A 129669-nucleotide genomic window follows, 5' to 3' on the forward strand; every position below is an offset into this window, starting at 1 on the left:
ATGAGGTTCCAATGAAGGTGGCATAGCTGTGACACTGAGACAAATGAGCAATGGTATCACAGAGAGACAACGCAATAAGAAACATTGTTTGGGCCAAGGTTTGCACTAAGTGTTTTCCTTATATCAGACTTTCAAAGTTTACCTACAGATGGACTGGTTGAGACAGAGAGGTTAAGCAGCTCTGCCTAAGACCACACAGGGGAAGAGGACAAATCCATCTGAAGCCAAGAGTATGGGATCTAGAAAAGGGCAAAGAAAGAGCCATTCTTGTGTGTCCAGCCCAGTATAAGAATAAGTGTTGCTCAGCCTGACACACAAGTCTTCTGTAGAGAGATAAGAACAAGCTGTCTGGTACAGCAGTTAAGAGTAGAGACTTAGAACACTTGGCCTCTAATCCCTGTTTACCTGTTAATAATCACATGGCCTAGTCATGACTTGACCTCCTTGCTTAACCCTCTGTCTTCAATCTATTATCTGTAAATTGGAGATAATGAGACGAGAAATTACTAGACATAATCTTAGGAATTATGAGACATACCTGGCATACAGTTAACAGGTAAGAACAAGCATTAGGGAAAATATCTTAGGCAAGACACTTCTCTGTAGCTTAGCCTCTTCAACTAGAAAATGAGAATATTAACATGTAATCCTGTGCTTAATCTTCCCTCACTCACCCAGGGCCCCTACTCTCCCTTACCTGGTTTTATTTTACTCCATAGCATGTATCACCTTACATTTTATACATTTATATATTGCTTTTAGCCTAATAGTATGTAAGCTGCAGAGACCTTTGTCTGTTTTATCCACATTTAAATCCTCAATCTTTAGAATAAGGTCTGGCATATACTAGGCACTTAGTATATTTTTCCTAAGTAAATAAATGTGTAAATATTAAATAATGCAATTTGTACAATTACAGATCAAACCTCCCGGCTTGTAGTAATTATTATGATACTGTTTCACTACATTTCTGCTTGCTTCCATGTTTATCAGGCCATCTTGAGTTCACTAGTTAAGATCCCTATGTATTTTGATCTTTGGAATGGGGTGCCTTGGGTTGAAGACATGCATGGTCTGTGATTGCAAAGGAGTATCTCCCTTTGTAAATGAATGACTGAGCCTTCTGGTTCATGCACCACCTTCTCGTGAGTTTGCTTAATGTGAGTCAGTGCCCCTCGGCCAGATCACATCCATGTGTACAGACCAAAGTGCCTATAAAAATTCAGGCAACATCAGGGGTGTGGATGACTGGCAAACGTTTGTCCAAGTGTCCTCCAGTCTCACTATGGACTGAGTTATCATTGATCCCAGGGAGTTGAACATGATAAACGAGAACAGAGACTGAAGAACACAGACAGACTTCTCAACCAGTGCCTGTTTCCTGCAGCCTTGCCCAACAGTGTTATCAAATTTTGCATACTATCCAATGTTATCTCTTACTGTGAGTGAGGTTGTACAATTTTTCATTTGCTTGAGATTCATTATTATTTTCTGTGAATTGTGTTCATATCCTTTGCTCACTATCCTTTGAATTGTTGATATTTTTGCATTTCCATCTCTAACTTACTTCATATGTGTCCTAGTACTTGAATTCAGATATAGATCTGTATTTATTTTTTCTGGATGGCTACCCAGTTGTCCCAACATCATATATAAAATAGTCCATCTCCTCATCAGTTTCAGATGCCGTCTTTTTTTTTTTTTTTTTCTCCTCTTTTGGCCATGCCAAAAGAGAAATGAGGGAATCTTAGTTCCCTGATCAGGGATTGAATCCATGCCCCCTGAATTGGAAGCTCAGAATCTTAACCAGTGGACTGCCACAGAAATCCCTCAGATGCCACCTTTATCATATTAAAAAGTCTATGTGTGATACTTCCCTGGCAGTCCAGTGGTTTAGAATCTCCCTTCCAATGCAGGGGACAGGGGTTCAGTTCCTGGTCAGAGAACTAAGAGCCCATATGCTGCTGCTAAGTCGCTTCAGTCGTGTCCGACTCTGTGCGACCCCATAGATGGCAGCCCACCAGGCTCCCCCATCCCTGGGATTCTCCAGGCAAGAACACTGGAGTGGGTTGTCATTTCCTTCTCCAATGCATGAAAGTGAAAAGTGAAAGTGAAGTCACTCAGTCATGTTATGGGGCAATTAAGCCTCTGCACCACAACGAAGAATTAGAGCAGGAAAAAAAAAAAAAAAACCAGCCTGTATGTGTCTATTTCTGGACTTCTCTTTAAAAAAGAAAAAAAAAACTTTGTGATATCCTGTTTTTAAGATTCTTGATTGAACTGATTCTTCGGTATCTCACCTACTCTGTGCGTGCCACTGTGTGGGTCCTGGGATCACACAGGTGAACATGACCCTTCCCCTGTGGTCAGCAAGGGGCACCTGCCCGTGTTCTGCCATTCCTCCTCTGGCTGCCACTCCACCACGTCCAATGCTCTTTGCTGCCCAGGAAGCCGTTGACAATCAGATAAGGTCTGCCCACGCCAAGGCTGCCAACTCTGAGTGCTTCTGAGTGTTCCATTCTTGGGCATCAGAGGTCTGCCTGACCCCTGCCAGCTGGGGAGGACACCTCTTCAAGTCCAGGCTCACTGTGTCTGTTTTTCCTGGCCCTGCAGCAGCCCTGCCTTCATCTCAATTTCGACCCGGTCCTTTTGGATGGCTCCATCAGGTTCTTTTCATCACTTGTCAGCTTCCACAACTAGTTGAAGAGACCTGGAGGGAAATACCATCTTGTTTTCTCCTAATCTTCTCTCCCTTCTGTCTGGCCCCATCCTCTTGCTCTTAGTTCTCTCCCCCTCCTTCTCCTTTTTCCCAGTCACAGAACAAAAAGCTTTCACTTTTATGACTCGCAACAGAACTGGATCCGTGTCTGTCTTTGCAGTGGGAAAAGGAGATTGCTTTTCCCAGCAACAAGATCAGGGTGTGCATGGGCCAGCAGAAAGTCTGCTCCTCACCCCCCTGAATGTGCTGGAGCTCCTGGCACACAGTAAGTGTTTGTGTACTAGAGATCCAGTTTCCTATGCAACTAGACTGTATCCATAAAACTTGGGCTCAACCAAGAGCTGGGCTTTTCAAAACTTGTCTGGCATTATTGAGCCTCAGTGAGTATCTCCAAATGCCCACATTTTCTTTGTGGTCTTTCAGCAGCCCCAAACAGAAGGTGTCACACTCAATAATGATGCCTAATTTCCTCCATTCCAAGATGCACATCCACCTTTTTTTTTTTTTTAAGAATAGTTTCATTTATTATTTTTGGCTGTGCTGGATCTTGATTGATGCTCGAGCTTTCTCTAGTTGCAGAGAACTGGGCTACTCTCTAGCTGTGGTGTGTGAGCTTCTCATTGCGGTGATTTTCATTGTTGCAGAGCACAGGCTCTAGACGCGAGGAAGTCAATAGTCACGGCTCCTGGGCTCCAGAGCACAAGCTTAGTAGTTGTGGCACACGGGCTGAGTTGCTCCACAGCATGTGGGATCTATTCGAATCAGGGATTGAACCCGTGTCTCCTGCATTGGCACGTGGATTCTTTACCACAGAGCCACCAGAGAAGCCCTATTTTTCACATATTTATATCTCAGAAACCAGGATGCACCTTACATTTGATGCCAGGAGAAAGCACTGCCAGTGTTTACATTGCAGCATGTCTAGAGAAAACAAGGGCACCTCTCACGAATGATGACATCTTAAATTCGTGAAATACTGTAATTAAAAAAGCCTCTGTTTATTGTGTCACATGGATTATTTCCTTTAGTCATCACAACCCCTCTAGGGTAGAAATATTATTACCCCTATCCTGCAGGAGAGGAAACTGATCAGAGCCATAAAAGCGAAAGTCACTCTGTTGTGTCCAACTCTTTGTGACCCCCATGGACTACACAGTCCATGGAATTCTCCAGGCCAGAAGACTGAAGTGGGTAGCCTTTCCCCATGGGTAGCCATTCACTTCTCCAGGGGATCTTCCCAATCCAAGAATTGAACGGGGGTCTCCTGCATTGCAGGCAGATTCTTTACCAACTGAGCTATCAAGGAAACCCTGATCCCGGGAAGCCTTGATCAGAGCAGTAGAGCAGCTAGATCATGTTCCCACACCTAATAAGCAATGCAGCTGCTATTTCTCGAGATTTACCTGGTCCACACATCTAACTATACTTTGTTCCTTCCACAACAAAAGATTATGGGTCTCGCATACTAACAAGCCTTATTGAAAGATGAAAATATCCAAGTGACTACAATTAGGTAGCAGCACGAGAAAGTTCCCCGAGGGCCGATATGAGTTAAAATCCAGTTTGGAAGGGGTGAAGGGGGACGTGGAGTGGAATCTAGAGCTGGAAGGAGCTCTGAGGTCAGAGATGGGGTTGGGAGAGGCAGGGTGTACAGAAGCAGGAGAGAGGCTCCGAAAGAGAGACGAGGAGGGAAGGGGCACAGTCTTGGCAGATTTACCCTGAAAATCCTTCCTCTGGCAGGAGGACAGGCTCAGAGGGTTGAAAGCAGTTCCCCTAACTCAGCCTGACCCACCTCCCACACCCTTAGCATCTTTGCATTTGAACCCTATTCTTTCTAGGGTCTGTCCAACCGTTTGCAGCCCCATGGACTATAGCCCACCAGGCTCCTCTGTCCATGGAATTTCCCAGGCAAGAGTAGGGTTGCCATACCCTCCTCCAAGGGATCTTCCTGACCAAGGGATCGAGCCTGCATCTCCTGCATCGTCAGGTAGATTCTTTACCACTGAGCCACCTCGGAAGCCCTCTTTCTAGGGTAGGAAGAGAGGAAGAGGGAGAAACAAAGGGATACAAACAGAAACCCACAACCTCTTTTGCCCATTTAATTACTGAGACAGTCAAGTGCCTTTCTCTTCCTCTTATAATAGTTATTTTCCACCTAAATGTCTGTAGAATTAGTTTATAGAAAGATATACGTGTTGTGAAAATAAATGTCCAGTGACAAGCCTCAGCTTCACATTTTGTGCCTGGAAAACTTTGTGTATCTATTGTTGCATATAACACCCCTGGGTGCTAGGAGGAGAAGGGAGTAGCACCTCTTTTAAAAAGGAAGAAAAAGGGACTTTCCTGGTGGTCCAGTGGTTAAGAATCCACCTTCCAATATAGGGGACGTGGGTGGGTTCAAACCCTAATTGGGGAACTAAGATCCCACAGGACTTCCCAAGCAGTGCGAGTGGTAAAGAACCCACTTGGCAATGCAAGAGACATAAGAGACTTGGGTTTGATCCCTGGGTTGGGAAGATCCCATGGAGGAGGAAATGGCAACCCTCTCCAGTATTCAGGCTTCCCTGGTGGCTCAGACTGTAAAGAATCCACCTGAAATGGGGGAGACCTGGGTTCAGTTCTTGGGTTGGGAAGATCCCCTGAAGCAGGGCAAGGCAACCCCACTCCAGTATTCTTGCCTGGAGGATCCCCATGGACAGAGCAGCCTGGGGAAACTACATGCTACGACTACTGAGCCCTCCATGCTCTGGAGCCCTTGTGCCCCAACAAAGATCCTGTGTACTGCAACTAAAACCCAATGTAGGGCTTCTTTCGTGACTCAGAGGTAAAGAATCCGCCCGCAAATGCAGGAGACATGGGTTGGATTTCTGATCCAGGAAGATCCCACATGCCTTGGAGCAACTAAGCTCGTGGGCCACAACCACTGAGCCTGTGCTCTAGAGCCCAGGAGCTGCAACTACTGAGCCCACTCACAGCAACTACTGAAGCCCAAGTACCCTGGAGTCCTTGCTTAGCAACAAGAGAAGCCACTGCAGTGAGAAGCTAGAGCAGCAACGAAGACCCGACACAGCCAAAATTTAAAAAATAAAATAAAGATCCAACATGGCCAAATAAATAAATATTACAAAAAATTTAAATAGGAAAAGAGGGATGTAGCAAGGTTCACAGACCCACTGGCTCCAGTGATTTGAGCTCAAGGCAGTGCAGGATCCAAAGACCCAGGAAGAGCTTTTTATCTCTCACTCAATTGCCTAAAAGAATTTAGACAGGGGGCTTATCTCAGAGAGAACTTTTATCTGAGATTCATCTGCACAGCAGGGCAAACATCTCATTACCAAACACATGATCTCTTTTTGTCCTGTGATTTACCCTCCTCTGTTTTTTTTTTTTTTTAATTTGGCTGTGCCAGGTCTTAGCTGTGGCACATGGGCATGTGAACTCAAGTTATGGCATTTGAATGCCTAAGTTGCAGCATACGGGATCTAGTTCCCTGACCAGGGATTGAACCTGGCCCCCTGCATTGGGAACATGGTGTCTTAGCCACTGGACCACCAGAGAAGTACCCCTTCCTCAGTTTTGAAGCCCTAAACTCTTATCCCATTCCTTAGCTCAGAATGGCATATTAGCCTCAACTGTCCTTGGGTCTCATATTCTTTTTAAGAAATTTTATTTTATTTTTGGCTGAATCAGGTCTTACCTGCAAAGCTTGGGCTTCTCTCTAGTTGAGGTACCTGGGCTTAGTTGCCCTGGGGCATGTGGGATCTTAGTTCCCCTACCAGGGATGCCTGCATTGGAAGGTAGATTCTTCACCACTAGACCACAAGGGGAAGTCCCAGGCCCTTATATTCTTATGGGATCCCTGAATATATGTAATTACACTTGTTTTGCTCCTGTTCATCTGTCTTAGGGATTTCCCAGGGGGCTTAGTGGTAAAGAATCTGCCTGCCCATGGAGGAGACACAGGAGACATGGGTTCAATCCCTGGATTGGGAGGATCACCTGGAGAAGGAAATCACAACCCACTCCAGTATTCTTGCCTTGGAAATTCCATGGACAAAGGACTCTGGGCAGGCTGCAGTCCATGGAGCTGCAAAGAGTTGGACACAACTGAGTGCCTGAGCATGCATGCATGCAATCTGTCTTGTGTCCATTTGATGATTAGACCAGCCAAAGAAGCTAGAAACCCAGAGAATGAATTTTTCCTCCTCAACAGGATGCAAATTAGGTAGAATAATAAAGAATCCTAATCTGTAGCTCAGCAGTTTTATACTTCATTTCATATATTTCTCATCTATTAATCCATTTGGTCCTGTGTGAACCCTGTGACATCACCAGGTCAACACCAAAATCAGATTGATTACATTCTTTGCAGCCAAAGATGGAGAAGCTCTATACAATCAGCAAAAACAAGACCAGGAGCTGACTATGGCCAAGATCGTGAACTCCTTATTGCCAAATTCAGCCTTATATTGAAGAAAGCAGGGAAAACCACTAGACCATTCAGGTATGACCTACATCAAATCCTTTATGACTATACAGTGGAAGTGAGAAATAGATTTAAGGGACTAGATCCGATAGACAGAGTGCCTGATGAACTATGGACGGAGGTTCGTGACATTGTACAGAATACAGGAATCAAGACTATATCCAAGAAAAAGAAATGCAAAAAAGCAAAATGGCTGTCTGAGGAGGCCTTACAAATAGCTGTGAAAAGAAGAGAAGCAAAAAGCAAGGAGAAAAGGAAAGATATACCCATTTGAATGCAGAGTTTAGCAAGGAGAGATAAGAAAGCCTTCCTCACCAATCAATGCAAAAAATTGAGGAAAACAATAGAATGGAAAAGACTAGAGATCTCTTCAAGAAAATTAGAGATACCAAGATGGGCTCAATAAAGGACAGAAATGGTATGGACCCAACAGAAGCAGAAGGTATTAAGAAGAGCTGGCAAGAATACATAGAACTGTACAAAAAAGATCTTCACGACCCAGATAATCATGATGGTGTGATCACTCAGACTCACCTAGAGCCAGACATCCTGGAATGTGAAGTCAAGTGGGCCTTAGAAAGCATCACTACGAACAAAGCTAGTGGAGGTGATGGAATTCCAGTTGAGCTATTTCAAATCCTGAAAGATGATGCTGTGAAACTGCTGCACTCAATATGCCAGCAAATTTGGAAAACTCAGCAGTGGCCACAGGACTGGAAAAGGTCAGTTTTCATTCCAATCCTATAGAAAGGCAATGCCAAAGAATGCTCAAACTACCACACAATTGCACTCATCTCACACGCCAGTAAAGTAATGCTCAAAATTCTCCAAGCCAGGCTTTAGCAATATGTGAACCGTGAACTTCCAGGTGTTCAAGCTGGTTCTAGGAAAGGCAGAGGAACCAGAGATCAAATGGCCAACATCCGTTGTATCATCAAAAAAGCAAGACAGTTCCAGAAAAATATCTATTTCTGCTTTATTGACTATGCCAAAGCCTTTGACTGTGTAGATCACAATAAACTGTGGAAAATTCTGAAAGAGATGGGAATACCAGACCACCTGATCTGCCTCTTGAGAAACCTGTATGCAGGTCAGGAAGCAACAGTTAAAACTGGACATAAAATAGACTGGTTCCAAACAGGAAAAGGAGTACATCAAGGCTGTATATTGTCACCCTGCTTATTTAACTTATATGCAGAGTACATCATGAGAAATGCTGGGCTGGAGGAAGCACAGGCTAGAATCAAGATTGCTGGGAGAAATATCAATAACCTCAGATATGCAGATGACACCACTCTTATGGCAGAAAGTGAAGAGGAACTCAAAAGCCTCTTGATGAAAGTGAAAGAGGAGAGTGAAAAAGTTGGCTTAAGGCTCAACATTCAGAAAACAAAGATCACTGCATCTGGTCCCATCACTTCATGGCAAATAGATGGGGAAACGGTGGGAACAGTGGCTGACTTTATTTTGGGGGGCTCCAAAATCAGTGCAGATGGTGATTGCAGCCATGAACTTAAAAGATGCTTACTCCTTGGAAGGAAGTTATGACCAACCTAGATAGCATATTAAAAAGCAGAGACATTACTTTGTCAACAAAGGTCTGTCTAGTCAAGGCTATGGTTTTTCCTGTGGTCATGTATGGATGTGAGAGTTGGACTGTGAAGAAAGCTGAGCACCAAAGAATTGATGCTTTTGAACTGTGGTGTTGGAGAAGACTCTTGAGAGTCCCTTGGACTGCAAGGAGATCCAACCAGTCCATCCTAAGGGAGATCAGTCCTGTGTGTTCATTGGAAGGATTGATGTTGAAGCTGAAACTCCAGTACTTTGGCCACCTGATGCAAAGAACTGACTCACTGGAAAAGACCCTGATGCTAGGAAAGATTGAGGGCAGGAGGAGAAGGGGACGACAGCGGATGAGATGGTTGGATGGCATCACCGACTTGATGGACATGGGTTTGGGTGGACTCTGGGAGTTACTGATGGACAGGGAGGCCTGGCATGCTGTGGTTCATGGGGTTGCAAAGAGTCGGACATGACTGAGCGACTGAACTGAACCGAACTGAACCCTGTGACTACTAAGTCGCTTCAGTCGTGTCCGACTCTGTGCAGCCCCATAGACTGCAGCCCACCAGGCTCCCCCGTCCCTGGGATTCTCCAGGCAAGAACACTGGAGTGGGTTGCCATTTCCTTCTCCAATGCATGAAAGTGAAAAGTGAAAGTGAAGTCGCTCAGTTGTGCCCGACTCTTAGCGACCTCATGGATAGCAGCCTACCAGGCTCCTCCATCCATGGGATTTTCCAGGCAAGAGTACTGGAGTGGGGTGCCACTGCCTTCTCCGGAACCCTGTGGAGGACAGTAACAAATATTACCTTTCTGGTTTTCCAGGTGAGGAAATGAGTCTCAGAGAGGTAAGACTGGACCCAAGTTCAGAAGAAGAGATAGAGGTTTGACTTGAGCCCAGCATATTAAATCCCCAGGACTAGGGTAATTTCTAATAAGCCACCTTGTATTCACAGAGCTCAGACCCCAGTGACAGTTAGTTGGATTTTTTTTTTAATTAAAAATATTTTTTTTGTGGCTGTGCTGGGTCCTTGTTGCTGCACTTGGGCTTTCTCTGGTTGCTGAGAGCTGAGGCTACTCTTTAGCTGTGGTGCGCGGGCTTCTTATTGCAGTGGCTTCTCTTGTTACGGAGCACAGGCTCTAGGCTCATGGGTTTCAGTAGTTGTGGCACACAGGATTAGTTGCCCCATGGCATGTGGAGTCTTTCTGGACAAGGGATAGAACCCATGTCCTCTGCATTGACAGGTGGATTCTTAATCATTGGACCACCAGGGAAGTCCTTGCATTTTCTTGACTCAGAACCGGGGGAGGAGATGGAGAACTAAGGGAGGAGGAGAGGGAGAGGTCAGCAGAGGGCCAGATGAAGATGCTGAAATCCTGGGGTGGGTAGGAGAAAGAAACCAGAGAGAAAAGTCAGACTGCTTGGGAATTGTCCCTGGGGTCCACTGAAACTCAAAGCTAAGGTGGAAAGGTGTCTTCTACCTGCTCAGGGCTCCAGAAAGGTGCTTTAAAGATGTTCTCTGGGAGGCTTCGGAGGAAGACCTCCCTCCTTCCCATGGCAGGGGAGGGGGGCCGGCCCAGTTGCCCTGGTAGTGGTCACATTGTGAGGTGGTTCTGGTTACAGGCCACAGGGTTGAGGTGAGAGGAGACAGAAGTGGTGGGGGCAGTGGCAGCCTCCTGGGCTCTGCCTGCCCCCACCCTCTGCCTTCTGTCACCCTCACTGTCATGGGCAGTGCTTACCACTGGGAGGCCCGTCGGCGGCAGATGGCTTTGGATCGGAAGAGGTGGCTGATGGCCCAGCAGCAGCAAGAGCAGGTGCATGAGAGGGGCTGGGTTCACTGGGGTCCTTCCAGGGATAGGGAGGAGATGGGGAGGGAAGACAAATCCCACGAAGCTATTATCTGGTGAATGTTGTTTTGCTGGGAGCTGGAGGAAACCTTTGATGTCATGGATGTGTGTGTGTGCATTGGGGTGACTCAGCTTTGCAATTATACTAGGCTGAGGCCTCATGTGGGACTGAGGGGTCAGGCATAGGAGGTTTTAAAGCTGCACTGTCTGATAGGGTGGCTACCAGCCTGTGTGCTATAGCCCTTGGGATGTGGCTAGGAGACTAACGGACTGAATTTTAAATTTTACATACATTTATTTAAATATAAATTTGAAAACAAATATCCACTTTACATACTGGCAAAATTTTAAGTGTTTGGAACAACTTGGGTATGTAAATCTACTTTTTTGATTGTAAATTATATGAACTCGAAATATCAAGTTAATTTTGTAAAACTTGCCTTTCTAAAGAGAATTTGTTTTCCTTTACTTTTGGCTGTGGTGGGTCTTCATTGCTGCATGCAGTCTTTTTCTAGTGCGAGGGCTTCCCGTGGCGGTGACTTCTCTTGTGTGGAACACAGGCTCTAGGTGCATGGGCTTCAGTGTGGGTGGTGGGCTCTAGCGCAGGTTCAGAAATTGTGCATGGGCCTAGTTGCCCCATGGCATGTGGACTCTTTCTGGACCAGGGATCAAACCCATGCCCCCACAGTGGCAGGTGGATTCTTAACCACTGGACTACTAGAGAAATCCCTTGATCAAACACTTCTGTTATTATTAATGTATTTATTTACGGTTGTGCTGGGTCTTCCTTGCTGCTCCAGCTTTTCTCTAGTTTCAGAGAGCAGGGACTACTCTCCAGTTTCAGTGCACAGGCTTCCCCTTGCAGCAGCTTCTCTTGTTGCAGAGTGCAGGCTTCAGTAGCTGTGGCACATGGATTCTAGAGCACAGGCTCAAATAGCTGTGCTATATGGGCTGAAGTGCTCCTTGGCATGTGGAATCTTCCGGGGTCAGGGATCGAACTGGTGTCACCTGAATTGGCAGGCAGATTCTTTACCACTGAGCCACCAGGGAAGCCCTGCAACCAAACATTTTTTTTGAAAACTGTAATGTCTAAATTCAGATGTGCTGTTGAGTATAAAATGCCCTCTGTGTTTTGAAGACTTAGTACAAAAACAAACACTATAAACTATCAATATTATCACACTGAGTTTATGTTTTGGATGTACTGGGTTGAATGAACTACATTGTTATACTTAGTGTCACCTATTTCTTCTTCCTTTGTTATGTGGCTAATAGAAAATTTTGAATTATATATGAAAGTGAAAGCGTTCATCTCCGAATATGGTACCCATTATATTTCTACTGGACAGTGCTGTTTTGAGGCATTTGTAAGAGATTACTCTTTACTCTCTGGCACTGCAAACGGCTTTCAGTGCACACAGCTCTCAAGCTAGGAGGTAGGTGGTGAGAGGCTTTGTTTACTGGGCAGGGGCTGTGCCAGGGGGCACTGTTGCTATAGAAACAGTTTAGGGTGTGGGTGGGTGAGGCGAGATGACTCAGCCTTCATCTCCAGGGAACAGAGACCCTGCAGTCACCTCCGCCTCAGGATTCCCGTGTCTTGCTTCCTGCAGTGTCTCTGGCAAGGTGGTGACTGGATGGGGTGGGAGGAGGATTCCACTTGTCGGGGGCTTCTTGCCAGGAACTGAAGAAACGCCAAGAACAGGAACGGCAATGTGAGGAGAAGACCCAGCCACCTCAGGAGTCCCAGCAGGAGTCGCGGCCACCCCTGGTGCAGTCACAGCTGCCACCTATGCCACAGCTGCCACAGGCGTCCCAGCAGCCGCCACAGCCGCCTCAGGCAAAGCAGCCAAACGCCCAAGAGTGTCTCACTCAGTGCACCTCCCAGTACATCCTCCAGGATCCCCAGAGGCCAGGTCCCCACAAGGACACATACCAAGGAGAGGTGACCAACCCTCATGGTCCTGGTAAGTAAGATGCCCAGCAGCGGGAGGTAGTGAGGAGGGAGTCCTTGGTTCGGGCCAAGATTCCATATTTGGGGGAATCTCCTTTACTTGGGAGTCACTCTCTTTGAGTGGCTTTGTGCCAATCTAGGGTGGCAGAGAAACCTGCCAACTTCCACAGAGCGTGGCTCAGAAGTGGTCAGTCCCTCCTCTAGGGTGAGGGGGACAGATGGGGGAGGGAGCCAACAGAGGGTGGGAGATGAGTGGTAGGCTTAGCAACAATATCCTGAGCCCTGTGGGGTCTGGAACAGGGAAGCACAGGCTGGCTTCCTGGTAGAGAATTGTCAGTGTGGGCGGGGGCTGTGCCTTAGACAGGGGCCGTGGGCTGCCTGGTAAAGGACCCAGCTGTGTCATGGGCCATTGTCAGAAACTGCCAGATGAGTAACTGTGCTTTGTTTCCTCATCAGGTGGCAAGAAATCTAGCCCAGCTATGCAAACCAAGTACTCACAACTCACGGTGAGACAGATTCAGAGTGTGAAAGCCACATAGCTTCTGGCTGCGTGTCTGAGTGTGCCTGCGTGTAAGTGTGGGGGAGTCTAGAAAGGCTTCCTTGGCAGGAGTTGGGAGAGGGGACTGAAGCTGTTCAGTCATTTCTGGATGGCCCATTCCTCCATTCCTTGGCCCCTTCCTCCATTCCTTGCCCCATAAGAATGTCTTTGTAGGCCCCATTGCTCAGCACTAAGTGTAAGTGAAGGAGCTGACAGTCTAGTTGGGAAGGCTGGACAGGTACAAAGAAGCAAAATCTGGAGGCTGATTAGGGTAGAGCCAGCTAGGCAGGAGGGAGGTAAGACCTGAAGTAAGAGGTATGGTCTCAGTTAGGATCACCACTCTCTGGTAGCATGACTCACTCTCTGAGCCTCAGCTGCCCATCCATTAAAGGAGAATGATACCAGTTCCATAGTAGAGGTGTCATGAGGACTGGATTAAAAGGGAAGGCATTTGAAGCACTTAGCTTAGTGTCCAGCTAATTGTAGACCTCAAACCCAGGAAGACTCTTGAGTGTCTTGGGAATTACATAAAACAGGATGAGCTTTGGAAAGGTTTTTTTTTCCCTGACACAGGTGCCAAGGATGGGAGAACCTGATCCTAGTCCTTTAAGATGAGGACTGGGCCACTCACTACATTTCACTTTGATTCCTTTGGCTTCAAAGTAATTTATTAATTAATTATTGCTCAGTCATGTCTGACTCTTTGTGACCCCATGGACTGTAGCCTATCAGGGTCCTCCGTCCATAGGATTTTCCAGGCAAGAGTGATGGAGTGGATTGCCATTTCCTTCTCCGGGGGATCTTCCTGACCCAGGAATCGAACCCAGGTCTCCCGCGTTACAGGCAGACGCTTTACCATCTGAGCCACCAGGGAAGCCCTTTGGCTTACTTAATACAGTAAGCAAAAGCAGTGGGCCTGGGAACGGCTGACCTGTTTTGCCTCCTGTCTCTCCTTCTCAGTCAACGAATTACATCCAGCAATGGTGATTCAGAAATAGACCCAAGATTCCACTGGCCATCGGCAAAAATCAGATAAGTGACCCGACCTTCTTACCACCCAGCAACACCTCCACTTCAAAAGCCAGTCCCTCCTGATCCACTCTGGCAGAGGAGCTGAGCCAGGAATAAAATGATTTCTTCCTGGAAATAATCGAAGAGACTGGTCAGGCTCTGTGAGACTGGGATGAGGAGGAGGGGCAGGAAGAGGATGGAGGGAGTGTGGGAAGAAAGTGGAAGGTAAGTCCCTGCTTCTTCAGGCAAAACCTATGGGAGAACCTGGCTTTGCATCCCTCAAGTCTACAGCTCCATTACTGGCCCTTATTTAGCAATGATAGGTCTGCCAGGAGCTCATCAGGTTCATGACTCTCATTGGAGCCATCAGCCCGACCCCCTGGAGGATGCTTACTGAGATTCAGCTGGGGGAGGAGGGGTTGTATCACACCAGAGCAGACCTAGGGCAGCGATAGGAAGAAGTGGCAGACAGGGACCCCCTCCCCCAAGTCCAGCGTCAGTCTGGTCCACTGTGGGCACTCCGCTGTTGATGATGAGAGGCAGGGATGGAGATAAAGAACTCAGAGGAAAGGGGGACTACAGTCTCAGGCACAGGACACCTGACCTTAAGAAGAGGGGGACTTAGTTCAGTTCAGTCGCTCAGTCGTGTCCGACTCCTTGTGACTCCATGAATCGCAGCACACCAGGCCTCCCTGTCCATCACCAACTCCCAGAGTTCACTCAAACTCATGTTCATTGAGTCGGTGATGCCATCCAGCCATCTCATCCTCTGTCTTCCCCTTCTCCTCCTGCCCCCAATCCCTCCCAGCATCAGAGCCTTTTCCAATGAGTCAACTCTTCACATGAGGTGGCCAAAGTATTGGAGTTTCAGCTTCAACATCAGTCCTTCCCATGAACATTCAGGACTGGTCTCCTTTAGGATGGACTGTTTGGATCTCCTTGCAGTCCAAGGGACTCTCAAGAGTCTTCTCCAACACCACAGTTCAAAAGCATCAATTCTTTGGTGCTCAGCTTTCTTCACAGTCCAACTCTCACATCCATACATGACCACTGGAAAAACCATAGCCTTGACTAGACGGACCTTAGTCAGCAAAAATGTCTCTGCTTTTTAATATGCTACCTAGGTTGGTCATAATTTTCCTTCCAAGGAATAAGTGTCTTAATTTCACGGCTCCAATCACCATCTGCAAAAAATAAAGTCAGCCACTGTTCCCACTGTTTCCCCATCTATTTCCCATGAGGTGATGGTACCAGATGCCATGATCTTTGTTTTCTGAATGTTGAGCTTTAAGCCAACTTTCTCACTCTCCTCTTTCAGTTTCATCAAGAGGCTTTTGAGTTCCTCTTCACTTTCTGCCATAAGAGTGGTGTCATCTGCATATCTGAGATTATTGATATTTCTCCCAGCAATCTTGATTCCAGCTTGTGCTTCTTCCAGCCCAGCGTTTCTCATGATGTACTCTGCATATAAGTTAAATAAGCAGGGTGACAATATACAGCCTTGATGTACTCCTTTTCCTATTTGGAACCAGTCTGTTGTTCCATGTCCAGTTCTAACTGTTGCTTCCTGACCTGCATATAGGTTTCTCAAGAGGCAGGTCAGGTGGTCGGGTATCCCCATCTCTTTCAGAATTTTCCACAGTTTTATTGTGATCCACACAGTCAAAGACTTTGGCATAGTCAGTAATGCAGAAATAGATGTTTTTCTGGAACTCTTGCTTTTTCCATGATCCAGCAGATGTTGGCAATTTGATCTCTGGTTCCTCTGCCTTTTCTAAAACCAGCTTGAACATCTGGAAGTTCACGGTTCACATATTGCTGAAGCCTGGCTTGGAGAATCTTGAGCATTACTTTATTAGCGTGTGAGATGAATGCAATTGTGCAGTAGTTTCAGCATTCTTTGGCATTGCCTTTCTTTGGAATTGGAATGAAAACTGACCTTTTCCAGTCCTGTGGCCACTGCTGAGTTTTCTAAATCTGCTGGCATATTGAGTGCAGCAGTTTCACAGCATCATCTTTCAGGATTTGAAATAGCTCAACTGGAATTCCATCACCTCCACTAGCTTTGTTCGTAGTGATACTTTCTAAGGCCCATTTAACTTCACATTCCAGGATGTGTGGCTCTAGGTGAGTGATCACACCATCGTGATTATCTGGATCGTGAAGATCTTTTTTGTACAGTTCTTCTGTGTATTCTTGCCACCTCTTCTTAATATCTTCTGCTTCTGTTAGGTCCATACCATTTCTGTCCTTTATCGAGCCCATCTTTGCATGACATGTTCCCTTGGTATCTCTAATTTTCTTGAAGAGATCTCTAGTCTTTCTCATTCTGTTGTTTTCCTCTATTTCTTTGCATTGATCGCTGATCAGACTGCCCCCCCACCCCAAATCCATAGGCTTCTTTCTCCCTGGGTCTCAGCCTTTCCATGTAGCAGAGACAGCTAAGAGGATCTAAAGCCCTCAGGTATCCCCCTCCCCACTTCCTGAAACTGACAGGTGGGGTCCCCCAGGCTCATCCCCTCTTCCACTCTTGACAGGTAAGGGGGGACGGTGCCTGGGTCCTTTCATTGTAGCATGGCCTTTGGGTGGGAGATTAACACATTCCAGTATTTTTGCCTGGAGAATCCCGTGGACAGAGGAGCCTGCAAGGCTACAGTCCACAGCATCGCAGAGTCAGACATGACTGCAGTGACTCAGCATGCACAAAGGAACCTCTCAGTGCAGTGTTTCTTGAGAGGAGCACTTGAGGGAGGTATGGGGAGGGTGGGGACACAGAACAAGAATATTAAAGTGGGATGGGAACAAGGGATATGTAACAAGAGAAAGGGAGAGAAGTCAGAGAAGCAGGACATGTTCCCAAGGGGCTCAGGGACTGAGGAAGAGACCTTGATGCCCACCTGGACATTAAGAAATAGGCTGTGAGACAGGGAGTGTCCACCAGCAGCTCCCTTCCCAATTATAGGAGACCTTTATTTTTCTTTTTTAAACACTGTTAAGTATAGTTTAGTGAATACAATATAAATCCTTTACATTTTCCAAACTCCACAGAGCACAAGCTCCAGCTTGGACTTCATGGACTTTCATGCTGTTGCTAGCACCACTTTGACCCCAGTTACTCAGGCATGAAAGTGTGCAGACGGCATGAACTCCTTCCTTCCTCCTGTCCCCTGGTCAGCTAGTCATCAGGTTCTGTCCCCACTTCCCTTTCTCCATCCTTCCTACTTCAAGTTCAACTTTCCCCACCATCCAAGCTCATCTCTCTGCTTGTCTGAGTGATAGAAACCTTAGTAAAGGCGACTGTGGCACCATCTGACCTGTCTGTGTCCACTCATATGGGCTCAGGGTTATGACCTCCTTCAATAAATACCTTTTAAAATGACTCTGGCTTTGTCTCTGTTTTTCCTGTGCAGGCCCAGAGGGTGCCAGGTGCCTCCCTTCCCTCTTCTCCTTTTGTTCCTGCTATGCAGAGAATAATATTAATAAAAGTGTTTTATGGAGAAGAGAAGCTTTAGCTGCAGAACAGCTCTATGTTCCTGGGGACCCAGACCATCTATAACCAGGAAGGAGGCAGAGCTAAAGGGCCCTGGCCAAAGGGTGGACAAGAAGTTATCAGGAGAGAAGCAGGCCATCATCAACAATCTGTCACGTGACCAAAGCAAAAGGCCCTGGTGACAGCACGGGCTGATCCCTAAGTGAATCCCATCACTGGGTGGAGAACTGGAAAAGGATCCATGGAGTCAAGCCAGATAAAATGAAAGTTTTCTCTGCATTCAGGCAGGAAGAAGGCCTTCCCTGGAGGAACCAGGCAACCAAGGTGCTCAGCATAGGAAGGTGGGTGCTGCTCCACGCCTCTGAGGCAGCTCTGAGGAAACGTTGGGTCAGACTTTGCTCAAGACATAACCAGAGGCCTCTGGTGCTGGCCTCTAGAAGAATCAGGCTTCTGATCCTGTGGAAATCAGAGAGGGGGTGTGTGTGTGTGTATTTGTGTGTGTGTGTGTGTGTGTGTGAGACAGAGAGAGAGCGACTGTGTGTATGGGTGTATGTATGAGAGAGAGACAGTGTGTAGGGATGTATGAGTGTATATGAAGTTAACTTCCACAGGAAGCTTCCTCTGCTGGGGGTTCATGGGGTGGGGAGGGTATGATAAAGCAGGGTTTTTCCTTTGGCAAAGTCACTATTGTCCTACTGGGCACCACGGAGTTGTGGGAGGTACAGACCAGGCCGGCAGGCGACTGGAGTTGAGGGCAGCAGACAGGTCACGGCGGGTGAGAGACCAGCAAGTGGGGCACAGACGTGTTTCCCCGGCAGTCCACATATTCATAGCTCTGGAAGACCAGCTGCTCGGAACGGCTCAGGTAGGAATAGGTCAGGGTGCCCCTGGAGAGGAAAAGCAGGCTTTGGTGCTGTGTCTGGGAGGAAGAGGAAAGCCTTGGCCCTGCTCTGTTCTCTGGGGAGGGCTGGCTTCCTGCTGTGTCATGGCTCCTGGGACAGCTGCCCCACCCGGGTCCCGGGCAGTGCCACGGGTGTCACATCAACAGCTCAGAAGCAAGGTGGACCCTAGAGGAAGGGCTGGACCTGCCACTGTCAAGAGCCAACAGATACATGGAGTCAGCTTGGATGACTTCCTTCCCACTAGGGGGAGCTGGAGTCAGGAGATGGGAGAGGGGTACTTCCCTGGTGGTCCAGTGGCTATGATTCTGAGCTTCCCATTCAGGGGACCCAGGTTCAATCCCTGGTCAGGGAACTAGAGTCCACATGCCACAACTAAAGATCCTGAATGCTTAACCTAAGACCCAGCAAAGCCAAAATAAATAACTATTAAAAAAAAAAAAAGAAGTGGGAGAGGGGATACCAGGGCTTCAAATCCTACTTACTGGATGTGCAAAAGCACGTGGTGGACTTTGATTTCCAGCCAGGTACAGATTTTGCTGAGAAAGACAGAGAGGAAGAACACAGGACCACATTTCACACTGAGCATCCTGTCAGTTCAGAGGAGACCTGCAGTCCCAGGCCCCTGGCCTCCTTTCCATGGGGAGGGCAAGGACCCAGGCCACTCCCACCCTTTCCCGCTCCCTCTGCCTAAGGTGAGCACTTCACTCCTCCAACCCCCACTGGCCTGGCCCAGGCATGTGCTGGCCATTCCCTTAGTAGAAGACAGCGAGTCAGGCTGAAGAGCCCAAAGTCATATATTGTAAAAGTGAAAGTGAAAGTGACTCAGTTGTGTCCAACTCTGGGACTCCATGGACTTTTACAGTCCACGGAATTCTCCAGGGCAGAATACTGGAGTGCGTAGCCTTTCTGTTCTCCAGGGGATCTTCCCAACCCAGGGATCAAACCCAGGTCTCCTACATTACAGGCAGATTTTTTACCAACTGAGCCACAAGGAAAGTCCCATATATTGTAAGGATTAACCCAATTCTAGCCTGGTTTTCATTCCAATCCTGCTCCAAACAGGAGGCCCTGAACACTTGCACACTGCAGTCTTGGCCATAAGCGTGCAGGCTGAATGCTGGCTGCAGGGCTGCTAAGCAATCAAGAAATTTGGTGGGGGTTCAAACTGAGTTTCCAACCAGGAAGGAGGTGAGGGAGAAGAGATCAAGGGCTACTCACTATGTGTTTTCATCCCATATCCTGTTGGCCACTGCATAAAATATCTGTCAACCAAATGGTCATAGGGTTAGCCCCAACTGCAGCTGCCCCCTTCCTCCCACCTGTGTCCACACACTTGTGGGGTGTGGGGCTGGCCAGCGAGAGGGAGTCACCTGTTCACTGGCCAAAGAGCCGATGTGGAGGAGGAGGCTGTGGGAGACCTGTCCCACCACGAGGGACAGGTGCAGAACCTCGAGGGTCAGCTGGGTCACAGTGATAGGGCAGTAATTGTTATTGGAGATATTCAAGATACTCTGGGGAGGAAGACATGGAAAGGGAGGGGTGAGAGTAAACATCCTTGGCAAGAAGAAGTCAACCAATTTCAAAAACCCCCAGCCTGATTGAGCCCCACTCCCAGTGAGAGCTTCAGCTGCTGGGGCACCAGTGCCAGAGCCCCTTGGAGGGGTCACCTTAACTAAGACCATAAAAGTGAAAGTGTTAGTCACTCAGTCTTGTCCAACTCTTTGTGACCCATGGACTGTAGCCTGCCAGGCTTCTCTGTCCATGGCGTTCTGCAGGCAAGAATACTGGGACATTAAGCTGTCTCAAAATCCTGTCTCACCATGAAAGGCTCTTTCTGTTCCCCTGCCCACCCGGAATGTCTCAGGCATACCACTCCCTAATACTGCTCTGGCCTCAATTCTAACCTCTCACAGTTCCAATCCTGCACAATCTGTTAGGGGCTTCTCCTTAGGCTTCTGACATCCTCTGAGTGCCGTAAGATCCCTGGCTACCCATGCCCAGGGTCAGAACACGGGACAAGGGCTTCAGAGGAGTGGTGCCTGGAAGGTGGGGTCAGAGCCCAGGGGCACAGGCACCCACCCACCGTTATGTTGAGGTAGACATTGGCCTCATCAGTGGCCACCGTGGAGGAGTTGAGGCCCACAGGCTGCACGGCGATTGTCCGGGGAAACAGGAAAAAGACGATGAGGGAGGAGGTCACCAGGCAGATGGCCACTGCCAGGAACACGGAGAGTTTCCTGTGGGAAAGCAGGACCCAGGTAGGGAAGTGGAGAAGTCTGAACACAGAAGCAACCAGGCCAGGGGTGTTCAGATACTCTTCTCTGTACACAGGCTCTCCTCTGAGTTCCCCTCACAACTGGACACTTAGCTCCTCAAGTGTGGAGGACCAGCTTAGAGTCAGGGGTGGCCCAGAGTGGGGAGAAGCACAGGACTGAGAAGCCAGCAGCTTGATGTCCATCCCCAGCTCTCTGTACCCACTGGCCCAGTAACTCTGAACAACCCATTTAACTGCCCTAAGCCTCAGTTTCCTTGTCTATAAAATGGAAATAATTCATTGTACCTACCTACCTCGTACAATCTGTTATGGGCTAATTCAGGAAAAGCCACCAATCCCCAGTCCTGGTGCATAGTCAAAGGCTAAACCAATGCCAGCTATAAATCACTGGAAGAAGTCCACATGAATTTTGAGAGTTCTGAATTTTAATACTCATATTCAGAACCAGACATCATCTGTCCATCTAATTCAAAATTGTAATACGCATTAAAGAGACTGCACCTTGGTAGCACCTTCTAAGGGGCACTGCCAGATTTGGACTCTGATGCAGTGGTCAGGGAGGGCTGGGTGGTGGCTCCCAGATGGAAGCTGCGGACCCTGGGAAGAGGAGCTCCAGGGATTCATGTCAAACGACCCAGATGACAAACAGAGTCACAGGCCCCCACAGTTGAAACTCATGGCTGCCTCTGAGGTTCTGAAGGGTCCCAGGTCAGGGAGTAGCTGGCTTTCCATCTCTACGGGAAAGAGAACAAGCAGGTCTGAACTGCCATAGCAAAGGAAGTTCTTAGGAAAAATCATTTCCCCAAATCAATGGTAACTCCCTCCACCCTAGAAGGACTTGCAGAGTCAGGAGGTCCTCTCTGTCTTCAAAAGGGAGCCATGCTTCTTGGAAGCAGTGATGCTTTGGATACCAACTGACCTCAGGTGGTCTGCTGTGCTCTGAAATTCTTTAACTAGGAAAATCTGTGGAAACAGGGTGCTAATATGTCTGAGCCCAGTGAAGCTCAGGCTTTTGGAGGAGAACCAATGGAGAAAATTTAGTAGAGGAGGGCACATTGGGATGACAAAGAGGAATTGCCCCTATGGGCAATGCCTGAAGAACTGGGGTAGGAAGAGGGGCTTACGTGTGCCTGGGCTTCAGCCTCTGGTCCCCATAAGGAATAAGGGCCACCAGCTGCTTCTCTACCTCTGTAGAGAGAAAGAGGGTGAGGAGGGCCACAAAGTGTTCATGACAAGTTTCCTGTACCAGCCTGCGAGAAGTACCCCTCCATCCCACAGAGCAGTCTCAGAAGCATGCTATCTCTGACCCAGGGCAGGACTGGGGACACTGGCTGTTGGCAGCTCAGATTTGCCATCTCTCGAATGGAGGTGAGATTTCATTAACATGAGTGAAGAATTTCTGCAAGTCACCACAAGTCAGAAAAGTCCAGTTTCTTTGGAGAGGCCATGGTAACTTCCTGAATCCTACGGCAGGGTTGCTAAGGAAGCAGAGAAACTGGAAATCCCCTGGGGTTGGGTGGTACAACTAGGGCAGGAGGGAGGTCTCTGCAGAGAGCCCAGGGAGGGTTAGAATCTCCCTGGGCCAGCCTGAAACTGGGGGACTAGGAGCCAGACTACCTAACACCATCCAGGGAGACTCAGAGGGGCCTGGCACTGGCCAGCTGGCTGTTAAGAGCCTTTCCTGGATCCCAGGCTACTTCCAGAGCCTGCGGCTACTCACCTCGAGGAATCTCCCCACTGCCCTGGCAGGTGGGACAAGTTACAAAGCCAGCACCAGCAGCCCTTTCACATGGCACATAGGAACAGAAAGGCTTGCTGTTGCCAGTGCTGGAGTAGCTGGCAGCCTTGCTGCCAAAGGCTGGGTCAGGGGGCAGGATCGATTTGTTCTCATCCTCCTGAGAGGCCAGCTGGGAGAATGTCGCACCCATTGTTCAGGGGTATTCTTCACTGATGAAGAAAGAACAAAATTCAGTTAGAGTGGATGCTGGGTGTCACTCTGGTTTTAAGTTTTTGAGATTGGCAAGGGGCCCCACCACAATTTCAGCAAGCTCAAGCCTAAGAAAGTGAAGGTATGGAAATTCAAGCAGTTACACGTGGTTCTCAGATCAGGAATCTCTGCATTTCAACTCCTCTCTTTATTGTAGGACAGCTCAATTCCCGAGAGGGAAAAGCAAAGCAGAGGTTATTTCACTTTAAGGGACTTTCATAAGTGAAAGCGGAGCACTTATTTTGTTCTGGAAAAGTTGCTGAGCTGTCACTGATTACCAAGGAAGGAAGTTAGATAGGGCTGGCTTGGGGGCAGCAGCCAAGAGAGTCCCTTCATCCTCTGAGACAAGATGATTCTGAAGATGTCTCTCCACCACCCCGGGGCAGAAACGCCTGAGGTCTCCCAGCCTGGGTGTGGAAGAAAAGCTTCCATTCCTGAACCTGGGCAGGTACTGGTGTAATAGGAAGGTAGGGATTCTTTGGAACAAGAAAGAAAAAGGAAGCTAGACTGGCCACAGATGTGGCTTTAAAAGCCCCTAAAAAGGTCGTGGAAGGGAGCATAAACCTCTTCTATGTTGCTTTCTGAGTTGGGATGGGAAAGAATGTCTGGGGGAGGAGCAACGTCTGGGTCAGTCCTTTATGAGGAAGAACTGAGGCTAAAAATCTAGATTCTCCCCTAGAGAGTGGAGTCAAATGAATGGGCATCCTGAGCCGAACTCTGACCTTCGGGGCTAAAATAAAGTGAGCCTCACCTGGCTTAGGTCTGAGATCCCGGGCTCCTCTCAGCTGCAAGAGGACGAGAGATTTTTGGAGTACGTAATTTGGGGACGAGAGCCGGTAGGGAAGGGTGGTTCCAGAGTCCTAGGGGAAGCGAATGCCCCTTTGGGGCAGGTGGGGAGCCGCGACTGTGGCCTACCCATAGCCCCAGCTGCTTTACGCCCTACTCTGAAGCTGGGCGTGGACTGAGAGGCTAGGATTTCATTGAAAGAGGATTTTAAGTCCCATCAGACACCCCGAGAGGCCGTTAGCAGAGCTCGGTACCTGCGTGTTGGTCTAGGAGGAGGAGGCACAGGAGGGGCCTGGGCCCTTGTCTCCCAGAGGAAAAGTAAAGGAATTTCTCAAAGCGCCTTACCCTCGGGCGACCGCGGCGACAGAAACCCCTGCAAAGTAGAACCGAAACTGCGGGAGCCGGGTCTCGCCCCAACCTTTGATTCAAAGCCTTGGGAAGCTCCGCCCCGGTTCCTCCGAACCCGCCCTCCCAGGGCCCGCCCCTCCCTCCCAGGGCCCGCCCCCTCCCTCCCAGGGCCCGCCCCCTCCCTCCCAGGGTCCCCTTCTCTCAACACAGCGGCCAGAACGTTTCTCAGATCTTCAAGGGCCACGCGAGGTCCTGGACGAAGGTACCAGCCAGGGCAGGTAAGAGTTTCAAAGTTTATTTCACCATTCTTTAAGCGGTTACGTACAAGTACAATGGGACAGACGACTGGACCCTAACAATACGACTCAGATGGTCAAGACAGATCCCGTCCCAAATCAACCCAATTAACTACACACAACCGGCCGCTCAGCCTCTACCCAGAAGGCCCCATAAAAACGTTTTAAATAACGAACAGACTGGTTGGCTTGCAGTCTGAATCCTGGCCTATTTAACAGCATTCAAGAGTTATACTGTAAATAAACATCATTATGGCTAATGATTACATCATCATTCATTGTAATACCAACCAGGTTATATAATACTATTTTATTATCCTTCCCCCTTCGGGCTGGGGGGGGTGTCAGATTTCTTTTTCTGCAAGCAATTTTTATGACTAAAATCTTTAGTGTTTTTTGTTACCTCTACCAGCTGTACCCAAGACTCCTTTCTATTAACAGAGTGAGGACTTTTGACCTTTGTAAGCAAGCTCTTTACCACTCACCTACCCTGCGGTTAAATTAAACCGGAACTTTTTTCTGAGTTTGCTCCCCACCCACATCCAAGTTTTGTAAAACAGCCTCTTTTTCTTGTTCTAAGTTCTCTTGAACAGATTTCAAACATTCAAGAGACATTCAGGACTTCCTAAATCCCATGTCAAAGCCTCACACCCACTCATCTGCCCACTCCTGAATTTTACTGAGATTCACATAATAAAAGTTCAGTTCTCTCATGTTTTTATACAGCCCTTGCCCACTCTACCTGCCCTCTGACATAAAGAAAAAAGGTAACTGTTAAATTTACTTTTTCCTTTAATAGAAGATTTTTCCCTTCTTTATAGGATTAGCAAAATATTTCACATTACCTAAATTTTTTCCCTTAAATAAAATACAAATGTATGCAAAATTGCTACAATAGACACTGTTCAACAGGTGCTGGTGGGTTAATTAGCACACTCCCCGCTCCTTACTCAGAAGTGCAGAGACACGGAAGGTGGATATACTTCAACGCATCAATGGGGTCTAAACAACAGTGCTGATTTCCAAGACTTGCAGAAAAATGACTTTCTACTTGAAATGGGAAGAGTAACAAAATTCCTATCACGTTCTAGGTGTCATTTTAATACCACATAGCTATTTAAGCTTGGGATAGGTTAGAGAAATTATGAGAATTCTGGAAAACAACTTCCAAGGTTAATTCCTTTTAAAAACTGATAGCAGATATCCCCATAAAAACATCCACGTTAAGCAAAGAAAAATACTCAACTTCAGTACAAGCAGAAAGAAAAATGGTTCTATAGGAAGTTTTACTCTTCAGTGCACTAAAACAGAGAAAGGAGCTTTATCCAAATCAACTGAAAAATGCTCTTCCTACAATTCACCTAATGCCTACCGTGAAAATTTAAGTTCTAGTTTTTGATTTGCTCCAAAAAATACTGCAATGGCAGGTATTGTCTGGATAGTTCAATTATGGGCTCTATTATAGATTCATCAGATTAAAAAATAACCAAGGGTCTCTACCCCATGCCCCAACAGAATAAAGATCATCTCTGAGCAGCAGGCAACGTTATTTAATACGAGGTCACTCCTCAGTAGCGGTGGCTGTACCAGTCGTTGTTGTTGACCTGAAGGAGTTCTGTCACCACCTGCAGGATGTTGTAATTGTGTTTTTTCAGCAGCCTTAGGTTCAACTGCCTGTCACAGAATCCCATTTCAAAGAGATGGGCCATCAGGGCTGCTGTCTGATCTTCAGAAACTATTGGCTGTGTAGAGTCAAGAAAAGCAGAAAAACAGTTTCTGTAAAAATCTGTATTATTTTGTTGAGTAATTCTAATCTTTCCAGATTTATTCAAAACGCTAGGTAATTAGGTGCAAGACTATGGCACTCCTGTCCACCCAATACCAATGGGTCTTCTGAGGGGATAAGAAGGACTGGGAAAACTCTATTTTGGATGAGGTATGTTTGTATCCCAAACCAGGTAACAAATGAACTGTCTTTAGAACTAGATGAAGGAAGAGATACAAACACACTCTGGAAAGGTGATCACGATGATGGGCCAAGAGCTGTTACCGGAAAAAAGTCTGGGAAATTTAATCAGATACGCAAAGGAGCCGGACCAGAAACTGCTCAGGAAAATGGTATCCTGGCCAACCTTCTTGGCTTTTTTTTTTTTTTTTTAAATAAAGAAGAGCAATTATTTATTGCTAATTTAATCTTTTATTTTTACTTTCTTCTTTGGGCCAAGTTCATAACTTTCCTAAATCCTCCGAACACTTGAAACACCCTCTTATCATTTACTTAACAGCTGTGTTGAGTACCAATTTTCTTATTTAAAAAAAAAATGGAGACACAGGTTAGCTAGTATTTTGCAGTGTGGTTGAGTGGATTAAAGCTCAACATTCAGAAAACTACAATCACAGGCATCCAGTCCCATCACTTTATGGCAAATAGATGGGGAAACAGTGGAACTGTGGCTGACTTTATTTCTCTGGGCTCCAAAATCACTGCAGATGGTGACTGCAGCCATGAAATTAAAAGACGCTTACTCCTTGGAAGGAAAGTTATGACCAACCTAGAGAGCATATTAAAAAGCAGAGACATTACTTTGCCAACAAAGGTCCATCTAGTCAAGGCTATGGTTTTTCCAGTAGTCATGGATGAGAGTTGGACCATAAAGAAAGCTGAGTGCTGAAGAATTGATGCTTTTGAACTGTGGTGTTGGAGAAGACTCTTGAGAGTCCCTTGGACTGCAAGGAGATCCAACCAGTCCATCCTAAAGGAGACCAGTCCTGAGTGTTCATTGGAAAGACTGATATTGAAGCTGAAACTCCAATACTCTGGCCACCTGATGCGAAGAACTGACTCATTTGAAAAGACCCTGATGCTGGGAAAGACTGAAGGCGAGAGGAGAAGGGGACAACAGAGGATGAGATGGTTGGATGGCATCACTGACTCAATGGACATGAGTTTGAGTAAACTCTGGGAGTTGGTGATGGACAGGGAGGCCTGGTGTGCTGCAGGTCCACGGAGTCACAAAGTGTCAGACACGACTGAGCAACTGAACTGAATGGATTAAGAAAAGCATATCAATATGCTGAGCACTGTCTCTGGTATTTCTCTCTTCTGTTCCCTTCTATTTCAGAGTAAGTTACCCTTCCTCCTTTCCAGGTTAATCCTTCTAAATGAATCTTACTTTGTATCTCATTACGTCTCGTCACCTCGGAAATATTTTTCTACTAATTAACCTCTCTCATTTTGATTGTCAACCTCCTTTGCTACTGGCTCACCTTTATAAATGTCTACCTCTGCCTTACATATCCCAGCTTTCACGCTCCTTTGCCCTTTGTATAGTCCAGCTATTTGACAGTGAGGCACAGTTGTACTCTTAAAGTCCTCTCTGCTCCTTCTCACTCCTCTGCAGCATCTGACACTGCTGGCCATGCCCTCCTCATTCAAACTCCCTTCCCTAAGCTCCAGTGTAGAACTCCCTTCCCTTCCTCATTCTCCTCCTAGTTCTCAGTCGTCTTTGCAGAGCCCTCCCTCTTTCCATGATCCTTAGAGGCTGCTCCTTCTTTTATCCATTCTTCCTGGAAAATTTTATCTAATCTGTGGCTCCTGTCATATCTTGTACATAAATGACTTCATTTCCAGGCCAAAGTTCTTTTCTCTTTAATTCAAATGTATAAATCCAACTATACTCTGGATAAACTGACCTGGGTGTGTCTCAAATTCAACACCAGCCCAAAACCGACTGGATTTTCTTTTCCTTCTGCCCGAATATACCGTTCTTATATATCCTCTCTTAATGAATGCTACACTGACTACCTAAACTAGAAACTTTTATCCTTGAATTTTTTTTAGCCTTATGGCCTCCAAGTTCTGCCATTTCTATTTCTCTTCTATCCTTCTTTTCTTCTTACACATGGATCCTCAGCTGGATTTCTTAAGGCTCCCTCAGCCTCCACACTATGGAGGAGTGGAGTGATCTTACAAAGAACAAATCTGATCATGTTAATTACTTCCCTAAAATCCTTCAGAGGCTGCCCACGAGTCCTAAAATAAAATCCAAATTACTTAACACAGCATCCCACCTACATCACTGGTCTTTTCTCTTCTTTCTCTTCTCAGAACAAATTTACCTTCCAGGCTCACATTTCCAGATCTCTTTACTGGCTACTCTCTGTCTACCCTTTCTGACTCTGATTCCTGGCAAACACTTTTAGGATGACTTCAGGCATCATCTACCAGGAAGCCTTCTTGTGCTGCACTGTGGGGCCAATATCAGACTGAGGTGTTCCACCAGTCTGAGAAAACTGACATAGTATCTTACACTGCACAATAAATGTTTTTTTTTTTTTTTAATTAGATGAAAGATTCCTTAAATTCTATAGTGCTTTGCAATTCTCAAAAGTTTTGTAGACAAATGTCTGTTTACTTCACTTGTTTCCCACCACTCTGGGCAGGAACTGGTGTCTGATTCCTCCTGTAGCACTAGCACCTGGGAGAGCTCCACACACATACTAGGTCTGCAACAAACATTAGGTCTTTTTTCTTTCCTCCCTTAACTTAGCCAAAGTCATATAAGTGGAAAGTGGTCAAGTCTCTGTGTGTTAATCAAAGACTAAGTTTTGTGATACATATATCCAATGGAATTACTCAGCCATAAAAAGAAACAAATTTGAGGCAGTTCTAGAGAGATGGATGAACCTAGAGCCTGTTATCCAGAGTGAAGTCAGAAAGAGGAAAACAAATATCGTATATTAACACATATATGTGGAATCTAGAAAGAAAGTACTGATGAACCTATTTGTAGGGCAGGAATAGAGATGCAAACATAGAGAACAGACTTGTGGAAGGAGAGGGTGAGACAAATTGAGAGAGCAGCACTGAGACATATGTGTCATCATATGTAAGAAACATACATAGCTAGTGGGAAGCTGCTGTATAGCACACGGAGTTCAACCTGGTGTGACAACCTAGAGGGGTAGGATGGGGTAGGGGAATGGGAGGGAGGTTCAAGAGAGAAGGGACATACATGTACTTATGGATGATTCTCAGCTGCTATACAGAACCCAACACACACTGTAAAGCAATTATCCTCCAATTAAAAGAAAACTAAACTTAAAGCTCATGCTTTCTACGATGATGTGCAACTCTCTCCAGCCCAGGCAGATGCCATTGTTTTCACTAGTGACTTGGATTTGGTTCAGGAAAATAAAGCATACACTGACCTGTGCAGTGACTGGTGGTCCAGCAAACAAGGCCTTGTACGCAGAGGCAGCAACAGACAAAGCCCCCTTAACCAGTCCTCCAGCAATGCTGTTCCCGTGGTGGTGGTGGTGGTGGTGGTGGTGGTGCCTGAGGAGGAAAACCAAATTATCTCCCTAAGAAACACTAATTATTACCTTCCTACAAGATAATCTGGGTTCTCATCCTGGAAAGGAAATGAGATTTCCTGGAGGAAAAAAAAAATCAAATGTAAAATGAGCGTGTGACTGTTTTCCTATCAGTTTTATAGTTACAAATCTAGGTCCGATGTAGGGCTCAGTTCTTACTGCTACAAAATATGGGCACTGCAGAAAACACGTCACTCTGGTTAGCATGCCAGCTTTCAGCCCCACTGGAAAATTAATGTGGTCAAGGGCGCCGTGAGGTACTGGCAGTGGATCTGCTCAGTTACCATCTCAGAGGAAACAACTCCCAAAGGAAATATGATTTATACAGGGAGGGGCCCAACTTGATACTGCTTTGAGACGACTAGGAGCAGAGAGGCAGGTTTGTCTAAGAACAAGTTACGAGATGCACAATGGCCTGGACCTTCCTGCCCTCCTGTTACTAAGCAGGAATTGAACCTAAGGGTGCTTCTTCCTGGTCTGGACTGGCAACACTCTTAAACATCGTTAGCCCTCTGCTCAGGGTTGCTCAGGAGCTTCAGAAGAAATAACAAGAAGGGATGATAGCTCTCCTCCGTCACTCTCAGGAGGGGGCACGTGCTCTGAGAGGCTCGTGTAAGCAGGGTAACACTAGGACATCCACCTGCTTCTGAATAAGAGGCTGCACAGGCAAGGTCGTTACCTTGAGTGGTCATAGCTCTTCGGTCTGCTGTTTACAAGTCCTGATGAGCCTCTGAGCTCTAAAAGCAAAAGAGCTGTTGGTTAGATGCAACATCTAGAAATGCCTGGGATTTCCTAACTCCCAGCAGGTTTATTTCTGAGGCAGGTAACAATCTGATCACAACATTTCAAGCCTTTAATTTTTATGCTGCACCACATGCCATGTGGGCACTTAGTTCCTTGATCAGAGATTCAACCTGTGCCCCCCTGCATTGGATGCAGAGTCTTAAATCATTGGACCGCCAGGGAAGTCCAGGTTTTGTTTTTTGAGGAAGAGAGAGACGCCACTCCAAGGTGCTATTCTCTTTATTTTGTGGATGAGGAAACAGACCTTCAGGTATTATCAACTTGCTGAACCACTGCAAGGTTACACAGTGAGGAAAGGCAGAGCTGGGGATGAACCTAGACTGGGCTGGTTCCAAAACCTGTGTACTTTCCACTGCAGCACAATGCCAGCTTCTATGGGGTCTCATCTAATAAATATTAAGCTAGAATACAGAACAAAAAGAGTAGGAGGGACGAGCACAGAAAAAGTCAAAGGGCAAGTTTCGCAAAACTGCCAACCACAGAGTGCCTACTTATACCTGGTTTCCATGAGAAAAGAGCACAGAGAGAAAGCTCAGGCAGGTCATTACCTTCTCTGATCTGACCAGGGACTGAAGAAACTTCTGGTACAGTAACTGGTAAATCCACTCCTGGGGAACCATGATGCTGTGCACTGGGAGGACTCCTTTCAGAAAGACATAATATTGAAAGTAAGTTGAGAAGGCACCTCTGGTAACGGTGGAGAAACAGCAAACAGGGCACAGCAGAGCTAGAGTCTCTATAGAGGTTTCACACTGCTGATCAGAGCACAAGTCTGCATCTAGGGATCAGGTGGGAAGGGCTCACTCTTCTGTTTTCCTCTTCAGCCACAGTCAAGCTAGAAAGACTGGCTGCAGTCTGGTCACTCCCCTGCTAATTACTCAGCTAATAAAAGTTAACTAAAGCAAGTATTTCTTTAAATCCAGGATCCACAAATACTGGGAAGTACAACTTTTATTCATCAGACTTTACTATGGGAAATCGCCATTTCCCCCGCTGACAGAGAAACAGGTTTTGAGATCAGGTTGAGTCCTCTCTCTTTATTCCACCTCTGAAGGACAGCCCAGCAGAGTGGGGTACAGATGGTACCTGGGCAGCTGTGGCGGAGGCCCCACCACCTCTGGGGTTAGGGGCACTGTGTCCAGAGTCTGTGAGGTCATAAGGATGTCATTGATGTTGTGCCCCTGTGACTGGTTGTCCCCTCCAGGGGGTCTCTCCCCAGCCTCGACTGGTTCCTGCCCAGCCTCAATCCCAGGCTCTCCTTCAGCTCCTCGCTCCAGGCTTGGCTGTGAGAGTGCAGAGCTGTACATGGAGTCCCCCAGAGGGCGGCTGGTGTCAAAGCACTCAGGCAGGATGATGATATAGTCCTCTGAAGAAGCAGAGGACTGACTCCGAACTTCATCTTTGAGCTCATCCTCTTCCTCCACAACAGCCTCTTCTTCAGCAATTTGGACAATCTCCTCCCTCTCGTCTGCAAGTGGTCCCTCTTCAGGTGAGGCAAATTTCACTAAAGGGTGAAAGCATCCAATTTTAAGGTACAAGCTAAGAACAGTCCCTCATGCCTACCCTACCCTATACCAAGCCTTGTGGGTCATGAGCTATAATTATGAAAGCCAGAGGAGAGGGACAAACCAAAGGGCCATATTCAAAGTCTGAAGCTACAAAGAACCAAAGTTCATAAAAACAAGGTCAGCAGAAACAATAAAGCTTCTGAGAACAAAATGAACCTTAAAACGAGGAGGCCCCTTTCCTTTTCCCCTTCAGGTGACAGCTAACATAACTCTCAGAGCGACCCCAAGGACTATACAATTCATGGAATTCTCCAGGCCAGAATACTAGAGTGGGTAGCCTTTCCCTTATTCCAGGGGATCTTCCCAACCCAAGGATTGAACCCAGGTCTCCCACATTGCAAGTGGATTCTTTACCAGCTGAGCCACAAGGGAAGACCAAGCATATTGGAGTGGGTAGTCTATCCCTTCTCCAGTGGATTTTCCCAACCCAGGAATCAAACCGGGGGTCTCCTGCATTGCAGACAGATTCTTTACCAACTGAGCTATCAGAGAAGCCCCTATCATATTGGGATGGTTTCAAATCGAAACTGCTAAACTAGCTAACAGTGCTTTGAGAAGAGAAAACATCTGGTGCTAAGTACCGCAGGACTCTATGACTACTTTTGACTCCTTTCCTCCTCCTCTTTGCAAAGTAGTGAGTAGTCATGACAAAAAACCCGGCAAAACATGGATGAGTTAAGAAAAAAAATAACAAACTACCAATAATCTTACTGAGACAACTACTGTGAATATTTTGGTGTAAGTCCTTCTAGACTTTGTTTAGACTTTTTTTGTTATCCATTTGTACTCAAGTGTATGTGTGGAAATACATATATATTTTTTAAATACACAGTTTTAAAATTTGAGTGTTTGGATAGTATCTGAAATATATGAAATTGGTTCTACCTATCTGACCTCTAGAAATTCTGCCACAAAGAAATTTATTACAGCATAATTTAACCCTGAGAAACTCTAGCTTGGTGCTCCTGTTTCTGCCCACTATTTCCTGACTGCTGCCCTTGGAGAAATGAGACAACTCAGCTGCTGGGGGTGGGGGTGGGAGGGCAGGGGAGGGTTCTCTGCTGAGGGGCTCCGTCCACTTACAAGAAGACTTCTTACTGCAGAACCCAGGCAGCACAGTTGGCTGCTGTTCCTCTGTGGCGTACAGCTGTAATTCAGCCCCTGGGAAAGTGCAGAAATGAATTACAGGAGCTGCTTTGCTCCTGATGCACATGTAGAGTCTAAATGAACAACCATGATCCAACCTCTAACAAAGACTCCCCTGTCTCCACTCTCAGTAAAGAAGAGCACTTCTACCTGCTCAGGTCTGGCAATCGCAGGTGTCACCCCAGTGGGGGCATGGGGTGAGGTCCGGGAATTTCAGGGACACTCACTCTGCGGGGACTTCTGTCTCCAAGGTGGTTTGTGATCCGGGGCGGCATCCAATGTAAGGGATCGGATGACAGTCTCACACACGAACTGGGTCCCACTCAAATCATCTTCTGGTTCCTCCATGGAAGAAACATTCTCGGCCTTTTTCTTTACTGATACTGTGGAATCTGGAAAGGACAGAACTTTTGTCTGCACTTGGTGTTTAAAGTATTGCAGAGCTTTCTCCAGTCATGTCCCCATGCTGATATGATGCCAAGGAATAGCTGCTGTCTGTGCTATGTGAAGGTAAGAAGACTTCAAAAAATCAGATCCTTGGAAAACCCGTTCACACACCAAGGTAAGGTTAGTAGAAGGTATGGATAACAACAGGGCGTGGTATGGAAGGGGAGGATGCAAATGCTTTACAAATATTTAACCCCTTACCAGGAAGTGCTTTAAATCCCGCCCCTTCACTCTCTTCCTGTATCTGCCCCAAGCCTGGCTTCTCTATTAAAGGACTGTCATATGGCAGAGGAGACATGCAGGGAGTCATATCTGGAGAATGAAGATAGGAGAACCATCAACCAAGAAAAAGCATTGCATCATCAATACTCAGTGTCCAGAAGCAGCAGCTTCTAGTTTTCCTGCCTCCTGCAGAACTAAAATAAACCCAGGTATGCTTCAAGGCCTGTTGTAAAGAATTTCTCCAGACCATCAAGTACACAAGTATCTCAGATAGGTCCATCAACACAGGAAGGATCATAAACAGTTGTTTAGCTTTGGAAGACCATGGCCAAGACACAGAACCATGAATGTAAAGTAACAAAGGGACACAAACACCTACAGAGAAATGGAGAAGAGGGTCCCTTTATGGTGGAGAAACTCTGTACAAACTTGTTGCCTCTGACAGACAACAGGGAAATGGAAAATGGGCCCATGGGTGCAGTTTTAATATCACATTGTGGGAGAAATCCTTGCCTACTAATATCTCAGAATGACATAGTCACTACCAGAGTCAGGGGGGCAGTACTATTGGGCCTGTTAATAAACAAGGTAGACCAAATGACATTCTTACCCACAGGAGTGTTGTGGGGCACTCTCTCCAACTCTTGGACAATATTTATATCCAATAGCTCAAAGGACAGCAGATCCTGAAAAAAAAAAGGGGGAGGGCATGTTAGGCTACTTGCAACACATGCTAGAGCCGTGTTTTGTGTTAAAGGCCACTGATCTCCACATCATCCTAGATGCAACTCGTGTTCAAATTCATGCCTCATCTCAGTCAAGTGAGAACAAGAGTTAACGGGAACCAAACATTCAAACAGCCACTGGGAAGAGAGAGAGCAGATACAGTGGGGTTGAAGCTGAACCAGTCAGGCAGAAAGAAGAGGCAGTGAAGGGGAAGCTGTGGGAAGCACAAGATAAGTTTCCAATTCAAAGAGGAAACACTTAGTTTAGAAACTTGCTTCCATTGGGGATGTTCTTGCCATTCGATGCATCTCACTAGATTAGAGTGGGCCTATCTCTAACTTCCTGGGCACCACCGACGGCTCTACCTCCTTCCCTTCAACAAGTTAAGAACTTGTTCCCCAGGGCTTTCTGTCCCTTCCCCTCAAAGTGCTCAATCTTCCACCTGGGCAGTCAGAAGATCCACGGATGGGATGTAGAGCTCCCTCTTGCTGGCAGCATTCTTTGCCTTCTGTGGGATGTGGGTTCCTGTCCCTTCTGTCTGCTCAGCTGTTTCACCAGGCAGAATTTCTTCTTTACCCAGAAAAGCTTCCTATGGAGAGAAACCACTGGGACACATTTTCGGCCCTCAACAGAACTCAAAAAGCAAGTTGACGGCTGCCTTCCTAAAGTCAAATGCACTGTATGGAGTAAAACTTTTTGTTTTAATTTCATACTTTTCTATGAAAAAGCTGCAAAAAGAGTAGAGAGAGTTTACTAATTACCCCCTTCATCTAGCTTCCCCTAATGATAGTAACTTAGATTAAGCATAATAACAATAGCCAAAACCAGGACATCATCACTGGGTAACTTAAATTTAAGCAGTAAATAGGGAAGTTGCCTTAAAACAACATGCACAAGACTTCCCTGGTGGTCCACTGGTTAAGAATCCGGCTGCCAATAGAGGGGACACAGGGATGATCCGTCTTGGAAGAACCCACGTGCTGTGGAGCACTAAATGGGTGCACCAAAACTCCTGAAGCCCATGCTCCACAAGAGAAGTCACTGCAGTGAGTGCACCGCAATAAAGAGTAGCCCCCACTCACTGCACTAGTGAAAGCCTGTGTAGCATCGATGAGCCAGTGCAGCAAAAAGTAAATAGAACAACAAAAAAAAAATCAGAAAACTGTGCACCAAGTAACAACCAAAGTTAAGCCCTGAGGGACACCTGCACTCAGATCCTAAGGACACACAAACAAAGCCCCAGAAGACTAGGCCCAATATAAGCATACTGACGTGTTTTGGGGGAGGGGAGAAGCTGGCCTTTCCAGCTTTCTGGAGGATCCACCAGCTGTGAACAGGCCCTTCCAATGCTCACCTCTTGCTGGCAGGTGAAATCATCACCTCTGCTTGAGCCGATCATGCTCTTTTCACTGTTATCCGGGCTCTCTGTGGAGGGGACAGGATCCACTATGATGCTGCACCAGATCCGAGGCCCGAACTGCTGGCCTTTGTGAGAAAGACGCCAATGGGAAGTGTATGTCCCCTCCGAGGTTGGGGCAATGAACTCCACAGACACAACTCCCACATGGCCAGCCTTTAAGCAGGGAACCAAAACATCTTTCTTTTCGGTAGAAGCCAAAGTCAGGTTTCCCCACATGAACTTGAGCTGAAAAGAATAGTAACAGGAGAAAGAAAGTTTGTCAGTTAAACACGCTGCCATCTCAACCACTTCACATTCACATTTTGTGGGGAAAACTACCTTTGTGTCTGTGCTCCACTTGACATTTCCTGTATTTTTCATCCTCCAGTGTTTGATAAATTTGGTTCCTGGCTGGAGGTGAGTCCCATCAGGCAAATTCTCATCCACAAATGCTGCACTGAGCGTTGGCATAACTGGGGCACAGGGTTGCAGGGGGAGCCTGAATAGAAATTTAGGTATTTAATTACTTGTGTTGGGTGTGATGTATTCTGAATATACAATATGTGGTTCAATATGCAGACCATGACCCTGGAGGGCATACTAGTGCATCTGCTTTATAATGGGAATTCCCTTACAGTCCAGTGGTTAGAATTCGTTGCTTTCACTGCTGAGGGCCTGGTTGGATCCCTGGTCTGGGAACTAAGATCCCGCAAGCTTCATGTGGTGCAGCAAAAAAACCCTCCAGCAACGAGAACAAACTATTAACGTTTTTTAAGAAAACAAGCTGACCCAAGGAATTCCCTGGCAGTCTAGTGGTTAGGACTCCATGCTTCCACTGTAGGGAGTACGGGTCTGATCACTGATCAGTGGACTATGATCCTACCTGCCATATGGCACAGCTGAAAGAACAAAACAAGGAGACCTGACTCCGAAGTTAAAAAGCTATGGTGAGGGTAACTGAAAGGGTCCATAAATACCACAACTAGAGAGTTGGGCTCTTAAAACATTTGTTCCTTCTGCTTCAAATCCAGACTGCCTCCAGTGAAGAGATTACACCAGTTTCTGAACCTTACTGGTTTCTGTTTTTCTGAAGAAGGCAACAAAGGAAGGGTCAAAGATGACTAGCAAACCACCCTTTAAGAACACAAAGATCAGAAAATGGGAAGTTTTAAGGGTCTGAGTGTTAGGAGTTGCTGCTGCTGCTGCTGCTAAGTCGCGTCAGTCGTGTCCGACTCTGTGCAGCCCCATAGACAGCAGCCCACTAGGCTCCCCCGTCCCTGGGATTCTCCAGGCAAGAACACTGGAGTGGGTTGCCATTTCCTTCTCCAATGCATGAAAGTGAAAAGTGAAAGTGAAGTTGCTCATTAGTGCCGAACTCTTAGCAACCCCATGGACTGCAGCCCACCAGGCTCCTCCGTCCATGGGATTTTCCAGGCAAGAGTACTGGAGTGGGTAGCCTTAGCAATAATAAATAAGACAGAAGTTGGCTTAAGTTCCAGTTTTAGATGGCTGGACCTAAAGCTCTGGCTCCTGCCCTGGCCCTGGGCTTACATCGGGGTGTTTGACTGCAGCAGGCTCTCGGGTCGGCCCAAAGGAGATTTGGGGTTCTGCAGCCCATGAAGCGAATTCCATAGATGAATCTTCCTGTGGAGTTTAAGCTGCTTTTTAAGTTCCTTGACCTCTGCTTTACGCTGTTTCTTCTCAGCCCGCAACCTTTGCTTTTCTGCTTTAAGGAAGTTCTTATCAACTTGCTTCTGGAGCCTGTGAGATTTAAAAAAAAAAAAAAGTCTTAAAATACAAATCTCACAAATAAACCTTGAAGCTATTCTGAGCCACCTGTGGTCTTCATCAGCATCTGTTTCTAGTTTAGTTTCTTAATTTCTTTCTGTAGTTCTGGTTTATCTCATTAGCTCCAGATAATTATCCCTGTCACCGCACATCAACTGGAAAGGAGCTGGAACTAAGGAGACTCTTCAGTTTTTTTTTGGCTGTGCCACACGGCTTGTGGGAGCTCAGTTCCTCAACCAGGGATCAAACCTGTGTTCCCTGCAATGGATGCACAGAGTCCTAACCACTGGATGGACCACAAGGGAAGTCTAGGAGACTATTTAGTTTTGTGATCCCACTCTGTCACCAAAACCAAGAGGCCAACCAGTGAACAAACACCCCATATATATATGGTTTTACCTGGCCTGTTCCAGAGCAGCAGGAAGACGAGGAGTAGAGAACCTCGAGTGAGAAAATGGTTCAGAGGAACCCACAACAGGTCTCCGCAACTTCAGCAGGACATGATTGGAGTCATGGGCATACGGCCCCGATTCACAATCTTCGCAGATATTGTAGGATGAGCAGAGGCTGTGAGGAAAGGAATGGCACAGTAGGAAGGACCTGAGGTCAGGAGATATGGACCCAGACTTCCATATATTTGCTCTATCACCACTGAGGTGGGAACCTGAGCATGCCACCCACACATACCATGTCTCAATCCTCATGAATCAATGAAGATAGTGACACTTCACCTATACCTATTTCACAGGACAATCTATGGGAGGAAAGATATGAAAGCATTTGGATAGGGAGACAACCCTTGGGGATCCAATTTTGTTTTGGGGAACTTAATTTTGTCTGGCTCTCTCAATTCAAATGTATACCTGAACACAGCAATCTAATTACTCACTCTTCAAATAGTTACTTTCTCTTGTTGGTGAAGATTAGCTTGTTTTCAATACAGAGCTGCTGTGTCTGATGCTCAGAGTAAGTACACCCTTTTCCCCCCCCCCCCCCAGAACATTAGAACCTCCCGCTCTAAGGGGTGTTCATTCCCAAGCTATTGCTTTACCTGCACTGGTAGCGCACACCCACGATACTCCTTTGGCAGCTGCTACAAGCAATATGCCAGCTGAACTGGTTTTCTGGCAAAAACAGTGTTTCCTCTGAAACAGGCATTGAAACTTCTGAGGGACACGAACCTAAGGATGGATGCTGGAGGACAAGCTTCTCGTGTAATTTCTGTTCAAGCTTTTCAACCGTTTCTTTAACCACTTGCTCTCTGAACTAGAATACAGAAGAGACCGGGGGGAGGGGGGAGTGGAATTCTCTCAGTTCCAAGACTGGAAAAAGGCATGAAAATATAAAATAAACCTGAAACCTCACCATCTCTGGTATAAGAACACAATAATCAGATAATAGATACAGAATGAATGGACAGAAACATAGGAAAAAGAAAAGTCTAATCCTTCCACAGCTAAAGTGGCTTCAAAGCAAATATCAAGAAGCCCTTTGATGAATTTCTAACACTTCCTTCTCAAGGACAGAAATTTGTCTCTTTCTCTTACATACTTAAACTCACCCCTTTTCTAGTACATCACTGCAAAAGCCAGGAACTTTCTTGACTGGAACTGCTGTAGTTTGGAAATTATTAGCTACCATTCTTTGTTCACCTGTACCAGAGGCAGCAGCCCTCTGGAGCTAGCTTTCTATTTCGTCAACAATCCATCTGTGCCAACAATGCTGCTAAACCCAAGCTGGAAAGAACACTCACTGTCTCTAGGTAGCTTGTGAACCAGTCAGGGGGCTTGTCTTGAGGCTGGTCTGGATTACGTCGAGCAGGTGGAAGCTGCTGCAAGTAAACACAAATCCAAGATACTTTTTTTCTTCTGTTTAAAGTAACTGTCCTATAATGTATTATTTTGAGGTTTCTTTTGTCAAATAATATTAATGTACAGTTTTTAAAAATGAGCATGAAAAAGTATAAGAAAAATGTCACCCTATTCATGGTCCTCTCCAGAAGTAACCACTGTTACCAGTTCAAAAAGTCAGACAGAGACAGTCACAATTAACTCCCAAACCTCTGAAGAACAGCTCAAATCTTAGACCAGAGACAATGAAACACAGGTCAGAAAAATCAGAGATAGGTCATTCCCTTCGTACCTGTGTTGCAGGATCCTCTGGGGTCTTCATGTCTGACCCCAAGACTCTCACCAGTGAAGAATAATGTGCAAGGGGCTTCTTTCCTGTCCTAGCAACTGGTCGTTTTTCTGTTCCAATGGGGGGTGGGGCTTCTTCGACAACACAATACCCTTCATGGACTTGCATCTGCAGTTGGTTTCCCTGCTTAACTGCCATCTGAGAGCATAAGTTATGAAATAAAAACAATATTATGTGATTCTTTTCCTAAATAAAAATTCAAAGCCACACAAACAGAAAAGGTATGGGAACATTTGCTGGAAAATATCATGATTTATGCTTCTTTGTATATCTGTAATATTTTTTTAATATTCTTTATCATAAGAGAGAGGTAAAATGTCTGCTGATTTCCAAGACTATACCTATTCCTCAAAATGATTTCTTTCTTTTTTGGGGGTGGGGGGAGTGTTTTTTCAAACTTTTTTATTATGAAACATTTCAAACATACACAAAAGTAGAAGGAGTAGTGTGATAAATCCCCAAGGATTCATGCTTTTTAAAATTAGGTCAAATGACAAATATGCTAATGCTCAGCCTGCTGTTTCTTTGCCAAGAATGTTAACTAGGAATGGTTTTGTTAAAAACAAAGTTTTTAGTGTAGCTCTTCATTAGGTGAGATGTTTTCATTAATTGGGTTGATTTTTAAAAATTTAAGTGTAATTGACATAACATTAGTTTCAGGTGGACAACATAACGATTTGACATTGGTATACATTGTGAAATGATCACCACCTTTGTCCAGTTACCATCTGTTAACTGGCTTATAATGTAGGACTCCATTTATGGATTCTAGTCTCAATTTAACAAAAGTCAATTCTAAGACTCAGAAAAGTTAAACTTATGTCCGTAAGTCTTTACCTTCCCACTAAGAATAGTATTTTGGGAAGCATGCTTAAGTGGTCACCTCTTTTTGAAGAGAATCTTCTCACTCTATTTTTAAAAACTCTACTTCAAAGAGCATTTGAGGTTTCAAGAAGGTACTCCAGCATCCAAGGAGAGATTGACGGTCAAGTCTGTGGGGTTCTAGCTCCTCCCACTTGTTACCCAGTGACAAGAACTGTTCTTTATCTATTTTCACACATTAGACTTCTGAAGATTCCACTTAGAAACAGCACTCTGTGGCCAAAACATCTGAAAGCTCTTATCTTAGGTCAGGGATCAGCAAAATTCCTTTTTTTCTTTAACTGAAGTATAGTGGATTTACAATGACTCAGGGCAGGTGTAGAGCAAAGTGATCGCAATACATATACACACACACTTTTTCAAGTTTCTTGTCCATAATAGGTTATTACAAGACACTGAATATAGTTCCCCATGCTATATAGGAGGTTCTTGTTGTTCAACAAACTTTCTTAAAGGGCCATATAATAAGTATGTTAGGCTTGTAGGCCATTCAATTTCTGCTACAACCACTCAGCTCCGCCATTGTGGCACAAAGGTAGCCAGAGACAAAACATGATGAACAGGCATGACTGTGTTCTAATAAAGCTTTAAATATGTGGTCAGGGTGAGGTCAGCAGCAAGGTGGTGAACAAGGAGTTTGGGGACATATGGCAAATGAGTTTTACCAGTCGGATTCAGAAATAAGAACCTGAAACAGAAAACGTGGTGACCTAACCACCAATCATCTATAGACCTCTGTGGGGAAAATTCACAAGGAAAGTTCCCTTCCTAGTAAGGGAAAGCTTTACATTTTGAAGAAAACTAAAAAGTCAGCAACATACTAAGAAATTGCTATGGCAGGAGATGAAGGCTTAAACCTCACAGGAATCTCAATTCACAGATTTATATCCTGATCATTTGAAATATCTCTAATTAGCTAAAGAGGAAAGATTCAGGAAGCAACCTAGAAAAGTTACCAGTCCTTGTCAGAACTAGAAGTTGACCATCCTTTGTCAGAAGGATGAGTAGATCAACATTTGCTAGAACAATGTAGTACTGATCAGGCTTTGTCTGAAGAACTCTGAGCTTTGAGCAGTCTCAGCTAGAAGAACAATGTAGCATAAGAGTAAACTCTCCTGCTCTTCCAAAGAAAAATATTAATTGAAAGAAAACATACCAAAAAACACAGGAAGAGGGACTTCCCTGTACAATAAGAATCCATCTGCCAACGCACAGGGCACAGGTTGAATCCCTGGTCCGAGAAGATCCCACATGCCATGGGGCAACTAAGCCTGTGTGCCACAACTACCGCGCCCACATGCCTAGAGCTTCTGCACGGCAACAAGAGAAGCCACTGCAATGAGAAGCCTGTGCAACCAAGAGTAGCCCCCTGGAAACAGAGACAGCCCCCCATGAAGCAACAAAACCCCAGTGCAACCAAAAAATAATAATTTAAAAAATAATTTTAAAGTACAGGAAGAATGTGAACAAGTACAAGATAACTATGCTATTAAAGAACAAGAATTAGGAGGAAATAAGAGAGAAGAAGCTCTAAAGCTTTACTAAAAAGGCCAGTATCACCTTTTTTTTTTGGCTACACCATGCAGCTTATAGGATCTTAGTTACCTAACCAGATAACCTGTGCCCTCCACGGTGAAAGCTCAGAGTCCTAACCACTGGACCACTCGGGAATTTCCACCAGCACTTTCTGGTGGAAAGGATTAAGATATCTGTTGGCTATGAGTTCGGGTATGTACTACCCCTCCTAACACTGAACTAAATTTGTCAACAGAAACTGGATTGCTAAGCTATACTGAAAACATTCAAATACTGTTTTTGTAAAAACAAATTACATCTAAATACATGATTCCTTTTCTTCCTTTCGCTTTTTATTTTTGTCCAAGCTGCAGGGCATGTGGGATCTTAGTTCCTCATCCAGGGATTGAACGTGAGCCCCCCGTCAGAAGTGTGATGGCTTAACCACAGGACCTTCAGAAAGTCCCTCCTTCCTTTTTTTAACTGAGGTATGGTTGATTTATAATACTATATGCTGTCAGGCATATAACCTAGTAATTCATAATTTTTAAAGATCATATTCCATTTATAGTTATGATAAAATATGATATGGCTAAATTCTCCATTTCTTGTAGCTTATTTATTTTATATGTAATAGTTTGCATCTCTAAATCCTCTACCCCTTTCTTGTCCTTCCCTACTGGTAACCATTAGTTTGTTTTCTGTATTGGTGAGTTTGTTTCGTTGTTATAGTCACATTTTACTTTTTAGATTCCACATATATGACAATATACAGTATTTGCCTTTCTCTTCCTGATCTATTTCACTATGCTACATTCATATTGTTGTAAATGGCAAAACTTCATTCTTTTTTATGGCTGACTAGTATTCCTGGACTTCACTGGTGGCTCAGTGATATCCACCTGCCAATGCAGGAGATGTTCATTCGATCCCTGGGTCAGGAAGATCCCTTGGAGAAAATGGCAACCCACTCCAGTATTCCTGCCTGGGAAATCTAATGGACAGAGGAACCTGAAAGGTTACAATCATGGGGTTGCAAAAGAGTCAGACATGACTCAATAACTAAACAACAACTAACTGTGAGTGTGTGTACGTATCTTTATCCATTCGTCTGTTGATGGACGTTTAGGTTGCTTCCCTATCTAGACTACTATAAATAATGCTGCTGTGAACATTGTGTGCATACATCTTTTCAAATTAGTATCATGTCCTTTGTCTATATACTCAGGAGTAAAACTGCTGGGTCATACAGTAGTTGTATTTTTAGTTTCTTGAGAAACATCCAGACTGTTTTTCATAGTGGCCACATCAAATTTACATACCCACCAATAGTGTACAAGTGTTTTCTTTTCTCCACAGCCCTGCCATCATTTGTTATTTGTGACCCTCCTGATGATAGCCATTCTGACAGGCGTGAGGTGATCTGTTTCTTATTTATTTACCTCTGAAGGAAGCCTGGCCTGGAGAACTGAAAGAACCTTTTAGTTGAGTGAGAGGTATAATACTTTTATCATTTAAATTCAGATGAAATACAATGTTCAGAAAAAATTTTAAATAATATATATATACTTAGAAAACCAGAGAAGGCAATGGCACCCCTACTCTTCCCTGGAAAATCCCATGGATGGAGGAGCCTGGTGGGCTGCAGTCCATGGGGCTGCACCGAGTCGGACACGACTGAAACGACTTAGCAGCAGCAGCAGCATACTTAGAAAAGGCAGAGGAACCAGAGATCAAATTGCCAACATCCATTGGATCATCGAAAAAGCAAGCGAGTTCCAGAAAAACCTCTACTTCTGCTTTACTGACTACACCCAACCTTTGACTGTGTGGATCGCAACAAACTGTGGAAAATTCTTAAAGAGATGGGAATAGCAGACCACCTTACCTGCCTCTTGAGAAATCTTTATGGAGGTCAAGAAGCAACAGTTAGAACAGGATATGGAACAACAGAGAAATTGGGAAAGGAGTACGTCTACGTGACGTATATTGTCACCCTGCTTCTTTAACTTATATGCAGAGTATAGCATGTGAAATGCTGGCCTGGATGAAGCATAAGCTGGAATCATGATTGCCAGGAGAAGTATCAATAACCTCAGATATGCCGATGACACCACCCTTATGGCAGAAAGTGAAGTGAAAGAGGAGAGTGAAAAAGTTGGCTTAAAAGTCAACATTCAGAAAGCTAAGATCCGGGAATCCAGTTCCATCACTTCATGGCAAACAGATGGGGAAACAATGGAAACTGTAAGACACTTTATTTTTGGGGGCTCCAAAATCACTGCAGATGGTGACCACAGGCATGAAATTAAAAGATGCTTGATCCTTGGAAGAAAAGCTATGACAAACCTTGACAGCATATTAAAAAGCAGAGACATTACTTTGCTGACAAAGGTCCATCTAGTCAACGGTTTTTCCAGTAGTCATGTACAGATTTGAGAGTTGGATCATAATGAAAGCTGATCACCGAAGAATTGATGCTTTTGAACTGTGGTATTGAAGAAGACTCTTGAGAGTCCCCTGGACTGCAAGGAGATCCAACCAGTCCATCCTAAAGAAAATCAGTCCAGAATATTCACTGGAAGGACTGATGCTGAAGCTGAAACTCCAATACTTTGGCCACCTGATGCGGAGAACTGACTCACTGGACAAGACCCCAATGCTGGGAAAGATTGAAGGCAGAAGGAGAAGAGACGATAGAGGATGAAATGGTTGGATGGCATCACCAACTCTCTGGACATGAGTTTGAGTAAGCTCCTGGAGTTGGTGATGGACAGGGAAGCCTGGAGTGCTGCAGTCCACAGGGTCACACAGTGTTGGACAGGACTGAGCTACTGAACTGACGTGCACATGCATGTGTGCACACATACACACACACAGACACAACCAACTTACCAGGTATAGTTTGTCAACTCCTATTCTAGGCCAGAAACCAAGAAGCTTTTTCTAAAATACTTGGTAGAGTCTGTGAAAAAAATTGCTCAAGAAACAACTACAATGAAACTGTGTCAAAATATAAATGTGGGATTTTAAGTATTATACAGTAATTATGTAAAAACTATGCATATAAAAGAAGTCTTGCTTCCTAGGGCAAGACAGGCTTATATAAACTCTATAGACTCCTGACATCCAAGGTTTCTGAATGAATGGGTAAAATAGTGAATGTGGGAAAGGTAGAGGAATTCTGAAGTTTTAAAAAGACTTTTTTAGTGAAACTACTGTAGCTTCTGAGAATTGGGAAACCGAAAAGCTGGAAGAGTTGAAGAACAGTAAAGGGGTGTTAGGGAACATCATGTGAAAACAGCTTAAAAACAAAGAGCAAACAGGAAGATTGCATGAAAACTGGGGCAGAGAGAAATTACAAAGCATGAGAAATTCTTAACACAGATGGGTATTTCAACTATGAGAAACCAGGAGAGGACATGGATATCTAAAACCAAGAGACTGGCTGGGAAATACAGATTTCTCAGTAAAAAAAAAAAAACAATAAAAATTGGCTAAATTTTTGAAACAAGTAGCACCCAGAACAGCAGTTTTGACCATAAACTGGAAAGGGTAAATCCAGCTCCTGATTTAAAAAAAAAATCTTGCCTTTCCCTTCTTCTCTCCCTAGACCAAAACTGATTATGGAAAATGACTTAATCTGGATTAGAAGTTCACAAACGATAGTCAATGAAAGGTCAGCTTAGCACACCTTAAATAAGTGACCTTGAGGAATGCTCTAATTGATCAGTGACAAACAAGAGAATATTTGTAACTGCATGGTTACACCTTAAATTCTTTCACATTGTAGTGTAATATTCTACAGGGAACAAAGTGAAGGAAGGAGATGAAAAGTGTGAACCAGAAAGCATCAATCCAGAGTTTTTTGAATTCTGAAATGCCAGGACGGTGGCTTCAAGATCAGCAATGAGATGCCATGATCATCAGAAAGAATCTTTACATTAGGATGTACCTTTTGTTGCGTGGTACGCCAAACTCAACCCAGTCTCCCTAAAAATGGGTTTTGCTGTGTTTACAGTCATTAGTTTCTCCCCATGGCCAATGGAATTAAGGGTCAAGTTTTAGTCCATAAATATTTTTTGAATTATTTGAAAATAAGATGAAATAATCATTACCTTAAGTGCTTCTTCATATTCTCCTAAAAGGACAAAAATACATACTGTTATTATTATTTTTTTAACCAGCCCAAAAGATTCAATTAAGCACAGTAAATTCTTACTTTTAAAAATTCTTAGCTTACAAAAAAAAAATTTTTTTTTAGCTTACAATTGTTATACACAAACAGCTACTACCTTTTAGCTGACAAACTCCCTTCTCATGCTGTCATAAATAGAAGCTACTTGCAGACTAGTTCTCCCACTTAAATCCTTCTCTCTTTGCTACCGGAGCCTTCCAATTACAAAAACTCAATCCAGTTCCCTTACACTAGGCTTAACAAAGCTCAAGACTCAACAAAGTTCAAAGATAATGTTAATACTATCATTTCAGCCAGTTAAAAATATAACATTGTTCCTATGGAAAATGCACCCATGTTCTGAACAACCATCTTATTTATACATGGACTTTAACATGTACACCAAGTCAAGGAAAAAAGCAATACCAGGATAACAAGTTAAATGTGTTGAACTGGGAAGTGTATTTTCAAAAGATTAGCATCTTAAATACAAGAGAACGTTTCATTAAAGAGGTCCTTTGGGTCCAATCAAGGTACCAAGCTACACACAAAAAACTGCTAAAAAATAAAGATTTGCCATGAATCTAATGCCCACGGGTAAATGAGTGCATTTATCCCAAATTCTACTCTATTACTGCAACAAGATTTGAGTGTAAATGGAAAGACCAATGCCCATGATCAGATTAAGATTTTTAAATAAAGCTTAATAGGTTTTCTTAGGGACTCACCTTGACTGTTGATGGATACCTGTAAGGAAAAAAAGCAACAGTGAATTATAAGCCTCTCATCAACTGAGCAATTCAGCATATCCAGCCTCACAGGACAGACGCAAAATCTCAGGTTAGTGGTTCCACTTTTCCAGGACCTGAACTAACTGTGAATAATTAATTTTCTTGCTTAACTATTACTTCTACCTTTATTTCAGGTCCACTGAGAAACAGCATGGTATAGTGGCTAGGAGCCTGGGCTCTGGAGCCAGAAAGTATGAAGTATGTGTCAGAGGGTATGAGTGGTACCCTACTCTACTACTTCCCAGCTTTTGCTCTTTTAGGCAAGGTTACTGAAACTCTCTGTGCCTCAGTTTCCTCATGAATAACAAAGAAATGGTGATAATAGTATATACACACATAGTACTGTTGTTAGTGTGACACGTTATAACCACTCAATGAGGGTTTGCCGTTATTTTTTATTATTATAGACTGAATAGCAGCTTGTGATATAGCTGAACGTAAGATCACTATGTAGTTTTAAGTCATCTCTCAGATTTTCTTCTTCAATGCTGCTTTCCTATTTCTCAACTCCATTTCAGATGCCACAAGTTGGCTTAGAACATGCAATTATCAAATATATTTAAACTCCTACACAAATGAGATAAACAGTATTCTGATAGTTTTGAACACATATCCCTCTTGAGAAATAAGATCCTTATTCTGGATACCTGGGCATGGGTACTATAATATACTTTACCTCTTCATTTTCCTCATCCAAATATTTTATTTGAATAGTGTTCAGATCAAACGAAACTTTTACCTGCAAATAAAATGTGCACACTATATGATCAAGTTATCAAAAAGGCAGGTTGCAACAGAACCCTAGAAATCATAATATAAAGGATGGTCAGGGACCGCCCAGGTGGGCCAGTGGCTCAGATTCCACGCTCCCAATGCAGGGGACCTGGGTTCGATCCCTGGTCAAGGAACTAGATCCCACATGCTGCAACTAAGAGTACATACAGGGCTGTTAACACTGACTACTCCTAAAGAGGTTGAAATAGTGGGTGAAGGGTGAGGGGAGTGGAGGGATATTAATCTTTTCATTATATATATTTGGATTGTTTCATTTCTTATAACAGGCACATATTATACAAAGTAATTTAAAATTTACCATAAAGAAAAAAGGCAAGCTGTCAGCTCATTTAACTAATAGGAAAATAAACACAGCTGTTTTTGATTTTCAGATCATTTGACAAACAAGATCCAACTTTCTGGATAACTATCTGTCCAGGCAGTATAAATAAATATAAAGAAATCTTTCCTGGAAGTCAGAGGACTAGATCAGATCATCTTTTGAGGTCTCTCCACCATGTCTTACCATAACGCATAACCTGGTAAAAGTAGGTTTTTAACCAGAATTTCATTAGACAAACACAGTTACACAGGAAGTAAAACATTCACTATCGCAAATCAAACAAAAATAGAACAAAGGGCAAACCTAGAGGAGGAAAGGCACTACCAGTAACAACAAAAGGAACAGAATGAGCTGCTGTGTGAACATCTGTGGCAGTTTTCCTGTTCAACTCTGAGATACTCATCCTCTTGACCTACCAATAAAAGCAACTGATCAGATCTTGAGAAACACAAATTGTATCTTTGGTGGTTCAAAACCCACAGTAACCTATCTGCCCTGGTTAGGGTGGGGCCCACACCAATTCATTCCTTAGGCTGTATCTACAAGGAAAGAATTTCTAAGTCCTATTTCACTTAAAGTTTTACCTTTCCTTTCTAAACTCTTCAAGACGAATTTGTTTCCTCTATCAGGTACATCTGTATGAACACCGAACCCTTGACAAAAATTATTTTCCAAAAGGTTCAGAAGTGGTAAATATGACAGACTTTACAGCTAAGAAGCATGGCTAAAAATAATTACTTTAGGGGAAAATATCCCTGCTTAAAGGATGAAGAAACAAAACAAAATAACACTCACCATAGCTTCCACATCAGCCCAAGTTGTATTTTCTGGGTCAGAAACTAGGAAGCTTTGAGTTTCATTTTTAAAAGTCACATTTATTGTAACCTGTGGTTCCATGTTGTGGGCCTAGAGAAGACAGGATGGGTGAGGGAGAGAAAACACATTAGACAGGGTTCTGTAAATGCATAAACATTCAATCAGCTAATGTCTGTGAGGACCTAATATGGGCTAGGATAGGAGGACACAGCAGTGGATAAGAAGATAATGCCCCTGCTCTTCTGCCATTTACAGTCTAGTAGGTGCTCCCTGGTGGCTCAGACAGTAAAGCGTCTGCCTACAATGCGAGAGACCAGGGTTTGATTCCTGGGTCGGGAAGATCCCCTAGAGAAGGAAATGGCAATCCACTCCAGCACTCTTGCCTGGAAAATCCCATGGACAGAGGAGCCTGATAGGCTACAGTCCATGGGGCAAAGAGTCGGACACGACTGAGCGACTTCACTTTCACTTTTCACTTTCAGGTGGTTTAAAACAAATCTCACTGCCATATGTTTGCAAAGAGAATGTAAATTTTGGTCACATTCATAGAAATCATCTAACATTTGTAAAATCCTTTTGGATTTTATGAACTTTATGATGACTGCTTAATTAAACAGATACCTGCTGCTACATATCTACTAGTAGGATACCAAGATGAGTAAGAGGAGGACTCTACCCTTGGGGAATTTATATTCCTAAAGCTTGAAGATGTTCTAATACATTTTTCTTGGAAAAGATGCCTTTTCCTAAACTGAGCAACCTAGGGTCTCTATGAGATCTATTTTAACAATTTAGAGGCTGAAACACTAGCCAAGAAACTACACAGGTGTACCAGTCAACACCCTTTACTCAAGATTTTTTTTGGGGGGCAGTCTACCTTTTTCTTTTATGCAGAATTTCAAATATACATAAAAGTGGAGAATAGTGATGATCTAACTATAATGATCAACTCAAAGTTACCCTCATTTCAGCTATACTCTTCCATACCCCCAATATGGATTGACTATAGTCGACTATTGTTTAAAATCTAACTATTATGGGAAAATTTAAACCTTTATAAGAGAGATTAATATACAATGAACCCTGAAAGACCCATCGACTGTCTTCATAATTACCATCAACTCAGGACTAATCTTGTTATAGCAATGCCCTTTCCCTACCGGATTATTTTATTATTACTGTTTTTAAACACATCATGCCACATGCAGGATCTTAGTTCCCCAACCAGGGGTCAAGCCTCTGTCCCCTGCATTTGGAGCGTGGAGTCTTAGCCACTGGACTGCCAGGGAAGTCCTTCTACTGGATTATTTGACAGTCATCATTTTATCCATAAAATAACTGAGGGTTTTACCTCTCAAAGAAATTTTACTTACAAATTGTTAGATTGTTTTTTATGACTTTATAAAAAAGTTTAAATCTAAACATAAGTTGTAAAAGAACAGCCTTTTCATGTTTCATTTTTTTTTTAAACATATTCATTAATGAATCCTGACTAAGCATCTACAGATTCAGATTCTGCTCAAGGCACAGACACAGCAGAGGACCAAGATTAAGTCTCAGGAGTTTACAGTGAAGAAGGGAGGGAGCAAAGTAATTTAGAAGAGCTGGATTCCAGACAGCTCTGGCACATTACTAGCCATATAAGTGTGAGCAGGTCATTTAAACTCTGAGCTTCAGTTTCTGAACCTGTAAAATAAGCCTGAGATCTCCATTTTGCTAACCTCACAATGCTATCGTAAGAATTAAGTAAAAATGTGTATGCTGGTTCTTTGAAAACAGTACTTAAACATGAAAGTTATTATTATATAAATCAGCCTTTAGAATGTGACATAGTGCTGTTTTCCACAGTATAATGAATTGCCTTGTGAAACAATACAACTGTGAGACTGTCATTAAAAAGGACCTTGAACTCTCTGAGAATCAGGGATCTGGGTGTTTTTTTTTTTTTTTTTTTTTGGTAAATATAAACACAAACATCCCCCAACTTTTTCCAATCTCTGTCTCCACCTAGAGCCAAGAGCATTATCAAAATAGTTTCTGGCACCAATCCTGCTGACACCCAGTATTTCATTCATACAGAATGCAATTCTTGGGGTCCTTAAAATTTGGACAAAACTCCTGTCAACACCCCAGAATCCTGGGCAAAAAAATCGGGGCGATTGACTAATTCATTCTGCCAACTGGATCTTCTAAAACACATTCTGTTTTCAACTTCTGAGAAACACACTTCCGCACTTTTGAGAATCCAAAAGGAAGCTAACCTTCTTCCCTCTTTCTCAAATTACACAACTGGAAATAAGTTTAGATACTTTGGAGCTCACCCAGCTGGCTGACTAGGGAGGTGAAAACAGGAAGTGGGAGATTCTAGTTTAGCTGGACTATAGCCAGGTCTTCATAAAGAGTCGCCTATTTATTTGCCTTGGATGTGAAATTCTTTCAGCGAGAGCATTAATCTTGAACTTGTGAAAATACCAAAGCTGTGGTTAGTGTCCTCTGTCACTGTAGTTAGTCAAGTCAGGTAGCTGTGGCCTAGGCCTTCAGCTTTCATTAACTGGATTATATTAAATTCATGCTCTGGCTCAGCTTTCCCTGGCACAAGTCAGCTTTTCCTTTAAGTCGATTTTTCCAGGATCTCAAACATCCCTTTAATGAAGTTGACCTGGAACCTGAGCTTTGATTACTGTCTCCACCTGAGGCCTATCCTGGAGTTAAAATGTGTGACCTGAAAGCTGTGTGTTCCATAAAAAGGAAAAATGGTGCCTTTCCAATACCAGAGGTCCCTGAACAAGGAGACTTCTTATGAGGTTCCCCAAAAGTGGGATGAGGGGGAGTGAGGAGGCTGTATGGGCAATGTCATCTTTCTTTTTTTTCTTGCAGACTTCATCCTAGTCTTCCAGTTATCATTTCCTAGCATTCCTTGTCCCCAAGACAGTGTCACCACCCCCTGAGGACTCTCTCGTTTCCTTTGCCCAGGCCTTTTTTGTCCTGGGGAGTATCGGCGTCCTTCATCAGAAGCTAGGCGTTCTGAACCACGGACCCTCCGTCCCTCCTGTGGTATCCGCACCCTCGGTCCCTCAGAACACGAACGGCTCTCCCATCCGGTCACTTAAAAGATCGGTTGTCCAAGTCATGGAAGAAGTCGCCCCTCTCCTGTGGAGGCTTCCTCCCGTGAACTTCCCCAAGTCCTCTCAGTGAGACGTGACACCACCCCTAGGTAACCGCAGTTGTTTCCTTACCAGCTTCCCGCCCCCGGGGGGCGCCTGCCGGAGGCCAATGCAAGAACCGTTCGCTGCCAGCTCTCCTGCTATCCCTGCGGGGTGAATCTAACATGGCGGATAGAGACAGGGCCTAGTCCCCAGGTTCTCTGAGTTTTCGACAAGATGATTGGTTCTTACCAAGTGTCCCTCAAAACTACAGCCCCACTGATTGGTCGAAGATAAGTTGGCGGGGGCGGGGCAGGAGGAGCTTGACCCTCACAACAACAACAAACACGGGGCAAAGGGGCGGAACTGTGAGTGCGCAGCCGTGGGCCGGGGCCCCGGATGATTTCCCCTTCCCAGGTGAAAAACGCGCCCGTTGCATTTCTTTAGGTCACCGACCTTAGAGGACGACTTGCTGGAGACTCGCGGGGCTGGATGGGGACTGTAGGTTCTTTAGCCTATTATCCACTCGATGTACGAAAACATAACACTCCAATCCATATCTGTTGACATGCATAAGAGCGCGGAGCTCTTCAATTTATCAACTGAGTTGTTAGACTCGTGTCTGCCTCCCGTATCGGAAGTTCCTCTCCATAAGACTACAGTTTCCAAGGAACACTGTGGCCAAGGCCTTTCGATCCGCAATGCATGCTGGAAATCGTAGTTTTCCCCTCACAACGCTATTATTTACCTAAACTTGAAACTCCCATTGCAGCGCAAAGGGTGAGGGAGCTGGGCCTCTTCCTGCGCTCATATTAGGGGTCCAAGGAGCGATCTCGACCTTAGTACAGCAATCACTGTGACGTAATAACCCTCAACTGGAAGGGTAGAAGTGAGAGGGAGGGCGCCTATTTAAAAACTCCGGGAGAACTTGGTCTCTTCCGTCTCTTTCTAATTACGTAAATAGGGAAAGCATGTATGACCAATCGGGAGCCCCCGAGAGACTCAATACTTTCTGCTCCGCCCTTCAGTTACGTATCCGGTTCTCGCGTTCTGAGAGGCTCTCGCTCGCGGCTGCCGCCGGTTTCCGTGGCAACAGTAAAGCGCGGGAATTACGGATTAGTTGAAACTGCGACTGCGCGGTGTGAGCTCTCTGGACCCAGGACTGTCCGGGGGCTTTTTCAGAGAACTGGGCTTCTGGGCCCAGGAAGCCCGGACCTCTTGTTCTGGGTAAAAGGTGAGAGAACCGTGGGGGAAGGGAGAGCGGCCCATGGGGTGCTCTGGGGCAGTAAACAGGTGTGGGGAGAGCCGGGGAGAGGTGACTCCTGAAGGCGAGCAAGACGGATGTTGTCGGGTGGGGGGCGGACGGAAGGTGGAACCTGAGAAGCCTAAGACGTTGAATCTGGGGAAGTCGTGGGGAAAGGGTCTATTTGTGGGTCACGGGATCTGGGGGGAGGTGCAGATGATAAGGGCGGGGTAATGGGGTGTCCTAGGGAGAATCCTGATGGGTCCTGAGGGGGACGACATGGTATGAAAAGACGAGCTGGTATATTTGAGAAAGGGACCCTGAGGGAAAACGGGGGCAGGACTCTATGTGGGAAGAGGAAGAGAAAGGCCTTTGTGCGAGGCAGAGCCCTTAAGAACTGGATTCTTGTGAGTTTCTGTGAAGGGGCCAGAAAGAAGAAGAGGGAGGAACCTCCATAGGCCCAGAAGCTGCTGGTACCGATGTGCCTGAGGAGAATCCTGAGTATAGGCCAGTGGGAAAATCTGGGGAAGGACAGGGCTAGGAGCGTTGGTTGGTGTTGATTTTTATTTTAAGGACGAGAAAAAAAACAACTGTGATGATTGGAGAAATAGGAGGGTACACCACTCACCCAGTCAGTCACCCCACTGTGGCTTTCCCTTTCTTGGAGAATGAAAAAAATCAAAAGGAAATGATTGGAGGGTAGATGTGCACAAACAGAACTGAAATGGTCTTAATTACACAAAACGTTTAGAATTTTTTTTAAAATAAGGCTTTGGTCATTAGTTCTATGGTCTGATTCTAAAGCATTCCAATCTTAAATAACGCTTAATAAACTGTTTATATAACCGTTTTAAAGTAATTTATTCAGTTCATTGGAACAGGAAGAAATGGACTTATCTCCGGATCATGTTGAAGAAGTACAAAATGTCCTTAATGCTATGCAGAAAATCTTAGAGTGTCCGATATGGTAAGTTGAAAGTTTATTAATTTGAGATTCTTCTTGTATATCCAGTATATCCTATGCAAATGAATGGAATTGACCTTAAGATGGTAAGGAGAAAAATTGTTATGTCTGTTAAGATTAAACTATTAAAGTTGCTGCTTTCTTAGCGAAGACCTTTAAGAATATAGGAAATTTCTCCATTTTCTCCACTGGGTCTCTCCCTTTCCCTTTCTGTCACCTCAGCACACACTGCTCCCTGTCTTGAATGTCCACAAAGTGTCTTGATTGGTTCTACCAATGTAGAACCAGGGATCTGGTTTAGCTTAAGTGATATTTGGAGTTTTCATCCAGCTCCGTAACCAGCTTGATCACTTGGAATGGACATAATTGATAATGGGAATATAAAATCACGAATGCTTGATGTCAGTGAGTGGGTATGTCCTGGGAGAACCTTTGGCTGAAATTAGCCCTGTATATTTAAATGAGAATACTGCAAGTCCTCAAAACCTTTGGCAAGTTTCTGCGACTTCACTTTCACTTTTCATTTTCCTGCATTGGAGAAGGAAATGGCAACCCACGCCAGTGTTCTTGCCTGGAGAATCCCAGGGACGGGGGAGCCTGCTGGGCTGCCGTCTATGGGGTCGCACAGAGTCGGACACGACTGAAGTGACTTAGCAGTTAGCAGTTTGACTTTTATACCCCTTTATTTATTTAACAATTTTTATTTTTTATAATTTTTAAAGATCGCTCTCCATTTACAGTTATTACAAAAGAATGGCTATATTCGCCATGTTGTATTGGTTTGGCCAAAAACTTCATTCAGTTTTCCTATAGGATGATATGGAAAAGCACAAACAAACTTTTTGGCCATCCCAATGTAATATATCCTTGTAGTCTCTTACACCTCTCGCTACCCCCAATCCTATCGTGCCCCTCCCTACTCTTGGACATTATGAGTGAACCTTTGTTTTTCTTCATCTACAATATAAAGAGGGGACTAGAATTCTAAAGGCTTATAATTTACATACAGTGAAATGCAGAAAACATAAGTGTACAAGTCTTTGACTTTGGGTAAGTGTATGTATCTTTGTAACCCAGTCAAGATATGGAACATTTTTTTCAACCCAGAAAGTTATCTTATGTGGATTCAGGAGCTCTTAACTTACTGACTCTCCACGACCCTTAGAGGCCTATAGATAGAGCTATATTCCTGTATAGTTTTTTAATATAATTTTATATCTTGTATTTTATATATTTAAAGACATCACTGTGAGAAGGGGATTCATGAGCTTTATCAGCTCCCGAAAGGAATCAATGGTACAACAAAGGTTATGAACCCCAGGCTAAATGATCTCAATGGTATCTCTTAAATCTATTAAATAAAATCTACAAAATAAATTAAAAACCATATCTCAGAATTTCTTGGTGAAAAGCCAGAAAGGAAATTTAGAAAGTTTATTGATTACCCTCTCTCCTCTTATTCTCTGGTCATTCTGTCCTCTTCACTGATCTTCAGACATTCTCCTGTGTCTGAGCTTTTTTGCTTGCTGCCCCCTCTGCCTACAGTGTTCTTCCCCTAGTAATTGCATGGCTCACAAATCTTGATGGAAATACCATCTTTCAAAGAGGCAGACAGTGTTAATTTGAAATTGAAACACTCCCACCCCTTACATACTCTCTATCCCCCATTCCTCCATAATGCTTAATTTTTTCATAACTCATTACTACCTAACATTCTGTATAATTTATCTTTTTTCTCAACCCCCACAGAATATAAACTCTGGGCAGAGGTTTTTTGTTTTATTTACTTCATATCATCAGTAGTTAGAACAGCATCTGGGACATAATGGCCACTCGTCAACATTTGTTGAAGGTGTTAATAAACTAAATTGGTTCTTTGATATAGTTGAGTTTTTTAATATGGTGATAGTGGTGAGTATTATTCAAAAACTAGTCTGGAAAGTTGCACCTTTCCTTTGTGCTTCATGAAAGTTGTTTTTCATATTTGGAGTCAAGAAAATAATATGAAAGAAAATGCAAGTTGTGTTTGCAGAGAGAAACAAGATTTATAAGTAACCAACCTTCTGCTTTCCTGCCCCTCAACATTTCAGCTAAACAAGAATCCAAGCTGAATGAGCTTTACAGCCAAATTTATGAACCATCAGAGCCAGGGAAGCAGGAAATGACAATTGGGGAAAAATTGCTTTTGAAACAGGATAAAACTTACTCATGATAATTACAAAGAGTGATCAAAAAGTCCTTAATAATATGGTATTTGGGTTCATTAACTTTACAGTTTCCATGAGACTCAGTCATAATATTATATAATATTCTTTCTCATTCTGGCAAATTAATCCATCAATTAAAAATCTCAGATAAAGTAAAAATTAAAGATGTGAGAATGAAAGTTAATGTTAAATTTTATTTTCAGTCAATTATTGTGTATTTTCTAGCTCCTTTTTTATTTTTAATCTGTTTTCTATTAGACATAGACATGGGTTTTTAAACTAAAACTATTCTTGGTTGTTGTTAAACCTTAAACTCATTTAAGTGGGGAATTCTAGGATGGGAATCATATTTAGTTCATTTTTTAAAAAAACATTGCCCAGAACTACAATTTTCAGTTATGTTTTAATAAATGATTCCTGATTGTGACTGGAAACAGTATTACTTATGTTAGCTGTAGGGTAGGTTTCCATCTTCTTTGAGGTCTCAAGCTGAAATTCCTTCTGCTGGCCTCTGAGTCACTATTGGCGTTTATTTCTGATAATTGGTATTTTTTTCTAACTTTTTACATGAATATATAAGTTCTTTGACTTTCAGAAGAGTTTGCTAAAGTGTGTATCCTAGTGGGTGGTATGGTTGTATTTCGAGCCTAACCTAGCTGCTTTTTGCAATCATTTACCATGTTGGAAGCTCAAAATGTAATTAGTAATTTACATTCAAAATGTAGAAGTAGGCCTAAAATATTTCCAGGTTTGAAGAATGTTTAAAAAATTTGAACCACTTTTACAGTAAACATGTACTCTCATCATGATCTAGAAGAAAACATTTACATTTTTTTTTCTTTCATTCCCATTCTCCAGGCTTTTCCTTCAACAGTCATTACCTTTTTACATATTGGAATTTTCATCTGCTCAAAGTTTGTGTTTACAGTATGTTTGTATAGCTTAGTTTTTAATTACCATACTGAAATATAATTATTTCAAAATTGAGTCAGTGGTGAGAATGAGAGCCATCTGTTGTCATAGCTAAATCCAATTTCTCTTTTACTGAGAATTTCTTTTGCTATCTAGCCTATCTGAGGAATAATGATTTGGTAACAAATCAGAATTCTCTTTGTCCAGTTGTTTTTCTTCTTAAAATCACATTCAGTCCCAATAATAATACTAACATTGGTACAAATCATCTCAGGTTGTAAACATTTTCCCAAGTAGCATTTATTTTTGTTCTCACAATAGCCTTAAGACATTGGTAGAGTGGGTGACCGAGAAGGAAACTGAGGTTCAGGTAGAGTGGTTGGCCTGAGATCACTCTGCTAACAAAGAGAATTGCAGTAGAAACCCCGTCTCTGACTTACTCTGGTATTTTTCTTTTCATTGCCCTGTGCTGCGTCAGAAACCCCATGATTGCAAGAGTTATGTTACTGAGCCCTTCACAAGAGACTATTGTCCCCCAGCTTTTCTTGTCATCCCTTTCTAAAATGTTAAATATTTAGCAGGCCACATTCCTGTCATACACACAGGTTACCTGTTCTTTGATGCCTTGCTTGGACTTTACCAAAAATCAGTTTCTGAAGCTCTCGTTCAGAATAAACACCAGAGACTTAAAACAGCCTGTAGGTCCTTCCCTACTCAGGCTCCCAGCTACCTCTCTGACCTCTTCCACTAGTATCTCCACCTTAATCATTCCATCCTGGCCCCTGGTCCTACTCACTGTCCTTCAAAAACCCTGGGCTTGGTCCTGCTCAGAGACTGTCTTCTCTGCTCCCCTGCTGAAATGTTCTTCTTCCAACCTTTGCACAACTGGATTCCTCACATTGCTCAGCTGTCCACCAGTGTCACCCTTTCATGAGACCTTTTTTGACTACCTTGTGTATACACCCCTCACCACAACACACTGCACCCCGTTTCCCCTTATCCTGGTTTATTTTTCTTTTTAGCACTATTCCCATATATCTTTGTTTCTCAACCAACTATCTACCACAACTAGAATGTAAGTTCTATGAGGGCAGTCTTTATTTTGTTTGCTGCTGTATTTCTATCTCTGGGAGCAGTACTTGCACATAGGAGAAGCACAATAAATACTTAATAAATTGTTAAATGAATTAATCTCAGGAGCGCCTTGAAATTTTGTGGTTAGATGGGCAGGGATGGCAATTTGGATGATATATTTTCTTTTCTGGAGAGGTTATTTCTCTAAGTTTATTGTTTTCTGAATTTTCTTCAGTGAGGGTTTTTTACACTGTTCTTACAAAGTAATCACAAACCAAACATCATGTACCTCCTGCAGTGATGTAATAAAAGTACACAGAACCATCTGTAAAGTGTTCTTGACAAAAATTGAACCTGGTTTTGATCAAGCCTCGTTTACAGGAAGTAGAGATTAGAGGGACAAGTTAAACCATATTATAGCATTATAATCAACAAAATCCAGAATTTGGGAAATTCTACAGGTCAAATGACCTAGTTTTTTAAATAAATGACAAGGAAGGAAAAGAGAAGTCTGTAGATTAAAAGAAACTTGAGACATATCCACCAAATGCAGGATGTGTATCTTGTTTGGATCCTGACTTAAATGGATATAATGATTAAATTTTTATGAGACAATGAAGGAAATTGGAACATTAGTTGTATATTAGATGATGTTAAGGCAGTTATTTTTTAGGAGTAATAATAGTTTCATGTTTATACTAAAAAAATCCTTATCTGTTTTTTGGCTGTGCTGCACAGCTTGTGGGATCTTACCTAGTTCCCGACAGAAATCGAACCCAAGTCCCCTGCGTTGGAAGCGCGGAGTCTTAACCACTGGATCGCCAGGGTTAATGTATCCCAGAACACACTTATTTTTAAATGAATTACTGACCTTCGTTTCTTTTCTCCCCCCTCCCACCTTTATAGTCTGGAGTTGATCAAAGAGCCTGTCTCTACAAAGTGTGACCACATATTTTGCAAGTAAGTTTGAATGTTTTATGTGGCTCCACCATTAGCTTTTGTACTTATTCTTCATAATACAGAAAACAACTACTGAAGTTTTAGCTTCTTCAATTATGTGGAAAAGAATTGTAAGTTGCTTGTAGCCATAGTTTGAGGTAAAATATTGGCACATTTATCTAGTGGGATATGAAATCACTTTGAAGAGCTGTTTGTTTTTTGTGTCCAAGGGTGGAAGCAGATTGCAGGCAATTGTGAAATTACCAAATTGTGTTTCAACTGTCCCAGTTTTCTCCTTTCTGTTCATTTCTGGATGTCCTTCTGCTCTCTGACCTCTGAGGTTCAGTGTGTGCCAGCTTCATAATCCTTGTGAAAATAGAGAATCTGATATCAGTGTATATTTAGGCTGAAATTCATTCATACCAGTGATTCAAGTTATATTTTTAAGGATCTTCTCCTTTGGAATGGATGTTTCCTTTTTTCCAAGCCAGATGGGGCTTGTTTGTTTTTTTCCTTGTAGTTAGTTATTTGTTTTGGCTGCACTGGGTCTTTGTTGCTGCACTTTGGGCTTTCTCTATTGCAGTGAATGGAGGTTACTCTCTAGTTACCATGTGCAGGCTTCTCATTGCAGTGGCTTTTCTTGTTTTGGAGCATGGGCTGTAGGATGCGCACGCAGGCTCAGTAATTGTGGCACACAGGCTTAGTTGCCCTGTGACATGTGGAATCTTCCCGGACCAGGGATTGAACTGGTGTCTCCTGCGTTGATAGGCGAATTCTTATCCACTGGACCACCAGGGAAGTCCATGGATATCTTCCTTGGATAGAAGAATTTCGGAAAAGTTTGGTAGGTAATTTTGTAGAACAAGGGTTTTCTCTTTTCCCTAATGTTAAACTATGATTGAAACTTGCCCTGCATGCCAATTGTTTTTAAATATTTTTTTCTATTTTAATTGAAAAGGAAAGCTATGTCCATGGTAATGAGTCTACTAGCATAAAAGGTTATATGATGCAAAGTATTCTTTCCTCCTACCTCAAAACCCCTGCCTCCCCTTCCATCCCCAGGGGAAAAAAAAATCAATTTCTCAAGTATCCTGTAAGAAATTTTCACATTCAAGAGTTTGTAACTTAGGACTCCTGAATGGTTTTCTTTAATTTCCTAGAATTATATTGAATTTTAAGTTCAATTATATTAAAAACTATGGGCCTGTGCAATTTTCTGGGAAGATAGTTCATAATTTTCATCAGCTTGGAATGTTACTAAAACCTAAAAATTCCTGAAAAGCTTCTGACTTAAGAATAATGAGATGAGAGGGAGATTCAAGAGGGAGATGACAGATGACCTATCGGTCAGACCTATGACCAATTCATGTTGATGTATGGCAGAAACCAACACAATATTGTAAAGCAATTGTCCTTCAATTAAAAATAAATTAAGAAAAAAAAATATTGGAGAAAAAGGACTAACTGGAACTGGAGGAAACCTGTTCCCTTTGGAGGAATATCCTCTGAACACAAGGCTGCCAGCTGGCCAGCCCCTTCCTTCCTCTGAATCTTACTTTCTTCTTGCTATTTAGCTGTCCCAGTAAGGATCCAGAGGCCATATTCATGGCCTCTCGCACCTTTCCCAGGACAGCCCACTGGCCTAGCTCTCTTCCTAGCAGTTTCCTTCTCATTCCTCAGGTCCGTCTCCCTGGTCAGGTGCCAAGGCAGCAAGGCTTTATCGCTGCTTCAAGAATTTTTAGTTTTGTGGCCTCTAGAGAGAAGCATCTCAGACTATCTGTGGTATAGGGGCAGTTTTTTTGTAGATTTTTTTTTTTTTTTAAAGAAACTTTTTTTTTCTAATTTTTTTTTTTTACTGTGCTGGGTCTTCATTGCTGTGCTCAGGCTTTCTGTAGTTGTGGCGAGCAGAGACTACTCTCTGGCTATAGTACATGGGCTTCTCATTGTGGTGGCTTCTCTTGTTTTGGTGGGTGGGTTTCAGTAGTTGTGGGATACCAGTTTAGTTGCCCTGTGGCATGTGGCATCTTCCTAGACCAGGGGTCAAACCCATATCCCTTTCATTGGCAGGCAGTCTTAACTATTGGATCACCAGGGAGGTGTGATCAATACTTTTGTAAAACAGCATTTTAAAGTCCCAGTATTTAAAAGGTTACACACACAAAAATAAGTAAAGAAAAGAAAAGGTTACAGAGCGCTGAAGACTAACCTTTTAAATGCTGGGACTTTCACTGTTGTTTGACAAGAATCTTTCTGAAATGTCCTGTATGCTTTCCTATCACCTGGAATAATGAATACACAGTATTGTAGTGTGTAAAGGGGAGATTAAATTATGAATAGTCATTTCTTTGAGAGCATGTGGAAAAAGGCAGTTTTACAGGCAGAGGAAGTAATATGACCAGAGGTATGAAGAGAAGAATACGTGCAGGAAAAAGAAACTAACTTTTCCTATGTATTCAGTTCAGTTCAGTCGATCAGTCGTGTCCGACTCTTTGCAACCCCATGAACTGTAGCACGCCAGGCCTCCCTGTCCATCACCAACTCCTGGAGTCCACCCAAACCCATGTCCGTAGAGTCAGTGATGCCATCCAACCATCTCATCCTTTGTCGTCCCCTTCTCCTCCTGCCCTCAATCTTTCCCAGTATCAGGGTCTTTTCAGATGAGTCAGCTCTTTGCATCAGATGGCCAAAGTATTGGGGTTTCAGCTTCAACATCAGTCCTTCCAATGAACACCCAGGACTGATCTCCTTTAGGATGGACTGGTTGGATCTCCTTGCAGTCCAAGGGACCCTCAAGAGTCTTCTCCAACACCACAGTTCAAAAGCATCAATTCTTTGGCACTCAGCTTTCTTTATAGTCCAACTCTCACATCCATACATGACCACTGGAAAAACCATAGCCTTGACTAGACAGACCTTTGTTGGCAAAGTAATGTCTCTGCTTTTTAATATGCTCTCTAGGTTGGTCATAACTTTCCTTCCAAGGACTAAGCGTCTTTTACGTTCATGGCTGCAATCACCATCTGCAGTGATTTTGGAGCCCAGAAAAATAAAGTCAGCCACTATTTCCACTGTTTCCCCATCTATTTGCCATGAAGTGATGGGACCGGATGCCGTGATCTTCGTTTTCTGAATGTTGAGCCTTAAGCCAACTTTTTCACTCTGCTCTTTGACTTTGATCAAGAGGCTCTTTAGTTCTTCTTGACTTTCTCTCATAAGGGTGGTGTCATCTGCATATCTGAGGTTATTGATATTTCTCCCGGCAGTCTGCATTCCAGCTTTGCTTCCTCCAGCCCAGTCTTTCTCGTGATGTCCTCTGCATCGAAGTTAATATAGAGGTGCTGTACTAGAAGAGAAAGGAGTCCTCAGAGGGGAGAAACTTGCAAACCAGAGAAGGTGCAAGAAGAGACAGAAGGGGTTGAAATAGAAAAGGGAGGCAAGAAAGAGAAACGTTATTTATGAACAGTAATGAAGGAACAGGAAATTAATTCTATACAAAGATTTTGAGATAGAGTAGGGGTGGATGAGGTAGTTGAGCTCAGTGAAGTTGGAGGTGAAGACATCTGTTGAGATTGAGAAGGTTAAAGTTAGTAACTAGAGGAGATTGAAAAAGGCTTGCAATTCTTAATATGGAGGATACAACAAGCAGAAAAGGCAGCCATATTTTAAGTGGTATATTAGAATTAAAATTGTAATATAATGCCTGTGTGATATAACAACTTTTCATGAAGTAGCCCACTCCAGTGTTCTTGTCTGGAGAATCCCAGGGACGGGGGAGCCTGGCAGGCTGCCGTCTGTGGGGTCGCACAGAGTCGGACACGACTGAAGCGACTTAGCAGCAGCAGCAGCAGCAGCTTCTGTAATACCTTTGTAGTCTGAATAACACCTTGATCTATATGAAAAGAAAGCTCAGAAAAATACCCCCAAGCATTAATTGGATTTTCTGAGGGTGGACTCTTAATTGCTAACAAGAAAGCAGCTTTGTTGACCAAGTAAGCCTGTAAATCTGAAGTCTTTCCTGAGATAAACAGAAGCTACAGTAGTACCAGTTTAGAAAACGTTAGGTCATTCCTGCATTAGCTTGTAGTTTCTAAACAACAGATGAAATTTTTGAAAGATATAGACCACATTGTCCAAAGAGATATAATCTGAGCCGTAAATCTAACTTAAATTTTCTTATAGCCACATTATTAAAAGATTTTTGTTGTTGTTGTTGTGCCAAGGCATGTGGTATCTTAGTTCCCAGGCCAGGGATGGAACTTAATTCCCCCTGCACTGGAAGTGTGGAGTCCTAACCACTGGACCACTAGAAACGTCCCTACTAAAAGGTTTTTTTTTTAAGGTGAAATTAACTATAGTTATATATTTTTAATCCAGTTATGACTAAAATTTTATCATTTCAAAATATAAAAATGTTAGTGAAGTAATTGACATTCTTTTTTGTGGTAAGTCTCTGAAAGCCTGTGTTTTTCCATACTTAACATACATCTTAGTTCAGACTGGCCACATTTCAAGTGCTCAGTAGCCACATGTGGCAGCTGTGTTGGATAACACAGCTCTAGAAAATTGACTACTCAAAGTGGGACTCACGGCTCTGCAGCAACCACATCACATGGAAACTTGCTAGAATCTCAGCTTTACCCCAAACCTACTGAATCAGAATGTGCATTTGAACAAGATCCTTAGGAGATTCTTATGTACATTGAAGTTTAAAAGCAGTGTTCTGAAATGGTGACCTTTCTAGACACTTATTTGGAGGATAGTATTAATAAGAGAAACTAGAACAAACATGGCTGAGGTTGAAAGACCAGAAAGACCAAGTAAAGCAAGTCTTGGGGTCAGTTAACTGAGGAGATGGAGATAAGTGGTAAGTCAGTGTTAGGGAGGTTTCATGGCCAGATACATTAGATCATGATATCAGGGAATTCTGGAATGTAGCAATAGGTTGGTATGTCAGAGGGCCAGAAGTAGGCAAGAGATGGATAATCTATCAAGTAGATGAACGTAGTTTTGCAGGAGTCTAGCAGCAGAAATGAGAAGTTCAGGGTGGCAGTTACAAAGGAAGAAAAGTAACAGCGACCCAGCCACGGGAGGCTGAGGGTTAGCAGTAAGATTCTCATCCCGGGGAGACAAGAGCCTTGATCCACAGGACTGCGATACTCGGGAAGGAAGTCAGGCAGAAATCTCCCAGATGAAGAACTCAAGATAGCTTCTTAATTGTTGAAACTGAAGTACAAACCAGAGGTTTGATCAAGAAAACAGAGCCTTAATTACCCAAACTGACAAGGTTTGGTGGGACCGGCAACGTAAGTGGATGCTGAGATACTAAGCCATGGAGCTGTCAGGGTCTTTATTTCCTCTAACAAGGGACTGTATTAGTCCATTATCTTGGCTCTGCTGACAGTAATCCAGGGCACCCAGTATAACAATGTAGCCAAAAGTCAGCTTGCCTTTATTTTGCCTAGACTTAAAACTATTCTTTACTTCCTGCCAGGATAAACTTGGACAAGCAACTCAAAATTAAAGAGTTTCCATAACTTGTTAAACTGTTCAGGGTACAGATATGCTCAAAAATGAGTACTCTGAAAATCCCCTAAATTAGTTTTGTGGCACTGTGATTTTACTATTCTCCATCAGCTTTTTCTCGTAAAGGTGAAGCTGCCCTTTGGAAAACATAACATTTGCTTTAAAAATGTATTGCCTTTCCTTAAGCATTGGGCTTTAGAAACCCAAGAAGCCCGAAACTTGTCTCAGGCCTTTTCATTGAGAACCTTGTGTAGAACTTGTATACGTGTTCTCATTTAATCAGTATATCAAGTAGATTCCCCAGCGCTCTAAAAGAGTTTAATAAATTCTTCAGAGCCCTGAAAGACATGCCAGTGTTCTGTTGATCTGTCAATGTTTTCCTTACCTCAGTCTTTTCAAATCATGTACAAGTTCATTTTCTCTTTCGAGTTTAGTTAATAACCTTTATGCGTCTGTCCTCTTCCTACCTTAAAGAAAGATTGCAACCCATATCCTGGTTGATTTCTACATATCTGCTTCTCTGGTGTTATTTATGTAATTATGTACAAGCTGCAACATCTATAGCTTAGCTTATCATCCTGTAGCTTCCCTACTGTATTCTGCAGTCTTGTGTTTAGGGAATGACCTCCCTACCTCTCCTCTGAATTGTTGAATTGTGCCATTTGCCAGTGCGATGCTTTGATGCCTCCTAGAGCCATTATTGGAGAAGGCATTACCACCCCACTCCAGTACTTTTGCCTGGCAAATCCCATGGACGGAGGAGCCTGGTAGGCTGCAGTCCATGGGGTCGCTAAGAGTCAGACACGACTGAGCGACTTCACTTTCACTTTTCACTTTCCTGCACTGGAGAAGACAATGGCAACCCACTCCAGTGTTCTTGCCTGGAGGATCCCAGGGACAGGGGAGCCTGGTGGGCTGCCATCTCTAGGGTTGCACAGAGTCGAACATGACTGAAGCGACTTAGGAGCAGCCGCAGAGCCATTGTGGTCGTGTGCAGGTAGTATTTGCATCTTCTCAAGGAGTGGTAGCCTCTATTTTGTGGCTCTTTTTTTTCTTAATTAAAAAGTTTATTTTTTGGCTACACCACACCAACATATATGATCTTAGTTCCCCCACTGGACCTCCAGGGAAGTCCCTGTTTTGGCTCTTTAAATGGACTTTTTATACAAAGCAGCTAGCTTTTTGACACCCTCCATTTCCTAACCTATATGTTGTCAAGTGCAGTGTGGTTGTTCAAGCATCTATATAAGTGTAGAGCTTGTAGAAGGACCCCTGGGTCTCCTTGACCAACCCTACCTACATTTACTTTCTCTGGTGGAAAAGCCATGGGCTTTGCTATTGCAATACGTTTAAGTTCTAGATCCAATATCACCTTTACCACTTACTTGATTACTGTGTGATCTGGGACAAATCTCTACTGTAAAATGAAGATGATACTTCAGGGTTGTGTTGACAGAGCAATGCATGTTAAAGGACATGGCCAGTAAAAAGGGCTTCTCTTAAGTGTGCTGACTCAGCCATTCCCACTGCCTTTTCAGTTGCCATACTCTTTCCTTTCATGGTATCTTCTCTCTAATATCTTCCCCACTCACCTCCCTCACCATAATATCATGTCCTTTATAATGGCAGGGGTTTTATTTTCCTTTTTCACTGAATTTCTTGCATTAGAATGATTCCTAACATTAAATATTGGTTGTATGAGTGAATCACTGCTTTTAATAATCATCACCACAGCTACTTCTACTGCTCTCTTCCCTTTTCTGTCTACCTCTGTTTGGGGTCTTTGTCTTTTTCCTAAGGGAATGTTGATCTTTATGGACACAACCAGCCAATGGGAGCAGTAGTTTTCTTTATTAAGGAAGCTGACTCTGAACACATTACATATGATCATCAAAGTCTTATTAGCCATATTCACTGTCTGAGACAACCAAAACAATTGTTCTAGATCCCAAGCCATCCTGAAAGCCTGAGTGAGCCTCCTTCATTCCTTAGATTTCTGGTGAACAGCTTGGTTCAACAAGTATCTGGTTCAACAGACACTCTGTTGGGCCTTGTAAATATAAAAATGAGCGTGTTTTTTTAAAAAAAAAAAAAGTCTTATTGAGATATAATTTACATGCTATAAAATCCATTAATTTAAAGTGTACAATTCAGTTTTTTGTTTTGTCTGTTTTTAAAAATATTTATTTATTTGGCTATATCGGGTCTTAGTTGCAGTGAGAGGGCTTATCTCTAGTTGTGGTGCTCGGGCTCAGTTGCCCCATGGCATGTGGGATCTTGGACCAGGGATCGAACCCATGTCCCCTGCATTGGCAAGCAGATTCGCAACCATGAAACCACCAGAGAAGTCGCTTTTCATGTGCTTATTAATCACATGTTTATCTTTGGAGAAAATGGCTCTTCAAATCCTTTGCCCATTTTTTAATTGGGTTATGTCTCTTTTTTATTGAGTTTTAAGAGTTCTTCATATATTCTGGATACAATCCCTTATCAAATATATGATTAACAGATATTTTCTCTCGTTCTGTGGATTGTCCTGTCAGTTTTTTCATGGTATTATTGGTACCACAAAAGTTTGATAGTCCCATTTTTTCCTTTGGTTGCTTGTGCTTTTGCCATTTCTTTATTTAAGAAATCACTGCTTAACCCATGGTCACAAACATTTATATTTTAGTTCTTGCATTTAGTTCTGTGACCCATTTTGAGTTAATTTTTCTGTATTGTGTGAGGTAGGAATCTATATTTGTTTTTTTGCATGTGAATATTTAGTTGTCCGAGTACTATTAAGATTATTCTTTTTCCCTTTAATTGTCTTGGTGCTATTGTTGAAAATCACTTGACCATAGATGTATGACTTATACTCTCATTCTGTTTTGTTTATCTATCTGTATGCTAGTACCATACTGTCTTGATTACTATAACTTTTGTATTGATATGCTAACTTTTTAAACTAATTGTAATAATTTTACCTGAAGTACTTAACCATTTACATCTGATTATGCAGCCTGAAATGCTTATGAGTATATCATTAAATATGCTATATTAACTTTTAATAAGTTTTATTTGATCATAACAGAAAGACATATGGATGTAAGTTCAATTTTCATAGATTATTGCTTATGTAATTTGGTTTTCTTCTTATGCAGCATCTAAAAACAATTAAAGAAAGCCACTTGTTGTAATTCATCTGCCGTTACCTTTAAAATGGCTCTTAAGGGCAGTCAAGAGATTATCTTTTCAGGGTTATTTGCTTTTTGAATATTCTCTCTGCAGAAAAAGAATATAACTTGAGTTCTTTTCATTTGTTATAATTTATAGATTTTGTATGCTGAAACTTCTCAACCAGAAGAAAGGGCCTTCACAATGTCCTTTGTGTAAGAATGATATAACCAAAAGGTATATAATTTTGGTAGTTGATGGGAGGTTAGAAATGACAACATCAGGAAAAAGTGAAAATTCCTTAATAATATAGTTGGTGTTCCTATCAAACCACTCATCAGTAGAAAAATATATAAAAGGGTGTTTAGCTGACAGAGTAAATTATTTTCCAAATCATTTTTCTGAGAGTTTTACAGTACATCTGCCTTGTACAGTTATTTGCAATTCATTGCCTTTTTCTAATCCTTCTGAATGATATAAGAACTTACAGTCTTATCTAATATAGGACTGTACCACCCTTTCCCCATTATCTTAATTCTGATTTTATTTTTCCTTCTTGCACTTGTTTCTGCTTAATTGTTTACACACAAAACACAGTGGATTTATATATTGTGTGTCCCTCTGGCCAGGATGTAAGTTCTTTTAGTGTACTGGCTTTGTCTGTCTTGGTCAACACTGTTTATCCAATGTTTGGCACCTGGTAGTCACTCAGATTTAAGTGAATAAGTAAATTATATTGTCCTACAACTTTCCTAAACCAATATCTCTCTGGACATTGTTATCTATCTGTGATTTCAAAATAGTGTAATCATCATTTGGCAGAAATCCCTGAGAGCTAGAAGTGGGGGTTTGGGTGGATGGGATTCAGATGTTAAGAATACTAAATTCTGTATGCAGTGGATTTATATCTACTGTGGATTCAAAGTACTATTATTTTAGATAGTTATAGGCTTTTGATAAGCTTGAATGGCAAAAATACATGTATATAAAAACAATACTGCTCTATGGTTTATTCTGCTATCAATGATGTTTTGATTATAGTGTAATGTCACTCAGTAGCTCTGTTCTTATCAAATAGTTGTTGGGTTTTTTTTTTACTGTTGCTGTATCTTTTTAAATTTGTTTAATATCTTTTCTTATTTTAGTGTCCTTAAGTTGATAATCTCTTGTTAAGTGTGTCTTTCAATCAATTTACTTTCAGAAGCCTACAAGAAAGTACAAGATTTAGTCAACTTGTTGAAGAGCTGTTGAAGATCATTCATGCTTTTGAGCTTGACACAGGATTGCAGTGTAAGTATTGCATAACCCAGGTACCAATGCTCAGTTCAGTTCAGTCGCTCAGTCGTGTCCGACTCTGCGACCCCATGAACCGCAGCACAGCAGGCCTCCCTGTCCATGACCAACTCCTGGAGTCCACGCAAACCCACACCCATTGAGTTGGCAATACCATCCAACCATCTCATCCTCTGTCATCCCCTTCTCCTCCTGCCCTCAATCTTTCCCAGCATCAGAGTCTTTTCAAATGAGTCAGCTCTTCACATCAGGTGGCCAAATTATTGGAGTTTCAGCTTCAACATCAGTCCTTCCAATGAACACCCAAGACTGATCTGCTTTAGAATGGACTGGTTGGATCTCCTTGCAGTCCAGGGGACTCTCAAGAGTCTTCTCCAACACCACAGTTCAAAAGCATCAATTCTTCGGCCCTCGGCTTTCTTTATAGTCCAACTCACATCCATACACGACCACTGGAAAAACCATAGCCTTGACTAGATGGACCTTTGTTGACAAAGTAATGTCTCTGCTTTTTAATATGCTATCTAGGTTGGTCATAACTTTCCTTCCAAGGAGTAAGCATCTCTTAATTTCATGGCTGCAGTCACCATCTGCAGTGATTTTGGAGCCCAAAAAATAAAGTCGACCACTGTTTTCCCGTCTGTTTGCCATGAAGTGATGGGACTGGATGCCGTGATCATAGTTTTCTGAATGTTGCGCTTTAAGCCAACTTTTTCACTCTCCTTTTTGACTTTGATCAAGAGGCTCTTTAGTTCTTCTTCATTTTCTGCCATAAGGGTGGTATCATCTGCATATCTGAGGTTATTGATATTTCTCCTGGCAATCTTGATTCCAGCTTGTGCTTCCGCCAGCCCAGCATTTCTCATGATGTACTCTGCATATAAGTTAAATAAGCAGGGTGACAATATACAGCCTTGACATACTCTTTTTCCTATTTGGAACCAGTCTGTTGTTCCATGTCCAGTTCTAACTGTTGCTTCCTGACCTGCATATAGGTTTCTCAAGAGGCAGGTCAGGTGGTCTGGTATCCCCATCTCTTTCAGAATTTTCCACAGTTTATTGTGATCCACACAGTCAAAGACTTTGGCATAGTCAGTAATGCAGAAATAGATGTTTTTCTGGAACTCTCTTGCTTTTTCCATGATCCAGCGGATGTTGGCAATTTGATCTCTGGTTCCTCTGCCTTGTCTAAAACCAGCTTGAACATCTGGAAGTTCACGGTTCACATATTGCTGAAGCCTGGCTTGGAGAATTTTGAGCATTACTTTACTAGCGTGTGAGATGAGTGCAATTGTGTGGTAGTTTGAGCATTCTTTGGCTTTGCCTTTCTTTGGGATTGGAATGAAAACTGACCTTTTCTGGTCCTGTGGCCACTGCTCAGTTTTCCAAATTTGCTGGCATATTGAGTGCAGCACTTTCACAGCATCATCTTTTAGGGTTTGAAATAGCTCAACTGGAATTCCATCACCTCCACTAGTTTTGTTTGTAGTGATGCTTCCTAAAGCCCACTTGACTTCACATTCCAGGATGTCTGGCTCTAGGTGAGTGTGAGTGATCACACCATCGCGATTATCTGGGTCATGAAGATCTTTTTTGTATAATTCTTCTGTGTATTCTTGCCACCAGCGCTCGAGGGGCCATCTATTAAAATGGAAGTTTGTGCAATTATTTTATATGAATAGGTGATAAGACCAGACCTTTTGGCCTAGGTTAATTTTAACTACCTGTAATCTTTTTTTTTTTTAATATATATGTTTAAATTTTATTTATTTATTTTTGGCTGTGCTGGGTTTCTGTTGCTGTGTGGGCTTTTCTCTAGTTGCGGTAAGCAAGGGGTACTCTCCAGTTGCTCATTGCGGTAGCTTCTCTTGTTGTGGAACACAGGCTTTAGGGTGCACAGGCTCAGTAGCTGTGGTGCACGGACTTAGTTGCTCCATGACATATGGGATCTTCCTGGATCAGGGATCTCCTGCATCGGCAGGTGGATTCTTTACCACTGAGCCACCAGGGAACCTGATATTTTTTTTTTTCTAACTGCAAAAATAGTGTTTCTCTTTGTAACTCACAGTTGCAAGCAGCTATAACTTTTCGAGAAAGGAAAATAATTCTCCTGAGCATCTGAAGGAGGAAGTTTCTATAATCCAAAGTATGGGCTACCGGAACCGGGCCAAAAGACTTTGGCAGAGTGAACCTGAAAATCCTACCTTGGTAAGGCCACTTTTGTGTGTTCTGATAATAACTCTTTATGGAGCATGTGAATTAGTGCATGTGCTGGATGCTTTTGGATTTATATAAAATCAAATAAACAAGGGAAGATGGTCAGTTAAGTGTCTGAGAAAGAGTTAGAGGAGTTGAGAGAAGATCCCTTGTTTTAGTGCTTTATCCATTCTGATGCTTTAGCCACAAGGACACTGATGGTTTTTAGCTTGCTAGCTTTTGTTTTATTATTATTTATTTGCTAATTTTTAAAATAACCGTCTTATGGCACTTCTCCAGACATGAAGAAGTATCTTCTATTTTACTTCCTCTGAAAAGTTGCCTGGGGCGGGGGGGGAATCAGTTTTTAATACTTGAAAATTGCTTCAACTTTAAGTGTAATTGTTAAAGAAAATACAGAGATTTGCTCTATTGTTAGTCATATGTGAATGAATAATGAGGATCTTAAAAATAATAGTTCTCATAGTACCAGCATTCATTTCTCAGTAGATGTTGAAGGGCTCAAAAAGAAGGAAAGCTTCATCAGAGTAATGTTGGGTATCCAAATATTCTTTCCTGTACTGAATATTAAGCTTGCTGGATTTTATTATTTTCATTTATCCTTTTTAAAAATTTACTTTATCTTAGTTATCGCCTCTGATATCAGATGTGATTAGAAGTGTGTAATAAATCAATTTCATTCCCTTTCTACATTATAATATAAAGTATTAGTTTAAAATATGCCTTCCCCATTAAAAAAAGAAAGAAAATGGGAAAAAAAATGCTTTCCTTATCCTTTAAGAAATTACACAGATGATACACACTTAAGTATAGAGAAATTTAGAACAACTGAGAGAGGGAGAAAGTATTCAAACCACACAAGACTCGTACATCTTAGTGTGTAGTTTGCCAAGTGGTTTTTCAAGGTTAGCTCATTGACAACTGTCTGTTTGTTTTGTCCAGAGCTTTGAGTTTCTCTTACGGAAAAAGATGCATAGAACTGGCTAACGATTTGTTGATCATTTACTGCTTAGCAGGAAACCAATCTTACTGTCGAACTCTCTAACCTTGAAATTGTGAGATCTCTGAGGACAAAGCAGCAGACACAATCTCAGAATAAGTCTGTCTACATTGAATTGGGTAAGAATCTCAGATTTTGTAAGTTTAGAATGATAGTTGCTGGATTCCTTGTCTAAGAGTTTTACTAAAAACTTTGGTCACAATTTATGCAATGGTAGGGAGCCCTGGAAAGTAAGAATAAAATAATTTTACTAGCCTTATGATGTATGATAAATAATGTAGAAAGATGCAGGTCTCACTTTAAAGCATCTTACTTTATAAAGAGAACAAAATGAAGGATATGTGGTTTTCAGTTCAGTTCAGTCGCTCAGTTGTGTCCGACTGAACATGCCTAGACTAGCAGAGAAGGCAATGGCACCCCACTCCAGTACTCTTGCCTGGAAAATCCCATTGATGGAGGAGTCTGGTAGGCTGCAGTCCATGGGGTCACCAAGAGTTAGACATGACTGAGCGACTTCACTTTCACTTTTCATTTTCATGCATTGGAGAAGGAAATGGCAACCCACTCCAGTGTTCTTGCCTGGAGAATCCCAGGGATGGGGGAGCCTGGTGGGCTGCCATCTATGGGGTCGCACAGAGTTGGACATGACTGAAGCAACTTAGCAGCAGCAGCAGAAAAAAGAACAGCTGAACTCAGTTCAAACAGGTCTCTCTATGCTTTATCCTGTAGAATATATTTATAATTGGAAAGAATGGCCCTCCTTTGGGCTCCCAGGCACCACCATATGTTTGCCATGGCACTAAGCAGATTCTTTAGAAATTTCTTGTATGTCTTTTCCCCTTTTAAGATCATGAGTTCCTAGACTACAGATGTTGCCTCATAAAAATAAGCATAATAGAGAATATTTAGGAACACTTACTGTAGTCCAGGCACTGGGGTTTTACTTGTGTGACTCATGTAAGATGCACGACAAACCTAAAGTGGTTCCTACTATTACACTGTTTTATAGATGAGGGAATTTAAGGCACAGAGGTTAAGAAATTCTGCCAGGGTCGTAAAGCTAGTAAGTGACAAAGCCACAATTCACACCTGGGAATTCTGGCTGCAGAACCTGTACTTGTAACCACAATTGCCTGACATATGTATCATTGTTCCTGCCATGTAGTGTATGTGTGCTAAGTCACTTTAGTCGTGTCTGACTGTTGCGACCCCATGGATTGTAACCCACCAGGCTCCTCTGTCCATTGGATTCTCCAGGCAAGAACACTGGAGTAGGTTGCCATGCCCTCTTCCAGGAGATCTTCTTGACCCAGAGATCAAACCCTCATCATCTCCTGCATTGGTGGGCGTGTTCTTTACCACTAGCGCCACCTGGGAAGCCCTGCCATGTACTGGGTGCTCAGTAAATATTCCTTGAAAATATGTTTTGCAACAAGTGTAGTTTTTTGAGTTTAACCCTTTCAATAAAAATCCTTTTATTGATTTCTTATTTGGGGGTCTTTGGGGAATTTTTTTAGGATCTGATTCTTCTGAAGACACAGTTAATAAGGCCAGTTATCTCAGGTGAGTCAGAGAGCCTTTTTCTATGAAACTGGCATTTTTGTATTTAGTTAATATTAAGGATTGATATTTCTTTAGGTCAGAATCATGGCATTGGAATAGACCTTAAAGATCATCTACTTTAACCTCCTTATTTTATAGCTGAGAAGATATCCTTTTTGTTTGTTTGGTTTCCTAGTAAAGCATTTGTAAGAGTTAAAGTAACAGTAGAATTCTGCACAGACTTGCTTCCAGCAGATGGCTGTGCTCTGGCTTAGTTCCTTGTGTACAACAGTGTTGACTCGGTGGTGATTGTGGCTGCTGAAAACTTTAGTCAGTTTTCAATTTTTCCTTCCACTGTTCCTTAATTCTGTCTGTAACTCAGACTTTGTCTACATCAATTAAACCATAATTTGCAAGCAGCCCCAAAATGGATTACTTGTTAAATTGGTTTCCTTAGGAATTATTGCATGACCCTAAGATCTGTGATGGCTTGTCTGAACTATGACAATGTCACTGTCAATGAGATTTTGTTTGCAAGTGACATTTTCCTGATCTCCTGATTGGGAGAAAATGGTTTTTAGCTTGAGAAAAAGCCCAGAAGGCAGTGTTGCAAAGTGATACCTTCTTTGCATTCTACTGGAATGTCTGTTCCATCCCAGTGCTCCCTTTGTTTAGGTAACTGTGCTTGTGTTTTCATTAATACATACTTTAGGTTTTGTTGGTTTTTTCTTTACTATCTTTTAGCTATTCAACTGTCATTTAAATTTTGGTTCATATTTGTATGGCCATAAAGTAATGTTCTATACTCCTGCTCTGATTTTTGTGTTCTGTCTCTGACCATTTCATTTTGACTAGAAGTTACCAAAGGAGAGTGCTGATTTCAGAAAGTGAATCAAATTGATCAGCTTATCACAGCCCTACCTAGTGGAGCGAAAATACTTGATTGTTTGACAACCCTGTGCACATATAAACTACTGTTTTTCACTAAGGCTTGTGTCTTTTCCTTATAGTGTGGGAGACCATGAATTGTTAGAAATCACCCCTCAAGGAGCCAAGGCCAAGACCAATTTGAATCCTGCAAAAAAGGGTAATGGCAAGTCTTCTAACTCAACAGACACTACAGAGAGAATAGGTAGATACAGTACTATAATTAGAGTATTTTGAAGAATCATTCGGAACATTTTTATAATTTACAATATCTTTTCGCAGAGTTAGGATATGGTGCTTTCTTAGATGTCAAAGTACAGCCTGATCTATTTCAATGGCACTAGACCAGTATGGTTATAATAGTACCCTATGTGATTGATTGTTGCTTTTTTACTTTTAATTGCTATGTTTGTATTTCATATTTTGCTTGCTAGTACTCAGATACAGGGAGTATGAGTCTGAAGATAGAATTTATATGTCTGATGCACAAACTGCTTTTTTTAAATTGAAGTATTGTTGATTTACAGCGTTGTGTTGTTTTCTGCTGCACAGCAAAGTGATTCAGTTACATATGTATAAAATACACATTCTTTTTTTTTCCACGTTCTTTTCTATTATGGTGTTATCATAGGATATTGAATATAGTTCCCTGTGCTATACAGTAAGACCTTGTTATTTATCTATTCTATGTATACTAGTTTGTATCTACTAACTCCAAACTCCCCCTCCATCCCTCTTCCAACTCCCTTCCCCCTTAGCAACCACTTGTCTGTTCTCTGTGTCTTTGAGTCTCAAACTGTGCTTTTAATTCACTTGTTAGAGGTTAGGGAAATAGAAGGTGTGATTTATGAGTAGGGAGAATTCTGAAATTAAAATTTTAATTATCTTGAGCAGAAATAATGAGAATCTAGACAAATATGATTTAAGCAAAAGAGTATGAGCTACATCTTCAGTATACTTGGTAGTCTGAGGTTAATTTCTCTAAGAATAGCCAGTTTCTTCATTACCCTCCAACCAAGTTACTAAGTTGTATTAAGTACATATTGTTTTCATAATAATTCTGTTTCGAAGCACCTTGTTGTTGTTTTTTCCAGCTGCTTGTGAGTTTTCTGAGAAGGACATAACAAATACTGAACATCATCGACTCAGTATTAAAGATCTGATCACCACCCAGAAGCATGCAACTGAGACGCATCCAGAAAAGTATCAGGGTATTTCTGTTTCAGACTTTCACGTGGAGCCATGTGGCACAGATACTCATGCCAGCTCATTACAGCATGAGAACAGCAGTTTATTGCTCACTGAAAACAGACTGAATGTAGAAAAGGCTGAATTCTGTAATAAAAGCAAACAGCCTGTCTTAGTAAAGAGCCAACAGAGCAGATGGGCTGAAAGTAAGGGCACATGTAAGGATAGGCAGATTCTCAGCCCTGGGAAAAAGATAGTTCTGAATACTGATCCCCTGTACGGAAGAAAAGAACTGCGTAAGCAGAAACCTGCATGCCCTGACAGTCCTGGAGATTCCCAAGATGTTCCTTGGGTAACCCTGAATAATAGCATACAGAAAGTTAATGACTGGTTTTCCAGAAGTGATGAAATATTAACTTCTGACGACTCATGTGATGGGGGGTCTGAATCAAATAATGAAGTAGGTGGTGCAGTGGAAATTCCAAATAAAGTTGATGGATATTCAGGTTCTTCAGAGAAAATCGACTTAATGGCCAGTGATCCTCATGATACTTCAATACATGAAAGAGTCCACTCCAAACCAGTAGAGAGTAATATTGAAGATAGAATATTTGGGAAAACCTACAGGAGGAAGTCAAGTCTCCCTAACTTCAGCCACATAGCTGAAGATCTAATTATAGGCGCATTTACTGTAGAACCTCAGATAACAAAAGAGCAGCCCCTCACAAATAAACTAAAATGTAAAAGGAGAGGTACATCAGGCCTTCAGCCTGAGGATTTTATCAAGAAAGTCGATTTGACGATTATTCCAAAGACTCCTGAAAAGATGATTGAGGGAACTGACCAAACAGAGCAGAAACGTCACGGGATAAATATTACTAGTGATGGTCATGAGAATAAAACAAAATGTGATGATGTTCAGAAAGAGCAAAACGCTAACCCAACAGAATCATTGGAAAACGAATCTGTTTTCAGAACTAAGGCTGAACCTATAAACACCAGTATAAGCAATATGGAACTAGAATTGAATAACCACAGTTCAAAAGCACCTAAGAATAGGCTGAAGAGGAAATCCTCTACCAGGAAAATTCCTGAACTTGAACTAGTAGTCGGTAGAAACCCAAGTCCACCTAATCATACTGAGCTACTAATTGATAGCAGTTCTAACAATGACGAGATGAAGAAAAAGCATTCTAGCCAAATGCCAGTCAGGCAGAACCAAAAGCTTCAACTCATGGGAGATAAAGAACCTACAGCTGGAGCCAAGAAGAGTAACAAAACATATGAACAAATAAATAAAAGACTTCATAGTGATGCTTTTCCAGAACTAAATTTTACAAACACAGCTGGTTATTTTACTAACTGTTCTAGTAAACCTGAAGAGTTTGTTCATCCTAGCCTTCAAAGAGAGGAGAATCTAGGAGCAATTCAAGTGTCGAATAGTACCAAAGACCCCAAAGATCTGATATTAAGAGGAGGAAAAGCTTTGCAAATTGAAAGATCTATAGAGAATACCAATATTTCCTTGGTTCCTGATACTGATTATAGCACTCAGGATAGTATCTCATTACTAGAAGCTAAAACCCCAGAGAAGGCAAAGACTGCACCAAATCCGTGTGTGAGTCTGTGTGCAGCAATCGAAAACCCCAAGGAACTTATCCATAGGGATTTTAAAGATACCAAAAACAACACAGAGGGCTTTCAGGATCTCCTGGGACATGACGTTAACTGTGTCATTCAGGAGACAAGAGGAGAAATGGAAGACAGTGAACTTGATACACAGTATTTGCAGAATACGTTCAAGGTTTCAAAGCGTCAGACATTTGCTCTGTTTTCCAATCCAGGAAATCCACAAAAAGAATGTGCCACAGTCTTTGCCCACTCGGGGTCCTTAAGGGATCAAAGTCCAAGAGACCCCCTCAAATGCAGACAAAAAGAGGATAGTCGGGGAAAGAGTGAGTCTAAAAGCCAGCATGTGCAGGCCGTTTCTACGACTGTGCACTTTCCTATGGCTGGTCAGAAAGATAAGACGCCGGGTGACGATGCCAAATGTAGCGCAAAAGAAGTCACTAGGGTTTGTCAGTCATTACAGTTGAGAGGCCACAAAACTGAACTTGTTTTTGCAAATAAGCAAGGGGTTTCAGAAAAACCAAATCTAATACCATCACTTTCTCCCATCAAGTCATCTGTTAAAACCGTATGTAAGAAAAGCCCATCAGAGAGATTTGAGGAACCTGTAATGTCACCTGAAAGAACATTGGGAAGTGAGAGCATCATTCAAAGTGCAGTGAGCACAATCAGCCAAAATAACATTCAAGAAAGCACTTTTAAAGAAGTCAACAGTGTTAATGAAGTATGTTCCAGTACTAATGAAGTAGGCTCTAGTATTAACGAAGTAGGTTCCAGTGGTGAAAACATTCAAGCAGAACCAGGTAGAAACAGAGAACCTAAATTAAGAGCTTTACTCAGATTAGGTCTTATACAAGCTGAAGTCTATAAGCAAAGTCTTCCTGTAAGTAACTGTCACCATCCTGAAATAAAAAGGCAAGGAGAAAATGAGGACATGCTTCAGGCTGTTAAGGCAGATTTCTCCCCATGTCTAATTTCAGATAACCTCGAACAACCTATGGGAAGTTGTCATGCTTCTCAGGTTTGTTCTGAGACACCTGACAACTTGTTAAATGATGATGAAATAAAAGAAAATAGCCACTTTGCTGAAAGTGACATTAAGGAAAGATCTGCTGTTTTTAGTGAAAGTGTCCAAAAAGGAGAATTCAGAGGGAGCCCTGGCCCTTTCACCCATACACATTTGGCTCATGGTCACCAAAGAGGGGCTGGGAAACTAGAGTCAGAAGAGACTGTGTCTAGTGAGGATGAAGAGCTTCCCTGCTTCCAACAATTATTGTTTGGTAAAGTAACCGATACACTGTCTCCATCTACCGGATGGAACACTGTTGCCACTGAGGGTCTGTCTAAGGAAACAGAGGAGAACCTAGAATCATTGAAGAGTGGCTTAAATGACGGCAGTGGCCAGGGAACATCAGCCAAGGTGTCCCAGGAATGTCACCTTAATGAGGAAGCGAGATGTTCTGGTAGCTTATTTTCCTCACAGTACAGTGCAATGGAAGACTTGACCACTAATACAGACACCCAGGATCCTTTCTTGATGTTTGAGCGTCCTTCCAAACAAGTGTATCAGTCTGAAAGCGAGGAAGTTCTGAGTGACAAGGAATTTGTTTCAGATGATGAAGAAAGGGAAGCTGGCTTGGAAGAAGATAGTTGCCAAGAAGAGCAGAATGTGGATTCAGACTTAGGTATTGGAACCAAGTTTTTGTGTTTGCCCCCATCTGTTTTATAGAAATGAGCTAAATGTCTGTGCCTTTGGGGGAGCACATTTTAGGAGTTTCTAAGCACAGTGAAAGTAACTATTTCTTAAACTTTAAACATGTTCCTCCCAGGGTGCTTTTCCTTTAAAAAGTCCATTACCCAGCTAGAACATCTTTTCTATTTGAATGAGATTTAATGCCCTAATTACTGGCAGACTTATATTTGGTTTTCATTATGATTTCTTAGAGGAAATCCATCTGGGTGTCCCCAAAGAGTATAATCATTTTGTATGACATGAAAGTGAAGTTTGTCCTGCCATCTTTTTTTACATCTGAATCTATTTTTATTATTTAAGGTGAAGCAGCATCCGACCATGTGAGTGAAACAAGCCTCTCTGAAGACTGTGTGGGGCTGTCCTCTCAGAGTGATATCTTAACCACTCAGGTAAAAAGCACAAGGGGGTGTGTGTGCAGTGTTCTTTGCATTCACTGCTATGCCTCCTGCCTTCTTATGTTTGCTTACATCATCCCTTAGAATTAATGGTATAACAGATGTGTGTGGGATCTAGTCTCCTCAAATTGAATTGTAAATACCCAGATGGGACACATGCTACCTTCTGTCTCTTTCTCTCACACACAAACACACACACACACACACACACTTAACCAGTTTATTCATTGCAGAACATTAAATACTGAACCTAATGAGAAAGTGAAACCTTCAAAAACCATTTGCTCTATAGCAAAAATGCATGTGAAAGCACCACTGTATCAGACAGAGGGGTGTGTTTCTTCTCAGCACCAAATTGTTACCTACAAAGTTCTCTTCCTATTAGAGACTATCTAACCTTTCACTGTTTGATGAATATTTCTTTCTGTTTTTTCTTTGTTAATCAGCTAGTTATTTGTTCTTTAGTGCTGATAAGTCATCTTTTTTTAAAAAAAAAACGTACACAATTTTACTTCCTGTACCTAGTGGTCAACATCCAATATTTTGGTTACATGTGAGGGACATAACAGCTTTGTCATATCTACAACATTTAGTAACATAACTATTTCAGTGCTGCTGGCAGAATAGTCTCCTAGAAAAAAGCCTTCTCTACTGAAAATTAACATCATAGTCCTCCCAGAACCTGGCTTTGTCTCCTAATTTTTATGTTGTAGAAGTAGCACAAAACTTTTCAAGTTCTTATATTCAAAAATTCAGGCTCATCTCAGCTTATTTTTTTAGAGGACAAGCACAGTGGTTGCTGGTGTGATACTGAAAAGAGTTCTATACCTGACTGTGTTCCTTATTTCTGAACTATGATATACACATTCTTTTTCTCTCTCTCTTTTTTTTTTATTTTGGCTGCACTAGGTTTTTGTTGCGGCATGTATGCTTAGTTGCCCTGCAACATGTGGGATCTTAGTTCCCAACCAGGGATCAAATGTACATCCCCTGCACTGGAAGGCAGATTCTTAACCACTGGACTGCCAAGGAAGTCCCAATGCACATTCTTAAGGTGGAGATATCTGGACTACCTGGAATCATCCTGCCCTGACTTCTTTTTCTCACCAAATCTTTTTTTAAATTATTTTATTTATTTATTTTTTTCTCACCAAATCTTAAATACACCTTCAGCTACTAGCAAGTGAATGACTTTTTTTTCTGAACTTCCTGAAATGCCAGATTAGATAAAACTAAGAAAAGCCATATAAAGTTATATATGTGCATCACAGAAAACCTAGAAAATGCAAATAAATAAAAATCATTCATGAATGAACCTTGAAAACATCATTAAGTGAAATAAGCCAGGTACCAAAGGACAAACAGTGTATGACTCTACTTTTGTAAGGGACCTAGAATAGTTAAATCCATAGAGACAGAAAGTAGACTAGTAATTACCAGGGACTTGGGGGTGCAGGAGTGGAAGTTATCCTTTAATGGGCCCAGGGTTTCAATTTAGGATGGTGAAAAAGATAGGGAGATAGATACTGATGATGGTTGGACAACAATATGAAAATACTTTATGCCACTAAACTATATACTTAAGGATGGTATATTTTACCACAGTTTTAAAACTCACCCAAAGAGAATGGTTCAGTAAATTTTAACATTTATCTCTGGAAGCATACACGAAAGATAGATAATAGAAGTTGCCTTCAGGTGGGGAAATAGATGATTAACAGAAGGAGAAAGCCTTATTTTTCTCTGAATATCCTTTTTTGTCTTAAATTTTATATCATGCCCTTGTATTAGTTATTTTTAAAATTAAATTCTGTGAGTTGGCATATATTCTACTCTTCCTATTGTACACAAGGGTATGTGTTGTGTGTATACCTTATAGTTAAAAATCATTCAGTTATATATTTCAATTTAAAAATTAAAAAAAATCATTCAGTTAATACTCTACATACTTATATTTTTTATTAATTTATTTTAATTGGAGGCTAATTACTTTACAGTATTGTGATTTTTTTGCCATACATTGACATGAATCAGCCACGGGTGTGCATGCGTCCCCCATCCCGAACCCCCTTCCCACCACCCTCCCCAACTCATCCCTCTGGGTTGTCCCATTGCACCGACTTTGAGTGCCCTGTTTCATGCATCAAACTTGGACTGGTCATCTATTTCACAAATGGTAATATATATGTTTCAATGCTATTCTCTCAAAACATCCCACCCTCGCCTTCTCCCACAGAGTCCAAAAGTCTGTTCTTAATATCTGTGTCTCTTTTGCTGTCTCGCATATAGGGTCTTCATTACCATCTTTCTAAATTCCATATATATGCGTTAATAAAATGTTTTGGTGCTTTTCTTTCTGACTTACTTCACTCTGTATAATAGGCTCCAGTTTCATCCACCTCATTAGAACTGATTCAAATGCATTCTTTTTAATAGCTAAGTAATAGTCCATTGTGTATATGTACCACGACTTTCTTATCCATTCGTCTGCCGATGGACATCTAGGTTGCTTCCATGTCCTAGCTATTGTAAACAAGTATTGTAAGTGCTGCAATGAACATTGGGGTACACATGTCTCTTTCAATTCTGGTTTCCTCAGTGTGTATGCCCAGCAGTGGGATTGCTGAGTCATATGGCAGTTCTATTTTTAGTTTTTTAAGGAATCTCCACGCTGTTCTCCAGAGTGGCTGTACTAGTCTGTCTGCATTCCCACCAACAGTGTAAGAGGATTCCCTTTTCTCCACACCCTCTCCAGCATTTATTGTTTGTAGACTTTTAGATAGCAGCCATTCTGACTGGTGTGAGATGGTACCACATTGTGGTTGTGATTATTTGCATTTCTCTGATAATGGGTGATGTTGAGCATCTTTTCATGTGTTTGTTAGCCAATTATATGTCTTCTTGGGAGAAATGTCTGTTTAGTTCTTTGGCCCATTTTTTGATTGGGTTGACAATCAGTTTGATTGGGTTGACAATTATTTTTCTGGTATTGAGCTAAATGAGCTGCTTGTATATTTTTGAGATTAATTCTTTGTCAGTTGCTTCATTTGCTATTATTTTCTCTCATTCTGAAGCCTGTCTTTTCACCTTGCTTATAATTTCCTTTGTTGTGCAAAAGCTTTTACGTTTAATTAGGTCCCATTTGTTTGTTTTTATTTTCACTACTCTGGGAGTTGGGTCATAGAGGATCTTGCTGTGGTTTATGTCAGAGTGTTTTGCCTATGTTTTCCTCTAGGAGTTTTATAGTTTCTGGTCTTACATTTAAATCTTTAATCCATTTTGAATTTATTTTTGTGTATGGTGTTAAAAAGTATTCTAGTTTCATTTTTTACAGGTGGTTGACCAGTTTTCCCAGTACCACTTGTTAAAGAGATCGCTTTTTCTCCATTGTATATTTTCCCTGGTGGCTCAGATGGTAAAGCGTCTGACCGCAATGCGGGAGACCCGGAGTTCAATCCCTGGGTTGGGAAGATACCCTGGAGAAGGCAATGACAACCTACTCCAGTATTGCCTGGAAAATCCCATGGACAGAGGACCCTGGTAGGCTGCAGTTCATGGGGTCGCAAAGAGTCGGACACGACTGAGCGCCTTCACTTTCTTTCTTTCTTTGTCAAAGATAAGGTGTCCATAGGTGCGTGGATTTATCTCTGGGCTTTCTATTTTGTTCCACTGATCTATATTTCTGTTTTTGTGCCAGTACCATACTGTCTTGATGACTGTAGCTTTGTAGTAGTATAGTCTGAAGTCAGGCAGGTTGATTCTTCCAGTCCCATTCTTCTTTCTCAAGATTGCTTTGGCTCTTCCATACAGATTTTGAAATTATTTGTTCTAGTTCTGTGAAAAATATTGTTGGTAGCTTGATAGGGATTGCATTGAATCTATAGATTGCTTTGAGTAGTATACTCATTTTCACTGTATTGATTCTTCCAATCCATGAACATGGTTTATTTCTCCATCTGTTTGTGTCATCTTTGATTTCTTTCATCAGTGTTTTATAGTTTTCTATATATAGGTCTTTTGTTTCTTTAGGTAGATTTATTCCTAAGTATTTTATTCTTTTGGTTGCAGTGGTGAATGGGATTGTTTCTTTAATTTCTCTTTCTGTTTTTTCATTGTTAGTGTATAGGAATGAAAGGGATTTCTGTGTATTAATTTTATATTCTGCAACTTTACTATATTCATTGATTAGCTTTAGTAATTTTCTGGTGGTGTCCTTAGGGTTTTCTATGTAGAGGATCATATCATCTCCAAACAGTGAGAGTTTTACTTCTTTTCTAATCTGGATTCCTTTTATTTCTTTTTCTTCTCTGATTGCTGTGGCTAAGACTTCCAAAACTGTGTTGAATAGTAGTGGTAAGAGTGGGCACCCTTGTCTTGTTCCTTACTTTAGGGGAAATGCTTTCCATTTTTCACCATTGAGGCTAATGTTTGCTGTGGGTTTATTGTATATGGCTTTTAATATGTTGAGGTATGTTCCTTCTATGCCTGCTTTCTGGAGAGTTTTTATCATAAATGGGTGTTGAATTTTGTCAAAGGCTTTCTCTGCATCTACTTAGGTAATTGTATGGTTTTTATTTTTCAGTTTGTTAATGTGATGTATCACATTGATTGATTTGTGAATACTGAAGAATCCTTGCATTCCTGGGATAAAGCCCACTTGGTCATGATGTATGATCTTTTTAATATGTTGTTGGAATCTGTTTGCTAGAATTTTGTTGAGGATTTTTGCATCTATTTTCATCAGTGATATTGGCCTGTGGTTTTCTTTTTTTGTGGCATCTTTGTCTGGTTTTGGTATTAGTGTGATGGTGGCCTCAGAATGAGTTTGGGAGTTTACCTTCCTCTGCAATTTTCTGAAAGTTTGAGTAGGATAGGTGTTAACTCTTCTCTAAATTTTCGGTAGAATTCACCTGTGAAGTCATCTGGTCGTGGACTTTTGTTTGTTGGAAGATGTTTGATTATAGTTTCAATTTCTGTGCTTGTGATGGGTCTGTTACAATTTTCTATTTCTTCCTGGTTCAGTTTTGGAAGGTTATACTTTTCTAAGAACTCGTCCATTTCTTCCAAGTTGTCCATTTTATTGGCATATAGTTGCTGATAGTAGTCTCTTATGATCCTTTGTGTTTCTGTGTTTGTTGTCATTTCTCCCTTTTCATTTCTAATTTTATTGATTTGATTCTTCTCCCTTTTTTTCTTGATGAGTCTGGCTAATGGTTTGCCTATTTATCTTCTCAAAGAACCAGCTTTTGGTTTTGTTGATTTTTGCTATAGTCTCCTTGGTTTCTTTTTCATTTATTTCTGCTCTGATTTTTATGATTTCTTTCCTTCTACTAACCCTGGGGTGTTTAATTTCTTCTTTGTCTAGTTGCTATAGGTGTAAAGTTAGGTTATTTATTTGATTTTTTCTCTTGTTCCTTGAGGTAAGCTTGTATTGCTATGAACCTTCCCCTTAGCGCTGCTTTTACTGAATCCCATAGGTTTTGGGTCGTCGTGTTTTCATTTTCATTTATTTTTATGCATATTTTGATTTCCTTTTTATTTCTTCCATGATTTGTTGGTTATTCAGAAGTGTGTTGTTTAGTCTCCATGTTTGTATTTTTAGCGATTTTTTTTCCTGTAGTTGACATCTAATCTTACTGCATTATGATCAGAGAAAAGATGCATGAAATGATTTCAATTTTTTTTAATTTACCAAGGCCTTATATTGTTTTTACTATGTCACTAAATTTTCTTGAGTGAAAATTTGAATTGAGGGTTGAATATGAGGGTTTCAGGGCAAGATACACAGTTTGCTATCATGTACAGTTTTGTAGTCTTATCTTGATAACTAAATAATTTGCCCATATCCCCAGTGACTTCCTTAGTATGGAATTTTGGTGTTTGACACATGTTATTAATTATTCTTTAGAAAGACTGAACTAAGCTGTGCTCTTCCAGCCCTGGTAATACTTGGTAGCTCCCATTTTCCTATACCTTGGCCAGCACTGGGTAGTATCCAGTTTTAAACTTCTAGGTCTTGGCATCGCTCTGAGGACTGTAGGTAGAGGGCTTGTCTTATTTTGGCCTGTTTTCTACATGGAGCAAATCCCTCTAGGACTGAAGCCTTCTGGAGTCAGACCACTGCCTGTTCTGTGCCTGAACTGTCGCCAATATTCTCCACTTCTGCAGGATTGCCATGGTGACTAAATTCATGAAAGGATTTAGGAGGTCTTTTCTTTTTTCTTTTTTGGCCATGCTGTGGGGCTTGCAGGATCTCAGTTCCTCAACCGGGGGTCAAACCTGTGCCTGCTGCAATGCAAGGATAGTCTTAACCACTGGACCACCAAGGAATTCCCTAGGAAGACTTTACTCTGTTTGCAATTCCTATGATCTTTTCTGGGTGTGGGTTTGGGGCTCTGTCAACATGGCTTTCACCTTTTTATACCTTATGTTTTAGAGTTACGTCTGGTTTCTGATTCCATCTGCTTTAGCCATACTGTAGAATGTATGACATTCAATAAACAAAACTATTTCCTTGTTTTCTATATTTCTGATCTTACTCCTAGAGATGTATCTGTTTGTTCAAGATTCATTTTGTAAAGTGTTTTTATCAAGCATCTACCCAAAATAGAGCCAAAATCAGATTTCAGGGCTAACTTAAATCTAGAGTACTGTCAACAAGCAAAATGGTTGAAGTGGGATCTTTTCCCAAAGTCTGTTTATACAGAACTGGGGAGACATATTTAGGGGATAAATGCTAATTCAGTATCATTAGTGTCTGTTCTTTATCAAAGACTGATTAACTAAATTCATTAATTCATGTCTGCATTAAATACTTATTAAATGCTTACTGTCTGCTGGGTGTTTTAAATACAAGAATGCTTAAGGAAGGATTCTTCCCATCTCAGAGAGTCAGGTATTGAACTTTGGAATACTAATACATGAGCAATATAAATGAAGTAGAGTGAGGAATTATGTTCCTGATAGGAGATGTAGTGGGGACTTCCAAAGGAGATATTCAAGCTGGACCTTAAAAAATGAGAAGAATTTTTTTCCAGGTAGGAAGAGAAGGGAGGCAGTAAATCAAGGCAAAGACACAGAAGCATGAAATGCCCAGGAAGCACAAAATTGTGACTGGAAAATAGGGCATATGTGGTGGTTTAGGGAGAAGTAAGAGATAAGATCAGAGTATGAAGGCCTGTTTTGAATGCTGTACTTAGGAATTTATCACAAGAGCAGTAGCAAATAATAATTATATAGTATTCAGAAAGTGTTAACTTATTATCTGAGCAGTGGTGAACTACTAAGCTCCTAATTGGAAAAGAAGAGATATGATAAACATGGCTTTTAGGAAAGTAGAGATCAGAGTAGCAGAGTAGAAATAGATAAGAAAAGTAGGACTAATTCAAGAAACATAAGAATTCTAATCAGGAAAACTTGGTAACCAATTTGGGTTTAGTCTGCCAAATGTATCTGTCCGGTTGCCTATAGGGGAATTTGTCTAAGTTATGAAGTAATTGTTTTGGAAAAACCTAAAGGAAAGTTATTTACCTATTATTCTCCCATTACTGTTAATATTTTCTGATTTTCTAACCTATTTAATGGCCACAGAAGTTAGAGGTGATGATCATGACAGTAGTGACCAGTAGAGCTCCTGAACGTCATCTGATACCTGCAATTTCATCCCAGATTTCTGCGGTGAGCCCTTGACTAGGAGGATCCAATCAATGATGGAACTACTCGGAAGCGCCACGTGGTGGCAGTGGTGCTGCTGTGGACACTCTGGCAGCACTGCAGTCTCAGGGTAGCAGTAGAAGCCTTTGTGGAGCAGGGAATACATTTACCAGTCATAAAAACCGTGAATTCAGTGTAGCAGGGGAAAGTAGATGACTTGTTTTTAGTAGAGAGCAAAGTCATTTGCAAGGATCTAAAGAAGAAACAGGGTGAAGTAATTTGTATTTCCCCAGGGTTTGCTGGCAGCCATATATGCTCCTTCTAAAAGTAATGAAGAAATGTGTATTTTGTGATTTCCCTGGTGGTACAGTAGATGAGAATCCACCTGCCAGTGTAGGGTTTGATCCCTGGCCCTGGAAGAGTCCACATGCCACACAGCTGCTGAGCCCATGCTCTAGAGCTCATGAGCCACAACTAACCAAGCCCACACACTGCAACTACGGGAGCCCATGCGCCCTAGAGCCCGTGCTCTGCAACAAGAGAAGCCACTGCAATGAGCAGCCTGTGCACTGAAACTAGAAAAAGCCCTCACACAGCAAGGAAGACCCCACTCAACTAAAAATAAATTTTAAAAAGTCTTTAACAGAAAATAAATATATATTTTGGAGAGTGCCTTACTTACCTGATACTTTGCTAATCAAAAACCTTAGACTAAGCAGGTTTCTTCTTCATCTGGAGAAATAAACATCAGGAGCCCCGTAAGCAAGAGGAGCCTGTTATCTTGAGTTGAAAACAGTAACGGCTTACAGGCTTTCTGGGGGCTTTTTCTGTGGGCCCCTTTGTTCTAGCAGGTTCTTCTTGGCGATGGATCTTTAGGTACCCTGTCACTGTCTAGAATGGCAGCACCATGAGGGCTGTATCCCCAGCCTATGACAGTGCCTGGCACATAATAGGTGGTCAGCAAATAGTTAAATGAATAAATAGATAAGTTAATGAGTTAACTCTGTGCTCTTCCTGTTAGAGATAAATGTTCAAAGAATCCCCGAAAAGGAAGAGACCTCACAAGCCAGAAATCAGACATTGTTGTATGGACTAACTCTTATGCTAATTTTTAAAATCTTAAACAGTAGTCTTTATTTTTACACAAAGCAGTATAAAATGAGGTAGTTCTTCAATGTGTGACTTGGAGCTCGAAAATCCACCCTGAGTGTGAAAGAGCAACCCTTTGCGACCCCATGGACTGTAACCCTCCAGTCTCCTCTGTCCATGGGATTTCCCAGGCAAGAATACTGAAATGGGTTGCCATTTCCTTCTCCAATCATGCTAACTGTAAATACCAAAAGTATTTAAGTACCTTAATTATTTCTTTACTCCCTAGCATTAAAAGCAAATAACTAACTTCAAAAGACCATCACCATTGGGAATTTCCTGAAGATTCAACGGTTAAGACTCTAAGCTTCCACTGTAGGGGGCATGGGTTCGATTCCTGGTTATGGAACTAAGATCTTGCATGCCTTGCAGCATGGCCAAATAATTTAAAAAAAATTTTTTTAAGACATCACAGTTGGGACTTCCCTGGCAGTCCAGTGGTTAAGACTCTGTACTTCCACTGCTAGGGGAAACTTGAGAGGGTTTGAGGAATTTTTCTTCTCCTCTGACATTGTTTTGAAATAATTTCATGGGCATTAATTGTGTGAATATGGTCAAATTAAAAGGTGTTCAGCCAGAACTCATAATTCCATACGAGGGGATTTCAGTTCCCATGCTAAAATTAATTGGTTTGACATATTCTTGCTTTCTGGCAAGTTTCTATTGTAAATGCATATGACTTTCTTGGTTTCATTTTCTCTTGTCTGCAGCAGAGGGATACCATGCAAGATAACCTACTAAAGCTCCAGCAGGAAATGGCCGAGCTGGAAGCTGTGTTAGAGCGGCACGGAAGCCAGCCTTCCCACAGCTCTGCTTCCCTCACAGCTGATTCTTGTGGCCCAGAGCACCTGCTAAATCTAGAGCAAGACACATCAGAAAGAGGTTTGTAATACTGGCCAATCTCTGTTACCTTAAGCAAAATTCTTCCCTCTCTAAGCCTTTATCTCTTTCTGAAAGGTATGAACCCAGCACCAATATTTTATGATCTTTGCTCAGCATGTATTTGCTGAGTCACGTGGTGGGAAATCTTAGAGCCTTACTTACAGTTCCTGCTTACAACTAATTTGCCATTCAGAGGGACCTTCCCTGGTGGCTCAGACAGTAAAAGCGTCTGCCTACAATGCGGGAGACCCGGGTTCGATCCCTGGGTCGGGAAGATCCCCTGGAGAAGGAAATGGCAACCCACTCCAGTACTCTTGCCTAGAAAATCCCATGGACGGAGGAGCCTGGTGGGCTGCAGTCCATGGGGTCACAAGAGTTGGACACGATTTACATACTTTAGGAACTGCACCTTTATCCACAGAAAGCCCAATTATGCATGACTGTTATCACCAAGACAAGAGGAGGCATTTGGAGTAACCAGGCAGGTAGAGTTGTTCTGAGCTGGAAGAAGTGAGCACTGACCTGAGAAATAACCTCACATAAATGAAAGTGAGATGAAAATTTGAATTTTAATTGGAAAAGGCCTGTGAAAGACAACATATCAGTCATTGTTCTAAATAGAAGCAAATATGTAGACACACAGATAAAATGCCAGACACAAGCCTGGGTCCTAGGGGAGAGCGGGTGCTTAGGAACTGGCAGGTATGGTGGGCCCTCCCACAGTGCTCTTTACAGCTATCTCAGTGATAGCTGTCTAGCTAACTTAGTGTTAAAGTCCCTTCTTCATTGCTCCTTTCATCAGTGCTACAGGGGCCAAAGGGCCTTCATTTGAGTCTTTCTAGGAACTCTACTCTTAATTACTCAGTAGAGTGGCCTTGATTGTAGAGTGTGCCTTGCAGTGTTTTTATGTTCAGAAACAGTAAGTAGCTCCTGCATGAGAAGCTAGGAACTCTGTTGCTATGGCAGTGGTTCAAAATGTATTTCCTTAAATATGTTCTTTGTAACTTTATCTTCATTTAGTTTACCTCCCAGATAAGGAAGCCCAAAATCTCAAACCCATCACAATTCTCTTTGATGCTTTCACCATCTTCAGTCTAAAAACAGATGACTTTCAATTTTAATGCACCAGATACAAAATGTTATTGTCTGGTTTTGAATATGTCTATAAATTTGTTACCTCATCTTTGTGGGGAGGGTGTTTATTTTTTCCTGAAGATCTGTACACAAAATGTTTTTTTCTTTTTTTTTCCAAATTTGGTATAGTTTTATATATTCTGTTTTACTATGAATTTGAGAAACTGAAAATTTCTTCCGAATCTCTATATAAAACATTTTTCTTTAGAGAAAGCTTTTATTCTATCCTTTGTAATAAACGTATTCATTGGTCTGCTTTCTTATGAAATTATAACATCTTCAGAAGGTAGTGGGTAAATGTTGAGAGGAGGGGAAGAGAGGATTATGAGAAGTTCCCCATTAAAAAAAAAAGTTCCAACTCCACAGGGAGTATCTGCCATGACCACTTTTATTTGCATAACTTGAATACATTGTTCAAAATGCTGAAATGCTACTTCTCAGGATCACCCATAAACACAGTATTTACCCATAAACACAGTATTTTTTAATCGTGATTTTTAAGTCTCTTGATTTTTCCAGCCCCATTTTACCCTGTTAGACTGTTACTGTTTTTCATAGCCCTTATTAACTTTTAACGATATCTGATTTGTCTTGCATATTGTTTAGAGTTCCTTATTACCTCCCACTAGAATATAAGATCCATGTGGGCAGAGAACCCTTACACCTGTGCCTGGAACACAGTAGGTACTCAATAAATATATTTTTTTAATATATTTATTTATTTGGCTGTGTTGGGTCTTAGTTTCAGCAACAAAGTTGTGGGACACAGGCTTTCTAGTTATGGCTCATGGGAGCATGTAGGACCTTAGTTACTTCACGGCAGCATGTAGGACCTTAGTTCCCTGACCAGGGATCAAACCTACATCCCCCCTCGTTGTAAGGTGGATTCTCAGCCACTGGACCACAGAAAACAAAACTCTGAAGCCCACTCTAGAGTTACTGAAAGAAAATTTCTGTGGTTCGTTCCCAGGTTCCGGCACCAAAAGAAAAAAAAGAAAATTTCTGGATTTTGGAGTCTTGTGGCTTTAGTTCTGAAACATTTTGAGCATCAACTTAATAGCTTAAGTTTTGTGTCTTTTTCCCTCTTAAATTGGTGTGATTCTAACTGAAATTCAAGGAAACTATTTTTTTTGGCCACAGTGCATGGCATGTGGGATCTTACTTCCCCTACCAGGGATCAAACCCACGTACCCTGCATTGGAACACGCAGCTTCTTAATCCTGGGAAAAGGAGTTCTGTTTACCTTCAGATGTATTAAAATAACTTGTTTTTTAAATAAATGTTTTATTTTTGAATAACTTTAGATTTCCTGAAAAGGAGCAATGATAGTACGGAGAGTTCCTGCAGGAACTCTTAACCTTTACCTAGTTTCAGGTTCTCCTAATGTTGTCTTACATTACCATGGTACAATTGTCAAGACTAAGAAATCAACATTAGTACATTACTAGCAGTGAATGAAACTCGACTTAATTAGATTTCACAAGTTTTATTTAAGATTCAGTATTCTTAAAGATGATGAAAGCCCCCTTTATATCAAATGTCCTGTCCTCAGCCTAGATCTGCCCTACTGTTTAAGGGTCATCCCCAAGTCTACCTAATATTTTTGTGCAAATGTGTATTCTTAACCATTACAAATTATGTGTGCTTCCCAGGTAAAGCTATTTCATACCATGCACTTTGCTTTTTTTGTTTGTTTGTTTTTGTTTTCCTCCTGGATTACCTGTCATTCGTAAAGCAAACATTAGCATTTGAAACATGATAGTCTATTATAGCTGAGATAATTTTCAGACCATCTGATTGTTGTCCTACAGTACATTCATTCGTGGACACTTAGGGCTTATCACAAGTCAGTATCTCTTTCCTCCCTCTTCAATGTCTTTTCCTTTGATTCTTCCCAATACTTTGCAACAATGCTTATTAGTACCTAATAGGCAGTCAGTAAAATTTATTAAATGTTTGGTCTGACCCATACTCCCTACCCATGAAGAATATAACTAATGTTAAGATCTGCAGATGAAGGAATGATTTTGGGGAGATTACAATACTATTCCAATACTTGGGCACTGGATCCCTGCTTTTATGAAAAAAGGATTAAGGAAAAAGAAGAACAGAAACATTTTTCCCTGTGTTTTTTTAAGTAATACTGAGTTATTGCATCCTAACTTAGGGTAGCTTATTTTCTTTGTAGTTTGGGCTTTATTGTAGTGAAAAGAGGAACTCATATGTTAACTGTCCAGGTGATAGAATGATTTTTAATATCTGTGTTTGTGTCTGAGGCCTTTCCCTTCCCACTCTCTCACTTTAAAAACAACCAAAAAAAAAAAAAACCTTTCCAGTGCTTAATTCTGTTTGTTTCCTTAGAGACTGCACATTACCTTCTATCAGTGATCACCCTATATTTAGGCGGAAAATGATGCCTATATTAAAAACACTTTACTTTCCAGTTGAAAGAAAAACCTGCTGGTTCATGGTTAGACCCTCCTTTGTTTCAGCACCTTACCCCCAGGGTAGGGTTCTTGTGTTCCTAGAAAGGCACAGGTCCAGAAAAGATGACTATAAAGGAAGCTATAAATAATGTATATGAGGATTAACTCAGGAAATCAATGATTGTTTCCCCCCAGGCTACCCAGTGTCTTAAAAAATAGTTTAATTAATACAGCTCTTTGTTTACATTTTTCTGTCTAGATTTATGGAGTTTGGCTTTCCTAATAAAAGCTCAAAATAAATTACAGTTGTCAGTGACTTTGTAATGGATAGAAGGCATTCGTAATTTTTAAGTATTTGTTTTTGCTTTTTAAATATTTCTGCCTTTAAGCCACTTTCTAGAAAGAAGTGGTACAATAATACATTTGGAGGAATTAATAAATAAAAAGGATGTACTAACATGCCAGAACTTTGCCTTGGGTCTCTTCTGTGTTTTTTCCTTTCTTGTACCAGTTCATCATTAGTTCCATATATTACATCTAGGTTCCTTATCAGTGGGCACCTTGAGTTTTTCATTTGTATTGGTTTTTCAGTTTATTATTTTCTTCATAATTGAAAATGTGAAGCAAAATGTCGGCTCTTTTTTCTTTCTCATCTAACCCTTCCCTGTTGTTTCCACACACGTGTAGAAGCTTAAACCCCATCCTATACAATCTTTGATGTGGAGGCAAATAGGGATGGAAGAGGGATGTGCTTTGTGTTTTCTAGTACTTTCTCTTCCCTATTATATGAGAGGATTTGAGTGTAGTTTGCAGCAGAGATAAAAATTCATTTCCTATTCTTGTTTCTTTATCATTCAGGGTCAAAAAATATAAATATATGATTTTTTCAACCTTGTCTCAGCTGGGTATCTTTATTTACCCAGTTTTAAAGTGTTCCTTTTTATTGTCATTATTGGTGCAGTATTGCTTGTGTTTATAGAATTCTGTCTAGTATACCTGTTTAAAAACCAATTTGATTGTCACAGATTGTTGCTTTTGAAAAAAATCAATAATCTCACCTAAATGATTACCATCAAGACAAAGCAGTAAAGTTGATTTCTTTGTTTTCTCATTCCATTTAAAGCAATATTAACTTCAGAGAAAAGTAGAGACTATTTTAGAAGCCAGAATCCTGAAAGCCTCTCTGCTGACAAGTTTCCAGTATCTCTGGATAGTTCTCCCAATAAAGATAAAGAACCAGGAATGGAAAGGTAAGAAGTAATAAATGTCAAGTCTGGGACACTGAATAGCACCTGTACTGACATTAAACTCTTATTGTTAATTTTTTTTTGCCATACTTTCTCTAGGTTTTTGTACATAGACATTTCTAACCTCTCATTGCCCTAGGACACTTCTTTTGTTTAATTTCATGTTGGCTTTTTGGACCTATACCAGGCATGAGCTACAACATGAGGCATGTACAGTAGATCTACCCCTTCTCAATGTTGGAATAAAATAGAGAACTAGTGAGGGGTGGGAGGGAAGGAGGTTCAAGCGCGGAGATATATGATTCACTTCGTTGTGCACCAGAAACTAGCAACAGTGTAAAGCAATTATACTCCAATTTAAAAAATGTTTAAAAATATATATGTGTGTGTGTGTGTATATATGTGTGTGTATATATATATATATATATAAACTAAAGCCTCAGTAAGCCTGGAGGCTGAAGGTAGATTTCTCTAAGGCCATACTTGCCCTCATTGAAGTTTTTGCCTTCCTAGAAAAAGTTTAACTACTGATTTACCCCAGTAAATATTCAGAATATTTTTCAGAGATGTTATTCACATCACTATTGATATAAGACTATGAAACACTACCTAGTTTTAAAAGTACCTTCCTTCATTTGATCTTAATAACAGTGAAAATAAAAGGACAAGTTCTGGACTATTATTCCAAATTGATAGTCCAGGAAAGAGTCTCAGAACTGATAGAATCACACATCTCACCACTCCAGGAAAGAAAGGGAATTCATACGTATGGAGCTTCTACCAAATATACGTCTATTTCCACTTACCTAACTGGGAATAGTGACATGTTGTCAATAACGTAATCACACCATCTTTTCCAAACCTCTTGAACTGAAGTGAGGATATATTTTTGAGGCTGAGATGCTGGCCTGGTGGCTGTGATAGAGAGTGAAAAGATTGGATGTCCATAGGCACTGAACCCGTGTTTAGAGGTAATGACCTCATTGCCATGCTTTATCCAATTGAGCTAATCACCCATTTAATATTTAGATGAAATATTCCACTTCCTCCTTCCCCACCCCAGTATACCCTCCTGAGACTTCTATTAAAGAACCTACACATTGATTGAACTTCCTCCCTCTACTAGACTCTTGAGCAGGTCTTGCTCATCTTTAATCCATGGAGCCTAGCTTTAATGCCTGACTCATAGTAAATACCCAATAATTGTTTGAATTAATTATCTGATCTCTGAGGTCCTTTAAATCTGTAGGTAAATATCTTATTCAGCAAAGTTCTAAACACCTGGAAGAGTAGAGTAATTACAATGTGCATATGCTCTTCTAACGATATTTTATAGCTGATTTTTGTTTTTAGAGTGATTTTGGACATTGAAAAGGCAGGAAGCAGGGATGGCTCTATGAATTTTGCTAAAATTGGGTAGAAAGAATGAGTGTAACAATGTCAAAATTAATCAATTTTCTATTTTCATGAGAGCTGATTCTCATACATTCATTTGAAATAGTGTATAGAATGTGAGTGTCAGTGGATAATTTGCTGAAATTTGCTGACATGCTTTTAAACAGCTAGGAGATACGCTGCCTCAGACCAGCACCTAAGGGGAGATGTTACATGTCAGCCCTGACATGTTGGCAGACATCATGAATCCAGTCTCCTAGTCATCTCTTGTGTTCTCTTTCACTAGTCGTTCCCAATTTCTGTGACAGTGAGCTGTTTCACTTATGCCTTGGCTGTTCAGAAAGTGTGATGAGTCCTTTCACAAGCTGTAGCAGTGGTTTTCTGCTTTCTTCCTTTTTTCCAGGTCTTCCCCTTCTAAATTCCAGTTGTTGGGTAATAGGTGGTATATGCACAGCTCAAGGAGTCTTCAGGACAGAAACTGCCCATCTCAAAAGGAGCCCATTAATGTTGCTGACATGGAGGAGCAACAACTGGCTAAGTGTGAGGCCCAAGATTTAATGGGGTCTTATTTGCCAAGACAAGATCAAGGTAATATTTCATCTGCTCTGGTCATTTTACTCTGAGTCTTACCTAAAGACATTCTGAGTAAATCAACTTTCTAATGTAGTAGTCTATCATGAAGGCATCTGTTATATGTAAACTCGTTAGAAAAATAGCTTGAATGTTAATCCAAGTGGAAAATTATTGCCACTGTTAATCTGTCTATATTGGTTTAACTCTAGCAGTTTTGAGGATGAGAGAGTTCTTGGTACTGTCTAAACATTTTACTTCAACTGTTAAATAATTGAGTTCTAGGGCCCTAGGGTAAAGTTTTAGTCCTGTCCTTTATTGAAAAATGAGTTAGATCTCTAAAGTAAGGTCTTGTTTTATGAATTAATGACTATAAATTTCTATATATCTTATGCCTTATAAATCACTATAACTGAAAGGTGTGTTTTATGGCTTGTAAATCAAGGTTTTAATCCGTAAAGGAAGTTTTAAATTAATCCTCAAAAACACATCATCATAAAAGGTGCTCTTTAGGCACCTAAATGTATTTGGCCATATTCACTGGGGTCTTTTTAGTAATCTCATACATTCTACTTAGCTGTGCTTACTTGCTGATATAGTGACATTTTCTGAAATGTTTTGGGGATGGTGTATTTTTTTAATTTGGTAATGATAGCTGATAATTTATTGAGTGAAAAATTTAATGATACCATCATAAGTAGCTGTCTCATTTTCAACCCTTTTTCCTTCCTTACAAAAGTACCAGATGGTTGGAGAATATAAGTAATAGAAAAGCCATTTCAAACTACCTATACTCTTGTCATCAGTAATAAAATATGCTATATATTTTTAGTCAGTTTATATAAACTTTAATTTTTTAATAAAAAATCATGATCAGTATTTCTTTGCCATCTTTAATATATCAGGAGCATGTCTTTTTTTTTTTAATTTAAAAACATTTTGATTGTTTTTAGTCAACTATTTGTATTTGGTCCTTTTTTTTTTTTAAGTTTCACTGATATAGGCAGTGCCAAAATCTTCACAAACAGTCCAAAGATTAAAGTATACATTTGATTATAACTGAAACACTTTTCTGTATACCTGAAACTAATACAATGTTGTAAGTCAGCTATACCCCAATATAAGATAAAAACTTTTTTGAAGTATACATTTGAATCAAAACCATCCCCTAAGAATTAAAATAGATAAATGACAGAAATTATAGAAAGCAGGCTTTATAATATTGCATCTAAGGGATTCTAAGATATAAACATATTTCATGTTAAGACTGAAATAAGGTAGCATCTTAAAAATCACTGGTATCTTAGACTTCCCTGGTGGGTTTGGTAAATAATTTGTCTGCCAGTGCAGGAGACATGGGTTCAATCCCTGGTCTGGGAAGATCCTACATGCCTTGGAGGAACTAACCCTTTTTACCAGTTATTGGACCTGTCCTCTAGAGCCCAGGAACCACAACAGTAGCCCCCATTCACAGCAAACAGAGAAAAGCCCAAGTGGCAACGAAGACCCAGCACAACCATAAGTAAATAAATAAAACATAATTCCTTTAAGAAAAAAATGGTATCTTTAAATTTTTTTAATTTATCTTTAATTGTGGTAAAAATACATAAAATTTACCTCTTAACCATTTTTAAGAGTTCAGCAATATTAAGTATACTCCCATTATTATACAGTAGATCTCTAAAATTTTTCATCTTGTAAAACAAATTCTGTACCTGTTAAATAGCAACTCCCTTTTCTGCCTCCCCCATTCTTTGGGAGTTAGCATTTTACTTTCTAAGAGTTTAGCTATTCTAGATAGCTCATACAAATGGAATCATGCAGTATTTATCCTTTTGTGACTGACTTCTTTCATTTAGTATTACTGTCTTCAACATTCATCCATGTTTGTAGCATGTGACAGGATTTTCTTTAAAAACCATTGTGTGAGGGACTTCTCTGGCAGTCCAGTGGTTAAGACTCCATGTTTCCAATGCAAGGTGTTCGAGTTCTATCCCTGATTGGGGAACTGCGATCCCACATGTCGAGCAGCATGGCCAAGACGAACTAAAAAAAAAATTAACACAACTAACAAACAAAAAAACTGTGTGTGTGTGTGTCTGTGTGTGTGTGTGTGTGTGTATCCCATTTTCTTTAGTCATTTATCCATTGAGGGACATTTGGGTTGCTTCACCTCTTGGCTATTGTGAATAATTCTACAATGAAGGTACGTGTGTACATGTCTCCATTTCATTGTAATTCAATGGAATACGTGATGAGTAAGTACTCCATTGTGATGGATGTGGCATGATTTTTTTAATCTCATTATTGGACATTTAGTTTGTTTCTAAAGCTTTAATGTTATAAATATTGTTGCAGTGAACCTTCCCATGACTACACTTGTGCAGACCTCTTTAATGTCCTTAGGATACATTTCTATAACTAGAATTGTTGACTGCGAGTATAAACACACAAGGCTTTTGCACGTCGTGCCAGATTTCCTTTAGAAAAGTTGTCACTTTGCACATCTACCCGGTGTTATTAATGTACCCATTTTTCTCTTAACTAACTTAATCTTTTAAATTCTTAGCAGACTAGATGTTATAATTCAAGATACATGGCCATATAGATTAAACTTCTTTCTTCATTCCTTCCAGAGGGAACCCCTTACCTGAAATCTGGAATCAGCCTCTTCTCTCATGAACCCGAGTCTGATCCCTCTGAAGACAGAGCCCCAGAGCCAGCTCATGTTCACAGCATGCCACCCTCAGCCTCTGCACTGAAATTATCCCAATTTCGAGTAGAAGAATCTACCAAGAATGCAGCTGCTGCTCACATTACTAATACTACAGGGTGTAACCTGAGGGAAGAAAGTGTGAGCAAAGAGAAGCCAGAAGTGTTATCTTCAACAGAAAGAGGCAACAAAAGACTTTCTATGGTGGCATCAGGCTTGACCCCAAAAGAACTCGTGAGTGTCTCCATATGTATTTCCCTAATGACCAAGCCTTCATTAACATACTGCAAATGGTTTTAAATGGGTATTAACTGTAAATAACCTATAGGAAGAAATCTAGCCAACAAGCTCATTTCTATGTAATTTAATTTCCATTACTAATTTCTAAAAATTTATACCTAGATAAAGCTATAGCATGAGTTATTTTTGTATATATTTACTAAAGGAAATAGTATTAGCAGAAAGGTTAGAGTGTTGAGTATGATACAGAGCTTTTTTAATTTTAATTTTCTTTCTATTGAAAAAAACAAGTAAGTATAAGGCATCTTTTTCCTACCTGTGTGAACTTACCAGCATGATTAAATTTCAGCTGGTTCTAAGCACATCATCAGATAGTAGCATTTTTCCATTGCTTATTTATTTTTATCCTGGCTTATTACATTGTTTTGATGTTGTTATACTGTTACGGTAGAATACACACAACATGAAATTTACCTTCTTAACCATTTTTAAGTGTATGGTTCTGTTAGTGATAAGTTTTCACATTGCTGTGCAACCAATCTCCAGAAGTTTGTCCATCTTGCAAAACTAAAATTCTATACCTATTAAATAATAACACCTCATTCCCCCTGGCATCACCATTATACCTTCTGTCTCTATGAATTTGACTATTCTTTGTTGTTGCTGTTGAGTCGCTAAGTTGTGTCTGACTGTTTGCAACTCCATGGATTGCAGCACGCCAGGCTATGCCAGGATACTTCACTATCACCCGGAGTTTGCTCAAACTCGTGTCCATTGAATCAGTGATACCATCCAACCATTTCATCTTCTGCTGTCCTCTTCTCTTCCTGCCCTCAATCTTTTCCAGCATCAGGGTCTTTTCTAATGAGTCAGTCACATCAGGTGGCCAAAATATTGAAGCTTCAGTATTTCACTGTTGAAAAGATTCAATGCTGCTGCTGCTAAGTCGAGTCAGTCATGTCCGACTCTGCGACCCCATAGACGGAAGCTCACCAGGCTCCTCTGTCCCTGAGATTCTCCAGGCAAGAACACTGGAGTGGGTTGCCATTTCCTTCTCCAATGCGTGAAAGTGAATTCGCTCAGTCATGTCCAACTCTTAGCGACCCCATGGACTATAGCCTACCAGGCTCCTCTGTCCATGGGATTTTCCAGGCAAGAGTACTGGAGTGGGGTGCCATTGCCTTCTCCGTATACTGAGTGAGTGAAGTGAAGTTGCTCAGCCATGTCCAACTCTTTGCGACCCCATGGACAGTAGCCTACCAGGCTCTGCGGTCCATGGGATTTTCCAGGCAAGAATACTGGAGTGGGCTGCCATTTCCTTCTCCAAAAAGATTCAATAGTGGATATAATTTATTGCATGCAGAGAAATGATTCAGTCATTCTTAAATGAGGCCTCCCAGGTGGCGTTCATGGTAAAGAACCCACCTGTCAATACAGGAGGCATCAGAGATTCAGGTTCAATCCCTGGATTGGGAAGATCCCTGGAGGAGGGCATGGCAACGCACTCTAGTATTCTTGCCCAGAGAATCGCATGGACAGAGGAATCTGGCGAGCTATAGTCCATAGGGTCACAAAGAGTCGAACAGCTGAGGCAACTTAGCTTGCACACACTCATTCTTAAATATCTTTCTTGATATATCCTTCCTGGGATAGGAGCCATTTCTCATCGTAGCCTGTTGATAGGTTAGCAGACGTGTCTCACTACTAAAATGGCAAAAAGTAAGCTATGACTGCCCTACTAGAGACAGTGAATCTCATCAATAATGCGAGAAGTCTCACCTCATAACCATGTGCCCAGAATAGCTGTTTGCTCTAAAAATTCATACCTATGTCTGATAGTGTTGCTTTTGGTCTTTTGCCAACACATCTAAAATTCTCATTTATTCGTTGAAAATTAGCATTTCTCATTCCTTTGTTTTGTGAGATCAGCTTTTCAGAGGAGGCTAAAATGATGTAATCTTTCTTGCCCTGGGCAATCCTGAACTGCATATTAGATTCTAAGTGGCTTGGGTACTGTTGTCTTTAAACAAGCAAAGAGGAAAACTTTTCAGCTCTATTCAGACTTGCTGAAGTGTGGTAAATTTATTATGAAAGCTTCTGACTATATTACACATGATTAATTCTGAAGCCCATATTAAGATGATCTTTTCAGCAGTTGCTCTTCTAACTGAACACTGTTTCAAGGCTGGGATTTCAGCAATTAATCAGTTCAGAATTGCTAATGATCCTGGCAGAGGGCAGTAGGAAAAGGGGGAGGATATCATTAACTTCTCCAGTTTGTCTTTTTCAGTGCCCTGTGGCAGTACAGAGTGAGGCAGCATGAAAGAAAGTTGCTGGGCCTCCATTGCAGTCTTGTGGCACCCATAAATACTGGTGTGGGTGGCGATGGCTAGTCAATGATGACCCTTAGTAAACAAAATTATTTACCAAGCAGTAGCTGCTAATTATGTCAGCTGTGTCCATAATGGATCTGGTTAATTTCTTTTACTGCCTATTGATTTTTTTATTTGGTTGCTAGATAATAGCTCAAAGGCTCTAGATTTCTTTTGAGGCGAGTGTGTGTCTCTTCCAATCCTTCTCCTTAAGAGGAATTGATAGATTTGTACTAACCTTTAGAAGCATCTTGACTTGAATGTTTTGAAACTGTCACCAGGGTGAATCTAGTTCTTTATAAGCCACTTATCTAAGCATAACTTTCTGTATAGGCTAGTTACCCCTCAGTTTATAAAGTATAGACTCATAAATCTAAATTATAGTATAAAAGGGTGTCACTCCATAAAGAAACTATCTTAGGGAATCAAATGATATCTGCATATATGTTATTAAAGGGAAAATTAATATTATTTTGAATCTTTGGTTATAATTCTGTGTCTGCTAGCACAGACTACTTCAGAATTTCTTCCTCTGATTTGTACATAATTTTTATTAAATTACTACTTATTTTGAGACTTCGTATTAGAATAAAAAGGGTGTACTTTTATGAGAAAAAATGGAAATTCAAAACTGGGATAACTAATTCTCAAGCTGTGTACTAGAGGTAATTTGTTGTAATGTAATATTTGGTTTGGTTTCAGATGCTTGTGCAGAAATTTGCCAGAAAACATCACGTCACTTTAACTAATCTAATTACTGAAGAGACTACTCATGTCATTATGAAAACAGGTATACCAAGAGCCTTTACAGAATATGCTATATCTGTTGTGTAAAACTATATGAAGAAATGGGAGTATTTGTTAAGCATAGCATGAATGATCTTCTTCCAGTAGTAAGTTGTTACCTGATAAAAGAAAAATAATAAGTTTTGCTACTTTCTGAACCTCTTTTATTTTGGGTTAATACTGGAGAATGATAAGCCAGAACGATGAATCACTTCTAGTCCACCCTGCCTGGACTACACTGTGTGAGGGCTTTCTGGGTAGGACAGAGCCCAAGTCCTAGCGAAACATATGGGGCAAAGAGGGGAATGAGTAGAAGTGAAATCTGCTTATTCAAAATCTAGGTGGTTGGAAACCCTGGCTCCATGTCCATTCCATGTCCTCACTCCACTCCAACTCTACTTTCAGTGTGGTTGAGAGTTATTCAAGAAACAAGTCCAGTTATTGCTCTGAGATAGCCTAGCATATGAAAAAGGAAAAAGAAAGGAAAATTCATTTGTCCGACACCTTCCGCTTTTAAAATCTTAAGTTCCACTTATGTGATGACAAGGGAGACCTCAGAGGCTTTTAGTTGATTGTAAGGTAAATCTGAGTAAACATTTCAGGGCCACTAACAAAGCTCATTTGAAATTGGGCCTTACTGATACAAGCCTAACACCAGAGCAAGTGAGGTGATGATCCTGACACCACCCACACACACACAACCCCACCCCCTCTAGAGCGAGCTCCTGGAAGATACGTGCTCTGTTTTGAGCACCATGCTTTCTTTTCACACTGGTCCCTGACAACAGTTTATCCAGAGGTAGATGAAGGGAATGGGGAAAGGGAATTTAGAGCAACGTCATTTGAAGAAGAAATGAAGAAATAAGAAGACCTAAGGAAACAAGACAAATGTCTTCAAATATCTGAAGAGTCGTTGTCTGGAGAAGGAGTTAGGCTCACTCATGGGCTCTAGAAAGCAAAGACAGGTTCCTGTGGCAAACAGAAGATGCAGGTTGAAGCACACCTCTTAAAACCTCCCTAACAAAATGGATTCTGTAGTCCTCTCTGGGGTTTTTCTGTTCTTGAGCATGGGGTGAAGACTCCTTGGCAGGGACACATTGCCTTAAAACTTCTAAGAGCTTAGGTTTCTACTGTATTACGATTGAACCACAGGGACAGAGGATAATGCTCACAGGAACCAGACAACAAAACCAAGGTACTGTGAACTAAGTACTGTTTTAAAGATGAATATCTTTAAACTTGAATATATCTTAAGCTATAGGTTTGGATCAAGACTGCTGATAGGTGAAAAGAAAACTTTAAAATGCAAATTAAATTGAAAGTGGTTCAAGTCTTTAAACTCAAAGGCAAGAATACATTTGTTGCTTTTAAACTAGAAATGACCTAAAATTTCTGGGTTTAAAACATATTATTAAATCAACCTTCACAGCAGTTAAACAAAAAGCTTTAAAAAATTGTGTGTGGGGGGTGGTGAGGGGCGGAGATTTTTTTTTTTAATTTGTGAAGAATTCTGGTTAGGAAGAACAGCAGTTGCTACTCCCAGCAGATGGCCTGCTGTGTTCAGGATTTAGTTAAATACATTTCTCCTGTTTAAAACTAAGTGTTCTTTCCTGAGTTACTTTAGTCCTTCACAGGGGCCTTTAAAACACAAAAAAAACCCAGAAGCGATTCTTCAGCTGCTTTCTAAAATACTTAGGTTGAAAAGAGGAAAACTATGAAAATACTTTTTTTTTTTTGGTCACTTGGAAGGGAATTAGGCATTAGGGTTAGGATTGCCCAAGTAGAAGTTCTAGGGGTGAAAATTCATCGCTTACATTGACATTTCAAATTTAGGATTTCAATAATACTTTTTTCTTCTCCTTTCACATGTACCATCTAGTGAAATAGATCTTCCCCATCCACACATATCAGTACTACCAACATGGGTAATTCCTTGAGCACAATGACAGACACCTTTAACTGGCCTTGGCATCTAGAAAACAGGGCTGACATTTCCTGTGATCTTGCCTTCCTATCAGCCTTTTCCAAACTTCCAAAGATCCACACTGGCTGGTTAGAATTATGAGTGCTTTCAGCCTCTGAGTCTATCACCAGAGGTGTTGGAATCATCCATCCAGACTGATCTCAGGTAGCGTAAGGAGCCTGGGGTGCTTCAGCTTCTTAATGGCAGCCTTTCCTAATTTAGTTTTAAACTTCTAATCCTTTGGATGTTTTCCATTTTGCAGATCCTGAGTTTGTGTGTGAACGGACACTGAAATATTTTCTGGGAATTGCAGGAGGAAAATGGGTAGTTAGCTATTTTTGTAAGTACCGTATAATTTTTCCCCTCCTCCCTTTAACACCTCCAAATTGCATTTTGACACCTAACATTTTAACACCTAAGGTTTTTGCTGATGCTGAATCTGAATTAAGGAAAGGTCTTTAACTGTAACACTGAACTAAGTTTTATCTTTAGTGCATATGTCTTTGTTCAGATACGCTGGTGGTGTCGGGGGAAATGTTTTTCTTTTGATAACTAATAGGACATAATCTGCTCCTGGCAATGTTAAGCATAAAATCTAGGGATTTATTTAATTGTAGGCAGAAATCCACGTGCAGCAAGCACTTTTATAATGTTAAATTAAGCATCAGTGGTCTCTCTAGAAGGAAGTCTATTAAGGAGCCGTGGTTTTACAAAGAGAGGATCACTGTTCAGTGTTATTTCTCCCACACTCTTATGTGAATCACTTCACCATCCACCTCCATGAAGGGAGGTCTTCTGCTCTTGTGTAACCTGTCTTTTCTATGATCTTTTCAGGGGTCATCCAGTCTATTAAAGAAAGAAAGATGCTGGATGAGGTAGGTACTCTGTTTTACAAACTAATCAGAGACTTTATACCACTGAGTCATACAGTCACCAAAAATTTATCTGCTTCCTGCCTTGCACTACTTTCTAAAGATTTTATTTGACAATATGGATCATCAAGAGTTATGCAGGGATTTCTGTGGTGATCCAGTGGTTAAGAATTTGCTTTCCAATGCGGGTTCAATTCCTGGTTGGGGAACTAAGATCCCATATTCCACTGGGCAACTAAGCCTGTACACTGCAACTAGAGAAAGCCCACACACTGCAGTGAAGACCCAGTGCAGCCCCCAAAAAAGAAAAGAGTTATGCAGAGCAAACCAGGAAATTCTATGTTCTCACTTGTTTGTTTTAATAGAAACAATCCTTTCCTCAGAGAAAAGAAAAGGAATTTATAAAGTAGCAAACAAAGATTCATAAGCAGGAGAAACAGGCCCACCTAAATCTTACATGCATACATACACCTTTGTAGAAAACTCATTCACAGTTGAAGAAGAATCCTTCATATTAACATGCAAATGTGTCTGTTTAGAAATCTGATTCCTTCAAAGAGATTTTACTCTCTGATACTGAGAACAGGGAAAGGTAAATAAGATAGAGCGTAGGAGGAGGAATAATTTTAGCACAGCCATCTTAAAGCTGCTGGTGACAACAGATCAGGCAAAATAAAATTACCAAAAAACATTTTAAACTATTATGCACTATTCAATATATCCATAATTAATTAATTGACATTTCTGTTGGTTTTAACTTGCAGTGCCATATTATTGGGAGCCTGCTATCTGCTGGGCACCAGGAATACAGCAGAAAGCAAGACTGATAGGCCTCTGCTTTGGTGGGATGAATGTTTATTGGAGGGTGGGAGATACATAATAAGATAAATAAAGATAAATAGATAAAGATGTGTTTAAATATCAATAAACACTATGAAGAAATATTCAGAACAACAGACTGGCAGTTGGCTGGGGACAGAGGTTGACTATTAGTATTTAGGTAAAGAGACCCAGGAAGCTTTCTGAAAAGCTTGAGCTGAGACCTAAGAAACAAGAAAGAATTGCCCTTGAAAAATGTAGGAAACAAATGTTATAGGCAGAGGACAGCAAACATAAAGGTCTTAAGAAAGGAATGAGCTTGATTTGTTAAAGAAAAACAGGCCAGGGAGGAACTTCTCTGGTGGTCCAGTGGCTAAGACTGCACTACCAATGCAAGGGGCCCAGGTTCAGTCCTTGGTCAGGGAACTGGATCTCACATGCTGCAATTAAGAGTTCACATACTGCAGCTGAAGGTTGTAGGTCCTGTGTGCTGCAACTAGGACCCAGTGAAAAAGAAAGAAAAATGGGCCAGTATAGCTGGGGAGTTGGTGAATCTTATGTAGGCAGCTGCAGAGAAGGCGATGGCACCCCACTCCAGCACTCCTGCCTGGAAAATCCCACGGACGGAGGAGCCTGGAAGGCTGCAGTCCATGGGGTCGCTGAGGGTCGGACACGACTGAGCGACTTCACTTTCACTTTTCCCTTTCATGCATTGGAGAAGGAAATGGCAACGCACTCCAGTGTTCTTGCCTGGAGAATCTCAGGGACGGGGGAGCCTGGTGGGCTGCCGTCTATGGGGTCACACAGAGTCGGACACGACTGAAGTGACTTAGCAGCAGCAGTAGCAGCATGTAGGCAGCTGAGGTTAGACAAGAGGTTGGAGAAGGTTATAGACAAGGGACAGGGTTGGTGTGAGTCATGGTAAAGAGTTTGAATGTTATCTGTACAGTAATGAGGCCTGGAAATGGTAAGAAGAGTTTAGTTTGCAATGGTTGGAAATAAGACTTACTAATAGGTTAAATCGGAGAAGGCAATGGCAACCCACTCCGGTACTCTTGCCTGGAAAATCCCATGGATGGAGGAGCCTGGTAGGCTGCAGTCCATGGGGTCGCGAAGAGTCGGACACGACTGAGCAACTTCATTTTCACTTTTCACTTTCATGCATTTGAGAAGGAAATGGCAACTCACTCCAGTGTTCTTGCCTGGAGAATACCAGGGATGGGGGAGCCTCGTGGGCTGCTGTCTCTGGGGTCACAGAGTCGGACACAACTGAAGCAGCAGCAGTAGGTTAAATTGGAGGATGGGGTAAAGAAAGGAATTGAGAGGGTAATGCTTAAATTTTTGTCCTGAACAACGAAGTGGATGTTCAGTTCAGTCGCTCAGTCATGTCCAACTTTTTGCCACCCCATGGACTGCAGCAGGCCAGGCTTCCCTGTCCATCACCAACTCTCAGAGCTTACTGAGACTCATGTGCATCGAGTTGGTGGTGCCATCCAACCATCTCATCCTCTGTCATCCCCTTCTCCTCCTGCCTTCAAACTTTCCCAGCATCAGGGTCTTTTCCAGTGAGTCAGTTCTTCGCATCAGGTGGCCAAAGTATGGAAGTTTCATTTTCAGCTTCAGCATCAGTCCATCCAATGAATATTCAGGACTGATTGTGTTTAGGATGGACTGTATGGATCTCCTTGTAGTCCAAGGGGCTCTCAAGAGTTTTCTCCAACACTACAGTTCAAAAGCATCAGTTCTTCAGTGCTCAGCTTTCTTTATGGTCCAACTCTCACATCCATACATGACTACCGGAAAAACCATAGCTTGGACTAGATGATCCTTTGTTGGCAAAGTAATGTCTCTGCTTTTTAATATGCTGTCTAGGTTGGTCATAGCTTTTCTTCCAGGGGCAAGCGTCTTTCAATTTCATGGCTGCAGTCACCATCTGCAGTGGTTTGGGAGCCCAAGAAAATAAAATTTGTCACTGTTTGCACTGTTCCCTTATCTATTTGCCATGAAGTGATGGGACCAGATACCATGATCTTTGTTTTTTGAATGTTGAGTTTTAAGCCAGCTTTTTCACTCTCGTCTTTTATTTTCATCAAGAAGCTTTTTAGTTCCTCTTCACTTTCTCCCATAAGGGTGGTGTCTGTCATCTGCATATCTGAGGTTATTGATATTTCTCCCTGCAGTCTTGATTCCAGCTTGTGCTTCATCCAGCCCAGCATTTCTTATGACGTACTCTGCATATAAGTTAAATAAGCAAGGTGACAGTATACACCCTTGATGTACTTCTTTCCCAATTTGGAACCAGGTCTTTGTTCCGTACTTAGTTCTAACTGTTGCTTCTTGACCTGCATACAGATTTCTCAGGAGGCAGGTTAGGTGGTCTGGTATTCCCATCTCTTTAAGAATTCTCCACAGTTTGTTGTGATCCACACAGTCAAAGGCTTTGGCATAGTCAGTAAAGCAGAAGTAGATGTTTTTCTGGAACTTTCTTGCTTTTTTCTATGATCCAACGAATGTTAGCTTTTTTTTTTTTTTTTGAAATGTTGGTAATTTGAACTGTTTCCTCTGCCTTTTCTAAATCTAGTTTGAATGTCTGGGAAGTTCTCGGTTCATACACTGTTGAAGCCTCGGTTGGAGAATTTTGAGCATTTCTTTGCTAGCATGTGAGATGAGTGCAATTGTGTGGTAATTTGAACATTCTTTGGCATTGCCTTTTCTTTGGGATTGAAATGAAAACTGATCTTTTCCAGTCCTGTGGCCACTGCTGAGTTTTCCAAATTTGCTGGCATATTGAGTGCAGCACTTTCATGGCATCATCTTTTAGGATTTGAAATAGCTCAACTGGAATTCCATCACCTCCACTAGCTTTGTTCGTAGTGATACTTCCTAAGGCCCACTTGACTTCGCATTACAGGATGTCTGGCTCTAGGTGAGTGATCATACCATCATAGTTATCTGGGTCATGAAGACCTTTTTTGTATAGTTCTTCTGTGTATTCTTGACACCTCTTCTTAATATCTTCTGCTTCTGTTAGGTTCCTATTGTTTCTCTCCTTTATTGAGCCCATGTTTGGATGAAATGTTCCCTTGGTATCTCTAATTTTCTTGAAGAGATCTCTAGTCTTTCCTATTCTATTGTTTTCCTCTATTTTGCACTGATCACTGAAGGCTTTCTTATCTCGCCTCGATATTCTTTGGAATTCTGCATTTAGATGGGTATATCTTTCCTTTTCTCTTCTGCCTTTCGCTTCTCTCCTTTTCTCAGCTATTTGTAAGGCCTCCTCAAGCAACCGTTTTGCCTTTTTGCATTCCATTTTCTTGGGAATGGTCTTGATCACGCATCTTGTACAATTGTCAGGAACCTCTGATTGTCAGGAACAATGAAGTGAATGTTAGTGATGTTAATTAGATAAGGAAGACATGAGGGAGGAGCGTGTTGGGAGGGGGAGGAGTGAGAGGCAGTAGTAGAATCAAGAGCTCTGTTTTATTTATTTATTTTTAAAATTATTTATTTATTCATTTTCGGCTGCTCTGGGTCTTCATTGCTGCAGGCAGCCTTTCTCTAGTTGCAGGAGAGCAGGGGCTACTCTCTAGTTTTGGTGCACAGGCTTCTCACTGCATTAAGTGTCTCGTTGCGGCTTGCAGGCTCTAAGGTGCAGGCTCAGTACTTGTAGCTCACAGGCTTAGTTGCCCAGAAGCATGTAGGATCGTCCTGAACTGGTGTCCCCAGCATCACAAGGCAGATTTTTAACCACTGGACCACCAGGGAAGCCCCATGAGCTCTGTTTCAGATGCATGGATTTGGGAAATTATGTTGTGTGACACCCAGATAGAGAGGTTAGTAGGCACAGGGGTACAATGAGGACTGTTAATTTTAGGGTCATCTTCAAACAGATGACATATTTATCACTAGACTCTTCTCACTCACATTACCAGGAAATATTCGGAGTTCTTTGGGTTTTTTTTTTTTTTACCATACCACGCAGCATTTGAGATTTTAGTTCCCCAACTGGGATGGAACCCATGCCCCCTGCACTGGAAACACAGAGTCTTAACCACTGGACCACAGGAAAGTCCCAGAGTTAGTTATTTTACCTAATAACAGCCTGTGATTATACTCATGACTTTATTTTTCTTTATAATACTCTTAGCAACAAATGTGGTCCCTGACAATCTGAGTTTCAGTAAGAATTGTTTCTAAGCATTCTTTTCCCCAAATTCTCCCAAAAGCTCTAACCTCTTCAATTTGATTAGTCTTTATTTCCTCATCCTTGACCAGTCAAAATATGATTATGAAAAATCTCTTTCTTCAGTATATTAAATGTATATTTTATCATTTTGGTTTCATTAACTATAAATCTCTCAATGGGAAACCTAAGAAGCCCTTACTTCTTTAGATGGTAATACAAATTGATTTAAAAGATCAAGAATTCTCCAGTTATCTTTAAACAGCCCAATATTAGCAGTTTAATCTAAATGCTAAGTGAATGTTTTGAGAGGAGATAGATGTTGAAAATTAAAATACATCAAGTCCCAGTGAGGTGAAAAGCCAGTTGTTAGTTTCTGTCCAGAAAGATTTGCTTCAGTGAATTGATTTCAGCAGCTGAGATGCTGGTCATTTCATTCATTCTACCAATAAGGATGATTTTGGGGGAAGGGGGTCAAAACTGCCTGGCAATACATTCCTTAAATATGACGTATCTCCTCTGTTTCCACTGAAGGAAGCTTTTTCTCTGATCCCTGTGGTTTGGGTTTGGTTTCTTTCAGCATGACTTTGAAGTCAGAGGAGATGTTGTCAATGGAAGAAACCATCAAGGCCCAAAACGAGCAAGAGAATCCCGGGACAAGAAGGTAAAGCCCTTCTCCCCAGTGTTGACAAAAAGCCCACCTACTCCTCTGCATTCTGACCCACTTCAAGGAGATGGTCTCATTCATCTTATAAGGGGCCTTATAAAGTGGTCCCTTACACTGCTAGAACAACGAGTAGGTGCATTCATAATAGGGTTGTTTTCTTTTTTTTTTTTTTTTAGTTTTCCTAACCCAACAAAGTAAATAAGTACAGTCATTCCTCAATACCCTTGGGGAATTGGTACCAGGACACCCTGAAGATAACCAAAATCCAAGGATGTTCAAGTCCCTTTTAAAAATGATGTAGCATTTGCATATAATAGCTTCCCTTATATTGTTTTAAAATTTTTGCTTTGTTTGCTGTGCTCAGACTTTCTCTAGTTGCTGCAAGCAGGGTCTGCTTTCTCCTTCAGTGACTTCTCTTGTTGCAGAGATGGGCTCTAGGGCATGTATGCTTTATAGTTAGGTCTCAGGGGCTCTAGAGCGCAGGCTCAGTAGCTGTGGCACTCTGGCATAGTTTGCCTCAAGGCATGTGGGATCTTCCCAGAGCAGGGACCAAACCCATGTCCCTCCTACTGCCAGGCAGATTCTTAACACTGAACTACCAGGGAATTCCATTTCCCATATACTTTAAATCAACTCTAGATTACTTCTAATATCTAGTACAGTATAGATGCTATATAAATAGTTGCCAAAAAGCAAATTCATGTTTGCTTTTTGGAACTTTCTAGAAAAAAAAATTTTTTTTTTCCCAAATATTTTCCATTGACAGTTGATTAAATCTGGACATAGAACTTGTTGGATCCAATAAGGCAGTGGGCCAACTGTATTATCTGTTTTATAAATGAGGGAGCTTAGAGGTTTAGAGAAGTTATATAATTTGGATTTCCTTCTAGGGTGCAAATCTTAGCTGATAAATGGCAGAGCTGGCATTTGAGATAGATGTGAATCTAAAACCTTTGCACGTTCTCCTTTGCGGTAGTGTTTCTCTATAGCAGTGTGGTAAGTGCTGTGAGGGGGCTGTACCCAGTTCTGTCTAGGGAGCATAGAATAGGAAGTGAAATCATTAACATCTATGCCATGTTCACTATATCCAGGGACTGCTAATTAATGAATTTTACAGCAATTCTAGGAAGCATGTACTATAATTATGCCTATTTTATAGATGAGAAAATTAAGGCTCAAAGAGGTTGAGTAAATTGCCCAAGCTCACACAGCTAGTTGTGAGCCCAACTAGAAGCTGAACCCCTGCAGTCTCCCTCTAAAATCTGACTCTTAATGACAACACTATAGTTTCCTGGCATGTTATAGGATGTTTCATACAGGAGGAAAATTAATTATTCTAACAACTTTACAAATAAAAGACTATAGGCCCAGGAATATTCAGTGACTTTCCTCCCCAGATCATACCATTGTGGATGATGTAGCCAAAATTATGTCATTCTCTCAAGGAGAAATCCAGGCAAGGTTTCACACCTTCAGAAAGACACATGTACCCCAGTATTCATTGCAGCACTATTTACAATAGCCAGGACAAATCGATAAGTGAATGGATAAAGAGGATTTGGGGTGTATACACAATGGAATATTACTCGGCCATAAAAAGGAATGGAATTGGGTCATTTGTAGCGATGTGGATGGACCTAGAGTCTGTCATATAGAGGGGAGTCAGAAAGAGAAAAAGAAATATTGTATATTAATGCAAATGTGTGGAATCTAGAAGAATGGTACTGTTGAGCCTGTTTGCAGGGCAGGAGTAGAGATGCAAACGTAGGGAACAGACGTGGATACAGTGTAGGAAGGGGAAGGGGAAATGAATTGGAAGAATAGCATTGACATATATACACTACCATGTGTGAAATAGATGGCTAGTGGGAAGATGCTGTATAGCACAGGGAGCTCAGCTCAGTCCTCTGTGATGACCTAGAGGGGTGGAATGGGCTGGAGAAATGGAAGGAAGGTTCACGAGGGAGGGGATATATATACATACATATAGTTGATTCATGTCATTGTGCAGCAGAAACTAACACCACCTTGTAAAGCATTTATACTCCAACTTAAAAAAAAGAAAAAGATTTCACACCTGCCTATCAGGCCTGAGCTGGCTCTCAGGTCACTGAGTGCTGATGTTCCTGGTCTGCATTCCCACCTTTTCCAAGTGTGCACCGCTGGGCATCTCAGAACATCGCCATACAGAGCACCTCCTGTTCCTTTATAGGACTTGAGAGAGAGCCAACAGAGATGCTTTTCTGAGGAAAACTGCTTTGGGAGATGAGCACAGATCAAGCCCTGGAGCTCAGAAACCCTTGGGGTTGGTGTACCCTCACCCTTGGCACCCTCAGATGCCAAGAAAAGTTGCTGCCCTGTTTCTCCTCCTGCTTGGGCCCCAGGGCAGCTCTGTGTGAGCCAGTCAGTTGTTTTTATTCCACTGGATGTGAGGCAGAATCAGCACCAGATTCTTCCCTCCTTGAAAGGAAAGTCCAGCATTTGGAGTTTTGTCCTGCATTTGTAATGGCAATGACGGAACATGCTGGTCAAAGTAATGTTGTTCATAAGACACCAAGTGTTACCGTAGTGTTTTTTGTGGAAGAGAAGTGTATTTGAAGAGGTGAAATTTCAGATTTCCTATCTCATAACTAGACATCCTCATCAGTGAATGTCAGCCTGGATGTTGACATCCAGAATGGAATTAGGAATTAGAATTCCTAATCTTTTGTACTATTTGCAGCAACATTTGGCTCCAGTCGGGCTTCCCTGGTAGCTCAGTTAGTAAAGAATCCATCTGCAGTGCAGGAAACCCTGTTGATTCCTGGGTCAGGAAGATCCGCTGGAGAAGGGATAGGCTACCCACTCCCGTTTTCTTAAGCTTCCCTCGTGGTTCAGCTGGTAAAGAATCCACCTGCAATGTGGGAGACCTGGGTTTGATCCCTGGGTTGGGAAGATCCCTTTGGAGATGGGAACAGCTACCCACTCCAGTATTCTGGCCTGGAGAATTCCATGGACTGTATAGTCCATGGGGTCCAACGAGTCAGACACAACTGAGTGACTTTCACTTCACTTCACTTGGCTCCAGCTGGCCATCTGGAGACAACTTTTAGCATCATAAACATGTAGGTCCTGCCAACAGGTTTGGGATGCAGTTTATTTGTAGAGATAGTAAGAATGGCACAGATGGAGGTTGTCATTTACAGCAGAAGCAGACTTGTCCTGCTATCTGTCCTTATTCCTCTGGCTGAGGTTAAAGTGGGAGGGGAGGAAGGAGAAAGGTGAACATTTCCTAAAAGGCCATCATGTGCTTTTAGCTTCCTGATTTTTCTCTGCTCCAGTCTCTCTTGAAGCCTTGTGAGTTCTAGGCCTAGACAGTTTTCGATTTTGTGGAATGGGGAGAGAGAAGGAGGGTAAGAGAACACATGCTCCCTAAATCGTATGTATCCAGCCAACTGGTACAATTTCGACCTTTTCTTTAAAATGATACCTAATTCCTTCCCTAAGAACCTGTGCCAAAGCATGGGTAAGAATTTGCTTGTCTGGAAAGAGTCATCACCAGCCACATGAAGCTGTTTACATTGTGATTAACTAAAATTAAATAAAATAGGAAGTTCAGTTCCTCAATCATTTCAAGTGCTCGTTAGCTACAGGTAACCATTAAAGCAATTATAGAACATTTCTACCATCACAGAAAGTTCTTTTGGACAGTCTGTCGAGTACTGTGAGTAGAAGAGATACCTACAGGTTACAGTGTGATCTGTGTCTCCTGAAATTTATGCAGTCAGCTTAGTGGAGAGAGGCAGAATCAGGCTTCACTGTCAGGTTAAAGACAACTTGGGTTGCCTGAAGGAACAATGGCCATTCGAAGAGCAGTGTGAAGGCAGGAACAGATGTTCTGGGACTAGAAGAAAAGGAGCATGTACACATAAAATAAATATAAGCCTCTCTGGCAATTAGGGTCAGGGTTCATACTGACTTATCAAGTCTGGATAGACATCAAACTTCAGATGATAACTTGAATCTTTTGCCATCCAAGCCTTTTCTTAAACATAAAAGAGGACCAGTTTTTTTCTTCTCATCTTACAAGAAGTATAGTTTATCTGCACAGGTCAGGGGAGAGCCTGGACCTGATTGGTAGCAAGGTGGGATCCTCAGCTCTTGAACGACAATGAATGACTGTCTGTAAAGTAGATCAAATACATATAGCACTTAAATTCTTCTAAAATCCATCAGTGTTGTGGACACTGGGCTGATTATCTCTGGAAAAGAGCAGCAGAAATTATCAGGTGTTAAAGAAAAGGAAAAGTTCTTACTTTCAAGAGTCTCTATATTGCTTTGAGGGGAAGTTGCCCCCCATGGCATGTGGGATTTTAGTTCCCCAACCAGGGACTGAACCCTTGCCCCCTGTTTTGGAAGTGCCATCATAACCACTGGACCACCAGGTTAAGTCCTCTATATTGCTTTTTATAAAATCCATATCTTTTACAATGAACGTTTCTTTCTTTCCACCCCTCTGTCCCTCTTTTCTCCCAGATCTTCAAGGGCCTAGAAATCTGTTGCTATGGACCTTTTACCAATATGCCCACAGGTAAGAGAACTGCTGAATCCAGCACCAGCCTTTCCCCTACATCATCACCTTATGGGGGTTCCCTCAGGTGGGTGAGATATTCTAGAGATTATTTTCTTTCTCTACCACCCATCAGACAAAACTGCACCTAAATAGCCTATGGCAGGGAACTAGCCCAGTGCCCCTTCTCAAGAGCTAGAAGGCAGTGAAGAGTTAGCACACAGTATGCTCTGTGCTCAGTGGGATAGAGCTGCTTTTACCTTTGGTTTAAGAAAGGGGGAAATAATAAGTTAGGGAGAAGATACCTTTTAGGCTTGTAAATGTCAAGAAAGAATTCTGCTCCTCCTAAACCATCTTTATTTGAAACAGAGACAAAAGCACAGCAGCTGCCTAAGACCTGTGGGCCTAGGGCCCCACACAGGCCCAGAGCAGAGGAAGACTCTTGATGAACATTTTCTAATTAAATTCAATACTGAATGTAGTGTTATGTTGAGAAGTGCTGTGGAGCTCAGCTCTGGAGTTGTGCAGTGCTGAGGTCCTGAGGTGTGTATAGATTTGGTTCATTCTTTTCCAAACAGAGGCTACCCTCTGGCCTTTTCCAAATAGAGGCTGCCTTCTGGCTACCCAGCTTGGCCTCTGTACCCACTTCTGTCCCAGAGATCAGGTCCTCCTACTCCCCCAAGGACCAGATGAGCAGAACCTGGCAAAGTAATTATGCTTTTGTCTTTATTGTTTACTGATTGGATTTTTATGAAATTTCCAAGTGCCATTCAGAGCTTTCTCAGTGTTTCTGTACTTTGATATAATGAGAACCAGGGTCTCTAGCAGCTGTCACTTTGGAGGTGAGTTAATGGACCTCAGTGTACTCAGCCAAACAAGAAGGAGCATTTCAGCAATCCCTAGAAATGGACTGACTGATGGAAAAGAGAACTTGAAGCTGCCTGGAAGCCACCCAGCGGTCAGTTCTGCTGATTTTCCAGGTCCAAGTGGCATATATCTGTATGATCTCTTCCAATTTTTCTTCCTCCAAGTGATTTGATCCCAGCTCTGTAGACAGCCTTACCCCACCAATGGGCTGAGTCTCTGTCCAGAGTAACTTGTACTTTTTTCTTGACTGAATGAATTATCTTCCCGTCTCTTGACATTTACAGTAATTACCACCAAGCATGGTGCTCTCAGTGGCTGTGATTATCAATTACCAACACAGAATTAGGCAGGGAAGGAGGGATGGCGGGTGGATATTTTTTCACAGTATCTTAGCCAGCAATTTAGCAAATTAATGGAAATTAGATCTTTTTTTTTTTTTTCTTCCAAAGAGTTTCATTTGAGAGACTTTGACCTTATCTACCAAGTGGCCTTATGGGTACTGATAAGCAAAGTAGGTGGCATATCGGTGGCAAATTGACTTTGTAGAATTAGAATTTGTAGTTTAAGGCCTTTCTGTCCCTTTGGAGCGGCAAAACACAGACTCTCCCACTGAGAAGTTTTGCTGTAAGCCTTCATCCAGAGGAGGATGGGGTAGAGAGCTCAGGTAAATGTGTAGATTACGGTGGTGATTTTGAGTCTTCCTGTTTAGATCAACTAGAATGGATGGTGCAGCTGTGTGGGGCTTCTGTGGTGAAGGAGCCCTCATCATTCACCCCAGGCCAGGTAAGTGTTTGGTGCCCTATCAGGGAGGACATAGTATCCTGTCCTGAGATTGAGCAAGACAGAACCCATCAGTCCCTAGGAACCCCCCAATGTACCCTCAGGTGCCTCACCTCACCCTGACCCTTCTCTGCCCTTGTACCTGTGCCAGAAGACTCTATGTCTGAGGGGTAAGTGAGAACCCAAGAGCTCCAGGTATTTAACACACCTAAGGGGATACTCTTTCCCTCTGTGTGCGTGTGTGCTCAGTCGCTCAGTTGGATGCAACTCTGCGACCTCATGGACTGTAGCCCGCCAGTGTCCAAGAGATTCTCCAGGCAAGAATGCTGGACTGGGTGCCATTTCTTCCTCAGGGGATCTTCCCAACCCAGGGATCAAACATGGGTCTCTTGCATGTCCTGCGTTGGCAAGCGAATTCGTTACCACCAAGCCACCTGGGAAGCCCTCTTTCCCTCTGACCCTTCCTTTTTACCATGTGCCCTTCTCCCTCATTTGTGTGGTCGCCCACAGAGTAGTCTGCTTCAGCAAACCATTGAGAAGTGGTGAAATGACTGTCGCAAAAGTCCTGTTCTGACACCCTCAATGCTTTTTCCTTCCTGGGGGTGCAGGGTACTCACCCAGTTGTGGTCGTGCAGCCGGATGCCTGGACAGAGGATGCTGGCTTCCATGGTGAGTCTCTCTGTAAGGCTTCATCCAGAGGAGTCTGAGGTAGAAGGTCCAGGTTAAGTGTGCAGATTACTGTGGTGCCTTTAGGTTTAAATGTCCTATTTGTATCATCTGGGTGGAGGGTGCACCTGTGAGAGCCTCCAGAAGGCCATAGGCTTGTACCTGCGTCCTATGGGGCAGGATGCATTTTATTCACTACAGATTACCCAGTGCTTGATTAACACAGTTCTCAGCACACTCTACGTGCTCAATAAATATTTGTTGCATGAATGAATGAATGGCTGAAATGTCCTTTCAAAACATGTTTATTGTTTATTTTATATTTTAAAAGTAGTGCCTGAATTGTTTCCCGGGGGTGGAGGGAGGGTTAAATATGAAAATTCATCACATAAAATATAAATGAGCACAAACACAATAAAATAATACCAGTAAGCCCAAGATCGTCCACTTGGAGAGGATCACCAGAAAGTTTGTGTGTCTGTGTATACACAGGTATATTTTATACAGATGTGATCATGCTCATCAACTGTTTTGTTTTTTCATTTAACATATTGCAGACATGTTTCCACATCATTAAATTGCAATGCTGTTTTGCTCTTTCCGTTGATTTTTCTTTTAACAGATTGGAGCTCATGTTAATAAAGTTGCCAGAGGCTGTAGGCTTTTACCAATAGTCACTCCTGAGCTTCAGAGTAAGGTTCTATAAATACATCCTGAAGCATTGCTGAGGATCCGTGATTTTGCTCCTGCCTGAGGAGCTCTACAAACTCATCCAACCAGTTGCCCCGAGTAGATTTAGAGTCTCGTCTGGAAAATGAACTGATACTAATCTCTGCTTGTGTTCTCTGTCCCCAGTGATCGGGCAGATGTGTGAAGCACCTGTGGTAACCCGAGAGTGGGTACTGGACAGTGTGGCCCTCTATCAGTGCCAGGAGCTGGACACCTACCTGGTCCCCCAGGTCGCCCAGAGCTGCTGCTGATTCCAGCCAGCCATGTATATTAGAGATAGGGCCTGTCTCTGCAGGACCCCAAGAATGAGCTTAAGAAATGGTCTTTTTCCATGTCTAAGAAGCGCCTCTTCAGTACTTCCACAGCCCCGATTACTAAATATTTTATGTACATCAGCCTGAAAAGAACTTCTGGCTCTGCAAGGGTTGCTTAAAGATTTTCTGCTTCAGGTCTCCCTTTGAAATCTGCCATGAGCATAAAATTGTAGTAATTTTTCACCTGAAAAGAATTTAAAATAATTTAAACCCCACCAGTTGAACAGGATACTGATTCATTATTTATCAGCCCTATTCCCCATCGGAGCGTGAGCTGGAGGCACAGAGTGGCTGGCCTCAGGAGAATAGCTGGTTTCCCCAAATTTGTTTCTCAAAAGGCCAAATTTTGTTTCTCAAAAGGCCAAAAGTCAGATCCTTCAATGGAAGGTGAGTGCTTGGGAATCTTGACGTGACTTAAAATCAGAACAGTCTGAGGGCAGCTCTCAAGTGTTGGAATGGAGCATTAGGAAGTGAATCCAGAAGCAGGTAATGGATATAATATAAAATTTGAGGGTTATTTAGAAGAGAGGGGAGTCATTCTGGCCCTGATCTCCTAAAGTCTGGACCATAGTTGTTGGATTTCTAAAGAATTTCTCAGCACTAATGTGCTCTAAAACAAAATCTTTTCAAGAACTGGTATCCAAAGAGAGTCTTCTAACTCCCCTTTAGTAACAAATAAAATGTTTATTGTTGCTCTGATATGTGACCCATTCCTCTTGAAATGTAAGATCTCTGATATAAATATTTCATGTCCGTAAAATGACGGATCCCACCAGGAAAGGAGCTGTTTGCTTTCCTTGAGGTATTTTTTTTCGCTTTGCTCCCTATTGCTGAACTGTACAGATTAATAAATAATTTTGTTTGCTGAAGGAAGAGAAAGTGTTTCATAAACTCATGATCCAGGACTGTTTATAACTGTTGGAAGGACTAGGTCTTCCTTAGTCCCCCAGTGTGTGGGGCAGTAAAGACTTGATTATACAAAATATGTTTTGTAAATGTTGTATTTTCACCTGCAAATAAACTTGGTAGCAACACCAGGTCTGACGGCTCACTTGCAGACTTGCTCAGAGCCTTTTCTCACTATTTCCTCTGTTGTTGTTGCTAAGTCATGGGTCCAACTCTTTGCCACCCCATGGAATGTAGCCATCAGGCTCCTCTGTCCATGGGATTTCCCAGGCAAGAATACTGGAGTGGGTTGCCATTTCCTTCTCCAGGGGATCTTCCCAACCCAACGATCCAACCCAAGTCTCCTGCATTGGCAGGCGGATTCTTTACCACTGAGCCACCAAGGAAGCCCCTCTCAACTGTTAAATAGAGGTAATAATAGTACCTACCTCCTAGGATTATCAAGGGGACTTCAAAATCTTATTGTACTTGTTTTGTGTTACTGCCATAACAAATTTGTCACTAATCTAGTGGCTTAAAACTACACCCATTTATTATCTTACAGTTCCGTAGGTTAGAAGTCCAAGACAACTCAGCTGGTTTCTTTGTTTCAGGTTTCACAGAACTGTGTTTCTTCCCAGAGGCTCCGGGAATTAATGTTTCCAAGTTCATTTCATGTTGTCCAGATTGTTCCTTGCAGTCTTATGACTGAGATATCTGTTCTTTGCTGGCTGTCAGCCAGAGGTCATCCTTAACTTCTAGAGGTCACCCACATTCCAAACTCATGGCCTCTTACCTACATCTTCAGAAGCCAGCATTGCCTGCTCAAATTGTCTCACAGGATCTCTGACTCCTGCTTCTACCTCATAACTCCTGCCAGAGAAATTTCTGTTTCTGGTAGGAGTGTATCCACCAGGTAATCCAGGGTGATCTCCCTATTTTAAAGTCCGTGACCATAATTAGAGTTTCAAAGTCCCTTCACAGCAGCACCTAGCTTAGTGCTTGATTGAATAACCCCTGGGGCCAGAAATCCAAGGAGGACATCTTTAGAATTCAGACAACCCTTCCTAATTAACATGCTTAATCCACTGATAACTGTATCATCTTTTCTTGGTCTTTGCTCGTTCAGAAATTAGCATCCTTTTTGACACAGAGAGGGAAATCCTTGCATAATTCAGTACTGCCTTGTAAAGAAGGCGGATAGGTGAAGGAGAACTAGAGAAAATGGAACTACCTGCCATTATTATATTTTTATCTCATTTAGTCCTTTCATTTATTTTTGGTTTCGCTGAGTCTTCAATGCTGTGTGTGCGCTTTCTCTAGTTGCAGTGAGCGGGGCTCCCCTTGGTTGTGGTGCATGGGCCCTAGAGCAAAGCCTCAGTCGTTGTGGCATATGGGGCTTTGTTGGCCCTGTAGCATATGGAATCTTCCCACACCAGGGATCCAACCATGTACCCTGCTTCACCAGGTGAATTCTTAACCACTGGACCACCAGGAAAATCCTTCATTTAGTCTTCATCACAGCTCTGTGAGGGGGGTATTTGTCACCTCATTTGAAGACCAGGAGCTAGAAATTCAAGGTTTTACTCAGTGTGCACAGCTAATAAATGACAACGCAAAGATCTGAACCCATGCCCTTTCCATCCCACCATTAGCTTTTCACTTGAATCTGTCACTGACCCTGGGTCAGAAAGCGAGCGGTTCAGGTCAAGGGAATTTGGGGAGAGGTGTGAATTGTGAGAGGAATTAGTGCACTTTGGCTTTTTTTTTTTGGCCACACCATATGGCATGTGGGATCTTGTCGCCCACCAGGGAATCAAACCTGTGCCCCCTGTATTGGACTGCCAGGGGAGTCCCTCTGTGGTCTCTTTTATGGGCTACAGTGGGAGGCAGTAGAAAATTCCTACCTCCTGATGGCAGCTCTACTTGGAAAGCAGCCCTAGGCAAGGGGATTTACATGACTGGATCCTAGCTACTTGTTTTTCCACTCTCATCCAGCTTCCTCACTTTGGGTTGTTTACCTTCCAGTTGTCCAGATCAGTCCAGTTCAGCCTCACCCACTGTGCAGCCTCTCTTGGGCCCAGGGCAGCTTCCTGTCTACCTGACAGAAGAGTCCATAAAGGCAGGCAGGAAGCAAGTGCTTCACAGTCTTCAGTACAAAATGTCTCATTCCTGTGACAAGCCATGGCTTACTGGACCCTGAGAGTAAGCTAGGCCTCATCCTGCTTCCCCTATCACTAATGGGTTAATAGAAAAAGTGACATCTATGTAGTATATCATGCCTTCCCAGGAATCCTGGGTGAAAGCAGAGACTAAGAAGTTTTCTGTAATTGTCTCTTAAGATCTCCCAGCAAACATCCACCCAATCTGTTTCCCCCACTCTGCCTAACCTCTCCCAGAAGTCAGCTTCTGGGCCTGGCCTCATGATGCTTGGCAGAGCTTAAGAATCTTATCTGATGATGGAGTAAAGCTACTTGCTTTTTTGACCTCTGGCTTTAAGGTATCCTCCCACTTTTCCATCCCGAAATCTTCAGCCCTTTAGCAGCCTTTGGGGAATGATTTCCTGTACTGCCTTTATCTCATTTCATGAAAGGAACTTCTGCAAAGAAGCTGGAAGGGAAGGAGAAGAGGAAGGATTATCATGCAGGCGCAGGGAGGGGGGCCTAGAGAAGAGCTCATAGATTATCTCCCTCCTAAAAAATGCAACCAGAATCATCCACAAAGTATCGGCTCAAAAACATGCAGGGGAAGAAGGACTTGGTGTTGGGGTGGTTGGAGCGGAAGGAGCCAAGGTGTCCAGAATGTATCCTGTGAAGGCTGCAAGGGGCAGATAAGGGCAGCCCCAGAGGCAGGGAGCACACAGAGGAGGGCAGGGTGAGACGGGAACTGCAGATCCACCTAGAGAACCCAGGAGAGAGAGGGGCCTTCTGGTCAGGAATGGGGGAGCTAGCTGTGAAATGGTGAAGCCCAGGAACCCTGTACCAAACTCCAAGAATGCCTGACTCCCTTCAACAGCCTGTAAATCTGCCCCTAACAAGGAGAAAATTAAAGAAATGAATCTGGGCAAATAGAAAATTAAGGAGAACTGGAGACAGCCAGCTGCCGTGGAGAGCAGGGATCAGGGAGGTGCAGGAGGAGGATTCTGAAATGAGTCTCAGAGATCAGGAAAATCTTAAGGAATGGTTTGAGGGGCTGGAAGAAATGGAGAACAGGAGGCTCCCTGCATGTTGTGGGAGCCAGCCAACCAGAGCTCAAGGACCCAGAATGAAAGGGCAGGTTAGCACAGTGATTCTCAAACCACAGTCCCCTGATGAGGAGTGAGGGGGGAGGCTGAGATAAAACCTGTTAACTATGCAGATTCCAGGGCCTCACTCGAGACCTGGTGAATCAGAAACTGGGGGAAGAGCCCAGCAGTCTGAGATTCTGAAGCAAGTTCAGGTTTGAGAACCACTGGCTTAGTGGAAGGGACTGCTAATTGGTATAAAATGTCACCCATGGTCTATTCTTTTGTCTCCAGGAGAAGTAGGTTTTAGGCCCCTTAAGGAAAACAGGTTCCTGGGGTCCGTGAGTGGATCTTATCTACAGAGCTGGCTCCAGTTGACTCCAGAATGGCTCTTTAAACAAATACGAAGCAAAGGACAAAGATTAAATTATATTAGCAACCTAGGAGCTGAAGAGCCGGGCTGCTTAAAACAACAGCTTGAGGTTTAGGAGGTTTTATTAATATTTAAATTGCAGTGAAACCACGGCTGCAGCCTTTGACTCCAGCATAGAGATATGCAAATGTGGCATTGCAACAAAAGGCAATTTCAGACAACCCTCCAGGTAATGAGAACAAATACAACAAATGATTTTATAATTTACCTTTATTGACTGACGGAAATCAAGCCCTTACTCAGTGAGAGGTGGCCACCAGCGGGCTCTGAGGGGAGGAGAAAGCTGGCCTGGAGGGAGAAAGGCAGGGAAGCCCCTAGTGACAAGAAAGGTCCAAGGAGGGCAAAACCGGAGGCCAATGGGAAGAAGAAGACAAAAAGAGAAATGGAACCCCAATCCTGGGTTCTGGGGACCATCTGATCTTGCCAGCTCTCAGGAGCAACAATAATAATCACAAGGGACTTCCCTGGTGGTTCAGTGGTTATGAACTTGCCTTGCAATGCAGGGGACGCATGTTCAATCCCTGGTCTGGGAACTGAGATTCCCAACATACCATGGAACAACTAAACCTGTGTGCCACAACTGAACAGAGCCACAGCTAGAGAATGTGCAATAAAGGTCCTGCATGCTGCAACTAAGGCCTGATGCAGCCAAATAATCATAATCATAAGTGACTGATCATTTGCAGCACTCCTACAAAGTGCCAGGCTCTATTCCCAACTTAAAAATGACATTTTGAGAGGTCAAGCAGCCTGCCCAAGGTCACACTACAGAAGGAGGTGGCAAAGGTTTGATTCAAACAAAGATTTGTGTAAAGCTAAACTCTGCTGGGAACCAGTCCTAGGAGATGATAACAAGGTTAATGATTGAGGGGTGACTACATGCCGGTTCTATGGTGGACTCTTATGTGCTAGGCTTGTGGAAGAGTGGAGGAAAGATCCATTCCTGGCCTTCTAATTGCTTACTATTCAATGGGTGGAGCAAGGAAGCCACTGATTACCTTTGCAGAATTGTATCTTCTGGGGGACTTGCCTGGTGTTCGAGTGGTTAAGAATCTGCCTTCTAATGCAGAGAATGCATGTTCGATCTCTAGGCGAGGAACTAAAGTCCCACGTGCTGCGGGGCAGTGAAGCTCGCGCACCACAACCAAAGAAGCCAACGTGCTCTAGAGCCAGTGCTCCACAAGGAAGACCCAGCACAGCCAGGGGGGGAAAAAAGAATAGCGTTTTCTGGTTCAGAAGTCCTTTGGGGGCTGTGTGGTGAGCTCTGCCTGCTGCGGGGCACCTCACATCTCCACATTATGAAGGCTGGCAAACAGGAGCTTTGAGACCTAATTTCAGAGACCCAGAATGATAAGGCTATTTGGCATGCAATCTTAGTGCAATGATTCTCAAACCAAGCCATGAGCCCCTGATGGGGGATGGGGGAGGGCGGAAACTGCATCCTCTAGGAACCTGTTAGCAAATTCCAGGGACTCACTTCAGACCCAATGAATCAGAAACACCATGAGGAAAGCAATAATTCCAAAACAAGCTCAAGGATTCTATCCCTGGTCAGGGAGCTAGATCCTACATGCTGCAGTTAAAGATGGAAGATCCTGTGTGCCAAAACAGACCCAGTGAAGCCAAACAAATAACTATTAAAAAAACAAAAAGCTGCTCAAGTTTGAGAACCACTGGCTTAGTATTAGGGGCAAAACATCTCAGACTGACCCTTGGAGCTTGGATAGGATTTGGCCAAGTGGAAAGTCAGAAGATTCCAGAAGTCCCAGTTCGCCTTCAACTAGCAGAATTGGGGGAAGGGTCCAGAAGAAGAGTTGGAAAGTCTTCTAAGGATGTATTTCTCTGACCTACCACGTCTCAGACTGTCCCTTCCAAGCTGAAGCCCATCCTCATCAATGCCTCACCTGCTGTTTCTTTCAGGTACCCTAGCCACCATATATGGGGATTCACAGATTTCTGCTCACATTCTGTCTTGTCTTCAGTGTGTCCTGTTCTGTCATCTCTGCAGGCCCCAATACTGCCCGCCCCACCTCCTCCACAGAGCCTTTCCCACCTCTTCCAGGCGAGAATCCCTCCCCCACCACCACCATCCCCAAATGTCCCAGTTTTGCTTTATTTATGATACTTTCTAAGTTATTCTGTACATATTCTATGTTCTCTATTTGACAAGAAGGTCCTATGGGCAGGATTAGTATCATTTTATCTTTGTTATAACCTAGCTCTGTTCTTGGGGATACTTTGTTGGGTACTCAATGAGTATTTGCTGAATGAATGGGTAAAGGATAAATGAATAGACTCATTGAGTAAAGGCCTTATCCAACTGCTGACCCCACCTGCAAGAAAACCAGCCACATTCTGCCGCTGAGAGTGCTAATTTCTTTCAGTCCCTCCCACCCATTTTTCTAGCACCCAAATTCATTCCAGAAACAGTATGAGAGATCCAAATGTCCAAGAATCACTCTTCCTCTTCTAAGCCCACACCTACAGATTTCCTCCTTGATCTCATGAAGCCCACTGCTTTGTGATGAGTCAAACCACTACCTACCCAGACAAAGAAGGTATTTCCCCACCCATGTGTCCTCCAGCAGGGCCTCCACAGACAATACTTGCAACAGATAAGCTGCTGTGCCACCATCACTGGAGAAATAACTAGGATGCTCACTATAATCTTGCAAGTTCAAAGCACTGCCACAACCATTATTTCTCTCTCCTTGCTGGCTCCCTAGGAGATCACTAGGATAGAGATTGTTATCCTCACTTTATGGGTGATGAAACAGGTCCATGGGAATTCCCTGGTGATGCAGTGACTGGGACTTGGTGCTTGCACTGCTGAGGGCCCGGGGTTTAGTCCCTGGTTGGAGAAACTAAGATCCTGCAAGCTGCCAGCAAAACAAAAACTGAAGTATCCAAGGTCAGGTCAAAGGTCACCCAGTGAATTGATGGCACACCTAAAACTGACTAACCCAGGACTCCCTATTCATTAGAGCACAGATGAAAATGCTCTCATTATGGTGTCTGAGCTGTTTTGTCTGAGAGAGAGTGTGTGGATTCTGGGGGAGTAGGGATACGGAAAGATAAAAGAAAGTTTGTGACCCTGTAAAGCTTTTCCTCTGCAATCCTGCAGCAGTTGCCACTGGTTAGTTCCAGAAGAGATTTTGTGTTTTTTTTTTTGTTTAAAACATCACCACATGTCCCAGATTGGAGCAGGGGTGGGAGGCAGGAATGAGGTGAATCCAAAGATAACAGACACAGGTAAGCAGATGTTTACCATCTTCTCTTGAAAACAATCTCAAACCAAATGGCAGGAGAAACTCAAATGACTACTTATGTGGGTCTTCCCAGCTGTTAGGCTGTGGGACTCTGCAATATAACTAGTCCCAAGTAGAGAGAAAAATCTTCCCTCGGTGAAGCCTGGGGTCTGGTGAGGGGAGGTCTCTCCTGGAGGCAAAGGGCTTTGGGGGCTGTCTCAGGGCGCTCTGCAGCTGCCAGGGTGAGAAGCCTTCTGGTGGAATCATCATCTAGCAAGCACACAGAGGCTGTGAAAGCCATGGAAACCAAGATTTGTGCTGGAGCCTCTGGTTTCTAACCCAACATCAGAAAAATAATCTCTACAGGAATTCAAGAGGCCATTTCCTGGGACTTCTTGATGGTCCAGGGGTTAAGAATCGGCCTTCCAATGCCAGGGAAGTAGGTTCAACTCCCAATTCGAGAACTCAGATCCCACGTGCCCTAGGGCAAGTAAGCCGTGGGCCTGACACAGCCTAATTAATTAATTTAAAAAACAAAAGCCCTTTCCCTAAAGATGTGGTCCCACAGCTGTGCTGGAGAAGACAGTGATAATCTCTTGCTTCCCACCAAAGCCTGATCTCTCTCCCCAGGATCCATCCTAAAGCACAGGCTTTGTCTTCTCCGCACCCCCAGGCCAGCTCTGGGCTTTTCTCAGCCTTTAGCCCAACACCAACCTCCATTACTCCTCAACTCTTTGCTGAGGCCTCGGCAGCTTCCCTGTGTCTCTGGAGCCTGGGGGTGGGGGCGGTGGGAGTGGGGGGGGGTGGAGAGGGACAGAGAAGCATGACACCCTTGCCCAGAGAGGCGGTGGTTGCACTACACCGTGAATGCACTGCATGCCACAGAACTGTACACCTTAAAATGGTTAGTGTCACCTTATGTGGGTTTCACTTCAGTTAAAAACAAGAATGGAGCTGCCCTGGGAGCTCTTTGGCAAGGAGAGAGAAGCTGGGCCTCTGGGAGGCTGTGAGGGTGGAGCCCCCTTGCTGGGAGTGGCAAAGAACGACAATGGGAAGGCCAGTCTGGGCCCGCCCCCTCCTCCAGCAGGACCAGATGGGAACTGAGGCTGGGGAGAAAGGCCCAACTGGGGCAGTGCCGCCACTGCAGAATACAGCACTCAGTGAAAGCGAGGAGGCCGCAGCCGCCACTCATTTGCATCATAAGTGATTGGTTTTCCCTGCTCGTCCCTCATTAGGACACAATGGACAGTTGTTTGCTGGCGCAGCAGATCCATTTACCAAGGGAAAGAGGACACAGAGCAAGAGTGACTGATGGGCCATAGTAAGTTGGGGGGGAGGGGGGAGCCCACCTCCCCTTCCCTGTCCCCTCTCCCTGCCACTGCAACTCCTGTTCTCACACAATGAGAAGGGACCCCAAGAGCAAGGCAACCCCTTCATTTTACAGATGAGGAGACTAAGATGCTAAGAGGGGATGAGACTTGCTAAAGTCAAACAGCGAGTTCATGACAGAGCTGGGGCTTCTAGAATCTATAGTCTCAATTCTAGACTCTTTCAGGCTTCACTCCACTGGCCTGCCACACCTTTTCCATTCCCAGCTTGCCGCTCTACCTCTCTGTGGTCTCCTTCCTTCTGTTCTAGGCCTTGGATTTCATCAGTTCTCTCTCTCCTGTGTCTATCTAATCTCTCTATGTTCCTGCTCCTCTCTGTATTTTTTCCTCCTGGTTTCTAGGCAGCTAGGATAATTACTAAACTTCTAATTAACCCCTGCCCTAATGAGGGTGGGTCTGGCAGGAGAGGGAGCAATTTTGAAACTGTCTTGGTGTGTTTAAGGGATTGTTAGGGTGTGTGGGGGGGTGGTTTATAAACCAGGCACTAGAACAGACACATGATACATGTTGTCTCATTCCATCCTTTCAATTGTTGGAGGCAGTGATCTTAGAGACAGGCTCAGAGAGGCTGGGGAAATTGCACAAGAGCGCCCAGCTGCCAAATGGCAGCTGTCTGACTCAAAAATCTCCACCTCGCTCGCTCCTCATCACTCTCTGGCACAGAGGCTAAAGCAGGGTATGGGGGTCCCTGATTCCAGGTTCATTTAGGTACAACCTTGCTGAAGGAGGCCACTGCTTTGTTGCTTCCCTGGGGCAGAACCTGCCTCCCCCCTCCCTACCTTCAGGTCCCACCTTCCTCTGGGCCCCTTTGGCATGATGGTGAAATCTCACAGATGCAAGCTTTTGCCCCTGGTGGGGGTGGGGAGGTGGTGAGATAGCAGTCAAGAGGGAGAAAACTGACAGACCCAGACTGTGGCAGTCCCCTTCCTGCAGACACCCCCTCCCACTTCCTTGTCTGCCCCTCCCCTTTGTGGGTCAAGCTTGCCAGCATCTGGTCTGTCTCATTGTGCTCTGGGGGAAGGGGATATTCGGGGTGAGTGGGTGTCTGTGTGCATGAACATAAGGCCTCCGGGTTCATTCTGACACTGAATGAAAAACTCACCAATTATTCGTCCAATCCCATTAATATGCAGACAGACATCTGTTATTTAGGAGTCAACAGCAGAGGCATTTTCTTGGTGGGGAGGAACACTCATGTATGTGTCCCTCTTGTCTCTTTGGCTGCTGGGGAGCGGGGG

The 129669-nt window shown here is 42.3% G+C and overlaps 3 protein-coding genes across 10 annotated transcripts; 1 reads left to right on the top strand and 2 right to left on the bottom strand.

The window, feature by feature from the left end:
- Nucleotides 1–17044: 17044 nt before the first annotated feature.
- On the bottom strand, nucleotides 17045–24003 carry TMEM106A (transmembrane protein 106A). 2 transcript variants are annotated; one of them, XM_040245224.1, is made up of 8 exons: nucleotides 23899–24003; nucleotides 22501–22727; nucleotides 21905–21968; nucleotides 20589–20742; nucleotides 19876–20016; nucleotides 19724–19767; nucleotides 18988–19041; nucleotides 17045–18490 (listed from the first exon to the last, which is right to left on the bottom strand). In XM_040245224.1, exons 2-8 carry the CDS (start codon nucleotides 22706–22708, stop codon nucleotides 18370–18372), a joined length of 786 nt encoding a protein of 261 aa, XP_040101158.1. In that variant the 5' UTR covers nucleotides 22709–22727; nucleotides 23899–24003; the 3' UTR covers nucleotides 17045–18369. The 2 variants fall into 2 exon arrangements, with proteins under 2 accessions (XP_040101158.1, XP_040101159.1); XM_040245225.1 differs by lacking the exon at nucleotides 23899–24003 and adding an exon at nucleotides 23519–23891.
- A 177-nt stretch (nucleotides 24004–24180) lies between these two features.
- NBR1 (NBR1 autophagy cargo receptor) lies at nucleotides 24181–52488 on the bottom strand. 7 transcript variants are annotated; one of them, XM_040245238.1, is made up of 22 exons: nucleotides 52407–52488; nucleotides 49150–49260; nucleotides 47914–47976; nucleotides 47175–47193; nucleotides 46388–46410; nucleotides 39816–40010; nucleotides 39427–39501; nucleotides 38725–38939; nucleotides 38073–38240; nucleotides 37437–37646; nucleotides 36225–36384; nucleotides 35841–36131; nucleotides 34929–35075; nucleotides 34371–34446; nucleotides 33740–33850; nucleotides 33319–33483; nucleotides 33029–33106; nucleotides 31464–31881; nucleotides 30926–31020; nucleotides 30253–30310; nucleotides 29409–29535; nucleotides 24181–25939 (listed from the first exon to the last, which is right to left on the bottom strand). In XM_040245238.1, exons 2-22 carry the CDS (start codon nucleotides 49249–49251, stop codon nucleotides 25766–25768), a joined length of 2970 nt encoding a protein of 989 aa, XP_040101172.1. In that variant the 5' UTR covers nucleotides 49252–49260; nucleotides 52407–52488; the 3' UTR covers nucleotides 24181–25765. The 7 variants fall into 7 exon arrangements, with proteins under 7 accessions (XP_040101172.1, XP_040101171.1, XP_040101174.1 ...); XM_040245237.1 differs by having other exon boundaries at nucleotides 39427–39504; XM_040245240.1 differs by having other exon boundaries at nucleotides 29409–29525; nucleotides 30252–30310; nucleotides 39427–39504.
- Nucleotides 52489–53112: 624 nt separating this feature from the next.
- BRCA1 (BRCA1 DNA repair associated) lies at nucleotides 53113–119953 on the top strand. The gene is made up of 23 exons (XM_040245226.1): nucleotides 53113–53547; nucleotides 54413–54523; nucleotides 59620–59673; nucleotides 68494–68571; nucleotides 69536–69624; nucleotides 71696–71835; nucleotides 72858–72963; nucleotides 74362–74407; nucleotides 75397–75473; nucleotides 76408–79815; nucleotides 80184–80272; nucleotides 89791–89962; nucleotides 94646–94772; nucleotides 96568–96752; nucleotides 99371–99681; nucleotides 102762–102849; nucleotides 105071–105148; nucleotides 105643–105683; nucleotides 111263–111346; nucleotides 115865–115919; nucleotides 117475–117548; nucleotides 118154–118214; nucleotides 119067–119953. The coding sequence occupies exons 2-23, from the start codon at nucleotides 54444–54446 to the stop codon at nucleotides 119189–119191; spliced, it is 5568 nt and encodes a 1855-aa protein (XP_040101160.1). The 5' UTR covers nucleotides 53113–53547; nucleotides 54413–54443; the 3' UTR covers nucleotides 119192–119953.
- The last annotated feature ends 9716 nt before the right edge of the window (nucleotides 119954–129669 follow it).

Source organism: Oryx dammah, unplaced genomic scaffold (assembly GCF_014754425.2).
Source record: "Oryx dammah isolate SB20612 unplaced genomic scaffold, SCBI_Odam_1.1 HiC_scaffold_8, whole genome shotgun sequence".
Taxonomy (NCBI): domain Eukaryota; kingdom Metazoa; phylum Chordata; class Mammalia; order Artiodactyla; family Bovidae; genus Oryx; species Oryx dammah.

Excerpts from the sequence above, each read along its gene's own strand:
- TMEM106A (XM_040245224.1), bottom strand. The coding sequence starts at position 22,708 with ATGGGTGCGACATTCTCCCAGCTGGCCTCTCAGGAGGATGAGAACAAA. Across the intron at positions 21,969-22,500 it reads CAGTGGGGAGATTCCTCGAG|AGGTAGAGAAGCAGCTGGTG; the intron begins GTGAGTAGCCGC and ends TTCTCTCTACAG. Across the intron at positions 19,768-19,875 it reads GCTCTTTGGCCAGTGAACAG|ATATTTTATGCAGTGGCCAA; the intron begins GTGACTCCCTCT and ends TTTGGTTGACAG.
- NBR1 (XM_040245237.1), bottom strand. The coding sequence starts at position 49,251 with ATGGAACCACAGGTTACAATAAATGTGACTTTTAAAAATGAAACTCAA. Across the intron at positions 47,977-49,149 it reads GGGCTGATGTGGAAGCTATG|GTAAAAGTTTCGTTTGATCT; the intron begins GTGAGTGTTATT and ends TTTTATTTGCAG. Across the intron at positions 36,385-37,436 it reads CTGCAGTCAAACACCCCGAT|GCTCCCCCTGCAACCCTGTG; the intron begins GTAAGCCCAGGG and ends ATTTCTATTCAG.
- BRCA1 (XM_040245226.1), top strand. The coding sequence starts at position 54,444 with ATGGACTTATCTCCGGATCATGTTGAAGAAGTACAAAATGTCCTTAAT. Across the intron at positions 74,408-75,396 it reads AATAAGGCCAGTTATCTCAG|TGTGGGAGACCATGAATTGT; the intron begins GTGAGTCAGAGA and ends TTTTCCTTATAG. Across the intron at positions 80,273-89,790 it reads GTGATATCTTAACCACTCAG|CAGAGGGATACCATGCAAGA; the intron begins GTAAAAAGCACA and ends TCTTGTCTGCAG.